Source organism: Candoia aspera, chromosome 3 (genome assembly GCF_035149785.1).
Source record: "Candoia aspera isolate rCanAsp1 chromosome 3, rCanAsp1.hap2, whole genome shotgun sequence".
Taxonomy (NCBI): domain Eukaryota; kingdom Metazoa; phylum Chordata; class Lepidosauria; order Squamata; family Boidae; genus Candoia; species Candoia aspera.
Genome location: NC_086155.1, coordinates 93,880,985 through 94,005,408, shown reverse-complemented (window position 1 = coordinate 94,005,408; position 124,424 = coordinate 93,880,985). Strand labels below are relative to the sequence as shown.

The window sequence follows — 124,424 nt, the reverse complement described above, 5'->3', positions numbered from 1 at the left end:
TTTGCAGCCCAGATCTGGTGGTCCTTAATTAATCTCTTCCTGGATTCCCACTGAAAGTGGCCCATCCCCCTAACTGACTGAAGTATACGTATGAGAACAGAGCTGGTTTATGAAGAAGGAAATTCAATATTGCTTTTATTTCATATTAAGCATTTATTTCATATTTCTATTTATCCTGTAACAGTATTAGTTGCATCATATCTAGTATGAGTCTAATTGGGTTTACCCAATATTTTCCTCAAATGACCCTGTAGATTCCCCTGCTTTGTTTTAAAAATAAAATGAGTGAAAGAAAATGGTGTGCTCCTTCTCTGGGTTCATGACAAAACTTAGAAGTTTAATGGCTCAGTGTGTAATCTGCAGCTCTCAGTCACAAAACATGTGACTCACAGAGCTGCGAGGAGCACTGCCATACATGGGGAAGTCAAAACAGACGAAAAGGCAGCAGTAGCAGTGTGATCAAAGCTCCAGCCCTTTGTATATGCATGCAACCTTGACACATGTACAAAAGGGGTGGGGTTTGAACCCCACCCCTGCAATTGCCTTTTTGACTGTTTTGACCTCCCCATGTATGCCTGCATTTTGACTCTTGCTGCAGATATCACTGCTGGGCAGATTTGTAATGCATGATATTGGCTGGTTCTGAAAGGTGAGTCACCCCCCATTTCCAGCTGCATTGATTGTTACTTGAAACCAGAATAAAACTGACATTTCTCATGATGGTGCAGTTGTGTAGGCAGCTTACAGGCAATTTGTTTTCCCCTTGCTGGAAATTCTGGTTTCACCCAACTTCCTGGTTCCTGGCTCCGGATTTGCCAGATATAAATACCCCGATCAATATAGTTTCCCACAATCTAAATCTAAAAGAGATCCCCAGTTCTCTCTTCCTCTTTCTTTCTCTCTCTCTCTGAATACTTACAGAATGGGTGTACCACTGAACATAGCTACTAGGCTGAAACACTTTTTCTTAATACTTTTCTAAGATTTTTTTTTTTGTTAAAAAATACCCATTCAGAAAAAATAAGATAACTTCATTGTTTTCTAGATATTCACAACTTGTGTGTGTGTGCATGTGGTGACAGTGATTTACTCCTCAAATTTCCCAGAATAGTACTTGGATTCAGGTCATAATGGAGGATGCAAACTGATGGCCAGATCTCCAACACTACTGATTGATGATGACAGTGATGACAATGATGAGCCATCAAGTCAGTGCCAACTCTTAAAGACCACATAGATAGATTTTTTCCATGACAATCTGTCCCCAACCTGGTCTTTTAGATCCTCCAACTTCGCACCTATTGCCACTGTAACTGAGCCCATCCATCTTGCTGCTGATTATCTCTTTCCTTTCCTTCCACCTCTCCCAGCATTATGGACTTTTCAGACAAGCCAGGTCTTTGCATAATGTGTCCATACTCTTTCTATTCTTCATCTTCAAAGTCCACCAGCACTACCGCTGCCACTTAAAATCACACACATGCACAGACCAAAAAAAAACCCCTTAGGAAAAATGCTAAGCTATTGCCATTGCTAAAGGTAAACCTTATTCCCAAGAAATGGTTGGTGCATTTCTCCATCTCTAGGAAAAATGTTTTGAAATGGTACTTCCCCTATTAGTCTGGCCACAAAATTGGAGAAGATTTTGAGAAGCCCTTTGTAAACAAAACAGACCATTTCAGAATTACATAGCTTATGATCTGTTGCTGTTGGTGTAATAAGACTACAGTGCATACCTAGAAAGGTTAGAAAAGAAAAATAATTTCTGCTGATGGAGGATATGAAATAATCCTTCTGCCTGTTTTTTCCCATTGTAACAATGACTGAATCATGGCAGTGTACGGACTCTCTCTCTCTCTCTCTCTCTCACACACACACACACACACACAAACCCACAACTCAGTAGATTTCAAGGGTTACAAGCAATGTATTGAATATACAGCTCTAACAAGAACAATAGCAGAACTACAGCATCAAAGATAACTCTGGCTAAATCCTGTTGGGTATTATGTGGTTTTTCTTGATTGGCCAAAGGCTGTAATAAAATATGTTGCTGCTGCTGCTGCTGTGTGATTGTTTACAGAACAACTTAAGCCAAAAAATGCGGACTGAACGATTACGGCACCTGTTTCTAACTGATTCCTACTGTAGCATGGCGGTAGGATCCAAGAGTGTGGGGCTGGGGATCAGAAGGACATTCAGCAGTATAGCATTTGAAAGAGTGGGTTACAGCAGGATTTGTTTGTGTGTATGGCATTGATTTTTATGCCTCTGAGACAAAGATGACTTGACCTCTATTTATATGCATTTGTTGTATAGATTTTTCCCAAGTATATGTTATATGGGATAGGTGAACTGTTAATTCATATTCAGATATAAAAAGAGCAATTTTCCCCCCATCCCTACTTATACCAAATTAGTACCAGCTGCATTTGTTGCTGGATGAGTTTCCTTGAGCTAGGGTGACCAGATTTCAAAGAGTAAAAACAGCAACACATTAATCTATATAATTTACATTCTTGGTAATGTTAATCCACAACTTGTTTCCAAAGAACCCTGAGTAAAACAAAAATGTAAATCCCTGAATAATAATATTGGAAAAGGCTTCTCTGTAATTAAACAGCTTTCATTCATTCCAACCACTCCCTGTTCCCTATTCCTCTCTTATGTCATGTGCAAAATTATTTCCAGGTCAAACCAAATAAACAAGCAACAGACATTTCTATTTATCAGGGAGGAAATGGAGAATGGAAAATACCTTCTTTTCCATTTCCATCTGGCATTCCCTTAGGAGTTAGCCCCAATCCTGATAAATTAAAGACAACCCAAACACCTTCAAGAAAATGATTACCTGATGCCATTTCTATAAGGATCACTTCCTGCATTGCCATTGGCTGCTCTGCCTCAATTACTTAACTCAGGACTATCATATCAGGCTGCAAAAATCTGAACAGCTATTAGGCAGCATCAAAGAATTAGAATAAGCTTTTCTCTTTGCTGCCACCTAGTGCCTGGGCAAATTTTGCAGCCCACATATGTTAATCCTACTCAAGTTTCCCCAAGAGCAAAGAGTGACACAAGTGGAAGCTGTTTCCCATGTTGTGGTTTGCCCAAGCCTTGTGCTGCTGCTAATCAGTTGTCCTGAAACCCAGGACATTTTCAGGTTTTGTGGGTGGGCCTAGAGCCCTGGACACCCCCCCCCAAACCAGGACCTTCCAGCAAATTCAGGGTGTCTGGTTACCTGTCTTGTGCCAGTTCAAAGTATTGGTTTTTAAACCCTAAAATTGTTATTTGGGTGAATGGAAGGACCATCTACATCCTTCATCCTCTAAAAAAGGGCTATTATGCCTGTAAGTATAATCCACAGCTGCTAAAAAAGAAAGCAATATGAGGATTTGTTGATTTTATTTGGAAGTCAGACTTTGAGGAAGTCAGTGGGGAAGAGATCTGGGCAGGAGCGCAACTAGGGTCTGTGTCACCTGGGGCAAACATGGAATCTGCACCCATTTTGGTCCCCCCCCCACGCTCATTTTGGCACCCCCCCACCGTGGCACCCGGGGCACATGCCCCGCTTGCCCACCCCAGTTGTGGCCCTGTATCTGCGGTGGAGTAGCTTTCTCTCTCTTCTCTAAGGCAAGGTGTCATTTAAATCTGAATCTTCAGGACTCAAGGCTGTACAGAGAACTCCAGATGGAAGATGGAAGACTAAAAAGAAGGCTTTTGATTTATTTAACCTCGGGTAGATGGCCTGCTTCCTGAGCCAGCCATTCCATATGTGTATCCCTTATACACATACAGTACATCTTACATATGTGTGTGTATGTATGTGTGAATGCTTGTATATGATCCCTGTCTCCTCCTTTTTTAAAATGGAGAAATGCAAATCTCTATTCATCAGTGCTTCTTGAATAAAAGGCCCCAAACATTGCCATTTTCCTATATTCTTTCCATTCTTTATCAACTGAGACAACTCTGAGGTGTGATTGATGGATCTGATATAGGCTAGGACTTGTTCTATCAGTTTTCCAAGGATTAACATTCACCTAGGGATGCTTTTTCTCTGCAGGGCAGGAGACATTTTGAAGCATCATTAGCATTGGCAACCCTCCTCCTTAGCAGTCAAAGATAGCAGCCGCTGTGGAGATTAAACCTTTTCTGATAGGGCATGGCAGGTGATAATGGAAGACTCACAAAAGAAAATTGGCTGCTTTCAAAAGCTCCAAAGATTCCCTTTCTATCAAAAAGAAGCTTTGGGCTTATGGCAAAGTAATATCGGATTTTTCAAAATGCCTGAACAATGCTTGAATTCGAAATTTTTGCAAAATTAAACTACTTGATGCTCCTCCATTGCTAATCTTCAAATGGGACATTTTGTTCTTTACTCTTCAGTTTTCATTACATTATTCTTCCCTGTCCTCAGTCTCAGGAACTGATACAGGTAGTTGCAAATCTGCCTTGAAGAATATTTTAGCAGGGAAACTCATTCCTGCTGGAGAATTCACTGGTCTCAATTTACTGCAAAGAAAGCTAACTTGTAAAATCCCAAAGGGTCATCTCTAGGCCCATACAAATTAGTCCTGATTCAATTCTCTTTGAAGATTGGAGACTTGAGGAGGGGTGGTTTGATTCAAATCTCTATATCAAGATTTGAGAGCAAACTGACTTGATTCATATTAAAAAAAAGTCATTCATAAACTATAAAAGACAAACATAACAATCCTGGCAGTACTTCATATTTTGGGCAGAATGAGATGCAAATGGGACATTTATGTTTAGAACATTAACCTTCACAGCAATGTCTCTTAATGTCAGCAATTTTAGGATATGTGGACTTCAACTCCCAGAGTTCCAGACAGCATGCCTACTAGAGAATTCTGGGAGTTGAAGTCCATGTATTTTAAAGTTGCTGAGATTGGGAAACACTGCTTTAGAGGACATTAACACTGTCAGGTTTCAGCCAGATCCCTTCAATAGTTTTGATATATTCCTCCTGGACTTCAGGTAGAGATAGTAAAGATGAGAAAAGGATGGCACAACATCATTTTTTTTTCACAAAAAGCCCAAGTTCTGCTGATTGAACCAATGAAGAATGTGTCCTGCTCCAACTTAAAAATAAAAACTTTCAAAAACTAGAAAAATAAGTTATTGGGATTTTTTTTTGGAGGGGGCAGGAAGCCAGGCTTGGGATAACACTGAAGAACACTACTTGACTTGCCCTTGTGATATACCTTTGCTCAGGGGGAGCTGCAGGCTGTGGTCCAAAAAGTCAAGGAGGCAGCCACAAGGGTGTGATCAAAGTTCTGCATGTGCAACACACATAAAAAACCAAGCAGAGCCTTGATCACACCATCATGGCAACATCCAATTCGGTCTGGCAGGTTGGTATACTGCAGGTCCTATCAGCCAAGGCATGTCAGTTGGCAGGGATTAGAAGGCGTGCCTTCTCTGCCGTAGTGCCTGCCCTCTGTAATATTCTCCCTTCAGAGATCAGGATGTCCCCGACCCTGTTGGCCTTCCGTAAGGCCATGAAGACCTGGTTATGTGCCTGGGCCTGGGGCCCCGAGTGTGTTAAGGGCCCCGTTTCTTGGCTATGTTAACGTGTATGCACTGTTTACTTGGTGACCATATATATTTATTTTGTACTTTTAATTGTTTTTAATTATTTTAACTGTTTTATGGTTTTTATGATTGTAAGCCACTCAGAGTCACTTGTTGAGATGGGCGGCTATAGAAATTAATTAAATAAATAAAATCTTAACTTTTTGGACCATACCCTGCAGACACGTCTGGAGCTTTTGCTGCTTCTGATCACTGGGTATTGTAGGATGCTAGAAGTGATGGCACTGGCGTAGATGGGATGCCAGTTTGGGCCAGACATGTTGGCAAATCTTGGCTACAACTCAGATGCATCAGAGTTGTGGTTTGCTGGAAATCCTCTAAGTGAGTTAGTTAGCAAAGACAACTAAAGAAGGCTCACATTGGGAGATACAAGACATTTGTACCTCAATTCACATTTTGTCTTTCACAATGAATTTCAGCTATGAATTGTCAAAGGTGTGGGTAATTAAATAATGACATTTATATAATGTCCATGGGGGTCTTATATATCGAGTGGGACTCATATATTTCAGGAAGCTAGTGATGCATAAAGGTTGAACTAGAATTTCAGAAGCCTGCAATACAAATGTTGTTTCTACTGAATTCAGATTAATAATTGTGAACCATGCCCCAATGTAATGATACCATCCCACACATATGGTTTGTGAGTCATGAGAGAAAAGTTTCTATTTTAATTCTAAAATTGTATTTTCTAGATTTATGAAATTACAACACAATAAGCTTTGAAACTCTGAAACATATTCCACCCCCATATTTTTTTGCTATTTTTGTCTGATATCCAGTGAAGAAAAGTTCTAAAAAATCTTACTGATTGTCATATCTTTTCTTGTAGGTTGTCACAAATGTATTGTCCTTTGAAACTATTGATTTTTAAAAAATATATTAATATACCAACCTGAGTATAAACATTTTCTAAAAAGCACAATTCATTTTAAAAGTTTATTTCATAGCAGTTTATTTCATAGCAAATTCATGAATTATCCCCCCATGTACATTTCTTTTGCAAGTTTATAAAAGAAATAACTACTAAGAATAGTGCTGATGTGTTATTGTTATTACGTTGCAGTTGAAATCCTGCTATTTTAATAAACACTTGTTTTCTGAAACTCATTCTGGCTTGCACAGTCACTGGCAGTGTGCAAAATTCTAAAGGGAAACAGACTTGATAAAAATGAATTGCAATTGTTTATTGTAAGTCTCAGACAGTAAAGTAAATTAAGGTAGTTCATAGTTTTCCAGAATTATATTTGTTTTGTTCAGATGCTTCTACTCTCCTTTGGATTAGCGTCCCTAATTATGGTATTTGTTCTGAAAAGTGTCCATCCTCCTTTATGAGCACAATGAACTGTGGGTTAGAGAGTTCTTGAGAAAACATGCCCAAGAGGGAAGTAAGGGATTTCACAAGTTGTAGTTTAACTGCACAAGCACACTCTTCCTCTCCATTACAGAAAAAGGGCTTAAGCCTTATTCTGGCCTATGACTATAATACAGATTTGATTTGATTTGATTTGATTGGGCCTAAGCCAGCAACTCACTGTTCACAATGTTGTTTGCTCTGTCTGAAAGATCTTTCAAACTGGCTTCTGAAAATTTCAAAAGAACTGGATAATAAAAATGCAGGGAAAAAAAATCATAAAGATGCTTAACTGTGAATTTATGGTAATAGGATTGCCCTCCAGGCTGGGCCTCTGTGGATCTTTGAGCAAAATGTGTCCTTTTGTGCCACTCTTTCCCACTATATCTGAGCTCTACACTTTTGCCATGCTATTGCTGTGACCTCAGCCTCAAACCTCTCCTGTCATCAGTTAATAGGGCTGCACCTATGATAGGTCAAGGGATTATAATGCACCCGTGCATGCTGCTAATATATTGGTATCTTCTATGAATATCAGAAAATAGCTTTCAATATATTTTGGTATATATTATTGACACATGAAACTAAGTTAAAACAATGGTATGTAAGCATGCTTAGACTATTCTTCTGGCATGTGCTCATCAAGGCAGCTTGCTGCATTTTTTTTTTTTTTTTGGCCACTATTTTAAATGTATTAATTTATTTTAAATAGTTTCTGCTACAATGGGAAATGTATGGCAACACTTGACCAACTTTGTCTGGGCTTGGTGGGTAAGCAGGGTTTGGCTTTGTTAGTTCTTGGGTGGAAGACCGCCAGTGAATTCTAGAACTTCTAGAATTTCTAGAAACGGAGAAATTGAAAACCACCTGCTGAAAAAAGGCAGTTGTAAACCGCATTGATAGTGACCTATTTTGCACTTCATACTAAACTGAAAGCTAACCTTCCGCATTATGGCTTACCTTTATATGTGAACCAGGGCACTAAAACAGTTGCACAGTCTCCCCAGGTATAGGAGAACCATGGAACTGCTATGGCATTTTCCTTATTTCTGAACCAGAAGTTGCTCAACAGCTGTGTTTCTGAAGAATAACCCGATGATCTATTTATTTCTTTATTTGTTAAATTTGTATTGCCACCCAATCCTTCAAGAGTTTGAATTATGAGGAACTAAGAATGGCAGAGGTGGTTTCCCTAACCTCCATCTTTTGGGAAAGGGAATTCAAATGCTATCTCATTATTTTCTATTACTCCACTCTGCCTCTTCTTTATGACAGTGGTGTCAATCGGCACATACTGTAGACTGGCCAGTGAGTTTGAGTTTGGTTTCTCAGTGGTAATATATTAAAAATGAAACAACTAGTATTATTTTCTACCTCAGTATATTTGGTGTGCTGTGGTTTCTCTCACCATCCTTTCAGTGAAATTGATGTCAGGGGGATATCTGCCCAGATATATCTGGTTGAAATTGCTGAATGTTAAACCAACTAAAAACTGGCTATTTCATGTCAGGACGTTGCTATTCCAGAGGTATCTCCCAGCAGATACACAAAACATGTTGCATAATTTTTTGAAATCCATTTAAAGCAGCTTTGGCAAAGATAGAATTGGCTGCCTGTAACAACGACATCCCTAAGGAATTGTTAAAACTTGCATTATTCCAAGTTATACCAAAATCTGATGAATATCTTTGGAGCATATTAGAGCAAGATTAGATTGTAACAAGAACCAGTCTGGTGTAGTGGTTAAGGCATCAGGCTAGAAATCGGGAGATCGTGAGTTCTAGTGCTGCCTTAGGCACAAAGCCAGCCGGGTGACCTTGGGCCAGTTGCTTTCTCTCTGCTCTAGGAAGGAGGCAATGGCAAACCACTTCTGAAAAACCTTGCCAAGAAAATTGCAGGGACTTGTCCAGCAGACTCCGAGAATCGGACACAATTCAACCTATCCTTTAAAAAAAAAGATTGTAAAGATCTTGTACATTGTTTTGCTTTGTTTTTGCTTTGCTTTTTTTTTAACTGAAGAAATAATACATCAAGCCAAAAACTAAAACAAGACAAAAACAAAGAAAAAGAATTAAATATGCAAGTATGGACAGATAGTAAAACACATACATGATTTCAAGGTGAAATGCAAACATTTTAGACAATCTGTTGTGAATTCAACTTGCATTCATAATTGTCCAGACTGTTAGGCCTTTGTGCTAAATATAGGATGCACATTCGCCCATTTCAGACATACTGTAGAAGCTGCTTCTTCACAAGGAAGAAAACTGTGCTCTGAAATCATGTGCAGAGGTAGGTTTTCTCTAACCTTTCCCTCGTGGCTGGAGATAGAAAAAGTTTTGACCCTTTGAGAACAAAGGCAGGTGCTGGGTACTGGGGCTAGGAAATGGAGAGAAATAACATTATTCTGCTGAACCTCTGATTAAAGGTTGGAATCTAGAATCTTGCCCAAGCTCACTAACTGAAACAAATAAGTGCCATCTTGTAGTCTGTCTGGAACGTTGCCTGTTCTTTTGTAATTATCATTTGAAATAGATAAAAGATCCATGCCACTGATACAGTCACTTCTTTTTTAAAATGAAGTTTGCTTTTGATGATTTCTTGTGAGATTGGTCTAACTCACAAAAGGGGCAAGGAAAGTCTGAAATCCCTAACCACACACTTCTATGCTACAAGGCCAGGAGGATGCATTATAAAAAAAGAATTTTAAAAATTGCCAATTGCAATATCAAGCTATAGGAGTTCTCTGAGCTTGGTTTTTCATTTGCATAGATTTCATTATCCAGCTAGATAACATCTTCGGTGCAGGTTGCCCAGGTAAATAATGAAATATCTGCGAATGAAAAACCAAGCTCAAAGAATCCTACAATTCAGTAAAGTCATGTTTTCTCTTGTATCCTTAAATCAGTTGAAATCATACTTTTATTTCCAGCAAGAACTTCAAGTGGGGTGCGGGACAGCCTAATAAAAATGGACTTAGGGTGATGACTTAAAGGAGCACCTCATTCTGAACAAGTGTATCTATGAGTTGTGACCTAGTTTATTCATTTTACTTTATTTATTTTTATTAAATTTATTATGGCCGCCCACTCCAAAAGACTCTGGATAGCTGTAGTTGTGGACCTGTAAGGATGGTCCCTGGTGCAGCAGCCTGAGAAAGGGCCTTCTTGGAAATTTATATACTTATTTATTTAATTAGGTTTAGGTGGTGCCCGACTCTAAACCAACTCTGGATGGCTCGCAATACAGCAAAAATCAAGATAAACACACAGTACAAAATAGATAAACAAGATGGGATCTGGACACTCAATACATAGAAAACATTCACAGAAACACATCCAACAAGGGGCTCCACCCACTCTAACCCAGGGCCTAGGAAAACAGCCAGGTCTTCAAGGTCTTTCAAAACACCTTCAGGATAGGAACCACATGGATCTCAGAAAGGATCTCATTCCAGAGGCCAGTGTCATGTTCCCCGTTGCAAGGCATTTGTGCATCACAACGGGGAACATGCACATTAGGTAAGAGGAAGGGATAAGCGTAATCCCTTAATCACTCACATATCCCTCCAAGCACCCACATCCAGAAGGGAATCACAAACATAATAGAAAAGCCCCTAGACCAGAATTGGCACCCATCAAGAGATAGGGGGAACGCCTTCCCATTTCCCTAGGGGATGCACTCACTTATCCCTCAAGCACCCATATCCATAGAGGAATCTCCAACACAATGGGAGCGCCCTTCGGACCGGACTCAACACCCATCAGAGGATCGGGGGAACGCCATCCCATTTCCCCAGGGCACGCACCTGGTCCGGACAAAGGCAGGGAGACAAAGGAGATCGCCGGAATCACCCATCAGCTGACACATCACAGTCCCAAGCACCCATCCGGTCCTGGCTCGAGGGTGGAGAAGCACAACGTCCACCAACAAAGTATAAACAGGACACCCTGTCAACACATAAGGATTCCCGTCTTTTTCTTTGCATGCACTCCATTCTAATAAAGCCAGAAATCCTTAGACCCTCTAAGTGAGTCTGTGTTTTATTTAGAGCGTGGCTGCCCTGACAGCCAGGTGCTGTGACAGAGAAGGCATACTTCCTATGTCCTGATAGATGGCACTGTTTAACTGAAGACACCTGGACCATACCAACTGTGTTGACTCATACTGGCCAGTCAGAAAGCATGGAACATAGGTGGTCCCTCAAATAACCTGGCGCTATGCTTATGAAATGTTGTAGGTGCCCTGATGATGTCATTTTCAACTTGTAGTTAATGCCAATCCTTGGGAGTTTCCAGCACCAAATTAAGATTCATCTTGCCAGCATTTTGTTACCATGTTACTGTGTTTGTTGCTTTTGTGTATGCTATTGCTGTATATGCTTGGCATTATTTTTTTTATGTATGTATGTATTTATTTATTTATCAAATTTGTCACCGCCCATCTCCTCCCATCAGAGGGACTCTGGGCAGTTTACAACAAAATACTCAGTAAAACAATAAATATATAAAATACATTATAAAATTACATATTATTAGTAATATAAATAAAAATAAAGTCCAGATGTCTGTATCTCATTCAGTCTTCACGTGGAAGGGCACTTCAAGGCACTAGCCAACCCCACTTCAAGGCATAGCCAACTCCTCTCCTTCCCGCTCCAGGCCAGCTGGCAGAGCCAGGTCTTCAAGTTTCTCCGAAAGACCAGGAGCGATGGGGCTAATCTCACCTGTGGGGGTAGGATGTTCCAAAGGGTGGGCACTACTGCAGAGAAGGCCCGCCTCCTGGACCCCACCAGATGGAATTCTCTTACTGATGGGGTCCTCAGCATGCCCTCTCTGCAAGATCAGGTGGGGTGGGTAGATGTAACGGGGAAGAGGTGGTCCCTCAGGCAACCTGGCCCCATGCCATGTAGGGCTTTAAAGGTGATAACCAACACCTTGAAATTGGACCTGGAAGCAAACTGGTACCCAGTGCAGCTCGCGTAGCAAAGGTGTTATATGCTTCCTTCTAGGGGCACCACAAATAGCCCACGCAGCTGCATTTTGGACCAGCTGAAGCTTCCAGATACTCTTCAAGGGCAGCCCCATGTAGAGCGCATTGCAGTAGTCAATATGGGAGATAACAAGGGCATGAGTGACCATTCGAAGGTCTTCCTGGCCATGGAAGCTGCGCAAAGGCCCTCCTGGCCATGGCTGCCACCTGCTCTTCGAGCAGGAGCCATGAGTCCAAGAGGACCCCCAAGTTACGCACTGGGTCTGTCTGGGGCAGTGCAACTCCATCCAGAACCAAAGATGACAAAGTCCCGGATATGGAAGAGCCCTTAACCCACAGCCACTCCATCTTACCAGGGTTCAGCCGAAGCCTGTTGTTTCCCATCCAGGCCCCCACAGCCTCCAGGCATCTGGAGAGGGCAGTTACAGCATCACTTACTTCACCTGGGATGGAGGTATACAGTTGAGTATCATCAGCGTACTGATGATACCTCATCCCATGGTGACGGATGATCTCATCCAGTGGTTTCATGTAGATGTTGAATAGGACAGGAGAGACAACCGAGCCCTGCAGCACCCCACAATGGAGGGGTCGAGGGTTGGATCTCTCCCCTCTATCACCACTGACTGGGAGCAGCCCTGGAGGAAGGAGGTGAACCAGTGCAAAACCACGCTGCCCACCCCCAACTCCCTGAGCCGCCCCAAAAGGATACCATGGTCGATGGTGTCGAAAGCCGCTGAGAGATCAAGAAGAGCAAAGATGGATGCGCTGCCACCATCCCGCTCCTGCCAGAGATCATCCATAAGTGCGACCAATGCCATTTCCATCCTATGTCTGGGCCTGAATCCTGACAGAAAGGGTCTAGATAATCCATTTCATCCAGAACCCTCTGGAACTGTAATGCCACCACTTTCTCAACCACTTTCCCCAAAAAGGGGAAGTGGGAGACTGGACGAAAATTGTCCAATACAGTAGGGTCCATCGATGGTTTCCTGAGGAGGGGCTGTACCAACACCTCCTTAAAGACAGATGGAAACAGCCCCTCCCTTAAGGATGTATTAACCATCTCCTGGACCCATCCACATGTCACCTCCTGAGCAGCTTTCACCATCCAGGAGGGACATGCGTCTAGCTGGCACATGGTAGTGTTTACTGTCCAGAGGATCCTGTCCACTTCCTCGGGTCCAAAAGGATCAAACTGTTCCCAGATAACTAGGTAAGTCCGCTCCCTTGGTATCTCCAAGGACCACGCCTCATGCTTGGAGTCTAGCGTAGAGCAGATCCAAGCGATTTTATCCTGCAGATACTCTGAAAACTCCTCCACACGGCCCTGTAGGTGGGTCACTCAGCCCACCATCCCCAAAAGGGATCGAGTGATTTTAAACAGGGCCATCAGGTGGCATTCTGCGAATGCGATAAAGGTGGAGAAGTATTGATGCTTCGCTGCTCTTATCGCCACCAGGTAGGCCTTAATAGCGGCTCTAACTAGTGTTCCATCAGATTCAGTCTTTGACTTCCTCCAGCAGTGCCCTAGACGTCTCTTAATCCTCTTCAGAACCCTCAGCTGCTCCATAAACCATGGGGAGTTTCGGGTTTGATGGGGTAAGAGAGGTTGCACAGGCATGATCCTGTCCAAGGCCCCAGCCGCCTCTCTATTCCAAGCAGCAGCCAGGGCCTTTGCTGGACTGTGCAGCAGTTCCTCGGGTATAACCCCCAGCTCCCTCTGAAGCCCTACTGGGTCCATCAGTCGCCAGGAGCAGACCAATTGAATGGGTCCAGCCTCCCTGCAGAGGGGGGCAGCATAGGAGAATCTCAGGGCCACCAGGGCATGGTCTGACCATGACAATGGGGACAGCTGTAACTCTCCCCTCAGATCATGTTGCCACTGCTCTGACAAGAAAACCAAGTCCGGGGTGAGACCACTGTCTTGAGTTGGGTCCTGAATAATCTGAGACAGGCTCATGGCTGCCATGGTATCCATGAACTCCTGAGCCGCCTCTGAGGCATTCCCCAGGGATGGTAGATTGAAGTCCCCCAGAACCATAAGCCTGGGGAACTCCACTGCCAACCCCGAGATGGCGTCCAGCAGCTTGGGCAGGGAGTTTGCTATGCAGCAGGGAGGCTGGTACAGTAGCAGCACTCCCAACTGTTCTTGGGAGCCCAACTTGAAGAACAGGGTCTCACAACCAGCCAGTTGTGGAGCAGTACCCCTGAAGGCCACCAGAGACTCTCAGATGACAACTGCCACCCCTCCTCCCCTGCCCTGGGGTCTTAGCTGGTGCCATATAGTAAACCCGGCCGGGCACATTTCCGAAAGGGGCACCCCACCTTCAGGGCCCAGCCAGGTTTCAGTAATACATGCCAGGTCTACCCCCTCCTCAGTGATCAAATCACATATGAGGGGGGCTTTGTTGTTAACAGACCTGGCGTTAAGTAGCAGCAGCCGGAGTCCAGGGCCCCTATTAATCTGCTGACCAGGGCCTGGGTCTGAGCACAGAGGGCTGGAACACGCCACTGGTAACAAACACCGGGGGCGTCTTCCCTGAAGATGGCCCACCCTCCGGCTCCTGCCATAACATCCCCTACCCGTCACCATATTTTGTTTTTCTTATTTTAAATTGTAATTCTGTATTGTTTTTATCTTGTTCTATACCCCCATTCTGGGTTATTGTGGAGTGATGAAAACCTCTGGATTTCTACTAAGCAATCAGTTTTCTGGCTGCTGGTCTCTAGTAACCCCTATAGCTTCATTTCCAGCATTTGAAAGCTACTCACTGGAGGACATTTTCAGAAACCTTGCCTTTAATACAAAACTTGGAAGCATTTGTTCTGACTTTTTTACCCCTGGTGAAATGTTCTGTATTCAGTCCTCAGTGGCAGTTTCACATCAGGGAAGAGACCTCAGCAGAAAGCATATTTGTCTGTTACACTGTCTGTGAATGCACGTTGCTGACGAATGGGGTTACTGCGAGCTGGAACAATGATTTCAAAGTCTCTTGCCTATCTCTCCTGCTTCTGTTTTGAAAACGGCCTTGGGCTAGTCCTGCATAAAATGAGAGAGATGAAATAATAAACACCGTAGCCCACATGTATTGTGGTACAAATAAGATTTCAGTCGCTTTAAAACAAAGCAATAAGAAAAAAAGGCAACAAACAAAAAGAATCCAGACAAACTTTTGGATCTATTGAAATCAGGAGTCAAACATCCATTGATTGCAACAGGAGCAGTATTTCATCCATATGGTGATCTTTGTGAATTGCATGAATGGAGCTAACTGTTCACCTTTTCCCTTTATCTCTCTCCCTCTCTTTTTCATTTGCTCCTCCTGGAATTCTATTTTAAATGCATTTAAAAAATGGATAACAAAACACGCTGTAGCTGGGTACCCTAAAGAGTTAGCATCTAATGAGCATGCCACAGGATATAGTGTGGCTATGCTGAAAAGAAAAAAGGACCGTCTTTGTTATTTATTTGAATTGGTGTATTTGGAAAGCTTCCCCCTGCCCTTTGATTATTCAGAAAATAACTCTAGAAATATTTGTAACAATTCAAATTAGTACAGGTGTACATCATTCCAAGACTGTGAGTTGTGATGCCATTTTAATTGATATTTTATTAATTATACATCTACTTTTTTCAAGGTGCTGGTAGTTACCTTTAAAGCTCTACATGGCTTGGGGCTGGGTTACTTATGAGACCATTTCTTCCTGGTTGTCTCTACCTGTCCTATTCATTCCAGCAGGAGGGGCATGCTGTGGGTACTGTTGGCCAAGAAGTGGCAGCTGGCAGGGCCCCATAGGAGAGGCTTCTCTGCCATGGTGTCAGCCCTCTGGTACATCAATCCCTCCAGAGTTAGGCTGACCCCAACCCTGCTGGCCTTCTGCAGGGCCCTGAAGTCATGGTTCTGTGCTCAGCCTTGGGGCTCCAGGTGTGTGGTAGAATCATTATCAGAAGGTATGCATGTGTGTGTATAGACACATACATGCACACATTTACATACACATGTTTATTTTCCCCTTTCCTCTCATCATTTTTAGAACCATTTGATCTGTGTCTGTTTCATTAATGAATAAAAGAAAAAGAGAAAAGGTCTAATTCTTAATTTTTTTTAATCTGTTCAGTCGTGTCCAGTTCTTGGAGGCTGCCTGGACAAGTCCCTGCAGTTTTCTTGGCAAGGTTTTTCAGAAGTAGTTTGCCATTGCCTCTTTCCTAGGGCTGAGAGAGAGGGACTGGCCCAAGGTCACCCAGCTGGCCTTGGGCCTAAGATGGGACTAGAACTCACGGTCTCCCAGTTTCTAGCCTGATACCTTAACCTCTACACCAAACTATCTCTCAGTGCTACATTATATGGTTGTTATTAGCTTCATGGAATTTGACCTTTCCTTGTATTACTATTAATACTCAATTAGTCGTCATCATCATCATCTATTACTTTCTATCTTGCCCACATAAGTGCCAATGTCCAGTGGCATATTTCTAGCCTGATGCTTTAGCCACTACACCAAACTGGCTCTCAATTCTTAATTTATCGCCATGCAATTGCTTATCTTTTGCCGGAATGAGTTGTTTTCAAACTTGTCTGTGAGAGAAAAATCAACCTTCATATAACCCTACAGACTGTCCTAATAACTGATTCTGCCTTGCCTTATTCTAAAGTAGAGTTATAGAAAAAACAGAAAAGGGGATCATAGGGTTCCATGGTTTGGAATCAGGTATATAAGCAGTTTATTTTTAGAAGAATGGGGAAAAACTTATTATAAGGGGAAAAAATGACTTTATGGTAAATCTTTGTATGAAAGGAAATTTATTCTACTGTGGTTTTCATGAGACAACTCTCAAAAGCTAAGAAAAAAAAAGATATGCATGATTCTTTCATGGCCTATTCTGTATACATTTCCATTGATGTACATCATGGAAATCAATGTTGTATCACATCCCAGCAGACTTGTAGTATACATTTAGACAGTACAAGGAGCACAGGAAGAAGAGGAACATGAACTAATTCTGCCACCACTGGTGCTTTGCACCACAGGATAATATTCTGTTGGTGGTACATCTAGCTATACTATTCCTCAGACCAGGATGGCCTACTTTGCCCAATGGCCTCACTTGCAAGTAATTGTGGGATTTATAGTCCAGTGCTTCAGGAAGTGAACCCTGCCTTGATCTTGGTATAAAATGCATGTTTAGCCTCTTAAGTTCCCTCTTCCTCTTGTTTTATGTGGTCCTTTCTACCTCCCTCCCCTCCCCGCAACTCTCTGAATGATTTCTCAATTACAACAAACTGGACACATTTTTGCCAGAGTATTTGGGGAATATGCTCCAACAACAAATATAATCAGACATCAAATCACAACCTTTTAAGAAGGATAAGCTGCATTTTTCCTCCAGTTGTTTCGTTTCCAAGCTTCTGGTCTGTCTTTCATCTAACATATTTTAAACAGCCATTTACTGTCATGGCTCTCTGCTACTAGCACCTATGTATTAGTAATTATGTGGTTTCTGTAACATGTACTCTGCACATGATCTCAGTTCTAAATCAGAGAAATAGGTTTAATTCATATATGTGTGTATTCAAAGGTTGGCTTGAAATGGCTATAGCAATTTTGAAGCTGTTTCAGTCATGTTGAAATTAATTCTATTGTTTCATTTGGTGCAAATTTAGGAAAGTGCCTTTCAAAATCTAGAGGTACTTTATTTAAAAGCAGACCCAAAGGTTAAAAACATATTCCATGCGGTTGAGATCACGTACGTATTTATTAGTTTGTTAGGGGAGAGACAGCAGAATAACACAGTCATCCTTTGTGTGAGTTCAGAGAGTCACACTCCTAAGTAAACGTAGCAGTAAATGAATCAATTAAATGGAACAATGACTCTAAAGGTTCCCCCCCCCCAAGAAGATCAGGCAAATATTTCTTTTATTTCATTACTCAGAATTATTTCACAAAGTTATTGAATTACCACCTTAGTGTATTCTATATCCATCGTTGCCTTATATACGTGAATGATGCTTGGTGGATTAATTACAGGAACAGAATGTTTATATCCCTTAATGCTGATTGTGTTTTAGGAAATTTCACCCTTACATGTCTCCTATCTCTTTATTACTGTACACATGGGGGATTCTTCACACTGATAGTAGTCATAAAAAAGTGGCTTGTAATTTGAACACTGTTTAGGTTTGAAGTTCTACTTAGGAGCTGTCTAAGGTTTAGCCCTATCAAGAGACCAGACCAGTCAGTTGTTATTTCAGAATTCATTTCATACAAAACTATTTTGATCTCTGTTCGTTTGTTTGTTTCTTTTGGTAGCACTAGTCTGCTTACAGCTTCTTCTCCAACTTCCTTCTAGAAGAGCTTTTAAAAAATGTTGATATTTAACATATTCTTTCTTACTGGGTATCTTAGGTTTATTCAGATCACAACTGCAGCATGCCATACAAACCCAAATGTGTATGTGTGTGTGTGTGTAAATAAAACCATCAGTTTTATATTGCATCACTGTCAGATTGCAAAGTCCTGGTGTTCCTCTTTTTTTGTCCTAACTCAGATGCAAATTTATTTTGCTGCCTTAGTTTCATTTTCTATGAAGTTGCCCAATGTAGGCTAGTGCTCTGTGCTCTGTACCAAAACTTGGTCAAAACTCTTTTCTTTAACTGGACCTACTTGGGTCTCGAACTTGACCCAGAGCAAGGTGAAATTTGGAGAGGCTAAAAACAAGGACAGTGGTGTAAAACTGTAGTAATGAAGCTCTTGGATACATCAGCAGAACTCTTGAGGTTTCAGTGTGATCGATCTAACTATAAATAATATCATGGCCTAATAGCTACTGATACATAAAGATTGATTAGGTAGGTGGCTTGATCCTCAGCATTCTTACGTCCTTAAGAAATTGTCTAAATCCCTACAATGAATATTGCAAAGGGATTGACACTTTTTGGGTAAAAGGATTTGTTGTTGCATCTCTTTATATAGTTCCAGTGTTCTCCTATAGAAATCTATTACTGAGTGGAATTTACTAGGAAATTGGGAGTTATATTGCCTGTAGGGAAGCATCACTAGAAAAATTCTTTGCCAGCTTTGCTGAAGGTAGCAAACTCTCTGACAAACATTGGAAATAAAAGCTAATTCATTACACATGCAAGTGAAATGAAAAACAAATGATATACACTCTGAGCTTCCTGTTCTACTTTGCTCAGAGTGTAATATCTGCAAACAAGATCAACATGCACACTAATTTTGTAACTATTCAGTGCCTCCTTCATCAACAAATTGAAAATCAGCTTCTCCTCCCCAGCATGTGTGATATCTCTCCCCTCTCTCTTCTAGAATACACACATACATACACATATATGTAGTGAGAGAATCAGCTTCAGCAGTTTCAGTTTTAGCTCAGCTATATAGTTTCAGTTCAACTAAGTACTTTAAAAAAAGCCTAATTTCACCTGTTTATGACAGCTTCCTATCATTATTAACCTGCAGGTTACAGTGTATTAAATTCAGATCCACATGACCCACCGAGGCTCTGCACAAAATGGCAAAAGCAAACACTGCAATAAAAAGCAAGATTTGTTTAGCAGGTAAAATTGAAGCTTACATATAAGCTCATTATGTAAGCTTGTTGACTACATAAAATTAAGACTGGGTTTGGTGGGAGAGAAAACAAACACAAAGCCATTGCTGGAACTCCCCTTCTTATTCTTATCCTACATGCCAAAAAAATATCTAGAAAGAAGGGGTCATAAACTGATCTCTCTTCAAAACTATACCTTATTTTTTAACCTCCCTTTGAGACAGTATTGACTCCTGGTGATTGCCTGGACAAGTCCCTGCAGTTTTCTTGGCAAGGATTTTCAGAAGTGGTTTGCCATTACCTTCTTCCCAGAGCTGAGGGGGAGTGACTGGCCCAAGGTCACCCAGCTGGCCTTGGGCCTAAAGTGGGACTAGAACTCAGAGTCTAGCCTGATGCCTTAACCAATACACCAAACTAGCTCTCAATGCTACATTATATGGTTATTAGCTCCATGGAATTTGGCCTTTCCTCGTATTACTATTAATACTCAATTAATCATCACCACCACCATCACCACCTATTACTTTCTATCTTGCCCACATAAGTGCCAATGTCCAGGAGGGAGTGAATGAAGAAAGAGCCACCACTACTACTGCTATACCGCAACTTCTGTACCTCTGCTGCAAAAATCTAAATGACTTCTAGGTGGCAGCAAAGGTAACTGCCATCTAGTGGCCATCTATGTTTTCTCCTACAAAGGACACTTTTCCTTCCTTTCTCCTGCTAGCTCTCAGTTGCCAAAATAGTGGGGCTGAGAAGTTTGCTTTGGGGCATATAAAGCTCCCTTTATGTTTAATTTCCAGTAAAATTTAGTAATAACCTATCCAGTTATATGTCTGGCATATATCCTGGACTTGATTTATTATCTTGACCTTTATCCTAGATATTACTCAAGTTGTCTATCTCAGCGTTCAGTGTATTTTAGAAGTAAAACTGTTTTGAAACTTGATTGCTAAGCAAGCATTTTCCATCCTTTGCATATCTAACTTTTTAATATAGCTTGACAAGTCTACAAGTAGCAGTAGTAGATTATTTCTACACAAAGCAGAGAAACATCTAGCAAGAATCCAAATATTTTGGCTTGTGGCAAAATATTACATGAACTGTGGTAGAAAATGGTATATTGGTGAAATATAGTCAATATCAGATTCTTCATCTCTTTTATAGACAGAGCAAAACTTTGTATACGTAATCTAATATCATTAATTTGTGAATTTAGTCTGATTACTTTATAAAATGGAGTAAATCAGATTTGATGCCTCTGGGTCATGGTAATGTATAGGCAAGTATAAAGATTTGGACTGTAGGTTATCTTCTGATTCCTTTATCTTGGTGTTAGACTTCTTAGGGAGCTTTCTTAATTGTGAAATAAATTGTCATGACTTGATGCAAATGAAACATAGATTTTTTTTTGAGCATTTGGTGCAAGATAAATGTAACAAGATGAATTTAACCCCAAGGTTTATTTATATTCTATTTATATTTTAGGCTTTCTATGTTTATTATATTCCAATGGAAGAGAATATCTGTAGCTCAGGGTTGAACTATGGAGTCCTTGGTGCTCTCTGAGCTTGGTTGTTTGTTTGCAGACGTTTCATTACCCGACTAGGTAACATCATCAGTGTGAGTGAGTGTGGGGTTTGCTCCCTGTTTTTATATAAGCTTACCCTGCCAGTGTTAGTGGGGGTGTGGTTTTCTCCTTGGTAGTTCCTTAATTAGGGTATTGTTTTCTGCTTGATTGTCTGGTGTTAATCTCTGCATATCTGGGTTTTGGCTGCTAAAGAGGATGTGTTCTGGTCTTTCTGTTTCCTTCTTAGCTTTTGTATTGTCTCTTTTGAATGGTACATCAGTGCAGTTTATCTCTATATGTCTACTGATGGCTGATTTGTCTGAATGCCAGCCTTCCAGAGTATTCTAGGGTATTCCACAATATCCTAATCAAGGCACTTCGAAGGAGAAAACCAGACCCCCACCAACACTGGTAGGGCAAGCTACTGTATATAACAGGGAGCAAACCCCACCCTCACTCACACTGATGTTACCTAGTTGGGTAATGAAACATCTGCAAACAAACAACCAAGCTCAGAGAGCACCAAGAATCCACAGTTAATATTATATAATTTAAACAAATGTAGAGTATCAAATACATTTGTTTGTGTAATGGTATGTGGAGATGGGGCGAAGAGTTGCTGCCTAGGGAATGGTCAGTTAAAAGACAGCATAGCCTGCAGCTGGATAGTGGAAGGGGCAAGAGGCTCAGAAGGGACCCTCCCTAGTTTTTTGGGCTGTAAAGGAGATGGTGGGAGAACTGTACTTTCAGACTTGCAAGATTCAGTTAATGTAGCTTTACAATAAAATAGAATTAGCTTATCTGGTTATGTTTCCTGTCTAGTCTACCTGGTAAGGCTGACAGTTTGACAAAGGCATCCTTTAAAACTTGCATTTTCCAAATTACATCTACATGCAGAGAAAGGTACACACTTTCTAGCTTATCACTGGCCATTTATTCTAACTTTGGTCAGTGGTTGAAATAAGGAACTTCAAGATTCAACTTCCCTTTTGTTCATCTCTAAAATTATTATTTAACTCCTTTGAATCCTGGTAAATATTGAGATTGCTATTTGTCTGGATAACAGTTTTAATACCAGCACTTAATGCTGAAAGATCAATATGACAATTAGGTCATGGATATAATCCTGACCTGGTTTTTCATGAGATAATTGCAACATAAAAATAGTAGGTAAATCCATATTTGGGTAAGTTAGGCCCCTCAAAATATTATTACTTTGGAACAACTCAATTCTAAAGAAGCTGCTTTTAACATTTAATTGATTTACACCTGAACACTGTTAGAAGTTTACTCATTTATACATTTAGTATATGGCCTGTTTGACCCAGAAGATGCTATTACTATTTCTAAAGTTCCACTGTTATTAGAGGAATTGGAGAGATTAATTGTGGCTCCTAGGCTAGTAAGAATCAGGATAGACAAAAGGAAATATTTTACACCACACATAATTAAACTTTGGAATTTGCTACCATGAGATGTGGTGAGGGGTACCAGCTTGGCTACCTTCAAACAAGGATTGAACCAAGTCATGGAAGTCATGGGGAACAGTGGCTATTAGCCTTGATGGCAGTGTGACTGCTCTGAAGGCCATCTGCTGGGGCTTCTTTGTGCAGCTGGTTGCTGCTGTGAGAACAGACTGCTGGACTAGATGGGCCAGCAACCTGATCCAGCAGGTCCAGCAGATCCATCCTTATGTTCTTATGTTCTAATGCTTTTTTTGCAGGAAGTTCAAGAAAGTTGATTAAATTAATAATAGTTATTTATGCAGTCTCTGGAATAATGAGCTTCAATGTCCTTTCCTGGTAAACCAATGGAGAATCACTTTAAAAAACAAAACAAACATACAAAAATGTTTTTTAGATATTGAACACCTCAGAAAATGTTTAACAATGCATATCTACTTCCTGTCTATATCCCCAGTATTTGGAATCTATGAAGACAGCAGTAATTGTGGACTTTTCAACTATGGGACAGGCTAATAAATTATCATACATACAATAGTGGAAGGAGAAATCTGTCTGATTAGCAGCAACAAGTTATTGATATGTGCTATTTGCCAACATTGGAATTAGGTTTTTTGTGGTTTTTGACAAAGGAACAAGGAAGAAGACATTCAAGCAGTATAGTCAATTTTTGTGGGAATTATGCTGTTTATATAGTATTTTTCCTTTCCATTCCTCCTTTTTAAATTATTGTGATAAATTACTTTGAGAGTAAATTATCTTGTTAATACTGTATATATCTATCCTTTTCGTTATGTCAAATAATTTAACATAGTAACAAATGCAATCATTAAAATGCATCAAGGGCATCTGTTGGAAATGATTGAATAGATTGTGGACCTAGTGAATTTCTGCTCACATAATTATTATAGGAAGTGTAATTTTAGAGAAGCACAATCTGTTGTACAAATGTATATGGCATGATTTAGTCAGGGGCCACTTTATCAAAGGCATCCTTTTTCAGTATCTACTTGAGCCTACGTTTGACTCAAAAAGCTGTGTGACTTGTTAAACTCAATTATAGCAAGTGCAGCTGAACAAAATCTTCGCAGCTTTTGAGACATTTCCTGATGTTCTGAAGCATGACTGAAATTTGTAGTGTTCCTATGGTCCACAAAAATCAAAGGATTTTAGATAATAAATGTTTATGCTTTTTTTATACAGTGATGAGTTTTAGCAATACAAACATAGGACAAGAAGATTTTTTACAGGTCAAGATAAACTGAGATCTTGTCTTTCCTGGTAGGCTTTTGCCACCTACATGCAAATGGTGCTAACGGGTTTAATTCAGTAAACCAAGACTAAAATTAACTGAACTTAGCTTTTTGTGTAATTGCAGTAATAGAGTCCATGCCCACACATTCACATGTACACTGTCTGCATACACTTCCCAGGATATAATTCCATCTGATGGGGGGATTGATGGAATAAGACTTGTAAGGCAAAGTGAATGCAGATGCTTCAATCTACTAGATCAGCTCTATTTGCTCTCCAGTTCCATAGTACATGCGAGACTTAAACATGCAAAAATGCAATTTAGAAGATGTTAATCACCACCACCACACCACCACCACACTCTGTCTCATGAGAATATTGTGAGAAAAGAAGAGATTGTGGAAACACAATGAACGTTTTGGAGGAAGGGGAAGATATAAATGAAATAAAGTGATAGAAATACAAAGTAAGACATGTACATCTGCATTAAACAAACAAACAACCCCCTCATACAAACGTACACACACTTATGGAAACAGTAAAATACCAAGAAACACACACATAGATGTATACAAATACCGAAACATACATATACACATAGAGACTTACCTAATGTATGTATATATTAGGATTAAAAATCACAGTAACAGAGACACAGATATGCAGATACATCCATTCACACAAACACAAATAATAAATTAATAAATATAGGATAAAACATACAAACACAGAAACATACATTCTATGGCCATCACCAGAGAACACAGTGATGGGAGAAGGTCCTGAGAAGAAAAAAAAGGCTTTGGCAGCAAGAGGGATGATGGAAAATGGAAGGATAGAAAGGGAACCAGAAGTGATACAGAGGGAAAGCCATGGAAAAATGAGATGGGATGGGACATGAAAGAGAAAAATGGGGTGGGAGAATAACAGTGGAGAGCTTGATAAGGAGAGAATGTAGATGTTGGGTTGATGGGTAGGGAAATGGGAAGATGGCAGGACAAGGGGAGACCGTGGTGTGGTGGCACAGATGGGCCAAGATGCAGTGGCAAAAGAAGTTATAGATAGTGGCATAGAAGATGGAAAGGATCTGGGACAATATGAGAAAAATAGGACATACTGACAAAAGTCTAGCATGAAATGCCCTGTTGAACGCCACCTACTTCTTCAAAGTAAATGCTGTCTTGACTACATGTCAGAGTTCCATTTTTCACCCTAGGCAATAGGTAGCCTCTTACACATACTTTGAAGTCATTATCCCAATCACCACAAAAAAGTAAAAAGTGCTGCATGTATGATTTAATGAGATGATCCTTCAATTTTTCTTCCACATTTAAATACGTATTTGTCTATTTCTTTATCAATCAGAATTTACAATCCACTCCAGTCTGTATAGATTCTGGTGGTAAACAATACTTCAGTATACAATTAAATCAAAACAAACAATAATAATAATAATAATAATAATAATAATAATAATAGTAAACTATCTACAATGGTTACTCAAAACCACTAACAGCCAAAAGCTCACAGAAACTGTACTGATTTAATTTGCTTCTAGAAAGCAAAGAGGACCTGGGGCCACCATACTTCCAGGGGAAAGGTGTTCCATAGAATGGGGAACCCAATCAAAAAGGCCTGTCATCTGCTCCTCACCCCCTATACTACAAGATGGGGAGACCCTGAGCAAATCCTCTCTAGTCCATATTTGATGGCAGAATCTTATTGTTTGTTCATTTTGAAGTAGTTATAAACCGGCCCGTTCCAAAGGACCTTGAAGAATGTGCAACTTCAAAGAAAAACTTAATAAACAACTAAGTCTAAATCAATAACTAAAACAAAGCCTAACCACACACATACAGAAAAAGCACAGCACTCAAAGCATACTGAAATAACAAGATGAGGTCTACATGTCCTTCTGGGGCAAAGCATTCCATAAGGGGGCTCTTACAGAGAAGGCCTGCTGCTTCACCCATACCTGTGAACTCACAAGGAGAGGGAACTTTCAACAGGCCCTCTCTTGGTGACCATACCAGATTTTTGGCAAGCTGTTTCCTGATACATCCTGGTGCCACACTGTTTAGGATAACTCTGAACAGAGCCACTGAGTGGGCTCTGGAGATGCAACAAGCACAGAGAAGAATCACCAGTTCACTGCTTCTATCTCCACTGTGTAGTCTCAAACTGTTCTTGTACCACTTCTTGGTTGCACCCCTCTCTGGTTTTCCAGGACCATCACAGTATTTGTTGCCATCAGCATTTTGGTAAACATGGAGATTGTTAACTTAGATTGTTAACTGGGCAGCAGCCTCTCAGAAGTAATCTCACCCAGCACTCTAGCCTTTTCCACATCCCACAGATTAACCAAGCCCGAGACAAAACTGTCCATCAAATTGTAGGAGAATGCCTCAGATACCCTCTGGAAACTTTCAGAATCCATTATCGTATCTGGAGTAAATAATTTTAATAGGCCCTCTGCCCTTGTGTAGGTCCAGGGTTTTCCTGAATCACAGCTTCACAAGGATGTGATTCACAGCAAGTGTGAATGTATCCATATTTGGATTATATCTCATCTGCTCCAAAGTGAAGACCAGATCTCGCATGTACCCACAGTTGCCTGCAACAAGTCCACAGTTGCCACAGTGGCCATAAACTCACAAGCTACATCAGACCCCCACCCCCCCTGGTTATGGAGCTGAAGTTACCCAAACAAGAAGCCTTGGGAACTCCAAACTCCATCACTGAGACCAGATCCAGAAGCTCCTAAAGGGTTGCTGATGGGTGGGTTAGTATGTGAGCAGCAGCCCTAGTTTGTCAAGGCAACCCAACTCCATGCTTTGGCACTCAAAACAAATCACTTTGGAGCAGTGGTCCTTGTTGTTGTAAGAATCTCTTGTATGATCATAACAACTCTTCCTCTCTAAATTTAGTGTCAAGGCTGCCACAGGACCTAAAACCCAATCAGGCAAATTTTCAGCAGGGCTATATCCCTGTCTCTGCCAGCCCACTCTCAGTAATATATGCCATATGTGCGTGCTTATCCGCCGCTATGTCATGAACAGACAAGATTTTATTGTGGAGACCTGACATTTACCTGCAGTAGATGGGGATCAAGACCCCAGACAATTTGGCCACCTGGGCCCAGGCCCGGGGCAACTGGCTAAGTAGAAGGGGCTTGCAATGCTGCCTGGGTTCCTCTTCTCCTATGGCCCTTCCAGTGTCCCTTGCCATCCCTCCTTCTGGCCATCAGAGTTCCAGTTTGCACCTCCACTCTTCTCTCTCCCCAGACACCCCCCAAAACTCACTCCAACTCTTGAACTCATTAACCCTAGCCTATCATCCACCCACTGGTGTTAGCTGTAGTATGCAGCAGGATACTTCTACACTCCTAGTTTGGCGCACACTCCTCAACAGCCACAAATAATGCAGTCACACTTAGCAACAATCAAATACATTTCAGCCACTTCCTACAATAGCTCTCCCCACCTACAGTACATTCTAAAACTTTTCAGTTTCTAGGGATTTACAGCTCTCAGACTTCTAGTTTTGGCTAAGATCAGCCTTGAGTCTTCAATGCAACTTCAGATAGTCAAATCTGATTGCTGCTGTCTAATTCCTCTTTTAAATTCAGTCGCTGACTAGGTCTCGGAATTGATGATTTCTTTTTTTTAAGCTGCTGCCTTTGTCACAAAATCATCCCTGATAGTCACAAAATTTAGGCTTCGTATGAACCAATTTTACAAATATGAACTGCACACTTTTGATTTCATAAGCATTTATAACCAAAGAATTTTCAGAGGCAAAAAAGATGAAGAGTACTTTCGTAAATGCAGAACTATGTGTTTGTGTGTATCCTCCAAATATGTTGGACTAATTCTCTCTATATAGTGTTTATTAATTGTGCAGTTTGGATTCTATATGCTTTTTTTCTCTGTGTTTTGATTTAGATTTCAATCATTTTTATACCGTATGTGCTTTTGGGTAATTTTGGATTATTGAATTAATTTGTTATGTTTAAATAATAATATTTCTATATTGCTGCAATCAGTTCAAATCTCTTTGAATTATTATAGTATGAATATGGTTTTCACTATTAAGTTGTTTTAATATTGTTTATTGTTCGATGTTTGTAATCAGAAAGGTGGCTAAGACTTATGCCCCAGAGCTATCTTCTTAAGGCATACTATATAGCTCCAACCACTTATCATATAACTATCTAAGAAAGGCTACTTTAATTTTTGTTATTATTAAACTCTTGGATGTAATTTTCACTTTTCAGTTTTTATTCCCAAACACTTTCCTAAGAACTCTTTAGCATAAATTTTGGGCTCTGATTTTTAAGAAAATCTTACTATGACCAGATACAGCATTTATTGCTATCCCCCATGCAGTGCAATGTCTAAGCAAATGTGAAGGATTATTTAAACATGCCTTTAACAGATGGTTCAGTTCAAGGGAATAGTGAGATGGTTATAATAAGTGTAACAAACAGCCCTTGCTGCTTACCAGATGGCAGTGATCCTCACCTCTTTGATCACACACTGAAAATAAGTCAACTCACACATATGTACTGTATATGTATGTATGCATGTATACACCCACATACACATACGTGATGAGCAGGATGCATGAAAGAGGAGCAGGAAACTTGTTAAAAGGAATGTTAACATTCTACAAAACCTTCAATCAATTATGAGAGCCAGTATGGTGTAAAATTTAAAGGTTGGACTGGGTCTACAGAAACATCAGGCCAGTCCCAATCTCTCTGAGCTCAGGGTTATTGTTTTTGGGGAAGGACTATGGGATGTGTACCACCTTGGGCTCCTGGAGGAAAACCTGGATATAAATAATACAGTTTAGTTTATTGAGCCTACCCAAAATATAATTAAATCTCAATCCAATCCTACTTTCGGATTTCTTATTAACAATGTCAACTTACTTGAACTTTTTCTCTTCTTTCTGCCTCCCTTCCTTTCTATGTTTATTTTTTTCTCAGTTATGTTCTTGACTATTTCTCTAAGATATCTTTAACCAATGTAAACCCTGATCTCTCCAATCCCCCCAGAAACAAATTTTCTTTGTCTTTTAAAATATCACTCATGATGCCCTTTGTTTTCTTAGCTGAAATCCTGTAAAACTTTGCAGGGGAGGCATTATTAGGGATGTTATATACAAATTTAAATGCATTCTATTGTATAATAGGTTACCTTAGCAACTACTGAGAACAAAATCTGTGAAATTGACAGCAAGGAGTGCATGAACTTGGCATCTTCAGTTTCTTTGCTGTTCCAGACAACCATTTTATTTCTTCAGCTGAATGTATGATTCATATACCCCCCTCTCTCACTCATACACATAATTCATATACTGTATGCAGACTTCTAGACACACACACACACACATAGACATATCTACCTATATCAATATCTTAATTTTCCTCCAAGATGAACTGCAAGGGGTAGTTGAGTGTAGTTGAGTGTACATTCAAGAAATTGAATGTATGTGCAGAAGTGCTATTAGAGAAAGATCTTATGTAGAAAGAAAATGGCACTAATGGTACTCTATATTCTTCTCATCCTTCCTTTACACAATGTCTGATGCACTAGAGGTTGGTTAAAAGGAGAAAAAAAAGAATTTGTGGAAAGTTGCTGAAAAAGAGGTAAAGGGTACCAACAGCCAAGACATGTTCCATATATCTGCTGGTGGATCTCTTGGACCATCTGCCTCCTCTTTATTTCTCCCTGACTTCCCTTCAATATCTTTTTCTATCTTCCTGATAGAGCCAGCTTCACCCAACTCTCACTTTTTCTGGTTGGGAAAGTTATGGATGAGAGTGAGATTACCATGTCAGAGCTACCAACATCTGGATGACTACAAGATGACAGCAAAGAGTTAAAGGTTTCAGTATCTCTTTGTTGCCCACTTTTGATCATCTGGATTTCTACAGCCCACCTTTGATAGACCTAGACAAGTAAAGGCATTGGCAATATTTGTTTCATGAAGTTTCTGACCAAAAGCTTCTTCTGAGAGGAACCCTTTGAGGCATGTACCTTGAAGTGGCAGGTTCTGGAAGATCCATCTTATTTCTCTTTCAGAGAAAGCAGAAAGAACCCATATCTAATTTGACATGTGCTAAATCTCTTAAGATACTATGGCTTGGAAACAAAAGCTCAATGATAAACAAAAAACCACTCCTATCACTGATATCAGATATCAGTTATTAAACACTGTTTGATGGGATTGCCAATGAGCTCCTGTATTCTTTGAAGCTAAACAGCAGACAGTTATGCAGTAGGTCACAAAATTCACAACATGAAGATGGAGACAGGAGAGATCATGTAGTAGCTAAATACTTGGTCTGCCATTTAATTGCGAAAAATACAACAGCTCTCCTTAAATGATCATTTGGCAACAACATACCTGCCTTTGTACTTTCAGAATTCTTTCTACACTTGTTGTGAACCATAAAAGCTGCAGCTGCTACATATCTTGTTTGGTACATTATCCACATATCATAATTTAAAGTAGTATCAACTCTTCTACGATGTGACTAATAGCAGGGATGCTTGCTTTTACTAAAATCAGAACAAGTGACTCCTCCACAGAAATGGAAAGTTTGTTGTCCTGGGAGAGAATCCCTGAAAGCACATTGGTTCCTTCCATAGCATTTGAGCTATGTCATCACACACATTACCATGTTGTCAGGTCATCATTAAGGCAGATTTGAAGTTGTGTATATAGGCTCTTGCAATGGAAGTTAGCATGTCCATACAACATATTATTCACATATAGAGAGTCTTATGCGACATAGCTTTATATCCTCTTGGATATAAATGAGTGTAGCACATGTTGATCAGTCAAAGGAGTCATTGAGAATTTTTCATTGTTCCATATTTCAATATCTTCTCACTGCAACTTTTTTTCATTGTACCAGGAAAAGTTAGCACTTGGCACAATGAAAGTGCACAGTGATACCAGCAATAGATAGGTGGGGACTCAATTTTGTCTCCCAGGAAATCTGATGCCACATCTGATAGCATCAGAAAGATCAGCTGCTCTTCTCTCTCTTTCAGCATGTATGCTGACAATACTCAGGCCATTATGGAAAGAAAAGTTATGCCAACCTTTTCCCAAACCAGCCCTCTTGTCGACTTTGTGAAAATTACTCCAGCTGTAATGTTGAACAAACAGTTCATGGCACAGTTACACAAGAGTTAGTTCTACTGAAGATAATTGAAACTGCTTCTGCATAGAATTACTCACTAAGTAATTGACACGGGAGATAGGATTGGAGAAAAGTCACCTATACCCATTTGTCCTCATAGTGATAAATACTTTACGTTTGTAAATGAATGCATGTAAGGGAAGCAGAGGAAATAGAATAGCTGAGCCTTTTGATGGACCCTCCATGTATTTGTTCTGTACAGATCAGATCAGCCTGCAAAAAGCAATGGCTACATTCCATAGATCCCCTCTAGAAGTTGCTGCTGAACTGTAAAACTGTCAGAAATTAACATTAAATGCATACTAATATAAATATAACTGTATTTGCATTTAAATTTAGTTTTTTTTTCCTAACCTCATTCATTTTTGGAGGGCATCCTCTGGTCTCCTACTCAAAGGCCAAATACGGCCCTCAGTCTGAAAGAACATTGCCTACCTCTAATTCAAATGGGTAATTCTTAAATCAGTAGTTCTCAGCCTCGGGCCTTCTCATGTTGTACTACAAAGCCCATAAGCCCTAGCTAGCATACTTGACCATGAACAAGAGATGCAGTACAGTTACTTCATTTACTTTAGGTTCATGAAAATATCTTTCGGTTTGTCCACATCGGTTTAACCTAGTAAATACTTCAAAGAAGAATTAGATAATGTAGTGTAGCCTTGTTTTTAAACTCGTCACTACATTATATCAGGGAAAAGTTTGCCTTATTCTCTTTTGGAACAGCAGTGTTTTATTTTTACTTTGTCCAAAGACAAGAATGTTTAAAATTATTTCAACATTTTAAAGAGAAACCTCCATTCCACAGAACTCATGGCAATTGCTTTTTAAATAGGATATCAGAACAGCACTGCAATAACTTCAGGAAAAAAAAAAACTTTGTTACTTCCTGGAAACTGAAGAAAGAAGAAAAAATGGTTTTAGAGAAGTGAGTAAAACTGACATCACTTTGCTATAGAGTGTGACTGCGGGTGGTTAAATTTTGCATGACAGAGGAAGCTGCTTCTTGGATTATAAAGACGCATTTCAATGTATGGGTACAGCCTATTCTACATTTGATGGGGACTTTGCATGACTTTCATAGAGAGCAATAACTTTTATTTTACTTTCCAGAGACAGGCATCCACATGCTGTTTTGTAAGGATACATATAATCCCTGGATATAACCATGTTTTTGTGGCTAAAGCTCTTGGTGTTTGGCTTGGCTCTTGTGGACGTAGATGTTTTCATAAACGGTAGGTGTCTTCATTTCTTCTGATACCATAGGTTGTCCTTGTAAATGTAGCCACAGCACTATGTTGTCTTGAATCAGTTTGATCAAATAATTGACTATAAAATTGGAAGTCGGTCTCTCATGCTTCAGTTTTTGGAGAAAGGTTGGGGTTTGCCGTGAATTTAACAAGGCTTGGCCTTGAATTCAAGGGCCTCCATATCCCTCTTTTTGAGTTCCGTGATTCTATGATCAATGAGAACGGCAAACTAAAGAACACTGTTAGGCTGGGTAATATTAGGACCTTCAAGTCCAGCCTGTGAGTTATATACACAGGCAGCATGCTGAAATGAGCTGTAAAAACTCCTGCCACATTCAAGGATGCAGAGAAATCAACATGGAAATACTTCCCTTCTCATACGGACCTTTTTTAGCCCAGATAACTTCATCATTTGGGAACTTAACCATGTGGTTTGGTTATTTTTCTGCACTGAATCTGAGGGTTAAGCTCTTCCTTCATTATGTGTGTGGTCTTTGGGTTGTGCAAACTGTGCAAGTATTCACAGCACAGTGAAGGTAAAGCTACTCTTCCTAGATCTCCTTTGAAACAGATATTGGGGAAAAAAAGGGTTTAAAGTGTTTTCTTTTTCAGTGCAAATGTGCTTGAATTTGGGCTTCTCTGTTAAGAACATTTAAAAGTGCAGTCCTGGTGCTGTTACCCTGTAATAGTATATGTAAGCCAATAGATTCACATTTGAATGTTATGTAAGTACACAGCTTTTTCACAGGTTTAAGAAATAATGTTACAGTGAATTTCCCCTCCTTTAAAATGGACTTCTGCATTACATTCTGAGCCACTCCCTAATCTCAGATCCTGTATTTAGTTCCTCAGATTTCAAGCTCTACTGCATCATATATTTTTTTGTTCTTCTTTAGTTAATGTTATATGATCATGATGCCAATATTTTGTGAAGGTGGTGAAAGGTCCCCTGTGCAAGCACCGAGTCATGTCTGACCCTTTGGGGGGATGCCGCTTTCACAACGTTTTCTTGGCAGCCTATAGCAGGGTGGTTTGCCATTGCCTTCCCCAGTTGTCACCTTCTCCAGCAAGCTGGGTACTCATATATTTTTATTTTACATATGTTACATATAGATATATTTTACATATATATATATTTTATGTATAGATATAGTCTTATACAAGTCTTTATAATTACTGACACATCTATATTTTTCATTTTATGGGGTCATGATTAACCATTTTCTTAAAGATGTTCCAAAGTAGAAATCTCATTTTATATATGTTCTTCCACTGATTGGGTCAGTAACTTATTTGGTTACAACTTAGCATGTACTGTCATTTTATTTCAATTCCACATGGCTCCTTAACCAAGCTTGTAAACCATTTTGAGTGTCTGGAAACCTGAACTTGTACAGTACAACTCTCAGTTACTTGAGAAGATGACCATTTTGGATTCAAGCAAATACATAGTAAGCTAAAAAGTTTACATTTACTGTAAGAAACCTGTTTTACTCGATAAAAGTATCTGTGCATCTGTGATATCTGGCTGGTGAAAAGATGCTCATGGCCTTGGCTTATAGTGGTAAAGTAGTAGTAGTATAACTTTATTGATTAGTCAATTGACCATATCAAAATTATAGTGGTAAAGAGCATGAACAGGGGAAAGGTTGAGCCTTTATCTACATCTTCTTTGAAACTATATTTCTCCATGGTTTTGCAGCCTAGAAATAGCAGCCAGTTTCTAAATCTAGGTTTGCTGCTGAATGTATAGTTTAGTAACAACTTTCAAGAGTCCCCACTCCCATTACTACATTTCAATGATTCCTCCAATGTTTAGAACATTTTGAGGTCCCATAGTTTACACCTTCTGATGGTGGTGGTGACAGTGGTGGTTTTTTGTTTTTTTTGTTTTGCTTTCCTTTCCACTGGTGATGTCTAACCTGATCACAAGCATTCACTACCCATTTAAAAAACAAGGCAAAGGGGGACTTTGAAATTCACACCAGAAAATGTGCAGAGCATTAGCTAGTAACAATCACAGCTTCTCATAAAACATACTGAAGTTTTTTTAAAATCTCAATATTACAACAAAGGAGGGCAGATTTAATTCTGGAATAAATACACTCCTATGGGTTTGCATCTGCATAGAGATGGAAATCTGAGGGTTATAGAAGTTTCACAGTAGGCAAAACACAGGGACCCTGCATGACCCTCTTGCACCACCTGACTTCCACCAACAAAGACTAGCAGTGCATTTCTCACTAATGATTCTTTCCTGCAAGAAACCATTTTCTCCTTGCCAGATCAGTGCTACAAGAAGAATGTTAGATTAGAAACTCCATGTTTCTTTCCTAATGTCTAGTTCTATCCAGCCAGGTGATTCTGTTTTCCTTGTCTACAGCCACTGCTAACCAGATTAATTTAAGCTCATTTTGTGACTTCACAGAATTGCTACAAAAAGCAGTTTTTGCCTGTATACATCTGTATTTTTTGGAAATTTTATTCTTCTGTGACCATTCACTACTCAGTTTAATTCACTTTTTCATCAATGAAAAAATTGTTTGAAATGTTAATATTAAAAATTTAAAATATTAATATGTCAAAATAAAACATAATAATCACTGTGATCCATTAAAATTATCCTCACTTTACTTTTTAAGTATCTAGAGACAATATTCTGAAAATCTATTAGTTTGACACCTATGTTTTTCTCAGTATTTATGCCTGAGTATTATATGAGTATAATGAGTGATTGGGTTCAAGATTTAAGTTTGAAAAAAAAGAAAAGGAAAGAATCTGAAAATCCAACACTGACAAATTTTTCTGAATAAGAGTATCAGTGTTAGATTTTCAGCTTCTTTTTTTAAATTTTAATTTTTTAAATCTTAAAAGTAATTGATCATCTCCTTATAGCCATTTTATAAAGCTTTGCATGCAAATGTATCAATATATTAATGTACATTTCTCCTAATATATGCTTTATGTATGTAATTTTTTGCACTTTAAATTTTTGACAAGAGCTGCATCATAAAATTCAGAAAACAGAGAATTTCAAAGGAATTGTACTTACATATTAACTTGACAATGTAAAATTAGGTAAAATAAAATGCTAATAGAACAATTTTCATCCTGACATTTTTGTCAAAATATTATTCTTATAATAATATTATCCTTATTAAAACAGCTCTAATGAGCACATGGCAGATAAGACTTTTTGTACTCACTTTTTTTTTTTAAATTGGGGAACTGGATTGCTAAATTAAGGAAAGTACAAATTTCAAAGAAGTCTCAGTTTACATGTTGTTTCACAAATATGAAAATAGAAAAATGAGCATTAAAATGTTTTCTGAACACGTTTCTTCCCAATGGCCTTGTTAAACATAATATCCTTATTAAATTGGTCATTAAGGAGACGATATAACTCTTGAATGATTGTGGTATGAAAACAAGTATGTACAATATAGCACAACATTGTCTTTCTTCTCCTTCTCCCTTTTCTTCTCTTGCTTTTCAATAACAGATCTTTTCCACTTCTCTAGTTAATGTGTGCTCCTCCCATTCCAACTAAAAAGGGGACGCAGTGGCGCTGCGGGTTAAACCGCTGAGCTGCCGATCGGAAGGTCGGCGGTTCGAAACCGCGCGGCGGGGTGAGCTCCCGTTGCTCGTCCCAGCTCCTGCACACCAAGCAGTTCGAAAACATGCAAATGTGAGTAGATTAATTGGTACCGCTTCGGCGGGAAGGTAACGGCGTTCCGTGAGTCATGCCGGCCACATGACCACGGACGGGTCCTTAGGGACAACGCCGGCTCCAAGGCTTAGAAACGGAGATGAGCACCGCCCCCTAGAGTCGGACACGACTGGACTTTACGTCAAGGGAAACCTTTACCTTTACCTAGTTAATGTACCCCAGTGTTTATTTCTGCAGCTTCCCTATATAGTGACTTCTTGCAATGTCTGACAGGGCAGGAAGACAGGGGAAGGTGTATAACAATAATTTTCTTCAAAAACTAGATTGTCATCTTCTTTGTCTGCCTGAGATAGATATCCAGGGCATCCTAACAAATTGCTGTTATAGAAATGCTAACTGTTACCAAGAGTTAGGAACTGTTTCAAGATATATTTGTTTCATAACTGTGAAGTAAGCAAGAAAGCCTCTTTTTCCTCCCTCCATTATCATTTTTGAAGCGAAAAGTTGCATGTTGATCTCCTCTTCTGTGATTCTTCGTGTGTGGCATCATCTTTTGCAATGATACTATCTGTACCTTTCAGCCAGACAGGCAGCTTCTTTTTGTGAGAGAGGCAGGTGTGTATTGCTCTATCTCTCGTACATATGAATAAATGGGATATACACTTCTGAAAATAAGGCCCCCAAAGAGCATTTTCAAGTAGTTGATTAATCACGCTGAAATCTTCCCAACAGAATACTGTATGTGCTGTCTTTCACAAGTTCTCATATTCTGACTTGCACCTCTAATCCTGCCACCTAAGTTAGCCTGGGAGATACTTCCTCCTTTGCCTAGCTTGTCATAGGGCAGGACGAGGGAGACGAAACAGAAATTCAATCCTGACAAGTCAGAGGTGCTGTTGGTAAATAAGGAACTGCAGACTGAAGCTCAGTCTACTTTGGATGGGGTTTTATTCTCTCTGAAGGAATAGCTCTGCTCTCTGGGAATGCCTCTTGATCCTCAGCTGTTATTCAGTTTGCAGGTAGCAGCTGTGATGAGCAGTAGCTTTGCATGGTTATACTGTAGCCGGTGCAGTCAGATTTGGCAAGAGTTATTCCCACCTGGATTACATCCTGCCTTGACTACTGCAACATGCTTTCTGTGGGGCTATCCTCAAAAGAGGTATGGAAGCTGCTATTGGCGCAATGTGGTTGGCTGCTATTGGGGATCAGATAATGATTGTGCTAGTTGCCAATTGCTTGCCAGATTTTTGGAACTGACCTTTAAAGGACTAGATGGCTTATAGACTGACTATCTAGGGAGCAGCTCTGCCCTTCCCAAAACTGTCCAGACATTATGATCTGCAGGAAAGGTCTGTTTGAGGAAGACCCTGGGATCAGAGGCTTCTTTTTCTGACACATGGAAGAAGGCTTTCTCCAGTATTACTCCACTAGAAAATGAGTAAAATCCATCTCTTTCCCCAAGCTTTTGTGACATTGTTACTGCCTGTTTAAATGTTAATTTATGGTTTCTACCCATATATTCTATTTTTGTTTTTCTTTAAATTTTGTTAGCCATGTTGAGTATTCACCACAGTAGAAGGGCGGAGAAACCCAATGAATCATTCATAGCTCTCTCTCATCATAAAATTACAGTTGACAGCCTGGCACCTCACAATCCTTCTGAATTACCAGTTTGTCTGCCCTACTACATTCCTTTCAATGTTCTCTCTAATCATTTCTTAGATTTATTCATTTATTAATATTCCACCTTTTCTCCAGTTGCTCCAGGTTATCTTCTTTCTTTAAGAAATGTTTAACCCCCCAACAGGTTTGTGAGGTAGATCAGAGTGAGAAGTGAGACCAGCACATTGATCAGTCTTACTCCAGATACCTGTCTGGATCTGCCAATAAACACAACCTCTTCCTGTGTTCTGAATAACACAGGTAGTTGGGTCTAGTTGTTGTATTAATTTCCTACAATGCCCATGAGGTAGTGGTACACCAAGGTGTTATGAGAGGTTTAATGGTGTTGTTCATAGCACTGTTCAGACCTCTGCTGCCCTCAGATGAACCCAAAGGTTCCTGCCAGCAAGAAAAGGTTTTCCACCAGAGTTTAGCTGGCCAAGGACAGCCTCCAACCTGCAGCTATTTATTTGTTTGTTTGTTTGATTGATTTCTATAGCCGCCCATCTCAGCAAATGAGAATGGTGGAGCTTCACCACAGCTATAGCTAATGACCAGAGAGATTTGGTCATAAAGGAATGAGATGCTAAAATGTAGGAAAAGCCATTCCCAACTGCCTGTCATGTGTGTCACTAAAAAGTGCTTCACACTTTAAGAATAGTAATAATAAAAAAAGAATAATGTATGAAAATGACAATTCACATGTTTATTACAGCCCTAAGACCAGATACAATCAAAATATATAATAGTAACAATCTTATATTTATACACTGTACATCTAAAACAGAAAAATGATTAGTCTGCTACGATCTAAAATTAATTAAGAATAAAGATACTAAAACAAATCAAAATAAAATGCTATGTTAAGAAATTCTAAACCTAAGTGCGGCATATTGTGCAGATGGTAGCACAAAACTGGGCAACCTGGGAGGATATTTTCGGGTCCTTGTCCGAAAGTAGTAGCATTAAATAGAAATCACACTCCCTGCCTGGAAATTTCTTCAATAACGGATAAGGATAAGGATCTGTCTAGAGTCCTTATATGGGGAACAGTATAATAACATATGGCTTAGGGTTTCTATTGAGCCATCACCACATGGACATAATTGATGGTCCATAGGAGTACCCTTAAAACATCCAAAAAAGGACTGCTGAGGTCCAAGCATTCCATCTCTCTGCACGGGCCTCTATTAATTAGAACTCCACAATAAGTATGTTTAGTAAGGTTATATTTCTTTCACATGTGTACCATCAGGAGGAAATAAGTTTCAGAAAGATTGCCATGTATGAAATCCCTCAAGGAGAAAAGGGAGAACCGTCGTCTCTTTTCTAAACTTGCAAAAACCAGTACCTTTAAAAGAAGTGCGAAAGTGTATTAGGCAATTTTCTAAAAGTAAAGCAGGGATATTACAGTCCTGTGAATATTTTCCTCAGTGTTTACAGTGAACAGGTACAGCTCTATTGAAGCAATGCTTTTCCTTTATTGCTCCAACCAAATTGGTCAGAGTTTTAGGGTGCTCCAAATTTCTTTTGGGTGGTGATGGGGACACAAAAGTCTTGCATATGGATTATGCATTTGAGAATTATTGAAGCATTTATAGTAGGGGTAAGAAAGCTGTGATGCTCCAGATGTTACTAAAGTACAACTTCAGCAGCCTCAGCTAGAGTGGCCTGTCATGAGGGATGCTGGGGGCTTACAATTTAGCAACAGCTGAAAGGCTACAGCATCTCCTTCCCAGAGCACTCAATACCCAGATCCTCTGAAATGGGGGGTGTCTCCCTGCTAGGTTGGTCAGTCAGAGCTGAGATATCTCTGTGAAGCCATTTATTTCAGGCTTTTGCTGGAGAAAATGATTGATGCTGAAGGTGATACTCAAGTAGTACCACTTGATTAGGGATCCACAAATACTATCACCAATGGAACCAATAGGGTAATTTTGGCTTATATTTAGATTGAACCTCAAGAATGGTATGTTTTAAGCAGAAGTCAAATCTGGGAAGAAGGGTTCTTTTTCAAAATAAGACCAGGCTGGGTGGTCTTATGAGGTCAGGAGCTAAAGGGGAATGATAGCTACAAACAAATACACACATCCTATGAACCACTCTTCCTTCTCAGTAACATCTGGCTGCTTCAGTGAGGAAGAAGCAGGCCCCAATGATACCTCCATCCTCTACACCCAGCTGGGTTAACATGTACAAGTAGAAGCTTCTGCTGCTAGACTGAAAATTTGCTTGGATTGAAGACCCTTTTTCTGGAAATAGCACTTAAAAGAAGCCTTTCCTCTTATTGTATGGAGATTTTTCAAATAACAGAGTGGTAATAGTGCTGATTGTAACTTTGAGTTTTGAACAAACTGAGCCCCACCTAACTCCAGCTATCATTTTTTAAATGTTAGTAACCATTACAAAAATTGTATTAAAATGAACCAGTATTTTCTATTCCTACATCAGAGTCCATGGCATTTTTTTATTCATGTAATGTATTTTTATAAAGCACATTTCAACCAAAACATAAAAAGGAAACAAAGCTCTCAATCTAAGTCTTGATGCAGAGCCCCCCCAAAAAATAAGGATGAAAAGAGTTAAAAAAAAAAAGCTTGGTGAAAGATAGAAGGTCCCTTGAGTTGAGCTGAACTCTTGGTGACTTCATGGACAAATCCATATAATTTTCTTGACAATAGTATGGAAGTAGATTGCCATTGCCTTCTTACAGGATTTTTTTTTTTTACTTCCTAGTCTAGCTTAGCCTGGTGGTCTCCAGTCCATGCGCTAACAAGGTCCAACCAAGCTATTAACTTTTTGAGACCAATGAAAATGCTGCCATCAAGCTTGAATTAGCTTACAGCCTTGGTATTTCTAGTGGATTCCACCCAAGATTTAACCAGGTCCGAGTTTGGGGGAATCAGCTTTATTTTTTTTTCAATTAAAATTAAACACACAGGTGGATGTTATGTGAGGGCTTTATTGAAACAAACAACTCTGCTTTAAAGCCAGTTCCTTAGCTAAAATTTAAGCCTCTGCTTTGCCATATTTTGGCTCAATGTTCTTTAAAAAAACCCAAAATGTTATATAATAGCTGCAGATCTTCCTTACATTTTCAGTAGTTACTTTTCTGATTGCAAGGAATGATTCCAAGAATTAATATTTATTTCCATTATTGTGATGTTTCATAACCATCTTGAAGGTTGGTTGGCTTTCTGCAAGGATTTATTTTGAGGATTTTTTTTAAAGTGTGTACTTTTTCTTATAGATGATTTTCCTTGTACATTTTGGATATGTAATTTCCACATTAGGTTAAAAGGCTTTGACGTATTCTTTATTTTACTTGTAATTCTTTAAATTTGTTAGGTCTATGGTTGTACTATTATTTTGATTCATTACTTACTGCATTTGTTTGTATCATGCAGGCAGATGTTAACTTTTTAAAAAATATTTATTTTAAATCAAAGTGAAAAATCATAATCTTTCTGTCTGTCTGTCTGTCTGTCTGTCTGTCGTAGCAAAAATCTTACCTAACTCTATGCTACAATGGTGAACCTTCTAAAAATGCCTTGACATAATTATGACTGCTGCATTATTTATTATTTATATATTATTTGTTATTTCAATTTATATGGCCACCAATCTCAGATTCATGACTCTAGGCAGCTAACAATATTTTAAAAAACAGCATTAAAAATAATGATTTTTTAAAAAACAGGCAATGACAACTTCTATATAAACAGCAGCCAGGGCACAAAACAAACTTATCAATAACAAACCAGCATAACCAATGTATGGGCTCAACTCCTCCTCCTGACCCCCAGGCCCAGTGAAATAATTTGGGATAACAATGGGAAAAAGAGGCAATTCAAAGATATGCCCTGTGTCCTTTGTATATTTCCATAACTTTCTTTTTTATTAAAAAAATCATTTTGTTTATTAACTTTAAAGGGTTTTTAGAATTGGGAAGAAAAAGGCTGTGATAAGAGTGAAATGGGAAAACACAGCTGGAGAATGAATTTCTAGCAGGAGATGCATCTGCTGGGTTTCAGCTGCATATATCAATAAAATAGGACCCTTGCAAGCAGGTCACACTTGCTGGCCTTTTAAGAACTACTAAGCCATTTATCTATTTTCAGGCATTTTCTCCACTCTTTGAAATGAAAACGAAATCCTTCTGTGGCTGTGGTTATCTAGATGTTTAAAAACTAGCTGTGACTCTTTCAGCACACTCCACAAATGTACATAATGTTAAAAAGAAAAGCGGGCTATTTTTGAGCCTTTTTTTTTTATATTTCCCCTTTCACTCTTCTAGGGTAGCCATTATTCCTTCTGTGTCAACATGTCCTTAGTTGATATGCTTGCCTGGGTCTTTTTTTGCCAGTTCAAAGAGTTTGCATCCTTTTACTCCTAATTCATAATCTTGTAACAGAATAAAGTTATTAGGGTCAACTATATCTTGAATTATACATTTTGAGCTGGAATGTTTGTCTGTTTAACAAAAAGTAGATTCTGTGGAGCAATTTTTAAAATTACCTTTGAACTATTTTTTTATTTAAAAAATGTGAAAATAACCCTACTAACTGGTAGATGAGTGGAAAATGGAGACAGATGAAAGCTGCCCTTGCTAAGAGATCTGCTACTGCAAAGATAGCAATAGTAAACAGGGTTCATGAAATGCACTAAATGCATTGCAAAGCCAATGTTGTTAGGAAGATTTCTTTGCTCATCCACAAAGGGTATGAGAATGTAAGCCCTTGCAAACTATGTCAGATTACATTTATGAATGAAAAATAGACAAACATCACTTATGAAATAAGTATCAATTAATTTATGGGAAGGTAACTTAATAACTAGAGTTATTTAAGCACAGAAGTATATATGATTCTATGCAGAATTCCTCTACATATACTTTTATGCAAGAAGGAAAAAATACAAACAAAAACCAATAATTCTCCACCACAATTAGACCACAAACTTGAATTGTTACACATTAAGATAATGGAACATAGGTGCCCTTCTTGAAAGGGAAATTTCAGAACTGTAGACCTTGAGATCAGTCATTGCAATACACACACACCCCTCCTCACCAGATACCAGAAAAGCAAATTGGAAAGAAATGCACTTTCCTGCTATTTTATTGTCCACATCTCACAGGAGAAAATAGCCTCCTAATATATGTAGATCTTCAGTATTTACATCACTATAATCAATGTTTGAAAGTGGATTCCTCTATCAGGCATATATACACAGTTTCAAAATTCTGGGATTGGGAAGATGATTGCGGCTTCTTTTTCCCACTCTAAGTGAACCAGAAAATGGAGATTTATCCGAAACCAAATGGGGGTGTGGGGGGGGGTGAGCTTTAGCTTCTCAGATATTAGATCTACCTTCTCATTCTTTAATGTAACCTCACATACCAATGGGAATTAGGAACTAAATAAATTTGCCACATTCCTTTTCTCAGTTACATTGAAGCATCAATAGATGCTTCGAGATCATCAGTTCCTAGTGTAATTAACAAAACAAAAAGCATTGTGTGCCACTATTCTGTGATTTTCCTTGCCTTTTTTTTAATAATTGAAAGAACAAAAGTTGGAAGAAACAGAAGACACAGGAAAATTATAAATGGAAGATGATACAGTCTCAATACCCCCCCTTCTCCAGCTCCATAAAATTCGACAAATAAGGGAAGATGATTGGACAATAAAAAATCTCATCTGAAAAATCCTACTCTGATGAATAAAGTTTCCTGTAGCTCAAATAATAAAGGTTTTTATAGACATACAATTTAAGATGGGGAGAAGGGACCATAGAGCTGGTCAGTCTTATTATAGGTGGATGTGTGAATATGTCTTTATTTTAACAATTTGCTTTGGAAGGTGCTATTATTCTCCTCTCTTTTTCTCCAGAAAAGTATGCTTAAAATGTGAGGGTCATCTTCAGGAACTGTCTGTTATTTCTCTACTTGAAAGATGTGTTCTCCTCCCCCAGGAGAAGGCAGCCTGACCTGCCGTTTCCTTCAGGCCCTATCCTGTGTTGCAATTAGGCTAAAAAAACCCAGCCTCCTGATTTCTCAAACAGGAAGTCTTTTTTCAAACCTGATTCTGTGTGTGGGTGAGGAAAGTGAAAGTTTGTGGGTGGATTTGTGCTTCCAGATTATCCCACCATGAGCATTCACCATTTTTGGAGAACAGGAATGTGTGATGTCATCCTCAACCCACCCCCGGCCAGCAGCTAACACAACTTTCAGCAGTGTTTCCTGGTATGACGTCAAAAGGAGTGTTCTCCATCTTGCTCTGTCTCAAGCCCTGCTGTCCAGTGTGCATGCTGAGTTTCAATTCCTTGTAAGCAAACTCCTCCACGTCATTTGGTTCCTTTGGCCTGTGGTGCAAAAGCATTCCAGTCACAAGTTTCTGCACTCTGCTACCATTTTTGGAGGGGGTTGGTTGGTTAGGGGGGAGAGTGGTGAAAAGCAGATTTTTTCTCCTAAAAAAAGGTAACACTGATGGAACAGTGAAATGTTGGCTCTTTCGTTTTGTTTTTTCATGTTCGCTGACGGAGCAGTGCCACTGAAATAGATGGGGTTTGCTTCTGAGTAGATGCGTATGAACAGCAAGTCATTTTAAGCTACACATTTTAAAGTAGGTAGGCCATAACAGAGTTGTCTGATTCACATTCTCTGCACAGACCATCCCTTAAAAACCACCTTGCTTCACAAAAGTGTTGTTGTCCTAGACGGCCACATTAAAGGCTACTGGTCTATGTTCAGCATGGGTCAAAAACCAAGCAGACTTCTAGTACCGTTACATCCACTCCATAAGCTGCATCATTCTTGCTTCTGACAGAAGGTCAAACTGAATGGACATCTTAGGGCTCAAAATTGTTTCCACAATTTTTTATTTCTATACTCTCCTTGGAATTATCCAGAATGGAATCTGAAGGCTTTACTTAAGGTTTTTCACAACAAGCATTTTGAATCGCAGAAATAGCTTTTAATTTTGTTCACTGCCTAGAGTTGCTTGTTGAGATGGGCGGCTATACAAATGGAATGAATAAATAATAAATGAATAATAATAAATTATTATAGGACTAAAGGTCCAGGAGGAGGGGGGAAATGGCAGGAAGAGAAAGCAGAGTTATACTTGGCCATTTTGAGTGCAGTATTCAAATGCAGAGGTCATATCTTCAGTAAGATCTGCAGGAATGATTTCTCTTTCAGCAGCACTAATAATGGAAGGGTTTCTGCCTGGAATTGATGAGATGGCCTTATCTGCAGCCAGATCCAGAGTGTGGCATTCTCTGAATTGAGAAGTTCTTCGGCCCTCTTTATTCGTTACGGTTTTTTTGAAGTAAATTTTGTCTTGACAGATTTTTAGTGCTGATTGGTGTCTCTAGTTTTGTACACATGCTATACTAAATGACAGAAATCCTAACCAAAATTAGTTTAGCATGTTGTGTGAATGCAAGCATTAGGTGTGTATTTGACAAGGTTAGGTAAACATAGCTAATTAAAGCATTGCCCCTTTTGTTTAATATAATATAAATGTTCAGTAGCATATAATGTGATGTGAGCTTCTTCTAGCACATCAGGAGTTTCCCTTCCTCTCTTGCCCCACTCCACAATTATGCTCTGAATGTCCTTCAACCTTTTAGCTGTAATTCTAATATCAAAGCTCACCTTGTGTACTGTACTGTGGTAGCAGTTGAAGGATAGGATTAAATTGGTCAAAATGAAAGAACAAATTAAATCATGGTCAATGAACTTAAGCACATTTAATTCTTTATTGATTTATGACCAGCATGTTAGAATTAAGATTGTTCTTCCTCATCATTAAACTCTATTCAAATAGAAAGTCTAAATAAATAAAAAAACCCATCAGTTTTCATAATATAGTGGTTAAATAAAATGTCAGCAATCAGGTATGATTGCTTTGTTAAAAAGTAAAATAGCTTATAGATAGAATGACCTGTGTAAGGTATACACATAACATATGATAAAGACCCTTTGAATTGATCAGATGTCTTCACCATGACCTCTTATGGCCTCTGAGAAGGAAGCAGAGTGGGTCAGGTGGAAGCACAAATATTATGGCTGTTGTTAAGGAACACATGACATTCTGATAAAAGAAAATTCAGAAAGGCTTGTGGTACTGCAGACACTCACGCCTTAGGACGTTCAGCCACCCAGTCTAACGAAGACTGGTTTGAGCTTCATGAATTTTCATGAAGTGAGTACATCGTATGGTTTTTAAGGTAGAAAAGAAGGCAGTTTTATTATTGAGTAATGAAAAATTGCTCAGATAGCCATTTTGAATGCAACACAGGAGATATCAAATCCACTGGACCTCCATATTACAATTCAGGAAATTCATTTACATGTATCTGGCCAGTGCTATAAAAGCCAGGAGATTTTCATTCTTCAACAAGAAAAAAAAAGAATTGTAAATGCTGAAACTTCATTTGTTTTTTTCCATGATTAATGGTTGATTTCAAGATGTTTCAGTAGTGATTCAGTATCCAACCCCTTATGTTGGTACAATATACAATTACATGGCTATATGGCTTTGTTATCCACCTCCCTATAGATCTAATCAATGCAGATATATTGATGGTATATGCTTCACTGTCAGCAGATATTAAGCACTCCAGCAAATAAAATTGGATTAAAGACAATCTCAGGGCCTGTTTAGCCTAACAAGAAGACTTTAAGAGATTCTTTCTGAGCAGTATAGGTGTTATTTGGAAGCAAGCTGTGTGAACCAGAATTCTGTAGGTGCATTCCTACTAAAATGTCAGTGCATAGGAATTTTGTCTCTTACAAAATTAAAGATACCATGTGAGCTTTCTTTGTCTTCCCTATATAGTAACTACCAGCCATAATTTACCAACTCTTCGGTTAGAACTACCCTAAGCATGGGAATCTCTTGAAAGCCATATATTGGGATAGGCAAGTGCCAGTTTTGCTTTCATTCAGTTTCCACCCCGCCCCCCCCCAAAGCTTGCTTCAGTCAGTTTGGTCTAGGGTTAAGGTGACAGTCTAGAAACCAGGAGACTGAGAGTTCTAGTCCCTCCTTAGGTATGAAAGCCAGCTGGGTGACCTTGGGCCAGTCCCTCTCTCTCAGCCCAACTCACCTCACAGGGTTGTCGTTGTTGTGAGGAAAATAGGAGGAGGAAGGAGTATTAGGTATGTTCCCTACCTTGAGTCATTTATAAAAATAATAAGGGCAGGATAAAAAAATCTGAAAAAACCAGTCAGTTTCCATCTGAGTTTATACAGAAATATCCACAGAAAAATTGATAGGCATTCTGATATGTTAATATATAAACATACTTGTGTGTGTAGTTTTCCTAGTGGACATACTTTTCATAAGCATTTTTTCATAACATATAAGATATAATAAATTTTATAATAACATGTCAATGTAATAACTTTGCTCTACATCTTTAGATATTTCTGCATTATTATGCACATTTTGGGGGATAATTGTTTAGTTATACTGTAAACTGTGTCAGTTTTGATAAGTGCTAATTTGGGGGGGCATACATTTCATCTTAACATTTAGAAGATGTAAATGAGGTATATCAGCATAAATATTTGAATAGACTTAATTTTTCATTCCTTCCTATTTTGGACCCGGATTTCTACTGAAAATCCTTCTAGCATTGTAAGATTTAAGAGGAGAGAGGATAACTTATCAATACAGAGCAAGCTTTCTAGAGGTAAGGTTCCAGGTTTAATCTCCAGTTAAGGAAAATCAGAAGTACAGATACTTGGAAATATCTCTGTCTGTGGCCCTGAAGAATCACTACCAATCCCCAGATTAAGATAGAAGGATAGTGATCTGATTCAGTACAACACAGCTTTGTATCTATGAGTGGACACAATCGTGGAGCAAAATCCAAACTGCTGATCAGCTTTTATTATTCATCATCTATAACAGCTCTAAGAGACAGCATCAACATTTATCGGATAATCCTATCTCATTTTTTCCCGTATAGCACTTCCCACAGCGTTTGATAACTCAGAAGCAAAACGATAAAGCTGTTATTAAAAAAGAAAAGAAAAGCAAAACTATTCAATGAGTTGAATTCAGATTTAATCGTGTTTACCCTAAGTACACTGAACTTACTGAGACTCAAGTTCTCCATTAGAAAGGTCCTTTCAATATTAATGTACAATATTGCACTAAATATGATGAAATCTGTATCCAACCCTTTGTCTTGAACATAATGCTCATTCAATTGTAATTTGATCTGCATCACAAATCCCTCTCCCATTTTCTATCCCTTGGTTTACCTGACCTTTACTAACTCAGTCCCGCTAGGCAGCTTAAGAGAGTCCCTCTCTTTGACTTTTGCTTTTTCTAAATGTGAGCTTGTTTTGCTTTTGCTTTTTATTGTATGGAAGGGACATTCAGTCTTCCAAGTCCCACTCTGCACCCATTAAAATGTGGTACAGCTCCCAAAGGGAGCTCATCTGTCTGTGGAATCTTTTTTTTTAATCTGCTCAGTTGTGTCCAATTCTCAGAGACTGCCTATACAAGTCCCTGTAGTTTTCTTGACAGGTTTTTCAGAAGAGGTTTGCCATAGCCTTCTTCCTAGGGCTGAGAGAGAGTGACTGGCCCAAGGTCACCCAGCTGGCTTTGCTTTATCTAAATATGAGTTTCTTTTGCTTTTGCTTTTATTGTATGGAAGGAACATTCAGTCTTCTGAGTCCCAATGTACAGTAAAATGTGGTACAGCTCCCAAAGGGAGCTCATCTGTCTGTGGAATCTAGTTGATACTAAATTTCCTATTTCTGTTGTTCCAATAGAAACATGGGTGAAAATGGGAAGGCTGTGTGTTGGCCCTGAGCCGCCATAACCATAATACACTTGTCTCTGCAAAATCCTACATTTTAGTTTGCTGAGAGTCACTCATGGATGGTTACAATAACCTAGTCTTGTGGTTGGACTGGGAAGATTAAGTCCTCGCTCAGCTATCACATTCAGTAGGTGAGTTTGGGCTATTTCTCAGCCCACCCGACCCCACAGGGCTCTTGAGAGGATCAAAATGAGGGGGGATCCACATGTGCCACATCGATCTAGAGGAAAAGTACATAGCTATAATAAAGAAGAGCTGCATTGTTGTGACATTTATACGGCATCCTTATTAGAACAGTGTGGCTGATACGAATTCCCTGTCATAGGAAGGCCCATATTTTAAGAAGCTAAAATGTAAAAACACAAAACTCTTTCCTACTTATTCTTGGCTGATGGCGTTATTTCAGTTTTTTGAAGGAAATTAGAACTAGGTCAGAGATTATGAAAGCGTGTGGCCGCTCCCATCTATACCATATGTGGCTAAGCTAATTTCCTCTCTCTTTTTGTTAGGCAGACCCTTTGCATTAAAATGTTCCCCAATGTCAAAGAAATGGCAGTTTCTGCAAACCCCGCATCTTGCTCCTTTTTAAAAAAAATTGAAATAAACAAGCCTTATAAAAATTGCACTTATTTTATCATTCCTTCTACCAATCCTCCCCTCTACTTTATGTGAACTCTTCATCTGTCTATGCTGATCAAACTGACTTCCACTCTTATACCAAGGATTCAGACACATCCTTGTCTCAGATCTTGTTTGCCTCAGATCCTGGTCCATGATCTTCCCCTAGAGCATCTTTCTCAAGGCCAGATTAAGGGCAACCAATGCCCTAAATAAGCCCACCACCGATGCTCCTTGACAGAAGCAAAATTCTGATGCCATGAGCTGGAAACAAAAGTGGTATCTGATGATCCCTTCAAACCAAACTTTTAAACTTTAGTCACTCACCATGGCAAAGATTTTTTTTTTTAACAATGCAGATTAAAGTTGAACATGGCAGATAAGGACAGTTACAAAAAACTCAACTGAAGTCAAATGTGGCAGTGAAAGAGATAAGGGCAAGATAGCTAAGGGAAAAGCTGAATCTAACAAAAATGAAAGAAAAGTAAGGAATGAGAAAAAGTTTTCAGCATTTGACTCTGGGGTAGTAGTAGCAACATGTGGTAGTAAAGTCAGAAGATACAGTAAAACAAGACCAAGCATCAAGCAACTGTGCTTTACGGGCATGTATTTCTGTTGAATGGATGTAGTGAGAAGAAAATTGAATGGATAAGTATAGTTAGTTATCAGGCCTTTGAGATGGACACATTGGCACATGACTCAGCAATAGCATGCTCCCTTTTAAATATGAAATGGCAACATGCTGTAGATTACTTGATCAGATATGCAGGGTTCAACCTGGAAATATCTTTAAACACAGAGACTTGAAACTAACCTACATCGATTACATGAACTCAGTCAGACGCTTGTGAGAGATTCTCATATTGATTCTGCAGAGCAAAGAAGCAAGCAAAACTCAGATCCTCACATGCGAGGGAAAAGGCTTGGCTACAAATCTTGACTCTGTGCTCGCTGTCTGGGGAACAATCCACGCTGGCTCTACCATTAGGCGCAATGAAGTGGTCACTTTGGGCAGCAGACGGTGAGGGGTGGAAAATTGCTGCTAAGCCCCCACGCACATATTTCTGACCCTGCAATCCTGAAAGGCTATACTGGGTTATTATATGACAAATGTAGCTTAAAGGATAAATCTCCTTCAGAACAATAAAGTTGCTGTGTTTGTCTCCTTCAGCCTGGACTCACTGAGCATTGAGCTGCATGGTTTGGGGATCCATGATCTGCCTCTGAGTGCATATGTGCATATGTGTGCATGTATCTTTTTCTCTAGTATTTTGCTGACCTGCTATTTGAGTCTAAAAACACTCTAGGATGGTGTTTTTCAACCTTGGCAACTTTAAGATGTGTGGACTTCAACTCCCAGAATTCCCTAGCCAGCATGCTGGCTGGGGAATTCTGGGAGTTGAAGTCCACACATCTTAAAGCTGCCAAGATTGAGAACACTGCTCTAGGATGTTAGCAATCTCATGGAGATACTTTCCCAAGTCTTCAGGTCAGACAACACCTGATATATTACACCATCTGAATGACTTTGTTTAGGTCTTCCTATACAAGTGTAATACATATATTATATAGAAAACAATTTAATATAATGTGTCACTTAACCCTGAGGGTGGATTCAGGCAGGCATCTACCATGATAGTTCCAAAGGTTTTGCTAGGAATGTCTCCCCCATACAGTTCCAGTGTAAGAAGGTAATTTCCAGGAACATGAACAGCAATGCCTATTGCAATTCTAAGTTTTGTTTTTACTTGCTGCTTTTCCTCATTCGTGTACCACGCTACTTGTTACTGAAAACAACTCTCTCCACACAATGTTTCTATATGATTTCAGGGGCTCTCATACATATACTTCCCACAGACATTTTGCATCTCATTCCTAGTAGGATTATTATGTATTTAAAATGTCTACAATACGTATAAAACCCAAAGAACTGCAGACTCTGAAATCTGTATTTCGGAATTGTCTTGTGCCGATAATTGCAGGCCTCCCTACATTTATATCTAATTTTCCTTCCCCCAAACTCTCAGCTTATTTAATCAGCTCAACATGCCTATTTTTATCTTATGTCTTGAAAGGTAAAGTTATATCTGATTAATTACTTGCAGATCAGAAATTTTATTTTGGGGTTTGTTTTTTTAAAAATTTGAATGGTTAGGAGGGTTTTATTTCTTGGCTGGACATTTGAAGGATGTGGAGACAGCATCAGACAAACAGACCTTTTTTGTTTCAAGAAAATGCAGGGAGAACATTCCAATATTTCTTACAGTTATACAGAAAGGCTGTTGGTGTACCTGGAAGCATTCTGAAATCCAAGTGGGAGGAACTGTTTTATGTTTACAGTATAAAGATCAGCACAGAGTAAAATGTAATTCTAGCTTAAATGAATACTCAGATTAAAAACAAAACAAAACAAAACAAAACCAGAGTCCTTTTAATACAGCAGATGGTTGGAAGTTTCAGTGTCTGACCAGTGGCAGCAACACATATTTTGGTGCAAAAGAGATTTTAAGGAATAATGCCTTATCCACTCTAGAGAGAAGAATTAATTTTAAGTGAAAAGCAAATAATCAAGTTAATTTGGAAGAAAGCAAGATGATTCAGGACAAAGTTGTGTTCAGTGCTGTGACCTTAGAAACTTGACATAACTGCCAATATAACTGTCTGCCAAGTATACTAGGCTTCGTTTTGTAGGATTTCCAGCCTGTCTGGGGAAGATTGCCATAAGCCAGCCTTTCCAAGTCACTGCCACATGGAAGTGTTATGATGCAACTCCAGCAAATAAAGGGCACTAGACTGGAAAAATATTGGAAAGAATCACAAGAAAGAGCCAACAAGGATCCAACGTTGTGTCAACAACACAATGGGTTTAGTTCTCACAAACTGCTGATGGGACAATGGTAAAAGAAGTTGATTCCATTATTGTATGTCATGTTCAAAGACTTCACACACAGTTATCTTATTGCAATTCCTTAAAGTGGGTCAAAATCATTATCTACTTTCCCCATGAGCTTCTGCAACATCGCTTTTGCTCATTGGTGCTCATTCACTTGTTCATTTACAAGAATCTGATCTTGGAAATTAGAAGGGTGCTTCTGAAGGCGTAAGAGCTGAAACACAGGTGCTAGCTTCATTGCAAAGTGGAGAGCCTCTGTATGCTGAAGATAAAATTAACATAGCCACATCCGGCACCAGTCGGTTGTTCAACACATCAAGCCTGTGCCAGGAAATAAACTAATGAAATGCAAAAAGCTGTACATATGCACTGCGACTAGGGCGGCCAAATGTACAGAAAGATTCATTTCTTCAGTGTTGTATACGAAGAGGGAAATTATTCTTCCCATTGTGTTTCACACTGTACTTGACTAGAACATCTTCTCTCATATTTCCAGCAAACTATTTCTGGAGAAGGCTGAACAAACTGTGTGAACTGCCTTCTGCTGAAATAATTACCGAGCCCTTCTACACTTTTTTCTCATAAAGGAAATATATTTTCCCCTTATTCTGTTTCTTTCTCCCCTTATTTATATAGACAGGGGAACAGGACTTCCTTTACAAGACTTGGCGTGGGCACATCTGCAAATACTGTTGTGACCAAAGAGCGTGTGAGTCAATATCTAGAGAAGTCTTTGGAGGGCTTAGAAATCATACCCAAGTATTGATCCTTATGAAAAGCAAGACTGGAGCTTGTCAGAGCCAACAATTCGAGGTCCAAAGTTTCTTTCTGCCCATGGAGAATATGAGCAATGATTGCTTATCTTTTCTGGTAAGCTTGTCCATTAAAAGGTGATCTGTGGTCAACTGAACACCTTGGGAGTACTTTCTGTTCTCTTGCCGGGGAAGGAAGGAAGGAAGGAAGGAAGGAAGGAAGGAAGGAAGGAAGGAAGGAAGGAAGGAAGGAAGGACACAGTAAAGCATGAATTTTACAGGCCTCCATTTGGCTAACTTAAAATACAATGGACAACATTTTAGAATCAAATCGAATAGAGTTTTGTTCTGTTCTGTTCTAACAAGCAAGAAAGCAAAACTTGCTTAACTCTCCTGTCAAAAGGAATGGGATTGAAAATGAAACAGGATTACACCCTATGCCATTAATCCTTTTACTCAGAAAGAGGAAATGAATACCATGCAGAAAATACTCTCTCCAGCTGCTTCTTAAGATGGAGTACTCCACAAATTCATATGGAAATTAAATTGTTAATTTGATTAAAAGTGTTTAAAGGGCAACCTTAAATATATCAGGCTGATTAGATTTAAGGTTTGCTGCCTTTTATTGACTTATCATAGTTTTCCCAGTGAGGTGCGGTTCAGAGCTCTCTAAGTTTCCTCTTGGTTTTTCAGTATGTTTGTCTGCACTGCTTTCAGTGGGATGCAGGTTGTGATGATTACTCCTGGCCTACTTTGCAGTATATGTTTTGTCTGTGGCAAATCCATTCCACTAATTCAGTTACGTCACCATCCCAATTCTGCCTACAGCTTTTTCCTCTTGAAGTTTGCATATGTGCTCCCAAACCCCAAAACAAGGCCTTCAGCCCCAGTTTTTTTACATCCCTGCCCAACAGGAAAAGCAAGAGACTAATCATTTCTGGAGTTAGCCATTGTGTACTGTGGATTGCCATGTCAGCACAGGCCTGACTTTAGCTACAAGGAACTTAACTTCGTCATTGGATGTCCCTATGCAGTTCAGCGTTAAATTCTTATAGGAATTTAAACAAGGAAGATGTACTGTACCGCCAAGACTCCACTACAAAAAAATGAAGAACTGCTTTGCAAGCCAATGAATTAATTTAGAAAATGGGCTGGCACCCTTAAAAAACCTTGTGGGAGGTCAGGCAGACAAGTACTACTGTACAGTCCTGTAGTTAAAATCTGTACAGAAGGGCCTCTCGTGTTTACAGCAGTGTGTTTGGAAGTTGTATTTTTGGACAGCCTGCTGGTGATATTACACACAAATCTATTGCCAAACAGTGATCTTTGTGGATGTACACAAAGCTTTGTTTTGTTGATAAAACTAATAACACTGATGTCCTTTCCTCGTGATAGTTTGCTCTCTCTCACTTTCTCTGTGTGTCTCACTGGTAATAACTGAAATGCCACCTTAGAAATACCTTGTTGTCAAGCACAGGAAAGATGTTTACAGGTCTGCTGAATTCCCTGGTTCATGTTTCTCAGAGAATGGAAGTAGAATTGGAAAGTAACTGGAGCATGTAATCACATGTTCTCTCAGCAATTGCCGGAAGGCTTTATCCGAGACCTGAAGCAGTCTTTTAAAAGTCCGTGGCAGACTTTCAAAGCTTCAGCTTCTCTCAGGATTTTGCACCTCAACGTATAAAAATAAAACCACACACTAACTCTTTCATTTTCCCTTGCCTGCCACCATTTTTTCAGTACAGTAAAAATTAAGTGTGTGGTATAAAAATGAATAAAGTAACTATTTAGGGGAAAGGGATAACAAGCTCAAGGTTTTTCTTCTTATTAACTGTTTTAGCAGCATTTTATAAAAAGGTACAATGGCATATGTATCTACAACACATTAAAAAAGATATTATATTTATATTATAAACATTGCATTTAGGAGACAAATTAATTCCGTTAAATTGTTTTAATTTGAGTGAGAAAGTTATCGCCAGGCTTATAGCTCTCAGTGGAATCAGAAATGCTTTTGTTTTGTTGGATCGTGCCCAGTTTTGTAAAAGTAAGACTCAAATCCTATATATATACTCACCCAGAACAGATTTCAGTGCCGTTTATCTCTGAGTCAGCCTGTTTAGGTTGAGCTGTAAGACCTTAATGATTATTAGAATGATAATATAGCTTTGATCATGATGATTGTAAGCATAACTCTAACATTTAAAAAATGCAAAATGCAAAGATTTACATTAATTTTTAAGTTTATAAAAAGGTGAGTCTAAAATATAAAAGAAGGATGGAGGAAGCAGAAGTTAAATGTAGCCACTTTTGACAAAATTTATGATGCCTCAAGCTGTACTGGCTAGGAATTTTGGGAGGTGGGGTATTTCTTTACAATATTTGTCGGTGGCACTCAGTCATAAGACTGGCCAGTGTACAATAAGGTAAACAGATAAAACAATAAAAATCAATATGCAAACAGGAATACAAAAACAAACAAACGAACAAACCAAACACACCCACACACCCACACAAAATACAAACAAGAAGGAAAACCCAACTCAATCTGTTCCATCAGGGCCAAATGCACAGTGGAGCAAAAACGTCACTGCCTTGCAAAAAGCAAGGAGGGCGGATGCTACATGTACCTTGGGCAGAAGTATATTCTATATTTTGGGGACTGCTACAGAGAAGGCCTGTGCTTCCATGTATTTCCAGAGAGCTTCGGCTGGCCCTCTTGAGATTTTCAAACAAGATGGGCAGACTCGAGCTCGACAAGGCAATAGCTGATGGAGGGTTAAAGTTAGACAGATACAGAAGTTGTCATATCAGGAAGAATGATCTACACAGGCAAAATCAATTCTCAGTACTCATGGCACTGACTCAATTCTCCATCACATCCAGTGTACAGAACCCCATAAAAACATTAAGTTAGGGAGTGTGTTCTTTTGCCATTGCTTGTGGCCTTGCACACATTAACACAGAAATCTTCACTAAAGAAATCAAGCAACACTGGTTGCTCCATAAGGACAATCAAGACCCTTTGTGTGGGATTCCCTTAAAGCTTAATGGTTGCAGTGAAGTAGAGTTAGGTAAGGGGTCAGCAGTGCAGTACCCATGGTTGCTAGAGTACCATAGGACACGCTCATTGGTGAGACAACTCATCAATATTTTCACCTGTTATTTGTCTTACATGACATTTTAAAAGCTGCTGAAAACCTGGTTGTCCCAGATTATTCTGGAGAACATTTGGGATTGTAAAGTAGAGCAGTCAGACCACTGATGATTGATGGCACCATTATTTTAAATATGGAATGTGATGATGGATTGGTTATACAACTGTTACTGTGATATTGTTTTACTGATATTGTTTGTGAAGATGTGGTTTTATTGATTTGGTTTTAGTGAAATTGTTTCAAAGACGTTGTTGTATGCCACTTGGATAGGTATAACTGAAGGAACTCAATAAAATCAATAAACTCTCATGATCTTGCCAAAATTTCATGATAATTTTTTTTTTTAAAAAGTCTTAAGTTTCTTCTCCTAAAGGAGGACCCAAGATGGAGCTATGAGAGTAGCTGGCTCAGTTCTCATGGGCATATGTTGTAAAACAGGATGCAACTGGTGTTCAAGGCAGTTGATAACATCCCCAAACATCTACATTCATTGGAATGGGATTTTTGAATGCCTGCATTGCCAGAAGAATGGTGACAGAGAAGATTCATGTAAAATGTCTGCTGATCCTTGCAATTATTACAATACTAACTATAGTTTAGATGCTTCACAGTTAAAATGTATAAAAAGTCTATAAGGAGATTAGTGTTAGTAAGACTGTGTTCATGTGCCACTATTTTTTGGTGCCATGCAAATATCGAAAATGTCTGGAAAAAAGTTCATAATGCACTTCTAAGTATACTTAGGTGGCCATGGCAATGACTTGAAAATGGGTACATGTTTATTAATATTGGCTAGAATCTGTCTTGCAGAAAAGAAAACATCTCCTGGATCCCTTTGAACTAACTTATTAACATTTGTTTAATTTCTCTAACTTATTAACATTTGTGTAATTTCTCTTAAGGCTATAATTACCTGTAACACAAATCTGAAAGAAGGATCAATTTCAGACAGATGTAATGGATATTAAATACTGAAAAAATTTAGTGTCATGAAAAAGTGTATGCATACTTGTTATATTTGCTCCTGTAAATATTGTCTTTGTTTACATTTACATTTGGAGTCACTTAAGTTTGTGCTTATTAATACATTTCTTATACAGACTTTCCCTTACATTTTTTTTGCTCTAGAAAATGATTTCAGCTGAAAAAGGAAAAAAAATACAAGGGTCCAATGTGGGTCCTGTTCAGTTTGGTATATGCTGCTCACATAGGACGAATATCTATATGTGTATATTTCCATATATCTTTTTCTCCATGTCAGTGAATAAATTCATTCTTATGGAGAACAGATGTTCCTGATTAGCATCCCTCTCTATTGGGCATGCTGTCTAGAATTGCGGAGGTGAGTGTGTAACCAAGCAACATCTGGAGAGTCATGAGGTCTCATTCATGTGCTACATTTGGGCCAAATATTGAGGGTATGTAGTGAGTGCGCTCACAAATAGATGGCATAGAAAACTTACCTATTCCCAAAATGCTTGCCATGGCGTGCACGCCAGCCAAGAAATACTGCTTATTAGAGGTTGAACTAATGCTCCAGAATGCTATTATTGCAGTAGGATATTTGTGAAGCCCAAAGGCATTGGAGGGAGATAAACATGATTTCAGATACTTTGCTATGTAGTGTTCAGCCTCCTATATTAAATTAATATAATTAAAAGAATCTTAAGAACCTGGTCAGTATCAAGGGAAGTTGCCTACCACTGTACTAATAACAGTTGTGTGAAAAATTTGCCTATGATCTTTAACACTGTTGAAACCCAATGTATGTGTCTATGTGTGTATCAGAGATAAAATCATTTCAAATAATTGTTACTTCAGTGACGGTGTTCCTTCTGTCCTTCAGCTCCTGGGTACATCTCTGTAAACCAGGAAAAGACAAATATTTGAGTACTAATCAAAAGAAAATTCTGTTTTTGGATTTATCCCATTTTATCAGGCAAACACTTGAAGCCCAATATGCAGTATTTGTCTGGAGGTGTGTCTGTGGGGGTGTACACATACTCAAAATAATTGATTTCAAGGGCCAGTAGTCTACTGCTTTGAGCTAACTCTGGGCTATATACAGAAATGATCACTCCATTTCTGTGACTGTGTGTGTGTGTGTAATTGAAGGAGCAGGTGCTAGATTTATATCAGGCAGTAGGATATATTACAATCTAACTATTGTAAGAAATCTGGGTCATGGCAGGTGAAAAGCATGAGACACTTGGTGAGGGACCACCAGTTCTGGAAGCCATGATAGTTGGAACTGAGATACAGAGGCAGCAAGAATGACTGAAGATTCCATTGAAGCACAAGAGATAAGGAGCAGAATCCTGAGGGACAATTTGTTGGGAAACAGAGTTCTTGTACAAGACTTACTGTAATGTAATACTTATTGTGATTTGGATAACTTCACGGTTGCTATGGTTAGTCCAGATCATTCCCAGCATTATAATAGGCAGAGGAGTGATGCTGTAAAGTACAGTGTTGTGCATTGCTGCCAGAAAACAGTAATGTTCTGAATTTTTTCACCCAGAATGAAGACCACCATATTTCTGTTATCTCCATTTACAAAGAAAAAAGGAAAGGAAAGGAAAGGAAAGGAAAACACCTATCACAATGCAAAATTAGGGATCCAAACTGTCTTTGAAATCAAGGGCTTAAATGATAGACTATGATCAATGTCTACTTCAAAAGAAAATAGTTTTTAAAAATGATTTTTAAAATGTACAGTATAAAATGCAATTTTACTTTCCAACTGAAATTAGGGTAGAACCTTGTAATTTCTGTTCTGACTTCACCAGGTTCTCTGGAGTAGAGGAAGGGAATGCTTAGATCTTCCTCTGTTATGTCTGATGGTGTCAGAGGATACAGCTTCAGATTATTTGTTACCTGAGCTTGAGAAATGCCTTGCTATGCAGAGAGAGAGTTGGAGCAGTGCCAAGTGGAGAAGGCCCTATGAAAACCCACCCTTGGAAGTTCTGCTCTCCTACGAACTGAAAAAAAGACCAGTCTAGTTGCCCAAGATGCCTAACAATATTTGCCCATTCTCTGGCCCAGAGGGAAATTTTATTTATTTATTTATTTATTTATCAGATTTTACCACCGCCCATCTCCCCACCAAAAGGAAGGACTCTGGGCAGCACAGGCCCTAACACCTTTCTGCAAAAATTCTGGGCTACTATATAGCATTATATTCCTAGAAAGATGCTATCTGTGGCAGTGCCCAGAGGTATTGAGGGAAATGAATGTGGTAACCACTGCAGCTACTTAATCAATGGTCAAAGCCAGGACCTAATTTTTAAAGAATAACTGGAAGAGATTGTCATCCATTATTGACTATATTAGATATCCATTTGAGGCCTCCATAATAATTCTAGAGAATACAGGAAATCATTACTGCCATGGCCAGAGTATGCAGATATTCAAAAGCACAAGCTACATCCTTTAATCTTAATTCTCCTCCCGCCTCTGGTCCCCTCCCTGAGAAGGAGACATATTATATCAGCATGAGGAGTCCCTGGCCAATTAACACTGTTCCCCAGTTGATCATTTTTGTTCTCTTAACAGCTCATTCCACAGCTTTGCCGTAGATTTAATTGACAGACTGGCACAATCTGGGTGACTTCTCATTCCTTTAATAATTCCTTTTCTTCCCTTCTGGGATAGGAAGTGGCATGAACAGTGCTCATGAGAAGCAGTGGTGAAATCTAGGCAGAGATATATGGGAGTCTAATTCTCAAAGTTTGGGGTACAAAGATTTTCTACACAAGAAACCCTCCACACCCATCCCAAAATGGCAGGGGTTTTACTGACTCATAATGAGAAGAATGTCCACAGATAAATGTAATTACTGAAATTATGTTAAGACTCATTTGGATACTTACTAGATTTCCACTTTAATTTTTTTTCAATGGTCCCTATCCTACATTTTAACTCCCAGCCAGTGAAGGGAATCTATCCTGAAGCAATGAATCAGAATTCTTTAAAATGGCTTCAGATGCCTTTGGTTAAAGTCTTAAAGTGCATGGAGAAATTTTATTTTTCATTAAGACTTATTTATGATTCAGCACAGTACTTTGCTTGAAAAAGTCCATTCAATTTCAAGATAAACTACAACAAACATGTAATTCATAATTGAAGTTTTAGCATACCAAATAACAAAAAGATTCCATTACTGCTCTATGCTTGCCTCCAACTGGAACTAATTCATGCTTTTGGTCTTCAATCAAATATACATCCACAAGTTGTGGCTGTAGCTCTGGGTTGGACATGCACTAAGTCAGGAACTAGTAAACTTTCTTGGCTTCAGGGACAATCATGGAATTTTGTGTGTCCCAGGTAACCCTCAAATAATTTATTTTTAATGGCAGAAATCCTCCAAGGTCACATACTCGTGTGCAATTTGTGATCTAACATGATAACTTGTGTAGGATTGTCTAGATCCTATGAGATCCTGTGACTGAATTTTGAAAGGTCACACCAGAATACTGAACTTCTATGGAATTTTGCTATTTTGTACACGGTCTTATTAAATCTTGGGAAACATAATTTTATTGTATTTGTTTTGGGTGACCTGTGTACTGCTTGAGGACACTGGCATTCACAACCAGACTCTAAATGCTGGGCATATACTCTGGGACATACACGCAGTTTGTTTCTGGAAAGTTTCCAAAGTGGTCATGAATATTTAAGGGTTTCATCTTTGTTACATTATTTCTGGAACAGCCCAAAGACAGCAAAAGGAGAGAAAAGTTTCCTTGTTTTCTTATGAAATGGATTGGCCATTTTGTGTGTTAGGGCATTGATAACATTTGAAAGTGGAATAGAATGAAAGTTTACTAATTATTGATTAATGTATTTGTATTTGTCTGCTGAGAAGACTCTAACAAAAAGGTTATGGTGAACCCAGACTATTTTTCTCTTCCAGCACCATGATAATACTTTAATCAGTGCATATTGGGTCAAATAAATTGTAGCTGAGAATCCTATGACCTTTCTTTCTCATAGGGAAGGACTTCTTCAATTGCATTTTCTTTCAGCTTCTCAATTTCCCATTTTTTATTTGACTTACTGTTTTACATGGGTAAGATTTTTTTTTTAAAGCAAGCAAAAATTCATATTTTTTCCATGTGCATTTCTCCCTTATACCCATTTTGTACAACATTTCGCTTAAGACACTGCCTGCTCGTGCAGTGCTTTCAATTATACTTCTTTCTGTGTACATTTCCCTCTTTAACACACATAATTTTGTTTCAGTGTCCTGATTGGTGAACTTCACAATAGTCAGGGAAGAAACACTTCTAAGGAATTGTGCCTGTGCTTGCATACTTAGGGAGTCCACAGTATGTAAGTTCTCATGAAATATGAATTAAATTTAATATGATTAAATATGATTCATTAATATGTGAATCAAATAATCTACCTCCCCTCACTTTCTATTTTCTCCATTCTCCCTCTGTCTGTCTCCCTCTATTCTTCCTTCTATTCTTTACTTTCCAAACTAGGTAGCGAGGTTAGCTTCAGGCCTTAACCAAGTAATTTGGTACCTGTGTATTCAGACACATGCTGAGAAAATACTGCTGATACGCCATATATTTCAGCCGTGAAGATATCTCTAAGCTTAAAATATGTAATTTACGGAGGAGCCTTCCTTTTGTGCCTCTGTGTGATTTACTGCTCTGAATTTCCTTCATCTTCTCTTCTTTTGCTTCAGCTTCTCTTGCAGCAGGTCATCCCACACTCTTTCTCCATGAGATATATAGAAAATTGAATTGTGCAACTGCCAATAAGATAATGAAGATACACAGCAGAATATCTAACCTGAGCAGATGCTGTTTATTAGCTCTCTTTATGAGCTGTTCCTCTGCAAAGGACCTCTTTGAATCAGGGAACATACCATGATGAAAGCACAGGAACAGTAGATGCAGCTCCTCTGGAGTCAGTTATGCTTATACTTGCACATGAGGTACACTAGAGGCAGGACTGCTCCCCCTTACCACTAGGCCTTAAGCCTTCCATGAACAGTCACTTCCTTCTATCTTGAACTTCAGATGTCAGTAGACTTTCTCATGAACAAGTTTGGGCTGGTGCAAAATGTATAGGTTGACTCTTATTTTCTGGGATCAACCTGCAGGGTCTTTAGTACAATTTGTAGCAAAGAAGAGAATCAGGAAACTTCACAATTGCACTGGAGAAGTTGTGGTTTAGCACTCAGAGTGCGTTGAGACTCTGAGCCTGTTGCTGCTATGGAAACTGTTTTGCCACTTTGACGAGCTTATGTTCTAAAACCACAACGTGCTGCACATCCTCTTCCTTTTCATACAGGCTTCTGAAAAACAGAAATGCGCATAGTGAAACCACACATGTGTAACTATGGACTCATTTACGGCAGCTACACTGTTTGCTGTACTTGTTCTAAATTAGTCTTCTCAAGATAATGGGGAAATTGCTGCACACAGTGAATTGCAACTAAGGATTAGAAATGAACTGTATTCCCACTGCAGTGCAAATTGGCCTCCTTTGTACTTTCTAAATGCACCTCTGACCTGGAGCAGAGTGATATGCTCAAATCTGCGTTTTCCTGGATTTTGTGATGTAGTTCTTAAGCTACAATAATGCATCTAAAAATGCCTGCTTTACAGAAAAATGTCTACAAAATGCTTATCTTACAGGAAAGGTTTAATTACAGTTTAATTCATGGCTTAGAAAGTATGTACATTGGTAAAAGTGCATCAGAAGCATACAAAATCACGTCTGCATTGTATGATGGAAGAAAGAAAAGCAGCTTGAAAATAAGCTGAACCAAACTTGAAAAAATCAGACTTAGTGAAACTGAAAAGGACTGGGTTGTCCATCCCTAGTCGCAAGTGACTTCAATTTTCAATTCTGTAGGTAAGAATTATTTTTACCTTGGCACATAACCACAGGTTGGGCCAGAACTACGATACTCCTCCTAGGTAATTGAAGAAGGCTGACTTCTATCCACCGATGCCTTCTTTATTATGTCTAATGAGTTTCATTACTGACATGTAAACTTTGAAGAAATATCTAAGCTGATTTTTAAAAGCCCATCAAATATGTACTAATATTCTAGGGAAGACTTTGCTACATGTATTTATGTTTAGGGTTATTCTGTTAATAACTTTAAATGCTTTTATTTATCTTAATTAAAATCCAAGCTTATCCATACAACTGTATACAGTAAGTTGAAGGGTGATGCTGGTTAGGCATGTTGGTCCAAGCCAGATATCCTAGCAACTATAGCACTGCTAAGATATTCTTTTCCATGTCCAGAGTTTCTGCAGGGTATGGTCAAAAAAGGCAAGATGGAGCCTGGGATGGTACAACCCATTGCTGCTGTGATGGAGTGTCACACATAAAAAACAGGTGGAGCTTCGATCATGCTATCATGGCCACCCTTTTGACCATACCCTGCAGACACCCTGGTCCATGTTAAAATAATCCAAGCAAGGAGGAGGAAAGTTGGATTGTTTTGCAGATGGAGAAAGTGTAAAAAGAGGTTTTGCTCCTTAGTTGAATATGCTTGAACTAGATGTCACTTAATTCACAATAGATGGAGCAAGGTCTGATTGTTTGTTTGAGTTAGCATTTAGATTGTATCTGGCTTTGGCTCAGCAGAACTTGATCTCACACCCAGTATTTAGCAAAGCTGTTGCTGTTTTCAATATATCCCAAACATTACAGTTGTGCGTGGCCCTTCTTTTACAGCTTCTGCTGATGGTGGATGCTCGTCTGAAGAGGCTTCAAGAATACTCAGGCCCTTTCTAAATGTCAGCTGCACTTAGGAGGTTAACTGGGGAATTGTGCAGGTTGAACGAGCTTGCTAGCAATGTATGCCATAAGCCAATATTTGCAAAGCAGTTGCAATACTCATAGATTCTCCTCACTGAGGCAAACATATCCTTGTCTCCTTGTGATATAAGAACATGGCTTGAGTTGCCTGGACCATTCCGGGACATGTCAGCCAATGTTTTCTCTCCATGTGCTACATCCATTTAATTGGCAACAGCTTGTGCAATACTAGCCTTTGAATCTAGCAGATTGATCACAGTCTTCTTTTAAAGCAAAATGTAACAACAAAATAGTTAACGTTTTGCTGAGTTCTTTATACCATCTCTCTCTGGCTCCCATCCATTGACCTTCAGATATGTATGACTTCAGTTTGAACATCTATGGCATCTGGCTGGGAATAGCTGTTGTACTGTACAGACCTCATTTGGATGTAATCAGAGAGGGATTTGCTTCTCAGTAAGCTTGTACAAGATGCTTGTTTTGCAATAGGTTTGATTGTTGGCAACTCAATTCAATCATTCTCCATGATGTTGGGCTGCCTGGATAGGCTATTATCAGTGTGTTGGCATTCTGCATGCATGCTTGCACTCAAACACACATTCAGCCTGGGATGCATCAGTAACCAAACCTCCCCCCCACCCCCACCCCCACATTGAAATTTATCTTATATACATTTCAAAAGTTTGAAACTCCTTCCAGATTCAGAGGAACTGCTTCTTTGAGCTGCAGAAAGGTCACTTCCTGGCCTCCAGGGTTTATATCCAATAGATTACCCTGTGTGAAAGATGTTTCATTTCAAGACATGTCAGTGGCAGCCATCTTTTATTTAAGAAAGGCTTAGTACTCTGCAGAAGGCAGACCACACGTGGGCTGGAAAAATTAGAGAGCAGCAACGTAAACGTTTTGCTGTTGGTCACCTGGATTTTTGCAGCCCAAATCTGTTGTGTCTGCCTGTAGGGGCAAATTCAAGTTCTACGCTGATGACTTTAAAAACCCAAATGGGCCAACAACTGTAAAGCCCTAAGATGATCTAATATCAGTAAAACAGGATGACAAAGTTAGCAATGTTTTCCCACCAATCGCACGTTCATGTTGAAGTTCTAATCATACAAGCTTCCCTGAGCTCCTGTGGACTATGTGAAATATAAATAAATAGCTAGATGTGATCATGGCCATAGGATTTTTACATGCCTGCTTTATAGAAGGCATTTTTAAAAATGCCTGCTTTACAGAACAAATGTCTACAAAATGCTTATCTTACAGGAATGAGTTTAATTACATGGCTTTTAAAGAGCAGCTCTCCTTATCCGTTGACCAGGTGGCTCATTGTTACCTTGTTATAGTGAAACTAATTTCTACCGCATAGAGTTTGTGCAGTTTGTTATGTTATGGTGCCATCTACTGATTTCTTGTTAAATGTCTTTTAAAAACTTCAAGGATGAGCAAAGGCAGCAAAAAGAATAACCCGGTAACTGTCCTCTAGTTACTGCTTAGTTTTCATGGCTGCAAACTTCAAAATAGTTTATAGCAGTGTTTCTCAACCTCAGCAACTTTAAGATGTGTGGACCTCAACTCCCAGAATTCCCCAGCCAGGCGTGCTGTTTTAGGCAGAGTACTGATTTTATTTAAAGCTGTCCTTACGAGATGTGGCTGTCATCTCATTCCATTCAAGCAATATAAAAATGTCAAAACAAAACAAAACTGCGGAGACCAGTCCCAGGATTGACAGTGATCTTCCTAAACTTGAGATAAGAAGTCTTAAGTACGGGACTTATTTTTCTCAGTAACCCACAAGTGAATCCAGTTCTGAACAGTCTCATAGCCTTGAACCTGAATCAGCATGGAGTCTCTTTTGCTAGGCTGTTTGTTAATTCTAGCATCCAATTTAACTCACGTTTTAAATTTTTATTGTGTACTTTAACTTTTATTAGCCTCCATGCATAAAAAACCAGATATAAATCAAATATACCATTAAATAAGACGTGGGGAGGGAACTGTCAATCCATTCACATAATAGTAAGATACAAACTGCCATCGGAAAGTAGTAAAGCTTTCAAAATGTTTCTCTTGGGTAAGGGGGGGGACCCTACATTTCATATGGTTAAACCTATGTTAATATTTTTAAAATATATAGACAGTGCTGGACCTGGTTCCCAGCAGCACCACAAAGATATTATGCTGGACTGAGGTCTGCTTATGTTACAGTTAACTCACTGAGTCATGAGGTCTGTAGTCTCAGGACATGACATATTAACAACTACAGTATGTCTCTCTCCAAGAGCTTAGAATAAGGTATGCACCCATTGTATAAAAGCTACAATGTCATCATGCATGTCATGTTATCATCACATAAAAATGTGAATTATGCAGATTACATTGTTTGAATTATATTTGATAAAGTAAGGTTGACCAGTATTGAGTACTGGAAAACACTACCCTTCAGTTACATGTAGCCATGTGGCAGAGTATACATTTCAAATAAAAAATAAAGACATTTTGGTCTTGTGAAGTATTTTTCTGTCGTTCTAAAAAATGTCTTTCAATTCTCTGCTAGTAAAACAGCTGGACCCTTTTTCTCATACTACAATGTTTTCATGTCTCCTTTTTCCTCCTTTTTAGGCCAAGCAACAACAACATCTTTTATGAAGACAACAGATGGTAAGCAATACTTGTATCTAATTTGTATTTGTGAAACCTTTGCAATACATGGGATATTATGTGCCATAATAGCACTCACCAGCAACATTCACATGAGCAGAACTCCGTTCAGAAATGCGGGGAATGGAGGTGGTGATGAATTAGTGCAGCTTTGGAATTGGAATCAAGTTGCTATGAAGTGACCAAAAGCAGATCTGGGTTTGCAGTCTATCCATATATAATTAATTTCATTACACTATTCAATGGTACTAACCTTTAATGATTCATTATACCCATCTCTCTACATTTTTCGGAAGTATTGTTTACTTTGGTTTCTTCGTTTTCTCTGATGTTGTTAGTTTAATTCTGTTTTAGTGCCTATGTGCTTATCTGAACTGCCCAGTTGTCCCGTTACCAAAATAGGAAGGCAACTCTTTTTGGAGGGCAAAAATGGACAATGCCACCCTCTGTGAATCCCTAACTCATCATAAAAGCAACTTCAAGAGATTTTATGCTCTATCTCTGAAATACACTTTTCCACCTTATGTCACCTTAAGTGTTCCTATCCATTTAGCATACTTTAGTTTGTTGCAAATGCCATGGTTTGTGTGTACACAAATATACACTCACATACTGTACACTTATACACAAGAGTGTCAATATGTGCATGTGTGTGCACGCGCACCCAAGAAGACTCATCCACAGGAGGGAAAGCAATTCACAATTACTTTTCTGGGAAAGAATAATGGTAGGACGCAGCAGAGAGATTGTCCAGTGGAAGGATGCAGTAGCCTATAGTTTGGAATGAATACCTTGCAAGCTGTTTTAAGGGTGTCTCCGTCTGGCAGGATTTTCTTAAGATGGTTTACAGTAAAGCTAGCATGAGCACAGGATAGGAGCAACTTAAATGGTTAGTGCGGATATGACCTATGTTTGTATCTTATACTTTTTAGAGGTTTAATGTAAACTGCACTCAGAAATGTGGTTGCTGGATGATATGCTAATAGTATAAATGAACACTGTCCTTTCTCATTTATGTTTAACCAGCTTCCTTCCCTGGAGCAAATACTGAACATTTTACTTGGGTTAATTATGTTCTAGTTGCTTTACTACCTTTTGGGGTGATTTCCCTGATATTCTGATCAGCAAAGCTAGTCTTATTTTATTTAAAAGTATAGTGAAACTTTCAGGAAGTTTTGCAAAAATAATAATATTATTGAAGAATTAGAATGTTTAAAAGTGCTAAAAAAGCACATTGCAGATACAATAAACTTAATAGGAAGGACAGTGTTGTATTCTTCTCAAGTGTAATTATGTTTAAATCTTAAACTGCATTTAATATAGGCAGGATTGTTAAATTTAAGAATGGAAATATTAGAGTAACAAATGAGCGTGTGAGTGGAGCTGTATTTTGCAATGTTTAGCCCCTGAGAAGTAGTCTCGGGTCACTACTATGTTCCATAAATTTTGGGGTGAACCAGATCAGTCATAGAGAAATGTTTTGCCTGTGTACAATAAAGCTGATTTGTTGTCTTCCATTCCTTATCTGCCCGCCATAGGAAAACCAACTCCTGACCTTTCACTGATACCTTCACGCACCACTCCATTCTCACCTGCAAGCACCTTTGAAGCAGAGCCTGGTTCTACAACCAAGGAAACAGTGCCTCCTCCTGCTTCTCGGGCCGTTAATTCTACTGAACCCTCTCCTAGTGAAGAGAGTGTTGCTTTTACTGCTACTTCTGCTTCCCTCACTATCTCAGGTTTGCTTTAGAGATTCAGGCATAAGACGCTAAGCTAAACTTAGAGATTTAGGTCATAATGCCTTGGAAACATTGTGTATTTACATGGGAAAGCTCTACGTCTATGTTGCAAAGTTGAATTCCACGGGGCTGGAAACATTTTGCTGGGACTCTTAATTATGTGAAGTTGCAACGCAGGAAAGCAGGTAATGATGGTGACAACTCTGCTGTCTACCTGGAGTGACCAGTCCCTACGTCACCGTCCCCCAACTTGGCACCTTTCAGATGTGTTAGACCCATGACTTTCCAAACTCCTACAGACTGTGGCTGGTACAATCCCAATTGAGAGTTCTGGGAACTACTATCCCAACCCATCTGGATGGTATCAGGCTGGCAAAGGTTGTTTATGTATTAACTGTATAATGAAGCAGGAAATGAGGCAGCAGTTCTTTCTGTAGTGCCTGAGAGGTAAATGCATGGAAAAATGCTGAAGATGATATATCTCGTTATGTCAGTAAGGCAGAAGCTGGCCCTTAAGAAGTCTACTTTGTTTTTTCTTGTTGTATTATGCACCAGGACAGCCTGAAGCCCTAGGGATCCTTCTCTCTTTAGCTAGCTCTGTCTGTCAAGTGATATTCAGAACCAGGCCTCTTCCTCCTCCTCCTCCTCCTCCTCCTCCTCTGAATTTTGAGATTCAGGAAAGTTAGCACAATTTGCATAGTGGGGGTGTAAGTGAAACACTTGGTGGGATACCTGTTTCTTTGCTCTGCTGTGGCTATGCTCACAGATAACCATGGCTGGATACTCAGATGCCTACTTCTATGAGTAGTCCATAAAATTAACATTTCCAGACCTTACATATAGCACATGAATTGGTCCATAATGTATTTGAGATGTTTCTGATCATTGAACTGCTTAAGTATCCATTATTTAGCAGGGATAATGCCTGGCTCTATGTGTGAAAAATGGCTTAATGGAAGCCACAGTCAAGTCTGGATGGTTTTTCCCACTGGTGGAAAATCCTAGATGCTGTGGTAGTTGTGTTGTAGCAGTTGTGAGCCCCCCACCCCCAAATTTGAACTGGCTGTTATACACATGCTCCTTTCATGTTATGGTTCCAGTTCAAAACTCCAACTATAATTAAACCAGATTATTAAAGAAGGTTAGTCAGCCCTATCATTCTTCCGAAGCTTTCTTCAGGTTTGTATAAAATATAAGTTACTTCACCAGATATATAGGGATAAGAACTTCCAGAATTTTGGAAGCTGTCACCTGGGCAAGTTTAGAAGGCATCAGGACTGGAGAAGACTGGTTATAAACTCTAAATACCCTCTCTTCCCTGTATCTGTGGAGGCCCTCAGATGATTTAAAGCTCTAGGAAATTATACTTACCCTCTATGTGTGGAGAATGGCATGGAAGGGGAATAGAGTTAAAGAATGAGTTCTTGCTGAAAAAGACGTGTGTGTGTGTAATCTGAAAAGCAAAGCTGTGTGAATGCAGTCACGACATTCATTTGCCATATATTTGGCTCTTAGTTTTTCTGCAGGGATCACCAAGAATGCTGTTCTTTCTTTCTTCTTCTTACCATTATTCTTTTGAACTTTAACGTTTGGCTTTCTGTCAATCGTAATCATAAATTTAACAATAATAGTTGCAACACACTGATTGTAACTTTTTTTACTACAGCAACAGATCTCCCCAACAACTCATTTCTCACCACTCAGACAGACTCAAGAGCTTCCAACATTTCCACAAACAGCAGCGCGGCTGCCATTCCTTCACCGTTTCCCTTTGCCCGCACACATGCACCAACAGGTTTGCTGACTTCTTTTCAGTGCCCAGATCATCAACAGAGTGTAACTGTTTGACATACTATTTATGTTTTACAAGGGTAGAATATTATGAGAATGCAAATGTGCACATTGTAATTGTGGTCTATTAATGACTGCTAGTCATTGAAAGATGTATGTCTGCCCTTGGTTTCAACGTATCAGATCAATGGCCAACTCGTTTTTTTCCAAACCTCGGCCTTTGTTGATAGAGAGATAGATTTGATGATTTCTTTTTCCAGACTCAGGGAATCTTCATCAGGCCCTTTTTAGGAAGTGGGGGCATTGGGGATAATTGTCCTGGACTCTCCCATGAAGGTGGTTCCATGCATAGTATGATTCAGGTTTTTAAGTAACCAGATAGATTTATACTTTTTGTTAAAGGCAATACACCTGATTACTTAAAATATAGTCCCAAGAGTTATTTTAGTATTTTATCCTCTCCCTACACTCCTGTTTGTAGAGCCATTGACTTCAGTGGGAAAACATTTGCACTGGCACAGTTTGCAACAAGAAGAAAGCAAGGGGAGGGGCATTTCAGAATCTTAACAAGATTCAGACTCTTGATTCGTATTGTTTTGCCTGTTCCATGATGCCTTTATGAACAGGCTTTACAGATCAGTTGCTTTCCATACCAAGCCTTTTGCTGAAAATTGGAACCCAGAGTGCAGAAAAGCATGTGGATTAGCAGTTTTTTTCATTGACCCTGTGACTTTTATGTAATTCTATTCCAAGCTGTATGCAACCCAGCTCAAAACACGGAGAAGCCTACATATATGCCTTTGTGTGACGTGCAAAAGTTGTTCTGTGTCTAAGCAGTGCATTTTAAATGAAAACGTTTTGAAAATGTCAACCTCTGTTTATTTATTTTTTAATAAGCTAGGGCATAAGTCACAGGAGATTTCACTTCTGAAAAATGCTTTGCAGCATCTTTCAATATTTCAACCAATTGTATACATGCCAATTCTTGGCAAGTCCCTTTGACTTTGGTGAGACCTACTCTCAGAGAAGTACACATAGCAACCTTCCCCAACCTGAGCATTCTTCTGATGTGCTGGACTTCAACTCCCATGATGCCTAGTTATTTTATCCTTTAACAATGCTGGCTGGGGGAATTATGGGAGGTGGTCCAGCATATCTGGAGAACATCACATTGGGAAAGGATGATGTATAAGATTGCTGTCCCATTAAATGGAAATATCCTGACAGACAAATTATTTTTGTGCTGTGGCCATGGAAAGGAAGAGTTCTCAAATTATGGATTAGGATCCCCCAGCGGTTTCAAGCAACTTGTTTGTGTGTGTGTTAAAAATTACTTGATTGGGCTGATGCAGGAAAGGTAAAAGTGCTGTGAAACATGCTCTGGGCTTTGTTCTTCCTTTTTGTACGCAAAGCCGAGTGAGCAGTTATAGTATCACGAAGTTTGTCAACTCTTGTGATATATAGATTAGTAGTAGTAGTATATTATGGTCACTGACCAGCATTTTATAATTTTTTTGAAAAACAATGTTACAAGATTCAAATTCATAGACAATTTCTAGACGTTTTATAGAAATAAATAAAAAACATACTAAAATAAATACTAAAAGTATACTAAAAAAATCTAAACCTTTCAGACTAGGTAAAAGAGAGAAAGAGATTAACATTTGATTTTTAAAAATAAATGGCATGTTGTTTCTTATCCAACCCTCACACCAATGTGACCTTTAATTTTATTCAAGGGAAGTCTTAGAAATTAGTTTAGGATTTTGCAGTACCATGAAATTAGAAAACCACTGATTTTGTAGCAATGAAATCAATATATTATTAAATTCCAGGGATGCTGAATTCAACGATTAAAATTCTGTGATGGGCTAATAAATATTTGCTGCATTGGAGCCAAATAATATTTTATACAAATACCTTTGTATGAAACAGAGGCAATATTTCTTTGGCTTTAGATGCTTTACAATCATTTAGCACACAGGTAATTTGACAGCATTTTATTTTCAAACGTAAGTTAACTTTAACTTCCCAATAGTTTTTCTGTAAATAATAATGGAAGTTATCTTAAGCAAATAATATTTACAGATACTACAGTTTATACCTTCAGAACTCACAATTTTGGGGGGGAAAAAGGAAGAAATTGTTTTCTTTTGATCCGTACTTGAGATGCTACATTTGTTCCACCACTTCTAATTAGCAGTCTCTACAATATTCCTATGCAGACTTCCTCAGGAGTAAGATCCAATGGCTAAAAACAAATAACAAGATGAATATGGTTTATCATGGTGGAAATTAGCCTACCTTCCCTGGGATGGGGTTTGCATCCCAGCTACCCTTCCTCTCTCTCTTTCTTTGGCATGGCCATGCATCTTTGCTTCTGTTTTTAATTAATCATGTTTTCTGAACCCTGAACTGTGCATCACTTTATATTTACTTTCTCACAGCATGACTTTATTCAACTGAGTCACTGGTTGATTGATTTTATTCTATTTGTATCCTGGCAAATCAATAAGGTTCCGCCTACTTTTTCCCCAAATGTTCTCCCCTTTTGTCATGAGTAAGGATGGCGAGCAGGAAGGGGCTCCCATCCAGGGTGGAAAACGCATGCGTAGTACTGAGGAATTAAGCAGCCATTCAAAGAGACACAGATCAGGCCCGCCTTAGCCTTTGAGGTCTAAAACCCTATGTCTGGGTTTTTCCCATGCTTATTCAGTTTGTTAGGATTCTGTTTATGTAGCAGTAATAAACACTAGAGAACTACTCCTTGTCGGAGGTGTGTGTCTCACTGTTAGGACACCTTTACTCATAAGGAAGGTATTCAAGGCCCTTTGATAATTTGCCCTTTTCTTATTTTTTCCCCCAAGCTCTATTATATCCTTTTTCAAATGTGATACCAAAACTCTATATGTTATTCCAGATATACCATACTATGGACCTATCATAGATTTGTATAGGGGTATTGTAATGTTGGCAGTTTCATTTTAAATTTTGTTCCTAATGATCCATAGCATGGATTTGCAATTTTCACAGCAGAGCTGACATCTTCATTGAACTATCCATTATAACACCAAGATATTTTTCTTGGTTGATTACAGATAGCTTAGACTTTAACAGTATATATGTAAAGTTAAGGTGTTTCTGCCTCAATGTTAATCACTGTATACTTGCTAAAATGAACTACATTTGCTACCTGGTTGATTATTAATCTTATCTAAAGAGATCCTTTGGCAGTTCTTCACAGTCACTTTTGGTCTTCACTGTCCTGAAAAATATGGGGTCATCCACAAACTTGCCAACAAACCTCTAAGTCAAGATCACTTATGAACAAATTTAAAAGCACCAGCCCTACTTCAAATTCTTGAAGGATTCCACTTCTTTACCTCCTTCCATTGGAAAAATTGCCTATTCATTCATACTCTTCACTTTTTGGTGTTAGCAATACATAAAAGGACAGATCATGTTTTCTCAAGCCCCTTAAATTTACTCAAGTGCCTTTGAAGAAGAACTTGCCATTTTAGCAGAGTTATCCCCATCCAGATGCCTACTGACACTCTCAAACAACTCTAGAAGGCTGGTGAAGTATGATTTATCTTTGCAAATTCTATGCATAGCTTCCAGCTGTGGTAAACTAAAACAGAAGTTTCTGAATGCTTCTTTATAATTATACCAAGACATTTGATTGATTATGTGCCATCAAGTCATTTTCAACTTTTAGTGACCACATAGATAGATTTTGTACATGACGATCTAACCTGGTCTTTCAGGTTTTCCAATGGTGCACCCATCACCATTCTTAACTGACTCTATCCCCCCTGCTGCTGGTTGTCCTCTTCTTCTCTTTCCTTCCACCTTTCCCAGCATTAGAGCATTTTCCAGAGAGCTGGATTTCATGTAATTTGTCCGAAGTAGGATAATTTGAGACTGGTCATTTGTGCCTCGAGTGAGAACTCTGGGTTGATTTGCTCAATGATCCATTGGTTTGTTTTCTTGGCTGTCTGCGGTATTCTCAGGAGTCTTCTCCAACACCAAAGTTCAAAAATGTCAATACTCTTTCTATTCTACTTCTTCAAAGTCCAACTTTTGTTTCCATAGAATGTCACAGGGAATAACATGGCTTGCACAGTTCTGATCTTTATAGGTATAGAGACATCACAGCATCTAAATATCTTTTCCAAGGCCTTCATGGCTGCTGTACCAAGTTTGAGTCTGTGGCATATTTCTTGACTGCTTGTTCCTTTACTGCAAGACATGGGGGTGATAAAAAAGCCCGGTTTGGGACTAGGCTGATTACCATCATGACAAACCATTGCTTATCATGACCTCTGATGCAACCATTGTGAGATGCGGTTATCTCCAATTAAGTAGGTGAAGGATTGCCCTTTAAATTAACATTGGCTGTACACATGTTTATTCAGAAGTAAGCTCTGTTGAGTTTAATAGCTATTATTATCAAATAAGTGTGTAAAAAAAAGATTGCAACTTAAGTTTTCTACTTTTGATTTGAAAAAGCAACATGGCACATTTTCTTTCCTTTCGGTTTTGTTTTAAAATTGTTTCTCTAGATGGGAAATATAAGTCAGTCATGGATGTGATCCTAACTTTCTGTTTATTTCTTGGCAGATGATGGGAATACTTTCTTTCTTCCAACCACTGGCATTGCAACAAGCATCTCTTCAGCTCCCCCAAACACCACCTCAATAGGTGACAAACCTGCATTCATTTACAAGCCACTGTAACACTGTCTGCATGCATAGCTTTGAATGCAATTGAAATTTGTTTGAATGAGAACATTTTCGTGGGCAAGTCAATTGAATTGAATGTGAATCATGTAGAAGTTGTTTCTGAATTCTGCATTCAGCCCTATAATCTGATTGAAGAGCTAAGACTCATATAAAATACTTGATTTAGATTTTGGGGGGTGGGGTGGCTTCAAGTCAGTGTTGACTCCTAGTGACTGCCTGGACATGTTCCTGCAGTTTTCTTGGCAAGTTTTTCAGAAGTGGTTTGCCATTGTCTCCTTCCTAGGGTGGAGATAGAACGACTGGTCCAAGGTCACCCAGCTGGCTTCATGCCTAAGGCAGGACTAGAACTCATGGACTCCTGGTTTCTAGTCTGATGCCTTAACCATTACACCAAACTGGGTCTCTAATGATTTAGATGTATCCAATTAGTATTTCATTTTAAAGAATTATAATTATCCCATTGCACTATTCTAATTTTATAAGAAGGGATAGGTGTTAAAACATGCTTACCTTAAAACAACTTCGGGCTTTTTTCTCTTATAGTGGCACCTGGTCCTTTATTTATTTATTAAATTAATTTATATGGCTGCCTATCTCACAGATGCAACTCTGGGCAGCTAACAGCACATGAAAAACAATACAGAAAACAGTATCAACCAAGCATAAAAACGCTATGATGGTTGCTGAGAACAAACCCAATAAACACAGAACAATATCAATATCATTTCATGGGCTATCTAACCTCCTGACCACCATGCCCTGGAAGACATCCAGACCTTTAATGATTTGCAAAAGGCCAGTGGGGTCAGGGCCAATCTAATCTCAGGGGATATGGTGTTCCAGAGGGCAGGCTCTGTGACAGAAGAGGCCTGCTTCCTAGGTCCCATTAGATGGCATTCTTTAATTGCAGGGACCTGGAGTGTGACCTTCTATCAGACTTGGTGAGACTGGTGGTCTCGCAAATAACCCAGCCTCATGCCATGAAGGACTGGGTGACAACCAGCACCTTGAATTCCACCCAGAAGCCAGTGCAGTCACAGAGCAGAGGATTAACATTGGCATACTGAGGTGCCCCATAACTGCCCACATTGCTGCATTCTAGACCAGTTGCAACTTCCAGAAGGTCTTCAAGGGCAGCCCCATGTAAATGCATTGTAGTAATCCTAAAGTGTGATTTAATCCTATGCATATATGTATTGGTCATAGAATTTCGTCAGAAGGATAAATCTTGATCACTATTTTTATCCACATGCATTGTGACAGTCATTTGCAGTAGAATCAATCTCCCAAAGCAAGACTTTTGTTCAGGAAAATTCAGACAATTATGAAACTGTATATTGCATAGCATTCAGACAATGGCTGAAAAAAATCCGAAGGATTGATATTATGGTCCAAATGGGAAGTGTATAAATTGAAAACTGCTCAGAAAACAAGTGGGAGGTTGAGTGGCAAGAAGGGCCTGTGGCCAGCTTCTGCTGATGCACCAGCTGCAACTCTACTTGGACCAAGATAGCTTAGTTGTAGTGGTCCATATCCTAGGAGCCTCCCAAGTGACTTACCAAAAGGCATTCTGCTTTCTGAAGATGGGAGCGACTTTTGAAGATGGTCTAGAAGCTGCAGTGGCCAAAGAAAAATGAATGGATTATTCTTTGGCAGTTCCCATTGTGGAAACATCCTCTCCATCCTCCACACAGAGATCCAAAATGAGAGAAAGAACAAAAGATTAAAGCTCTTCTCCCCTTTTAAAGTTCCCATCCTTCTTGCCCCCCCACATGCTTGCTTTTGAATAAAAAGAAGAATTAGCTGTTAGCTATGTTCCTACAAATCAAACAGGTCAAATCCGTTCACTGTCTTGCAGTTTGCTTTATTGTACTGGATGAAGACATGCCCATTTAGAGTATGTATCTCAAAAAAAACATGAAGGAGCATTGTGGCAATCCAAACCTATTATTACTCTAACAGTGGCAAAGAATTTCTGCACAATTGCTATATGGGTCTCAGCGGAGTACATATACAAATATAACAGAAGTGATCAATTAAAAACTGTGGGGATGAGCTTTACAAGTGTCCAGATGTGTTTCTAATTCAGTCTTAAGACTGGAGGTTGGAGTAAAGACTTGCTTATGCTTCTCAATCTTCAATTAGCTTGAGCAATTTTTTCATAGGGTGATCTAATCTCACTGCTGCTGTTAGATAATCAGCAGATGCAGCGGAAGAGGGTTATTAAGTATAAAGTACTTCACTTTGGTCTATCCTGCAAATTGCTGTTGTCTGTAGATTATAATTCTGCTAAAAGTATTCTCAAGGAGCACACTGTATATGTGATGTGGAATGACAGCTGGAGATGAATAGGACTTTTCATTATACTAGAATCTGCTGGTATACACTTTCCACCAAAACAGCAGATTACTCCCTATCAATAACTAAAGATCACAGAGCATTCACACTGTGGTGTTGTGAAGTCTGCCTTAGAAGGAGGCTATATGAATGTAGGGTATGTGGAATGTTATTGCCTCATAGAACAACACTTATGTCCTATTGGGCCACAACCTTAACAAAGTTTTCAGAGCAGATTTAATTTCTTCCATGTGGGATAACTTCCTGAAAAAAGAGGGTGGAGGGCATATTATTTATTATCTGACTCCCATTCAATGTTGCATGCAAGGTAACTAAATTCTGACCAACTGTGATGCATGTTTGGCAAAAGATTTCCTGAAGTTTGCATAAGGCGAGGCTACAATATGGTAACTCTTTATGTGCTTCTCTGAATAATGTACTGGCCACTTACTACTACTACTATTAATGTTTTACAAGCAACGTGTAATTTGCCCCCTCACCCATCTAGTTTAACAGCTGTGCAGCTGTTACAAACTCCGCAACTGACTGGAGCAGGTCCAACTGACCTTGTCCATTGTCAGGGGCCAAGGTGACTGATCTGGCCAAGAGTTATTGAGCTATCTACTAAAACCATAGAGATTGAATTAATTAATGGACTATATTCTGGAATGAAGCTATGCTTGGTGTTTGCTGAGGTCTGATGTCATTCATGTGGCAGATCATTTCAGCACAGCGAGGTTTATGAACCACATCCTAAATACAGTGTGATGATGAATACCCAATTATTGTTTTCATAGAATTATAAAACAATCCTATTAATCAATGCAATGTATAATTTAATCTTCCTCCTCTCAACAAGAACAGAGTGCAACATATATATGAATGCATACATCCAAAAAATATTAATATTAAAACCATTTGACTTCCTCTTATTTTTGTTTCTTTCTTTGCAGAAGATCGTAGTAAGAGCTGCGGTAAGCTTTTAATTTTTTTTCCCTGGAAGATGGAATATAACCATATGAATAAGAAAGAATATCTATCAGTTTGAAAGGCTGTCTCCATAGTTATTCTTTTGCAGACTCTTGTATCATCAAAATATACACGCACATACGTCATATGAATTAGTCATATCTCCCGCCCAGAGTCCCTCTTTTGGGGGAGATGGGTGGTAACAAAATTTGAATAAATAAATAAAATAAATAAATAAGGGATTTTGTTGGAGTCTTTAGCAGAGAATCAGAGCATCTGCTGAAGTCAAGGATATGTTGTATGGTCTCAGAAATAGCTTTCTCCAGACCCATCATTGTTAGTGCTTGAATTGAGAGGCTGCAGGGGGAAAAATAATTGGCTATGCTTTTTCCCATAAAGAGTTAAATTTATCTGTAACAATAAGTTGGGCCAAATGACCATAATTTACTTTCAACCACGATCTTAAGCAGAATAGGAAAGCCTAATCCAGATCCAGTAAAACAGTGGGAATACATCAAGGGCTATGAAGAATGATTTGGGGTGGCTTTATAAATCTAATCCAGGGTTTCTCAACCTTGGCAACTTTAAGATGTGTGGAGAATTCTGGGAGTTGAAGTCCACACATCTTAAAGTTGCCAAGGTCGAGAAACACTGATCTAATCAGTAATATTTGGACTGCAGTAATTCTAAAAGCTTTGTGTTTTTATAAGAGCAGTCACTGCCATAGAGAGAAGTGAAATCATTTTGGCTCTGAGTAGTTTAATTGCCACAGGAATAAAATTGTTACCTTATGACTTATATATTTAATTATCTCACTTGTGGCCTTCTGTGCATATAATTCTTTCTTTTTTTTAAGTTTTTAAAATTTTAGAATGATTGCATCCAATTTTTATTTGTTTGTTTGTTTTTGTCTTGTAGTTAATATTCAGGAACATTTGAAGTTTGCAGAGAATGGTCGTACCTTACACCTTACATTTAACGAAACACTAGTTTCGTTATATCCTACTTGCACTGCTTGTGTTTGGGACAAAAACAGCAGTACCATATCTGGTCTGACAGAATGTGAAAACTTTCAAGTAAAAGCACAGTTTACACACTGCAGTAAAGTTGTTCCCCATCGTGCGCCTGTTCCTGGTAATTATAATTCATTACAATAAAATCTGCATTATTGTTCTTAAGTGCCATTGTTTTCTGAACTCTTTTAAATCCTGCACTGAACTATTAGAAAAACATCATGGTTGGGTGAGGGGTGGGGAAGTCCTGATAAATGCTTCTTAGCAATATGTAGTCCAAATTGCTCAATACGCAGTCAAATTTAACTAAATGAGATGGACTGAATAGACATGCCTTAATGCTGGGGTACCCAATGTGGATCTGGGGAATTCCCTTAGTGCCTCCCTGGTTCTCTGTCCCTCTAGAACAGTGTTTCTCAACTTCGGCAACTTTCAGATGTGTGGAGTTCAACTCCCAGAATTCCCCAGGCAGCCATGAATTTTAACCTGTAATTGTGAAAGACTGTGAGAACCAGGCAGAGGAGTGAGACTTCAGTAGGTGTGAGAAGCAGCAGCACAGGCCAAGGGTGGCAGACTGTGGGAAGGAAACCTTTCAAAAAGACTCCACCTTAATTGGCTTGCTATAAGTATGCCTGGGAACTTGCTTTTACAGGTAGTCCTTGCTTAACAACCACTCGTTCAGCTATTGTTTGAAGTTAATGGCGGTGCTGAATGAGTAAGACTTATGACCGGTCCTCGAAGTTGCAGCTGTCGCAGCGTCCCCATAGTCACATGATCACAATTTGGGTGCTTGGTGACTGGCCCACATTTATAACTGTCGCCGTGTCCTGCGGTCACATGATTGCCATTTGCAACCTTCACTGCCAGCTTCCCACAAGCAAAGTTAATGGGGAAGCCGGCAGGAGGTTGTAAATGGTGACCATGTGACATTTCACTTAATGACCATGTGGGATTCACTTAACAATGGCAACCAGAAGTGCTGGAACTGCTGTTGTAAGTCAGTGTGGTCACGTTGATGAGGCAGTAAGCAGAAAAGAAAAGAAAAGAAAAGAAAAAGAGCTTCTGGCAGCTGCGCCATAGAAACAGTTTCTGGCAGCTGCGCCGCAGAGTAGATACACCTTTGTAAGAGTTCACTAAAGTTCAAGAGTTTGCAATACCCCTGGGTGGAGACTCAACATTGTAATTAGTTTTACTAAAGAGTGCATAGTAGGGACATGTGCAAAAAGTTAACAACACGCATGAGCAAGAGTAGGGACATGTAACACACGTGAGCAAGAATCAGGAGTTAGATGACACAAATTAATAGCTAGGTAACTGATAAGGGTGGTATGCATAGGTATTTGCACAACACGTAAACTTGCTAAGATCGTAAAGGAAGGCTGGCATATTTTAGACTGAGAATTCCACAGTTCGCATAGTTTATCGCTTCAAGGCTAAAAAGCTGCTTTTCACTTCATATTTTGTTGCAAGAATTTTACTTTGTATCTCTTTGCAGAAATGTATAAAGAGCTTGTTAATCTGAGAGCCTTTGTGTTTGGCTTTGGAAAATTATTTCTCTTGCACTTTCTGCACAGAATAAATATTTTACTATCTCCACCCTTGGTGTGTATTATTGGTCAAAATTGCATGCCAGGCTACGAATCCAGAGTTTTTGGGACAACAACGTGATGTCACACTTTACATCACTTAGCGATGGAGTTGCTGGTCCCAATTACCATCTTAAGCGAGGACTACCTGTACTTTGATTATTAGATTATTATGTTTTTACCCTTACTAGCCCTAAAGGTGTCTTCCTGAAATCCTAGGGGTTCTTGCTTCTTGAGTGTGCCAGCTATGTGGGGCTTGATAGTGACCCATCAGGAAACTATTTTCTGAATGGGAAACACTCCATCCTTGGCCACCATTTGGCAAGATCTCAACATCCCATGCGTTACCAAGTGTCACTCCTGCCTTAAAGAATATTTGTACAATAAACTTAAATAGGAATGGCTGAGCCATTTTGCCTTTCAAATGTAAAGCTGAAGATTTAGCAACCTTCAGGGAATTCATCCAGGTATTCCCATTTAACAGTTGAAAGCCACAGACCTGTTTCACTTGCTACATCTGCTCCCCCCACCCCACCACCGTGTGTCCCAGCCTCCTGCTCTTGCCAGCTAGAAGGTGCGGTTGGTAGGCAGACCAGGATTTCATCAACAGAGGGAGAAGCTTGAACAACCTACCCTCTGGCTGGAAATGGTGTTTTATACATGCTTTAGTACCATTGGGAAAGCAATGATCTGGTAGACCACCCTGTCAGCCTTTGGAAGAAAGTGTTGTTTCCTATCTGAGTAAAGGCCGAGATGTGAGAACAGATCCTTTTTTTTTCCTCCTTGAAAGGTTAATAAACAGCATCTCATCATAGGAGTTTCACTTCTAGCTTTCTTTCTCCTCTCTTGCTTGTTGAAAACTTTGCTAATTATTCATCCAATGTACAATTTTGTAATCCATGCCTGACAAGGTAAATAAGGAGATAATTTTCCAGCATTCTTTAAAATATGAAAAATAATGAAATGAATTCTTTTCTCTCTCTCTCTCCCTCTCTTTCAGCTTATAAGAAGCTGAACGAAGAGCACACTAATGCCACAGTGACTTTAACCTGGAACATTGATGCTCGGTGTAATTTGAATTATTCATATTGCTGTTCCTACAATGGTAGGATTTTTTAAAAAGAATCAGTACTGTATTTGATCTAAATTTGATGGAGAGTTAAAAAGCACTTATATAAGAGCTTCACCCTATAAAAGAAAAAGGAAATAATATAAAAGTTTTTAAAGGATTTGAGTTTTTGTGTATGTACATATAGGTAGTCCTCATTTAGCAACTGACTTGTACAGCAATTGTTTGCAGTGATGGCAATGATAAAAAAATAACTTTCCAACCAGTCCTTGCATTTACCTTTACAAGTCTGTAAAGGAAATGAAAGCTGAAGTAAGATCATAAGCACAGTCGCAGTTTCACTGAGCAACCACTACACTTAACAACCACGTTGCCGGTCCCGATTGTGGTCACTAAACAAAGACTACCTGTAGTACTACTATTTATTAAGAGAAATACAACCTTATGGTGGGTTGTTGTCTTTAGAAATATTTCTGTGCCACTGTTGATCTAATTTTCTTTTCTTTTTTTCATCCCCTTTTTTTTTTAAAAAAAAATCTCAGCATGCAAATCAAAATTCCCAACCCTGGATGTTTTTGAGATGCATGCATTTAAATTTGCAGACTTCTCAGTAATATATATCCTGGCTTGGAAATTCTAGGAGATGAAGTTTATAATTGTCCCCCCATCTGGAGGACAATTATATCCAGGCTTGGCAAGGCTGTTGAACATGTAGAAATTCCTAGATGCCCAGATTTCAGGGTAATAATTTCTTTTAATTCCTTACAGGTAATGAGTATATCTCCGATTGTAACGATTTTCGGAATAACAAAAGCAAGATACTTAAAGTGTTACCCAATACAAAATATCAGTGTGTTTCATATATTCATAATCAAACAATAAATGATACAGTTAACCTAACAACAGACTACGGAAGTGAGTATCACACCATGATTTCCTTATGCTTTGTTATTTACTGAATTTGCCCCAAATGTAACATTTCTACAGAGAAAGTGTATGTGTCCAAGCAGGAAGGAAGACGTATTGAGATCCTAATAACTGACAATTGCTAAGATCTATCATATTATAATGCTAAACAGACAAAGTTCACTATAAGCAGCCATCTTATCCTGAACCTAAGGAATAAGTATCATCTCTGGAGACCAGGGCAAGTAGAAGTACAAGCAGAACTGGAGCTGAAATGGTTGGTCTATGTGGGACTTGCTAGTCTTGTATTCTGACTTTGCTTGGAGTGGATAACCTTTTCTAAGACCTGAAATTCCTGACATTTTCTGGAAATATTCAGTGTTGTTTGTGGAGCTATCTACTACTGGACAGTGGTTGTATTTTCCTTCTGTAAAACATAGTCATGGTTTATATTGCTCATAATTTACTTATTGTTGACATGTCCCAGAGATCATTACTTTATCATTACTTGATAAACATGGTTTTCTGTTAATTTTTGTATCAGCACCAGACCCACCTGAAATGTGTGTATTGATCCCAGCTGCAAAAAATATAACAGTTACTTGGAAAGAACCAAAAAATCAAGCACCTGGCCCTATTGATGGTTATATAGTCAGCATACCTGATAAGAATACTGCTGGTATGTATATGTATTACTACTGGTATGTCCTACTGGTATGTATTTATAATTGTTTGAAAGCACCTACTCATGCATTTTCAGGATTTTTAAAAATTATTTCCAAAATTTTCTGGATGGATCATTTTAATAACCTTGGCAAGTAGCTGCTCTCATTTGCAAGTTTGCTCTGCTGAAGGTGAGCAACACAGTTAATTTCAAAGATATTTTCAGGCTGGTTTTCTAATCTCTACCACTAACACTGAAAATAGCTTGATTCTGTATTGACTTCTCCATATTGAATGAGTTCTCCTTTCCATATGATCCCGATGCGCTGTATTTGAGAGTATCATACCTCTTTCATTCAGCAGACAGAGGTGGCAGATATTGGTGAGGGGCAGTGGTTACTCCTCAGCCATTCCTTCTGGACCTCAAATGATTCCCTTTCTCTTGGAGGACAGGGCAATGGATGCCACACAGCCAGGACTACATCTCAAGTATCTTGGCAGCCTGTGCACAGCTTGTGCTTGTGTCAGTGCCAATATAAAAGACAGCTGCCACTCCAGTTCATACTGATATATTGAACAGATGGGGATGTTAACATGCCTTTTACTGCAAAATGTATTGGAATTGGAATCTCTTTTTTCCAAATTCCAGCACTAATTCCAATAATAATTGCCCTAATGTTTATACATTTTAAGTGAATAATTTAAATAAATAATTTATTGTTACTTGAAAGGGAAAAAAACTTGTTAAATAAAATAAATAAATATTCTGAGATAAAAATCAACTGAGGATAAATTAACTGAAGAGAAATATGATGGGGGAAGTCAAGAAATTTGTTTAGTTTGCATTTGAAAGTGTATTTAGATCTAAACTTAACTCTAACGAATGTAGAACTTGAAGTTAGTTTTTTATTCAAAATGCACACTTTCACAGATTTCTCATTTTGAAAAGTATATTAGAGAAAACTATTTACAAAAATGCATGTATTTGTGAAACTAATGTACTGTACATAAAGGCATCATGTTAAAGAAAATTGCCAAAACTATGTTATGCAAAACTGCAAATGAAATCAATATGTTTGGGAAAAAAATAGAAATGCATACAAATCTTAGTGCAAACTTTTTTTTTTTTTTAAAAAGTAGATCTCAGTTTGACAAATGAATCTTGCCAGATTCAGAAAAAACAAGAAACCAAATTTTATATGTTCATCCATCTTAATTCTGGTGATATTAATGGGAGATTGGCGACCTTCTGTGAAAATGAAACACCAGTAATTACTTCTGAATTTGTGTCTCTGCATCAACATTATTTATATTTGGATATATTTATGTTTTTAACATTTCTTTCTATTCTAGGTCCTGATGAAGAAAAGGTTCCTAATGGGACGACCTGTACAAAGACCGGTTTAAAACCATACACAAATTATTCAGTGAGTGTACAGGCATATACAGAGACAAAAAATCACTTACAACTTAGGGGGAAAGCCTGTACCAAAGTTGTTATGACTCTAGCAGCAGGTAAGTTGTGAATATTTAATAGAAGGGAAGGTTATAACCTGTAAGTTTCAAATAATAATAATAATAATAATATAATTTTCCCTATCTGTTAACGAAGAACTAGTTGGGAAAATCAAGGATCAAATGAAAGAAGCCTAAAGAATACATTTGCCAAAACTGAATCAAATTAACAAGAAGACTTTGGCTAAAACAGTGAAGAATATTAACAAAGCTGTTAAAATTATTTCAAGTGAAACATTGACCCAAACAAACCAGATGATGTATCCCACAACCAGTTTAATCACTGATGAATTGGGGCTTAACATATGAAAGAATGGAATCATTAAAAAAGGAAAACCTAAATGGAAAATGCAGTTGGAACTGAAGATAAAGAAAATTTGCATAGATTTGAGCAATTTGAAGAATTTCGGGCAAGGAAACTTGAAGAATAAGAAAATCAAAACTAGTCTGTGTGTAAAGGACAACCTGGAGAGTAAAGGAATTACAGAGGCTTTAGAACAATTGAAAGAAAGAGTCATGGCTATTGCAGAGAAGGTCAAGTGATATGACAATTGAATAATTCAGTTCCAGCAGAATTCACAGTTTAGAGCAAATCAGTATCGATTTTACAAAACCCTTGAAAATTAGAAAGGATCAAGCACAAATAATGAAAAGCCTGAGAAAGAAGAGACCCTAAAATTTTGGACAAGTTTGTGGGAAAATCACAGGAGTCACAATAGGAATGCAACATGGATCAAGCAAGTTGAAAATGCAGTGAAAGTATTCAGTATGGAAGACATTAGGATAACTGAGGAAATAATACAAAAGCAATCAGAGAAGGTCAAAAACTGTAGTGCTCCTGGACCAGATGAGCTCCATGGATTTTGGCTAAAATCACTGACAAATCTACACCTGAGGCTGGCAGACCGGATGAATAGGGTTTTGGAAGCACCAGAAAGCGAAGAATGGCTAACAACTAGAAGGACATTCCTAATTCAGAAGGACAAGGAGAAGGTCAGTGAGCCTGGAAGCTACAGACCCATAGCCTGTTTGCCAACCACATACAAGCTACTTATGGGCATGATTACAAATCAAATCTACAGCTATTTGAAAAGAAATTATTTAACTTCCTGTAGAAGAAAAAGGGTGCTGCAAACATTCAAGAGGAGCAAAGGACCAGTTATTGACTTGACAAGTTAGTTTTGAAGAATTCAAAAAAAGATGAACAAATTTGTTTATGGTTTGGATAGATTATAATAAGGCATTTAATTCTGTTTCACATAGCTGGATTGAGAAATGTCTCAAATTTTTGGAATCAGCAGAAACATTTGGCAGTTTATGAATACTTATTGTATTTATTTATTTAATTTCTTTAATTTTTACCCCACCTTTATTATTTTTATAAATAACTCAAGATGGCAAAATACTTAATACTCCTTCCTCCTCCTATTTTCCCCACAACAACCACCCTGTGAGGTGAGTTGGGCTGAGTGAGAGTGACTGGCCCAAGGTCACCCAGCCGGCTTTCATGCCTAAGGCGGGACTAGAACTCTCAGTCTCCTGGTTTCTAGCCTGTTGCCTTAACCACTGGACCAAACTGGCTCTCAAACTGGCTCTACTTCAATGGACTTTTGGCGAACGAAGCTGATGGCTAATGGGGAAGAGTTAGGAGAAGTTGAAATCAAACGTGGAATTTTCCAAGGTGACTCATTATCACCTTTTTATACTATCAATGGCCCCACTGACAACAATTTTGAACAAGACAAACTGTGGATATGAACTGGCCAAAAAAGGAGTCAAAATTTTGCATTTACTCTATATGGATGATTTAAAACTATTTGGAAAAATGAAGGCTGAACTAGATTCCTTATTAAAAAGAACAAAAGAATTCAGTAAAGATATTGGAATGCAATCTGGCATCAACAAGTGTGCAACCACAGCCGTAGAGGCAGGCAAAATTATTGAAGATGATGGAATACAGCTTAACAATGAAGATTTGATAAAGGCAGTAGCACCAGAAGAAGGTTACACATATTTGGGAGTTTGGGAAGATTCCAATTTATTACAGAATCAAGTCAAAGAAAATACTTCTACCAAATATATCAAACAAATTTGGAAAATTTTGAAATCAAAGCTAAATGGTGGAAACATAATTAAAGATGTTAAAACCTGGACAGTTGCTATAATTCGATACACAGCAGGGATAGTTGACTGGACCCAGATGGAACTTGATAATTTGGATCGGACTGATCTGCTGCATTTGCCAAGACATGAAGGGGGCAGAGGATTCCTACAGGTGAAACAAACTGTGGTGGAAGAAAAGCATGGCCTGAATGATCACATTAAGAAAAGCCAAGAACCCTTATTGAAGGAAGTCAATCAAAGAACGCTCTTGAAAACAACAAATTTGAAGGCTGAGTATAGAAAAGAAACAATCGAAAACTGATTTGTTAATTGGAAGAACAAGCCAATGCATGGTCAGTACTTGAAGGATACAGAAGGAAAAACTGATAAAAACCCCACAGGGAGTTGGTTAAGATCAGGAGTGTTAAGGAAAGAAACTGAAGGCTTTATTTTAGTGGCTCAACACCAAGCTTTGCTAACTAATTGCATGAAGGCAAAAATTCAACATGTAACAAACCACAGCAAATGTCACCTTTGTAATGAAAAGTATGAAACAGTTGACCATTTGATCAGTGGCTGCAGCAAAATTTCACAAACTGACTACAAGCAACGTCATGGCTGAGTTGCCAAATTGATTCATTGAAATCTTTGCCAGAGGTTTGGATTCGGATGTATTAGAACCTACTGGGACCATCCAGTTGAGAAGGTTTTAGAAAATGAGCATGTTAAGATCTTATAGGACTTTAAGATCCAAACAGACAGGCATCTTGTACATAATGTGCCTGATAACAGTTATTGAAAAGAAGAAAGTCTGGTTCATTGATGTTGTTATATTGGGTGATGCTAGGATTGAGGAAAAACAATTGGAAAAAAATGATGAAATATTGGGACTTGCAGATTGAAATTGAACACCTATGGAAAAAAATCCGTTTTTATACCAATTGCTACTGGTGCTCTTGGAGCAATACCTAAAGGATTCCCTTGATATCTGGAAATAATGAATTTATTGGACCCGAACACCCTAATTTTACAAAAATCCACCCTGTTTGGAACTGCCTATATTCTTAGGCACTACCTTAATAATTCTTAGGTCCTTGGTTAGGACTTGAATTATTATGTTTCCACCAGTCTTACACTGTGAATCTAACTGTAGATTACCCACACATCATATGATTTCAGCTTTATTGCTAATCACAGTGTAGAAATGCAATTTCAAAATATATTAGCTACATTTTATAATTTGATTATAACCATCTAGACACTTAAAGATTTCCTGATCGCCTTTCTACCAAAGCATACTGTTGCCTCCAAATGTTACCTAAAATGAAATTCTGAGGTGAATTTCTCATTACTTCTCAGACAAAACTCCAAATGTTTCAGGGCAACAGAAACACGATGAAGACCATTTCCCCCAAGTTAGTATTGTTACTATTAAATATCTGCCACAGTTTTGCTGAAATTTGCAAAAAGTCCTCATGTTTGGGATGATCCCCCTTTTCTAAGGTGAGACAGGCAGTATTGCAAGCAGGGCCAAAGAACTGGCCAGGCCTTTTTTCACACTTTAAATTTATAGGAAATTTGTAGAGAAGTTAAATGGTAGAGAAGTTAAAAAGACGGCTAGCTTTGGTTCTCTGCTACTCATAGTTTTGACCAGGAATATTTTGGTTTTTTACCATATCTTTGGTATCTTTAGGATATGGTTAAAAAAAAAGTCAAGATGGTGCCTGTAATGCTGCAATCAAAGCTCTACCTGGTGGTTATGTATGTTGAATTTGACCGAACACAGGTAAAAGCCGCCATTAAGGCCTACCTTGTGGCGATAAAAGCGGCAAGACATCAATATTTCTCTGCAGAATGCCGTCCGACGGCCCTGTTTAAGATCACTCGATCCCTTTTGGGGAAAGTGAGTTCAGTGACCCACCTACAGGGCCATGCAGAGGAATTTGCTGAGCATCTGCAGGACAAAATCACTCGGATCTGCTCCAAGTTGGACTCCAGGCGTGGTCTGGAGAGATACCAGGGGAACAGGCTTACCCAGTTATCTGGGAGCAGTTTGATCCTGTTGGACCTGAGGAAGTGGACAGGATCCTACGGACAGTAAATGCCACCACATGCCATCTAGACCCGTGCCCCTCCTGGCTAGTAAAAGCAGGCTGGGAGGTGACATGTGGTTGGGTCCATGCAATGGTTAAGACATCCTTGGGAGAGGGGGTGTTCCCGGCGACCTTTAAAGAGGCGTTGTTACACCCCCTCCTCAAGAAGCCATCGCTGGACTCTACTGTTCTGGACAATTTTCATCCAGTCTCCCACCTCCCCTTTTTGGGGAAGGTGGTTGAGAAAGTGGTGGCTTTGCAGCTCTAGAGGGTCCTGGAGGAAATGGATTATCTAGAGCCCTTTCAGTCAGGTGTCAGGCCCGGTTATGGGACGGAAACGGCATTGGTCGCACTTATGGATGATCTCTGGCAGGAGCGGGATGGAGGCAGTGCATCCATCCTCGCTCTCCTTGATCTCTCAGCAGCCTTCGATACCATCGACCATGGTATCCTCTTGGGACAGCTCAGGGAGTTGGGGGTGGGTGGCATAGTCTTATGCTGGTTCATCTCCTTCCTCCAGGGCCAATCCCAGTCAGTGTTGATAGGGGAGGAGAGATCAGCCCCACGGCCCCTTCTTTGTGGGGTGCCACAGGGATCAGTACTCTCCCCTCTCTTTTTTAACATCTACATGAAACCGCTGGGTGAGATCATCCGTCACCATGGGATGAGGTATATCTCCAGTTGTATATCTCCATCCTGGGTGAAGTAAGTGATGCCATGACTACCCTCTCCGAGTGTCTGGGGGCTGTGGGGGCCTGGATGGGGAACAACAGGCTTCAACTGAACCCTGGTAAGACCGAGTGGCTGTGAGTTAATGGTTCTTCTGTATCCGGGACATTAACATCTCTGGTTCTGGATGGGGTTGCACTGCCCCAGACAGACCTGGTGCATAACTTGGGGGTCCTCCTGGACTCACGGCTCCTGCTCGAAGAGCAGGTGGCAGCCGTGGCCAGAAGAGCCTTTGCGCAGCTATGTGCTGTGCACCAGTTACACCCCTTCCTGGACTGAGAGGCCCTTCGAACAGTCACTCATACCCTTGTTATCTCTCATATAGATTATTGCAATGAGGTCTACATGGGGCTACCCTTGAAGAGTATCCGGAAGCTCCAGCTGATCCAGAATGCAGCTGCGCGAGCTGTTTTTGGTGCCCCCAAAAGGGCACATGTAACACCAGTGCTGCGCGAGCTGCATTGGGTACCAGTTTGCTTCCGGGTCCAATTTCAAGGTGTTGGTTATTACCTTTAAAGCCCTACATGGCATGGGGCCAGGTTACCTGAGGGACCTCCTCTTCCCCATTACATCAACCTGTCCCACCCGATCGTGCAGAGAGGGCATGCTGCGGACCCCGTCTGTAAGAGAATTTCATTTGGCAGGGTCCAGGAAGCGGGCCTTCTCCACAGTAGCTCCCGCCCTGTGGAACATGCTGCCCCCGGAGGTGAGATTGGCCCCATCGCTCCTGGCCTTTCGGCGGAGTCTGAAGACCTGGTTCTGCCGCCTTGCTTGGGGTGGAGAGGGGGATAGATCTACATGGGGATGGTTGCTATAGACCACTCCTCCCACACTTGGACTGTTTTAGATTCTTCACCACTTGGATTCTTTATTTCTACCTCTATTTATATTATTTATTACTGTATTTTACTCTCTGTATTTATGGTTATGATTTTAATTGATTGTTGTAAACCTCCCAGAGTCCCCCAACCGGAGGAGATGGGCAGGGATAAATTAGACAAACAAACAAACAAACAAACAAATAAATGTTGCACACATGGCACACATAAAAAAACAGGTGGAACTTCAGTACACCATTCTAGCTGCCATCTTGACTTTTTCAACCAACTCCCATGGGCACCCCTGGTGTTAACCCAGAAAAGCAAAACGAGGAGAAATTTGACAATCAGCCCAAACCAGGATTTTATTTTGAAAAATTGTTTTGGTTATTTCCCAATTTCTTAAAAAATGTTCCATCTAAAGGGTCAACCAGCTGAGCATTGCTGCCACAGATGGCAAAATATGCCAATTTACTTCGATCCTGCCAAGACAGTCTAGAAAGGTTACAATCAATATGCAGTTTTGGTGGATTGTAATACCTTTTATGGATTATCTTCATGATCATGTCCTCATAGCTTGTGCAAACAAATTTTAAAAGGAAGGAAGGAATTCTGTGCCACAAAGAGTTCCAATATCTGAGCATATAAATCTCATGGCTAGCAATAAAGAACTATGCATTTTTATGGGAGAGAAGAGGAGGAGAAATTACTGAGAGCAGTGGTCCCATTTTCTTGAAGTTGAATCCTAGTGAAAATAATCTAGCATCCATAATTCATACAGGTAATACCAGGACAGTATATTTTATATAAAGGTAGTCCTTGTTTAGCAACTGCCTCAATAGTGTCCATTTGCAAATATGACAGTAATAAATGGTAAGAAAAAATTCATTTCCTGACCAATGCATATTTAAGACAACAAAAGCCTTCAGTGTGAAACTGATTAAGGTCTGGTCAGTTTCACACAGCAGCTGCCAGCTGGCCCAAGGTTCTAATCAGCTAATTAAGGTCACAGAGCTCAGTTTGTTAATTGTGGTTAGCACTTTTTAGGGTTATGCTGCACTGCAGAGAAAAGCAGCTCAGGAAGAGATAGCTTTTTAAAGCAATCTTTCTGCCCTGCAAGGGGCAAAAAAAGGGGAACAAAAGGGTCAGGGACAGGACACTGTATAAGAGAACTTTATCTGAATGAGATGGCAACACCCAGGGATCTTGGTAGCATCTCTCTCAGTCACGTGTTCACTTAGCAATCATTTCGCTTAACAACCAAGTTGCTGGAACCAATTGCAGTCACTTAATGAGGACTACCTGGAACTGATGAAGCATTTTGATTCATATACCCTTAACACTGCTTCTTTTCTTTTGATGGTAACCATTTAAATTTTCAACAGAACCAGAACCTGTGACAAAGCTTGAGGTAGACTTATCCAGTGAAGCAAACAATGCTGTAAAAGTTACTTGCACAGGACCAAAAGAATTAAATGGGCCTTTCGAAATCTATATGTTGAAGTGGAATGGTCATGGAATGAATGAAAGCAGCTGTGAATTCAATGTGAAAGATCTTTATTTTTTGAAAACATACAATTTTACAGTAAGTTGCATTGTTCTAATCTTGAGACTGAGATACTTCATTTTTTTCCTGAAATATATCTACCTACTTATTCATCAAGATTTTGAGAAAATAATGAATTAAATTAAGCTGATGTTCTGAATCAGTCCTTCAGCAGGCTAATGGATTGGAGGAGGGCTGGCATGCAGATAAGATGAAAATACTGTTTGTGCTTGGTTAATCTGATGATTAAATTCAGGATGCCCTGTTCTGGAGTAGGTTGCCCTCACTCTAAAGGATTAGGGTTATACTTAGTGGTACTCAGATCTATCATTGTTATTAGAAGCTCAAGTGGTTTCAGGGACTGGGTGTATCTTTTCTCTTTGGTTAGATGTATCACTGTAACTACATCCTTATCTGGTCAGGGGCACCCTGCAACAGTTTTAAATAGAACTAAATAGAGTGCAGTCCAATTGCTAATTGAATAAATGAGTAACTTAACAGCCAAGCATCCTCAGCCATTTCCTCAAAATTAAGTCAACAATTTCCATCATCCCTGCCACTGAACGCTTTGGCAGCTTCTCTGTTCCAAATATTTTATAGTTTCAAAGTTTTCATCCCCTTCCTCATAAGTGAGGGCTGGGTGAAATATTTATTTTTTTATTTCTATTTTCTATTCTTGGGCTGTTCCTTATAGCATCCCTTAAGACATTTATGTTCCTTAATGAAGGTCTCATAAGGTAGGGCTTTCATAAAAGAGTTTGGAAGATTTATGTAATAGTTCATCTTTAGTGCATTTCAAATCTCTACATTTGTTATTCCTTCTACTTATCAGGTTATTGTTTTCAATGGAAATTATTCTTCAGAGCCAAGATGGAGCGAAATAACCACCAAATGTATGTTAAAGTTTAACAAATTCCTTTTAATTTGCTGAGTAGTTTAATTTGCATACTTAAAACACAAGTTGATAAAAGATTTTTTACATTTCCTAAAACCTTTGTTTCATCATTTCATTTCATTTCATTTCATTTCATTCTACAGATAATTCTAAAGCTGTGATTGGATTCTTGGCATTCTTGATTATTGTAACATTTTTGGCTTTACTTCTTGTTCTGTATAAAATATACATCCTTAACAGAAAAAACTCAAGGTAAATTTGTAAAATGCTTTCTTTTCCTCTCCTAAGTGCATATGACAAAGATGGGAAGACTGCACCCTTGTCACTCCCTCTGCCCCATTACTATTATTCTAATTGCATTGCAGAAAATCACAGCAAATTTTGCACAAAATCATAGAAAGAATTTTTCATTATTATCACAATTACTGATAGTTGCATTCAAGGTAAAGACCAATTTCTTCCAAATTTTAACTAGTTACACTTAAATCCCTCCCCTGCAATTGATTGATTTCTTTTGATTTACTGGAACCTCACTGTCATTCTGATTTTCTGGGGGGCTTATGGTTTATAAAGGTTTATTTTTAACATACCAATATTTTGGTGTTCTTAATTTAGCTCTTAATACCCAAGTAATCATATTTTACGTAACAATTTATTTCACTTTAATATTATTTTATTCTCTTTTTAGTATATTAAGTATCATTTATGGACTTCATTTATTTATTTATCTTTTCTTTTGGTTCTTACTTTCCTTGGTATTTGATAATTTTAGATTTGTAAAAAAAGACATTGGTTGGTGACCATAATGAACCTGTACTTAGATTGAACATTTAGAAAGCTGCTGATTGAATGGCTCAATTCCAGCCAGCAAGTCTTCTTTCAGGACATGACCTTCCATTTTCCTGTCCTTTCCTCTGTTTCGTTTTTTCATCAGCTATAAGGTTTAACATTTGAAATTACTGCAAATTACTATAGATTTCAGCCTCAATTACCAATTCAATTTTCCTAAATTAAGGGACAGGGAGAAAAGGAGAAAGGATGAGGGGAAAGAGAATAGAAGATTGAGAGGAGGATAAACCCTCTGGAAGTTTCCCTGATGAACTCCATCTGTAACTTTTCTTACCATCTATTGTCAAATCATTCAAAGTTTCATAAATTGCTCAAAATCTGGGTGGGGTGGAGAAGGGAGGTTGCAGAGAAAGTTCAGAACACAGTCCTCAATCTAGGGCAAAAGGATCTTCTTCCTCATGGTGCAATATCTCTCCTTTAAAAAAAAGTGGGGGGAACATCTCACTCCTTATCTCTCATCTGGCTTTTCTTCTTGGTCCTTTTACTCCATTTCTTCCATAAATGGCATGAACTTCAAGCCTCTTTCTTTTTTCTTTCTCCCCTGAACAGTCCCCCCATTCTGACCTTTTTTCACTTGGTCTTGTCAGCATTTTGGCTTCTATTCCATTTTGTGGGTAGACTCTGTTTCCTGTGTTGATGTTTCTGTGAAATCAGCATGGGGAAGGCAGAGTGGTGGGAAAATTGGGTTGATGGGAATGGTTGGGGGATCTGCTCTTTTTCAAAGTGGAGTGGAAGAACTAGAAATGATGCTTAGTGTGGCTACACTCTGACCAAAGCCAATATATTTGTCAACTTCCACTGAAAAGAGCTTGAAAAATAATAATATTTTGTTCTTAGCATTCAGTCATCTCTCTTGATGTTTTTTGCAGAGATGAAGAAGAAGGACTAAGGCTTGTTCCCAGAGGTAAATATTTAATTCTAACAAGTACGGGCATCCTTGAAATGGTACTTTGAAAGTTTTCTCCAGGGGTTCATTAAGCCCATTGCCACATGGAATTCTCTAGCCTGATGAGTTTTCCTGGCCTACTTCTGAACTAACAACTTTAGTGGACTTCAGCTCCCAGAATTCCCCAGGCAGCATGAACTAAGGTGTAGTAAAGAGAACCTCTAAGCCCACTGTTGTCATCTTTCTCTTTTTACATTAGTGGAAACATGACCCATATCAGTGGAATTAACACACACCCATTATTGTTGTGAAAATAACTGTGTCAAGAGGCAGCCACTGCAGAATATGGGGAGGAGTTCAACCCTTTCTCCTTTGCTATGGTCCCAGTGGTCCCACTCTGACTTTTTTTCTTTTTATTAGAAAACCATGTTCAGCAATCTGCATTTCTGCATAGGAATCTAGGATGCATTCTCATCCCAAGACAAATCAATGTGCCTTCTAGTGCTACACTAACTGCTATTCTTTCCTCAGGTTTCCAGGCAGGAGTTGTTCCCAGTCCCACCTGGAGATAGATAGATAGATAGATAGATAGATAGATAGATAGATAGATAGATAGATAGATAGATAGATGATAGAGATAGAGTGATGATGAGTTCATGACAAGAGAAAGGCAAATATATACACACAGTCCACATGTTTATATACAAAAGTTCTGAAGGGATACAGTAGTAGCCTCATAAGTGGATGTCCAATTCAGCTATCCAGGCAATTGCTTCTGGTGTTGCTTTGTGCAGATCTTCTAAGTATTCAGGGGACGCATGTCATGGGCAGTCTTGTACAATATGTTTAATAGTTCGCATATCGGCACCACAGTTACAACAAGGAGGATCTTTCCAACCCCATTGATACAGAGCAGAGGCACTCCTTCCAGTATCACATCTGATTCTATTCAATTTCGTCCAGACAGAGCGAGGCAGGTTAAAGCCAGGAGATTTGGAAGAGGGATCACTAATGACCAAGCTGCGATGTGACAGCTTGGACCATTCCTCTCTCCAGGCATTCTTAGGATTGAACTGGATAGATGTTAGATGTATGGCTGTTTTCCGAGCTGGCCTACGAGATTTCAATCTTTTGGTGGTCTGTGCAATATCCTGATGAATAGGAAAGGCCTTGTTATTCAACATCCTTGACCATAACCAGATGAAGGCTTGTTATCTTCTGATGTGAGGTGGTATAATATTGCTGAGTACTGGTAACCAGTACCCAGGGGGAGAATGCAGTGTGCACAGAGAAATGCCAAATTTGGCATAACGTTCGCAGTGAACTTTAACATTTAGGGCCTATGTTTTGCCATTGTAGATTTAATTTGGAAGCCCTGTGCATGTTTAAATTCCTCATAGGGTAAATTTAACAAATATCCTAACCAGTGATAATCTCTATTATTTAACAGTTTATTCTCCATCTCCCTCTCCCTCTCAGAAACGAAGTTTTAGCTTTATTCTGATGTCATTTTAAACAATGGCTTTGAACTTTATTCAGCGTAATTTTATATTTCTTTAGGGTCTTTTCAAGAGTTTCTTAATATGAAGATCACATGGGGTAAACTAGCTTCTCTAAAGGACACATTATTCTTTGTAAATTAGGGCCAACCTCAATAACACATAAAAGTAGTCTCACCCTAATTGTAAATGGTTTGATTGTAAATGGAATGTGGTCTGATTAGGATCAAAAGCACCGTGCAAAGTGTGGAAAAAGACTAATTCTTTCCTGATCCTTGATCAAAACAAATTACAAATCCATTGTGCCTATATAGGGATTTTCTTAAAAAAATAAATGCAATTAACACCATTGAAGAGTGTTAAAAACAGGATCTACAAGTAATATCCATGTATACTTTTTTCCTGACAAAAGGAATAATAAAGGAAAAATGTATGCTTCCTTTAACTCATAGATGATGGCACTAATTTGGATTTGCCTACCATATGTAAGAAACATTCAGCTGGAAGTAGGGTAGGCACTATAAATTTTATGAATCATTATCATTTCGCTTTGATATATTCTTGCAGTGTGAACCTGCTGGAACTTGTTGGATTCCTCCAGTTGGTGTTCTTATTTGTTGCAGAGCAATGATGGCACCTGATAAATGCAGACAGTGACGAGGTGCCCTTAATTTGCATAAGATTTGTATGGCAGCTACAACAGTCCCTCCACTGCTGAGTTTGTGTTGAAAGAAGGGAAGATGGGAAAACTGTTGTTATGAATTGCAATTGCACGATGATATTAATTTTAGGGGTTGTTTTATTCACTTGCTCTACTGTCACCATGAAGGGTTAAATGCACGTCATGCGGGAATTAAATGTCCTTGAATTATTCATTCAAATGAATAATCTGGTGTAGGTTTTAAAGCTTAGCTCATTGTATTCAGGCAGCAAACCCATTTAATAATTGTGAGACATGTGCTCAAGCATGTATTGAATTATTTTTTCATTATGCATATCAGAAGAAATGCATATATGTATATATGGAAGTATTTCTATCTCTTTTAAAGATGATGAAAGGCAGATGAAGAACATAGACCCAATTCCTGCGGAATTATTGTGGGAAGCATATAAGAGAAAAATAGCAGATGAAGGAAGGCTTTTTCTGGATGAATTCCAGGTTAGTGTCCCACTGGAAAACCCAAGGAGGATCTATGTGTGTTGGTGGCTGGCTTTCTGTAGTAGGTAGTTCCCACCCTAAGGGTTTCAGAACTCATTTCTTTGAAATAATGAAATAATGAGGGAGAGGAATCAAGATTGAATGCAGGGAAATTTTATGATGCACACTTATAAAGCTTTGCAATCTTTTGGATCATTAGATAGCATCATATATTTTAGCTCATTTACTCCCATTCAGTGTGGGGGAGATTTGGTATGTCTGAATAGGGCTATAGAAGTCTCTTCATAATAACCTGAGGTATGTATATGAAAACTGAAGACAAGTGTCTTTCTGTCTCCATTCAGATTACATTTATTTAATAGGGTCTGGGCCTCGGTTCTTGTTATTACTATATATGTATATTAGAAATACGTGCTACTGAATACTTTGGGTCTTACTCCTAAACAAATGGAAATAGAAAACTGGATTCAGAATAGCAACTAAAAACAAACAAACAAACAAACAAGAGTTCAGTAGCTCATAAGTGCTATCTGTATTTATAATGATTTATACCTAAAGGTTTTTGCTCAGATGGATGTTGTCTTTTGCAGAGCATTCCCAGAGTCTTCAGTAAATACTCTATAAAAGAAGCACGCAAGCCTTATAACCAGAACAAAAACCGCTACATTGATATCCTCCCCTGTAAGTACCCTCCCCCTGCCCACTTGCAAAAATTATACCAAACCAACAGTATTGATTAACTCTCTTTGTCTTGAATTTTGTTTCCATATGAAAAGATGATTATAATCGTGTGGAGCTTTCCTCAAGCCCTGAGGAGCCAGGATATGACTACATAAATGCAAGCCATATAGATGTGAGTGACTTTCATTTACAACATGCAAACTCATAATCAAACATTGTTTATAATCTTCTGACTCTTAGACTGTAGAAATATTAATTTTTCTGAGCCTTTATTGCAGGATAATAATGTATGACTTTCTATCATAGGGTTTCAAAGAAATGAGAAAATACATTGCTGCACAAGGTTTGTATTATCTTTCTGACTTTGACTTGCAGATAGAAATACAGTCATAGCTACTTCTATTTTCTCTGATGAGCCCTCCCAGCAGTATTGGTGGCACTGTTCCACACCACCAAACAATTTGGTGTGTACAAGTAGCTGAGGAAGTCTCCTTCCCATTCCACATTACTCCTTGGCCATCCATGACTCTTTCTGTCCTAGAGAGCAATGCATTCCTTATGTGCATAAGAACATGCAATGATATCCTCTTTGCTTTGTTCCTTTTCTGTTCTTTGCAATTGCAACTTATAAAATGAAAATTGCTCCCAGGCAAAATGATAAACTTTTAAGTTCCATAGATTTACCTTTAGCTGGCTCATGATAACCATCACTAAGGATTAATTTATTTATTTAAGTTTCACAGACACTGCAAAAATGGTCAAATAGGTACCTAACTAGTTTCCATACTGAAAAAAATGTCAGGTATTTACTTTTAGTTGGTTCTTGTTTACTGTCGCTAAGGGCTGATTTATTTATTTATTTAAATTTGTTATGGCTGCCCACTCCAACCGACTCTTGGCAGCTTACAAAATCCAAAAAACAATAAAAAGAGGTTAAAAGATAAAAAACAAGAAAGAAAGCTGAAATTCACTTTCTGTTTAATTGTTTTTTTAATTCTTAAAAAACAATTTAATAGCAATTAATAACAAATATTTAATTTTAATTTAATTTAATTTATTCAATTTAGGCACTACCTTGCTCCAAATGACTCTCCAAGTATGTAGAGTATGTAACAATAATCCAGTAAACTATATGTTTAAAAAGAGAAAGCCTAAACAGATTAAAAAAAACAGATTTTTTAAAATTAAAACAAATTCTTTTGTTACATATAATGTTACAAAGTTTTATACAGAAGCAGTCAATATTTTAACAAATTTATCTTGGGATTTATTGAGATATAGGACTCTAGGTAATTATTGATGATAAATGTCATTTTATTTTTTTTATTTCTGATCTTTAATCAAAATAAATAAATTTGATGAAAATAAATGGAATTGATTGAAAACAATATAAAACTAATAGAAAAGAATAACAAATAACAAATAAAGCAAAACAGAAAGGAAAACATAATGAAAATACCAAACCTTTTGAATTTCAAAATTATAGTACAATTTAAAGCTCTTAATTTGATATTATATGCTGGTTAATGACAGCAATTTCATTTCAATTTTACATTAATTCAAAGGTTGTCGTGCTATTTCTAAACAGTGAACTGAAATTAGACCATATGAAATTGTATTCTCCAATCTTGCCTCTCAATTGATACAAAATCAGTTCAAAGGCTGAGAGTCAACAAACTTTATTAAGCAAACTTCCAGAGTCTAGTACACAAATATCCTTCAGGGAATGCTTGATCACCTTGTTTGCAGCAGTCCACCCAGAGTATTTCACCATGATCAGACCTACAAAGAAATTTAGTAACAGGATCAGGAGATTTGGAGGAACTGTATCTAGAAGGCACATGAACATTTGTCTCAATCATTTCAGCACGATCTATTAAAAACTGGTGCTGAAAGAATTTTGCTGCACAGTCTGCCAAATATTATTTCTGTGTCAGATAAAAAGTAAGCAGCTGATTTTTTTCTCCTATTTGCTTCATCTTGGGTCTGATCCAGAGCTTCATGGCAGGCCAACAACCGAAGCTTGCAATCAGTTCTCATGTGCTTCATTCTTAGCTCATTGTTCTTTTAATTTTTCTTAAAGTCATTATTGATTTTCTCCATTTGATCAGCTTCAGCAGCATATTCTGAAAGGTGGCAGTTTATTGCATGTAATATCATGAGAATCTCATAATTACTGAAATCCTAATCTATAATGTCAGAGAGAATTTTAGGACTTAATATAGCTCTTTGGATGTTCTCCCATTTGAACAAGAGTTTCAGCCAGAATCTCCACCTGATGAGAGGTGGTGGGCAAGTTCTTACATGAAGCCCTTCTCCCAATTCTATATTCTCCAGAAGCTGGAATTGGGGTGGGGGCTGTCCAAGAGAATTCTGTGCCATGGGAGAAGAATGGGCTGAGTTGCCAGATCTATATGTGAAACAGAACACAACTGTGGGCTGATTATCTGCACTTTTCTGGATTTTATTTTATAACAAGAGCAACAGAATATAGCATATGTTGTTTATTTATTTTTAATGATCATCCATTTTCCAATCTCCTAGTGCTAATGCACTACACACATATTACAAATAGCAACTGATAGAGTGGCCTATGAGTCCTGTAAATAAAATTAAATAAATGTGCATTTAAGGAAAATCCCTTCCAAAACAAGTATATATTAGGAAAAAAATGTAATTGAGAGTTGGGCGGCATACAAGTGTAATGAATGATTATTATTAAAAAGTACAAAAATGCATGAATTAGGAACTCTTTGCTGAAAATGCATACAATATGGGAAAATATGAATATATGTGCAGGCGTTCATACTGTACATACATACATATGTATGTATCCACCTTGCTAGTTCCCTTTGGGAAAGGTAATATTCTCCTAAGCACAGAAAAAGACTCTTGTTTTGGCAAATGTTCATGCTGAGGTAAAAACAATTACAAACCAGTGAAGCAATGAGATACAATCAGTTTAGGGCTGGAAAAAGGAAAACTCAGTGACATTACAACCAACAAATTAGCCCATCCCTAACCATCAACTCGAAGTATTTCAAGTGATCAGACTAATATTTTTGCCAGGTCCCAAGGAGGAGACAACAGATGATTTCTGGAGAATGATCTGGGAACAAAAGGCAACCATTGTTGTCATGGTGACTCGCTGTGAGGAAGGCAACAAGGTGAGAGGAACATATCCATCGTGTTATTTATTAGTTTCCTTACTTGGAGAAAGTCACTTTTAAGCCATCCATTATCCTGGTGTGCCACTATATTGCTATGGCTACTTGAAAGTGAAAGCTGATATAATTTGCTTAGCTGATTAATTTTGTCATTCTTCTACAGGAAACTTCTATAAGCTACCTGAAATAATACACAAAGGCCTCTGAGGCCTTGAGGTTTTGCAGTCTGCCTTTTGTTTTATTAATTTTATTTTAAAAGTTTTAATCTGTTTCAGTGAAATGTTTGTTACAAAACTTTTGTACAACTGGAGTGGGAGAAACAAGGGTAGGAACTAGTTTTTACCTATACTAATGTTAAATTAGTTTTGAACTGCTGCCATTTTTTTTTTCCTGGAGAGACCTGCATTTTTATTCATGCTACCTGCAAGGAATGAAAGCCTACAGCTACTTAGTGTCTTCACCTGGCTTTGATCAGGCTTGACATGTAGCATGCACCCATCAAAACGTATTTTGCCCTAGCTCATAGTTTAACAACCTGTCTTGAGGGTGATATACCCGATAACAAAGACAGTTCTGTCCTATGCTTTGAATAAACTGAAAATCTACCCAATCAATTAGCTTAATGAGCAGCAATAGGGCAGAAAATATCTGTTCCATCCTGCTAAAAAGGTTGAGCATCTTTGTATTTCTGTAGATCAAATGTGCCAAATACTGGCCATCAATGGAGGAGGAGATTGCATCTTATGGGGACATTATAGTAAAGATAAATGAATGCAAAGTGTGTCCAGACTACATAATTCAGAAGCTGCATATCAACCATGTAAGTAAGAATACCAAGACTTGTAACAGTTTGTTCAATAGTTGTAGAAAGTAAGGGAGATAACATTGACAGAAATATGCAAGAACCATTACCTAGGCAAAGAGGGCTGAAACATTCTTTAAGTACTGAGAAACAAGATAATATTTGGAAGCAACTCAGGCAAATGCCTTCCTGGAGTATAAGAAGGGGATTTGCAAGATTCTGCTATTATAGCCTACAGTATGTCAATAAAGTATACTTTTAGTCTTCCTGTGGAGTTGATTTTCTCATCTGGTCTACCTGGTGGGGCTGACAGTAGTAGATAATTATCTGTGAGACATTTCATGTAATATCCAGATGATAGTTATAATATCCAAATGCCTAGAATCATTTAGGGGATTCATAATTAAAATGAGATGTGAACCAGTGGTTTCTTGATTTGTATCTCATTTTCTTTGCCATTACCCCATACTTATTCCTCTACTAAGTAGATTTTGCTTGAGTGAGTAACACTGGATTATCCTGAAGGAGTCTTAACATACATTGTTAGGATGAACAAGTGTTGATGGTTGATGGCATTCCGTAATCTTGTTCCCCTCTGGCCAATGACAGACTAATTAATGGTTGCTACATGGACTTTTTAATGTTTATCTGACATTAGAATGGCAGCAATACATGTTGATACATTCCTCTTTTTTCCCCCAGAGAAGAGACAAGGCAGCAGGAAGAGATGTGACCCACATTCAATTTACAAGCTGGCCAGATCATGGAGTACCTGATGATCCTCATCTCCTGCTCAAGCTGCGCCGCCGAGTCAATACTTTAAGCAATTTCTTTAGTGGCCCAATAGTAGTCCATTGCAGGTAAAATAAGGTCTGCTTACAATCTGTACTTAATTGATCTTTCTCTACTCTTGCAGTTGGATGATATTGATAGAACTCTGTCACCTGGTGATCACATAACCTTTACTAATCAATAAAAGAAATATTATAGAATGTGTAACTAGAGGAATATCTTTATCAAACATCCAACTCTCTGTGAGTTGAGTTGAATAGATTTAAAAGTAAACATCGTCATGTTTCCCATAATCTGCCAATCTTAACAGCAGCACCTTGAATGATGTTTGTTGCATTTTCTTCTTTTTCTTTTTCCATTTATGACAGTGCTGGTGTAGGACGCACTGGAACCTATATTGGGATTGATGCAATGCTGGAGGGATTAGAAGCTGAAGGACGAGTTGATGTATATGGCTATGTTGCAAAACTACGACGTCAGCGATGCCTTATGGTTCAAGTGGAGGTATCTTTTCAGAGCTTGATTAATTAGCATTGCCTCTCTGTAACATATGGAGTAATCCTCACTTTTGTTATATTGTGATATTTTATTCAACACTCCCAGAACTCTGTATAGTTCTGCAATAACAACCACAGAAGTCAAAGGGACTTGTCCTCAATGAACTCTTTAAAAAGAGAGTTCCTATAAGCTCCGCTTAACATATATCCCAGGGGGCTTTTAAAGAATTTTATTTCAAATAGAATGTTTTACTTTATGTAACATTGGATTTATTCAATTATCAGTTCCTTTTTTACTGCAACTTTCCATTTCTACCATCTACAAAATCTGCAATCCTTGGAACTATTAGGCACAGTACATCTTGATCCACCACGCTTTGGTTGAATACGTCCAGTTTGGCGAAACAGAGGTCTCTGTTTCAGAACTGCACAACCATCTCAATCAGTTAAAGAAGAGAGATCCTCCCAGTGATCCATCTCTGCTGGAAGCTGAATTCCAGGTAAATAGCATTTCTCTCTCTGGCGATACAGCAAATGACTGCTAAGCTACATGATTTAATTTTAAACGGGTGGGAATGTTAATACTCTGCATGTTTCCAGGTGCTTTTCTCTCACTGTTAAATTCTTCTACAGAGTAAAATTAGCAAGACAGGAAGTTGATTGCCATTTAAAATTATGTACACATAGCATAATGGTGAGATACAGCTTAGCATTTTTGTTTAAGTATAACTTTTATTTGGTACATCTTTTTTTTAGCGGCTGCCTTTATACAAGAACTGGCAGAATCAGAAAGCTGGCAGGAGAGAGGAAAACAAAAGGAAAAACCGGAGTTCCTCAGTAATTCCATGTGAGTATTGGAGGGGGGAAAATGCAAACAGTATATTCTGCATTTCGTGTTTTAAATGATTCATAGAACATTTTTGAAAAAAATATATTATTCAAACAACTCACTTTGATCTTGTATACCAAATTGTATCAGAAACATTCTTTCTACATCTTCTGCTCCTGTATTGAAGCCATACATTTGTCCAAGTAATTTCCAAAAATATTAGTTTTTGCTTCACTCACCTAAGCAATACAATTAATTTTCTTGCGGCTAAGAAATATATGATGAATGAATTCATTTCTAGTTGCTTTGCAATTTTACAAATCCATGTTTTCACAACCACCCTTACTTACTTATTAATTTTATATCCCACCTTTCATACAGGACTTGAAGTGTTGTACACAGCATTTCCTCCTCCTATTTTTCCCTACTGTTACAACCCTGTGAGGTGGGTTGGGTTGAGAGAGACTGACTGGCCCCAAGTTACTCAGTGAGTTTCAATGGCTAAGGAGGGACTAGAACCTGGGACTCCCTGGGGCTAGTCCAACACCTTAACCATTATGACACTCTGGCAATTAGAACTGTGTCACAACAAGGAGGAATAACCCAGGCCGCATTTCTAGTAAAAATGGCTTCTTCAACTGCTATTTGTCTTTGTAGGAAAAATATATATTCACATGGATGGGGGTGGGGTTGAGGCAGGGGAATCAGGATAAATTGTGGGTTTGGAACTGATCTTCATTGGTGCCAAAGTATTTTAGAAACAATTAAATTTCCTTCCCACGTGTTGCAGTCCCTTATCTAGATTAGGCAAGGAAAGATCTGTGAGTGTTACAGACACATATTCACACGTCTCTGATATTATATCTAGTTTGGCAAGCTTAAAAGGAAAGAGTAACTTGGCTGAGCTTTATTTCTGTACCCTTGTTTTATGTGTGTGTGCGTGTGTACACATACCTATGTAGTATGTATGCATATAGTATCATCGGCCATATAGCTAGCATTTTACAAGATAGGGAAAAAATTAAAAGGTGTCAATTACAAAAAGTTTGGCCATAAATTGAAAATGAGGGGTGATGTGATTAATTTGTTACTCCTTGTCAGCAATGGAGCAACAACTAAAAACATAGAAGAGACGCAAATGGATGAGGGAAAAAGGGGAAGAGAACGACAAATTCAGAGTAGGCAACAATCTACACATATCCACATTACAGCTCCTGTATTACTTGACCAATGCCCAGGATAGCTCAGAGTTATGGTAGTTGTAATCACAAATATTAGTTTTGCCAACCCCTGGTGTAGATATTGTTGGTGTAGATATTGTGGAATGAGACCCAGGCAAAGGAAGCATCTTGTCTAAGGAGGAATGGCATTGTAGGAGGGAAGATTAAAGTAGCAGAAAGTTAAGTGGAACGAATTAACCCATGTCATTAAATCAGCCCCTGTATTTCCAATATTCAGTCCAGTAAATGAATGCTGCTATTTATATAACTTAAAAGTTGCTACTCCCTGAAAAAACAGAGAGATCAACATGTTAGAAAAACTCAAAAGTTTGGAGGAGAAGAAAAGAGGAGGAGGGAATCCTATATGTGTGTGTATATATACAGGTGCATATGTCATTTATATCCCACCATAGACTGCAAGGACTAAAACAATATTAAAACTAGTACAACAATACAATACTGTAATAATAGATGATAATACTAGAGATGACATGCACCTATCATGCCCTCAAAGCTGTTCTATCACACAGGGGCTGCAACAACAACAACAAAAAAGCAACACTGTTAATCTCCTGGTAACAAGGCACTGTAATCAGATTTTGTTGATGGGCACACAATGGACAAAGCAGTCCTAAAGGTCCCTTGGAGCAAAGCCATTTAGCATTTTACAAGTTAACACTTGCACTCTAAACTTCACTTGGAAACCCAGGGGGAACCAACTCAGAGCTCACAGCACATACTAAATAGCTATGGTGACCCCTCGTTTGCCAGCAAGTGGGCTGCTCATTTTGCACCCAAAGAAGGTGTGAATTCTCCAAAATAGCCCAATAAGACTGAGCCACTTTAATGGTCAAGGAATGCTGATTGACTGTTGTAGAAGGCAAAAGAGAGAGAGAGAGAGAGAACGAGAACCAGAAGAGTGGAGGAATGGAATGGAATGAAATATCATTGGCTCAAGCAGGCATGGCTGACCAACTGGAACACCAATGCAGATCCTCCTTGTATGATTATAATAATTCTTTGTGTAGTATCCTCAGGACTACCAGGCCTGATAAACTGCCATAGCTTTTGCACTGTTGTAATGAGTAACTGTGCTGTTAACTTCTATGAAGCTATTTGACCTATGTGTTCTGACTCTTCTTGCTGTGCAGATGATTACAACAGAGTGTTATTCAAACGTGAAGAAGAAGGGAGCAGAGAGAGTGAACAAGATGCCAATGAGTCTTCAGATGAGGATAGTGATTGTGAGGAGGAACCCAATAAATATATCAATGCTTCCTTTATACCTGTATGTGCACTTGGATCATTTTTCTCCCTGCCATAGGTCTTTGAAGTCACAGTTATTTGCCTATTTAAAAAAATCATTTAGTGAAAAGGCAGTTTATATGACATAGAAACCTAAAATGTCCCTATCAGGTTTCCTAGCATGGAGGTAAAAAGTCTGATTTCTTCCCCTCGTACCTACAATGGATACTTATAGATATATAAAAACATGGATCAGAGTGAAATGTATATTTTGCTGTTGTGGATTTTGTATTAGGAATTACCTAAAGCGACAGATTTGCCTTTTTGTTTGACTTCTCCCAATTGCACGGATGGATGCTTAAACCACAAGTTACAGTCTTTTAAGGGATTTCAGACAGTGATTTATCTTCCCTCCAATTTACCATGTATTTAATGTATGTGTATGGTATGTTTCCCCCTGCATATTTTCATACTATTGCTTTTGATTTTTTTAAATTTTTTTTAACAGAGTTACTGGCATCAAAATGGAATTATAGCAACACAAGGGCCACTTCCGGAAACAATAGGTGACTTCTGGAACATGGTCTATCAAAGGAAAGTCAGAGTTATTGTTATGCTGACGGACACTCAGGTGAATGAGTTTGTCATATAGTTATACTGTGACATTTCTGTTATACAAAAATGCCGAAGCTTAAATTCTCTAAATCAAACACTGTAGAAATACCCTATTGGATAATGGATTAATGGATTAATGGATAAAGGCATAATTGTTAGGAAACCAAAGATACAGCTTGAATCTAGGCTCCATGGGACCGGCTCCTAGGTTGAAAAGCATAGGATTATAGCCTTTAAGTGATTTATCAAAGGTTATATCATTAGAAAACATATGAAAGCATATGTTATTTTTTTCAGATGATATACATTACATTACATATGTAATGAAACTGACATTTGTCATAAATGCTATAAATGGCTGGTCTTTTGCTTTGCTTTGCTTTGACTTTCTAGCAGATATCATCTCTAAATCTGCTATACCTGAGGATTAAATCTGTTTTGCATCTCAATAGAACAGCAATATGACTGAATGAATTTAACTATTGTAGTTTCCCTTCCATTTTTCACATTTTGAATCTGTCAGTTTTGATTTCTCTTAATTTCTCGTTTCTCCTTTCCATTTTTCTGCTTGTGACATTCCTATAGAAGCTTAATGATGTGCACTGTATCTGTGCACATTTCTCCAAGCATATACATTTATATTTGCAATTTTGTTTAATTTACAAATATATTCTTTTCAATTACTTTCATGAGGATATGCATTTCTGTTTACAGATTTTTTTCTGGGTATACATTTTTTTGTTTGAAGTTGCAAACTGCTTCGCAAAATTTGTAAAGCCCTATCTGTTCTTGGAGCTCACACAGATTTTGGGCTAGTCACTCAACCCAATCTGCCTTACAAAACTGTAAGCTTTAGTGGTGGGAAACCTTCAACTGTTAGATGAAAGCATGGAAATGTAACATAAATATGTTAACATTTTAAAATCTTATGTATATTAGTTTGAAAATGCAATTTTAGGTTAATTTAGTTTACTAAATGAATTTCTCCCTAAATATCATCCACAATTAGGCAAGGAATATCCTAGAGCTCTCTGGCCTTTCATATTTACATTTGCATTTCCAAGAATTTGTGGCACAAGCATTCATCCATTACATCCATGCAATTCATTTCTAGTCATCCTTACGCTGTTCTCCTATTGTTCACCATACTACAAGTTTTGCATATCTAGACAATAGCTCTATGCACACACCTGACTGCTCATAAGAGTAGTAAAATATGGGTGCATGACTAAGCTATGCATCTTCATCTATCTGAAAAGATCTTTAGATGTTTACATCCTATGATCCACTGTGGCCTTATTCATGAGAAAGTGAATGGCTGTTTTTTCTCAATGGAGCCCCAAGTAAACACACTTGTATAATTTGGTTCAAGGCAACTCATTTTTTCTTTGTCCATGCTTCCATGTCTGCTTCTTCTAGATAGGAAACACTGATCTGGTCTTTCTTCAATTCTAGGAACTCTGTGCACAGTATTGGAAAGAAGAAAAAATGGCATATGATAATATCACAGTTGAACTAAAAGATAGCAACTTTAGTCCCAGTTATACCATTCGTGCCTTTGTCTTAACTCATATAAAGGTAAAAGGACTAATTATTCATCCTCATCTGCTTCATCTCTGGCTTTTGGTTGCAATTCCAAAGATTTATATTCCACTTCCTTTGATGCCAATGTTTGCTGCTGTATGTTATTAATATCATTAAGCAATCCTGGGTTTACTTTAAATTGGTAAATGAGCAAGTCAAACTTTGGCAGAATTGTATTATTAGGACTAGATGCTAGATGCTACAATACTGTAGACCTTTCCATAACCCATTGGCGTACATAAAGAATATATTTTATTCCTTTTATCCCACGTGGCCTGGAGACAAACTATAGCTGTTTAGATGTTTTAAAGTACCATGTATGAGGAAGGCATATTTACTGTACTGTAAATAGAATTCAACATTCATAGCAACCTTCCTCAACCTGGTGTCATCCAATTGTGTTGGACTTCAACTATCATAATTCCAGCCAGCATGACAAACATTGGCCATATTTTCTGGGGATTCTGGAGATGTCCAACTCACTAGGAAAGTATATTGAAGTTAAACCAGGATGTAGGCTGACTTCCCTTCCCTTCCCTTCCCTTCCCCTATCTTCTTTAAAAAATACAAGATAATGGAAGTGTCATGAGTAAGGATGGCGAGCAGGGGGCTCCCATCCAGACTGTCAAGCGCATGCGTAGCACTGAGGAATTGGTCAGCCATTCAAAGAGACACAGATCGGGACCGCCTTAACCTTTGGGGTTTATGTGTCTGGGTTTTTCCCACGCTTCTTCAGTTTGTTGGGATTCCTGTTATGTACTAGCAATAAACATTAGAGACCAGTTCCTTGTCTCAGCGTGTTTCCTGGCAGTTAGGACAGGAAGTTAAACTAGGATGTAGGCTGACTTCCCTTCCCTTCCCTTCCCTTCCCCTATCTTCTTTAAAAAATACAAGATAATGGAAGTTAAACCAGGATGTAGGCTGACTTCCCTTCCCTTCCCTTCCCTAGCCTTCCTGTCATGAGTAAGGATGGCGAGCAGGGGGTTCCCATCCAGACTGTTAAGCACATGCGTAGCACTGAGGAATTGGTCAGCCATTCAAAGAGACACAGATCGGGACCGCCTTAACCTTTGGGGTTTATATGTCTGGGTTTTTCCCATGCTTCTTCAGTTTGTTAGGATTCCTGTTATGTACTAGCAATAAACATTAGAGACCAGTTCCTTGTCTCAGCATGTATCCTGGCTGTTAGGACACTTCCCCTATCTTCTTTAAAAAATACAAGATAATGGAAGAAATGGGATGTCCATATTTTGAGCAGTCATACTACCTGTCTCTAGCAAAGACTGCTGGATATATACAGCTTTCTCTGATTTGTAGCCAATCTCTGGAATACTCTCCCCACAGTATTTGAGAAGCATCTACTGTTATGTCTTCAGGGCATCTGTTTAAGACTCGTCTCTTTATCCAGATACCCCTTGCTAGAATGTCTATGAATGACTGTTTTTACAGTAATTTTATTTTTCTATTTAAATGTTTTTCTTTTATTCTAATTCTTTCAAGTATATCTTTTCAATATGTTTTAACACAAGAATATGGTAGAGAAATAGAAACAACAGCAATAAAGCTGTGAGGCTTTACCTGTTATTAGAGAGAAGGAAACTGCCACCTCAAACAGCAAATATTGTGGAGAGAGCTTAGACGGTGAGATGTTGAAGATCAGATCTGTGAGAGTCACATATGTGGGTGCTACATTCCTCTTAAAAGTCTGTCATTCACATCTAGTTGCAGGTTGATGTTTTTCTCTACATGGATACATTGGGTAGAGGAGAATTTTGTCTCTACACACAGCAGCAGATACCCCAGAAAGCTACAGAAATGTCAACTCATGTTTTTATTTGGCAAATCTGAGCATGGTGTTAAGCAATTAAACACTTTTATAATCTCTATAAAGAAGTTGATAGCTCCTAAGATTTTAGATAATCTTTTGATGAAGCATTGGCAAGGTCCTTTGCTTTTGGCAGCAAAGTCACTGGGTTAGCACTATCTCAGACTTTCCAGGCAAGTATTTTGTTCTTTGTGCATGTACACTTATGGATCCTCTGCTGTACAACTTGCATGGATTATTTTGTTCTATCTGCATTTGTTTTAGAGGAAAGACAGCAGAAAAGTGTTTCAGTATCAGTACCATAAATGGGAAAGCTCTGCTCTCCCAGAAATCCCTCAAGACTTAACTGCCATGATCCAGAATCTCAAACAGAAATTTTCAGCCCAAGATGCAGCTGAAGCAAATGAGCCCAGCAAGAATGTTCCAGTCATTGTTCACTGTGGGTAGGTACCACTTTTAGAGGCATTTTGACATTCTTTGAGGTCTGATGTGGTCTAATTTGCCTGTTGCACATACAATACTTGTATCTGTATATTGGAATGTTATGTTCTATAGTTCCTTATCCTGAGGCAGAGCTACAAATTTATAGCATCAGTACCACAAATGGGAAAGCTCTGCCCTCACTGAAAAATGTGTGATGGGAATTATCATGAATCTTTCATGCTATTATATAAATTATCTGTTCAAACAAGCAACATTATCTATTTTATAATCTTGTCTGGATCCCACCCAAAGGAAGATTTCTATATTGCTTTATCCTAGAGTCTCTTTCCCCTGTGGCAGCCTTGTTCATGGTGGCTACATGTTAGTCAAGAACCAAACTTTGGAATAAGTATTCATTCTCTTTGAATTCAAATTTTTTTTCATCTGAATCTATGAAACATTTGTAATCCCGTGCAGTGTAGGCTCTTATGGAATGCTTACAGCCCTTCCTTCCTGACTCATAGAGACAACACAGCAACAGGTTGGTGCTGCTACAAAGAAAAGTGAAGCTCTGAGAGCATGACTGTTAAATCATAGTTTATTTTCTCACTTGTCTTTACACAACCATGAATAATTAGAAATTTGGACAGGGCTCAGAAAACTGAAATGAATCAGGAAAGCAAAAACCCACCACACATGCTGAACTGCACTTTTTGTTAAGTCACAGATACAACCAGTAAGCCAACAAACAATCTATATTTTGCACAGAGGCCTAAATCAAAAGTAGGGCTTCCACAACTATTCAAGGGATCAATACTGAGTCTTGCAGCTACTTCCAAGACTTGGCCAATAGAACCAGATTTAAGAACCATGGATAATTGTACTTAATTCCCCCCTTCCTTTGTTATTCTTTGAACTGTTAATTCATTTGAATGGGTTTCTTTGTTTCTTCACTTATCTTAAAGGAGTAATAACACTTTTTTTAATATCAAAGTATGTTGTTCATTAGTTTTTTCACCCACATTTTAAGACCTTCTAGTGAGTCCTGTTAATTTAGGATCTAGCAATTCTTTCTCATCCCTCCTACACCAGTTGTATATATATATTGTACCATATATCAGGGCTTTGCTGCTCTTTCCATTTTACTACTGCCATAAACTAATATTTTCAATTTCATGTAATATATTTTTATAGTGATGGTTCCAAACAAACCGGAGTATTTTGTGCTTTGCTGAACCTCTTGGAATGTGCTGAGACTGAAGGTGTAATAGATGTTTTCCAAGTTGTGAAATCTCTTCGTAGAGCCAGGCCAGGAATGGTTTCCTCCTTTGTAAGTAAATTATATTAGTAGGGGTTTTTTTTAGTTTCCTCTTTTAACATCTATCTGTTCTGTAGAAATACTTCCATTATCACTATAGTTCAATAAGTAGATGTTTAGAGTCCAAAAAACTATTGCTTTGCTGGTGTTTTATTTGACATTTGATTTAATTTGGAGAGTCATTTAATTCTTGAATATTGATCATATTTGCCAGTAGTAAAGTAGGAAACACATACTTTGTTGAACCAAAAAAGTAATTGCTGCATAAATTTTGTTTCTATTCTGTGTATATTTAAGAGAGGGGACACTTTCTTGTCCTGTTGTGGGACCCTCTGCTATATCTCTGTGCTACAGCAGGGGAGGATAGTAAGTGATGGGCAAGCTATAGTTCAGAAACCTTACCCACAGTTACTCAGATGTTCTATTTAAGGACCCTTCATAAAGACTTCCTGTATCCATGAAAACCAAGTGTGAATCTAGCAGAATTTTATGAACACTGAAATGTGTTAACTAGGCATCACATCATTACTTTCTCCCATTCTTTGGTGCATTATCATATCCCTAAGTTACTAGGGGAAAGAAAAGAACACACAGTGGGTTTGCATGTATGCTAACTCTCTCTCTTTAAATGCCATTTAGGAAGAATATCAGTTTCTATATGATACTATTGCAAGCCTGTATCCTACCCAGAATGGACAGCTACAAAAAGCCCAATGTCATGAACACATCAGTAATGTCCAGAATGAAGTCAAGAAAGAAGAAGGGGGTAACCCTTTGGAATCTGATTCCCAAGTTATGCATCAGGAAAATGGAAATGATGCTGAAATGTGTAACGATTCCAAAGCAAAGGATGCATCTAGGGAAGTAGAGAGTTCTTTCAATGGACCTACAAATCCAGTTTTAAGTGACATAGCCTAGAATTCTAATCCAAGTTTCTGTACATGCCACACAGAATCTTCCTGCAGAAGAAAATTGGAACCAAAATATTAGAAATGGGCATTCCTTTACAGAAGACATCTTGTAAAACTCAAAGGATTGTTTTCCTCAAAGGAACAGTATGGAAGAATGTGGAACTTTTGGATAGATATAGCATACTGTGAATTTTGTATGTGTGTTTGTGTGTAGATTCTCCATTTTTAATCACTGGGTATAATTTGTACTGTTTAATATTTTTGGAAGGACAGCATTCTTTTTTATAAAGGGCTTTTATATAGCTCCAAAATAAGAAACCTGCTCTACTGTTCCCTGTTGTTTTTTTAAGGAGGAAAGAAAGCAGCTCATACACAGCTTAAATATATGTTTGCCTGTAAAAATATTCAGGTTGGTATCCAAAAAGAAACTGCAAGTGATTCTGAATGCACAGAGCATGTAAAAAAGGGGCCAGGCTTCAAGTATAAGCTTGTAGTCACCATCTTTACTTTTATGACCTTCCCTGCAGATGCCCCAGTATATTTTTCAGATGAGATCTACTTTATCCTACTTCTAAATTGATTTGAATTTTAAAATAAATTTCTGATATTGCATGAGAGTTACTGATAAACTTTTTGGAGTGGGGACAAAAATTCTTCATCTTTGGTTGAAATCCATAGATATTACATGCTAATTTTATATGTCTAATTAGTCTGGGCCCATTGGCTCTAATGATCAGAAAGTAACTCCAGTGTAAATATGGAGAACACAAAGTATAATGTTCACTGCAGTTGTGGGATACTAAAATGAAATGAACAGCTTGCAGGCCTGCTGGTCAACATAGTAATAACGAACAGTGACAACTTGGGCCAACGTTAACTAAGCAAAGAGAAATTCAGAAGGTCTATTAAATGGATGAACTGGGTTCGTATAAACTGGGTCACTGAAACTGAGCAAAGAGTCTTAAAAAGTTTAAATTCCTTTGAGTCAAGCTCAGCTGGTGAAGGCATGGGCAATTCCATATCCTTTTCTCAATAGCAATTTGGAGGTGTTTTGCCAAAGCATAACTTGCTGGTAAAAATTTATGGGCTGCATATCTAAACTTGGCCTCAGGGTGTCACTGCATGTACAGAAATTTGTCTCAATCCCCAATGAATCTGATAAATTACAAATGCCGAATGTTTCACCAAATGCTGAATAAACTTTATTCAGCTAACCTTTTGATGATACATGTTAATACAGCTGTTCTGTTTTGCACTCTCTTTCTCTGGCTTGAATAGAATTTTTATTTACATGATTCTCCTTTCTTTTTATTCTTTATAGTTTACGCCTTTGGAAAGGTTGCACTTTTCATAAATTTTGTATGAAAAACAGTTTTGGATGTTATATTTTTGGACCATTCCTATTTTAAAATAAAAATAATGTATTCAATTTTTTTTCGTAAAAAATAAGTAAAATCATGATTCAGACTTCAGTCAATGAGGAAGGCTGAACATGCATGTTTATGTTCTTAAATGATTATAAATTGAGGAAACTTCTAAATCAGCATTTCTCAACCTTGGCAACTTTAAGATGTGTGGACTTCAACACTTAGAATTCCCCAGCCAGCCATGCTTGCTGGGGAATTCTGGGAGTTGAGGTCCACACTTGAAAGTTGCCAGGGTTGAGAAACACTGTTCTAAATGATGATTTCAGAGCCAGGTGGCATCTCACAGGAATAGACAGCAAGAGACATGCAATTTGCAGTGGGCAATGGCAAGGGGGAGGGCCAGCAGGGTCATGGGGCAACAGTGCTCCACAATTGGAGGGGAAACCTTGCTCCCCAGTGCAGGGGGGCTGTTACAGCACCTGCTGGCAACTCCTTAAATAAATGCAACTTTTCTCTGAGTCACAATGCAGCTGTGGGGGACAGCTGCATGACCCCAGGAAAAAAAATGAAGCTGCTTTAAGGAGTGGCAGACAGGTGTACATGACCACCTCCATGGGCTGTGAAAAGGTGACTTGTGAGTGGATGTGGGTCACAGTGATAAGAACGAAAAAAACAGCTGAAAACATGCATTGTGTAGATCTGTGTTCTTCCACCTTGGCAACTTTAAGATGTGTGGGCTTCAGCTCCTAGAATTCCCCAGCCAACATGTTGAAGTCCACACGTCTTAAAAGTTGCCAAGGTGGAAAAACCCTGGTGTAGATGCAAATGGCTGTGGTCCTGAGAATATCTTTAAAATTAGCTGGAAGATTAGATCGCTGGCTATTGCTTGGAAGAAGTGCCTGCCAGGTGACTGTATCTTTTTGCATAGCCTAACCAGGAATAGTCTCTCTGTCTTAACACTTTTGCTGTCCAGTTACCTCCTCACCCCCGTTTTGTTCTCCTTCTTTGTCTTTCCCATCTCAGTGCAGTTCCTTTTACTATTATTTTGTTGTGGTTTTTGGAGGTGTGTGTGAGCATGGTATCTTCAATGTAGAGTCATCTTTCTGGGTAAACTGTGTACACCAAGTGGGCTTCAAACAATCCTTTATTAAGTTGAAAAAAGGAAGTGGGTACAGCCCAGCTTCTCTGTCTAATACTGGTAAATTTCAAGCGCATGAAGAGAAATATAGGTTTCTGTTGCACTTCATTAATTGCCCACCAGGTTATGCTAAAACTTTTCCAATGTACATCTTTCAGCATTCACTGAAGCAGATACAGCAGCAGGATGAAAAGGCTATAACCCAATTACTGATGAAATTGATCATGTGATTGCAAGAGATATTCTATTATGATCCTAAACATATACAAGATCATGGCTAACCAACTCTTTGGACTGGTTTCTAGTTCAGGTGTTTTTGGTAATAGTCTGTCACAGAAATTCAGCCTGGCTTTACCTGCTGAAATGAGTCACGTGTGCAAACAGACCTCCTCCTCCTCTAATTTTTATTAAGAATTTTAATTACAATAGTAAAAACTAATACAAACTAAACTTAGAGAAAGAGAATGAAAAAAAAGAGAATTAAAAAGTGCAGCAAAAAAGGAAAAGAAGAAAAATAAATATAACAAAGAAAAAGAAAAAGAAAAGAAATATATAAAGAAGTGACTTCTAACCTTCATCACAAGAAGCATAAAAAAATTTAGTAACTCTTCACCCCCTATAAGGTTAAACAGATATATCTTCATTCCATATTCCATCCCTTATCTATAAGCAAATCCATAAAACATCAACTTTTTGATCCTGGTATCAGCAAAAAGTCCATAAAGGGTTGCCAAAACTTTTTTTTTAAAATGTCTTATTTTAACCTTGATTAAATAAACTGAATTTATATGCCTTCCTTTTACTTCTAACAGACTTAAGCTTTAATTCAGTCAAATATTGTCATAGGATTTGATTTCTCTTCAATTCTTCTTTATACCACAGATAAAGATCTCTTCCCTGGGAGATCATAATTTATTTTAAAAAATCGTTTCAAATTCGGGCAACTTCACATTAAAGAAGTAAATTTCATTCTTTATTTTTAGTTTAAGAACACTGTCAATGCATATATAGAGGCCTACCCATGAAACAAATATAATCAGTTTTTAACTTCTGGCCTCTATTTGAGCCTGAATCTGCAAGGGTTCCCTGAGGCCTGAAAAATTTTCCAGGGTCAAAAGGTTGAGAAAGGCTGTTGTAGTTACTAATTTCTGGCTCTGTTCTTCAAAAATCTCCTTTAATATTTCTGATATTATAATGTTTTGTGTCGATATAAAGGAGTCTATATATATATATATATCCATCCATCCATCCATCCATCCATCCATCCATCCATCCATCCATCCCTGATCTTGATTAATTAACCCTGTCAGTTAATATTGGAACTTACAAAATAACTGACATCAAGATCAGGCTTGTATTCTTTTTAGAATCTTTAGCCCCTCTAGTGTCCAATTTCTAAAATATCACTTATCTTGTTTTGTTTTGACTTATAATAGCCAGGATAATCAAAATAAGTCTGTTTCCAATGAGAAGCTGTTTATTTTTTTATAGTTAATTCCAAAAACTTATAGCAAAAGTCAATGTTCCAAATTTATCTGGACCCTTAATCCATTTATAACTTTAGATCAAAATCTTATTTAGTATTTTGCTGTTTATTTCAAATTCTTTAAGTTCTTAAGTTTATAATTAATTTTTCTTTTGTTCAGAGTTGAAGATAAACTCACCGGATGACTTTTCAAACTTGTCATTCTGAAATGTCTCTAATAGCTTTAAGATGGTTAATAGCCAATTTCTGAAAGTGATTAGAAAGTGAGGTTTGTGAACTTAATGTCCTTTAAAAAGCTCTGCTGCAGTTGCAAGCAAGATGGCTGATCCCGTCATCTCCTGATGCTCCAATCCACGGAAAACTGCTGTCCTGTGTCTCCTCATGAGGAGCAGCTGTCTAGAGCACATGTGGGTGATCTCCCATCGTCTCCTTATCCCGAGAGGTTCCAAGGGACCGGTCTACTTCCTTGGTCTTTGCTGCAGTCATTGGCTCTGCTTTCACAGGGCTGTCTTCAGTTTACCATACCTCCCCTGGAAGTCCTCTGAAAACTGACTTGCTTCTGTAATGTCTGAAGTTGTCCTACTGGAACTCTATTAGATATGAAAACGGAAGGTAGATACATGGTGGAATGTTGGCCACATCTCCGGTCCTGCCAGAGTGAGGGTCAAAAAACTGTTTCTTTGACTACAAAGGGAGGGAAATAACTTGCCAATCCCAAAGCTGGCATAATGTTGGGCACTTCAGAGACAGGTTATTTTAATATAACATCTGATCGAACTCGCTTCCATTTTGAAGAAATCCAGAAACCCATGTCAGCAGACTGTGAGTTGTCAGCAGAGAGGGGGAATGAGATTGGAGTTACAATATCATTCTACCCATATTGTTCCCTTCAATGTCCACTCTCTCTACTTGTAGAGTTATTGATCTTTTGCTTCCAAAAACTCTTCTGCTGCTCTCCTAGGCTGCTTATGAGTGCTGTACAGGTCATGGAAAAGGAATTCTACCATTGAAAATATTTATACTTGTTAACAATGCTATGCAGGAACATAATCCTTCATTTTTTTCCCCTACAAATTTGATTCAATATGATGAAAAGCATTTGCTTCTGAATTTTTTCTGGGAGCAGGAGATCATGTCAGCAAAGTTCTCATAGCTGGAGTATGATAGTCATGCCTTAGTTAGCTACAAGGTGGCCAAGTATATATATATATATGAATGTCCTGTCTTTTTCTGTCCAGGGGCCTGGAGCCACCTACTTCCCCCATTTCAAATAAACCCCAAGAGAACATATTCTGCCACTGGATTTTTCTAGGTGGGATAAGTCAAGAAGGCTTCAGAAGGGATCAGACGGTGGTAAAATCTACCCACTGCCACATCCAACAATACAGTGTGCTCAAAAGCACCATCAAGAAAACTTCAAAATATTCAACCCTCTGGAGTACAGGGTCAAAAAACAGAAATCTGTTTCCAAGGGAAGGGAAAAAAAGAAGAAGAAGAAATTGCAAGGCTTATTTCATCAGAACATTAATGTTGAAATAAATATTCAGTGCAAAGGGGCAAGTGAATATATTTTGCAAAAGGGAAAATAATAGCAACATTCTGGACTTCTTAAAGCAAAATGCACAAAACCAGCCAACTTTATTGGGAATTTTTTTGAAACTGAGCACATTGCACGATGAGGCTCCTTCATTTGGAGACTTGTTACAAAGAGATATTAATGGTTTCAGGCATTTGAAAAGAGCAGCTGAGGGTAAGACCACACAAGAGAACAGAGTTTAATGAAATATAAGCAGAAGTACAGGATATAGATTGAGCTTGGCCAAAAAAGAAACCAAAAAGAATTTCTCTATGCAGGTGTGCAGCTGTTGACCCACTGGACATCTATGGAGGAAGTGGGCATGCCAAGTTAAACAGTGTATGTTGTTGCCAGCTGTATGTTTGGGAAACTTCTTTCAGCAGAAGCTTATATGAGGCAAGGATTCATTCGTCATCGCAGCTGAAATGTTGGTAGTTATGGTAATGAACTTACAACTTTTTGTGCCAGTTCACATGGTAAATTTTTTCACCCATCAGATGGTCAGGTGTGAATTGTAGCTTGCACACATACTGTATATGCTTTCATGACTTAGTGATTTTGGCATCTGCTCATTACTTTTATATGTCTATGGACCTGTCATTTCAAATGCAATACTTTTCATCCTGAGGTGATAGTGGTGGGGCTATCTAGTCTGCTGCTGCTAGTCCTCTTCCTCTTCTTCCCATTTACTCCAGCAGGATTAGCCTCATTGTCACTGATTTCAATGTCCCAATGGATGGCCTAGCAATTAATTTACATTATTGTTCTTTAATTCCTTGACCCTTCCTCTGTTCAATCATCTAATCTCAGCATTAGCCCACTACCATCTCTTGGTGCTCATCCAACACTTAATCAAGATGCTACTTCATCTCTTGGCACCAATCTAATACCAACATTCTGTGGACACTACTTATTGTTTTCATAGCACAACACTGAGGAACAGCAGGTGGGAAATACCAGTGAAGTAGTCATATATACAGTGTGTGTATATATTTATATTTATATACACACATACATATACAATTTATTTTCTATCCAACCTTTATTATTTTTATAAATAATTCAAGGCGGGGAACATACCTAATACTCCTTCCTCCTCCTATTTTCCCCACAACAACAACCCTGAGAGGTGAGTTGGGCTGAGAGGGAGGGACTAGCCCAAGGTCACCCAGCCGGCTTCCATGCCTAAGGTGGGACCAGACTCACAATCTCCTGGTTTCTAGCCTGTTGCCTTAACCACTAGACCAACCTGGCTCTCTATATTTAACCTCATCTTCCAGAGTCAGCTGTACCACATTTAGGAAAGGGCGTCATGGTTCTTTGTAATCACTCCTTTCATTTGCAAAAAACAAACCAACAGTTTGATTTCCCATGAAGGAACTACAATGTACATTTCATTTAATCTACCCCAAAGACCCTAGTTACAAATTATGTGTAGCTTTATTCGCCTGCACAATTTTGTTGAATTCTGGAAGGCTTCAGTCTGTTATAAAGTGTATTAAAAAGTGTGACTCTGGAAGATGAGATTAAATATAAGGGACTACTTCACTGGTATTTCCCACCTGTTCTTCCTCAGTGTTGTGCTATGAAAACAGTAAGTAGTGTCCACAGAATTTTGGCTGCTTACCAATTAGATTGTATACATGTGTGTTTCTTCAATACTGGGTGATTTTCTGAATTTCTCCAGATCCAGGCACTAGATCAGACTGTGTCCAAATTGATTAATCAGTATACATGGATAGTATTTGGCTGGATGCATACAACCAACTCTCAGAATGGTTTCTATTCTGGTGAAGCTTATGATCTAAACAAATTGCATGTAACTCTGTTATTATAGGCAAATTGTTCCCTGATTAGCTTTAGATTGTCTGCTAGTTTAAACTTCTGCAGAGATGGTGGACCAGAAAAGGTTAATTATCACCCAGGGTCCTGGTCACTTTGGAATCTAAGAATTCTGTAGAAGGATAAACTTTTGTAGACTAAAGTCCATTTTTTAAACCCTTTGATTATTTAAAATGGAAATAGGCCTTTATCAAAAGAACTCAGTGAAACAGTGAAATCACCCATTTTATCCTCTCAATGGTATGATATAGTAAGGCTACTCTGGAACAAGTGCCACACATATGAGGGTACAGCATACCCCTGAGTCCAACATCATGCCCCTGTTGGCCAATGAACCCAGTAGCCACACATTGGGGTAAAGTGTTTGTGGAAGGATGTTTCCTCTACACATGCGGACTATGCCTGCTCGCTTTATCATGATTTAAAACTAGGTGTTCAAATAATATTGTAAATGTATACATCAGGCCTACTTAATCCTCTGTCATACTTAATTATTAATCATGTAAAAGCAACCCCCAAATAAATCTACAGTGATCATGCCTTATTTTGTGGTTTGGCATCTATTTTTTTAAAAACTATGAACAGTAGCCACAGATTGATCATCAGAAGATTACTTCATGCCAGAGGTGGGGTTGATTTACCTTGTCTGTACCACAGTCCCAAGAAAAGTCTTTTTCCTTCTCATTTAATGACCAACTCCCACCCATTCCCAATCAATAAACAGAAGAACATTTGGATAGAGCCCAGATTTAGGATTTAATAAAGAGAACACAGCTAAAGGTAAAATGCAAAATGGTGCAGGTAGACAATTTTGTAGAAAGTACTCTACAAAAGTAGAGTAAAAGTACAAAAAAGTACAAAAGTACCCTGTACTCCCAGAAAACTTTTGCCAAAGAATCCAATTTTCCCAACATGGTGCTCTTGAGATATGGCAGGACTATAAATCCTAGTACTCCCAGTCAGTATGGGAGCTGGCTGGTTTGGAGGTTGCAGACCATGGTCAAATAAACATTTTGGCCTGGCATAACTTGTTTCATGTGAGCAGACAGAGAGAATTTCTACCACATCACTAATGATATCATAATCCCAGATACCAAACTATTAACTGACTGTCTTGCTTGCTTATTTATCTATTTATTTTAGCAGACATTGTGTTATTCCTCACATTTGGGTTTGGTGAAGAGGGTGGACCTTATCCCCTGAGTGTTGTTTGATATTCTCTATCTGCTAAACTGAAATACAGCTACCATTAGTTACACCAAAGCTTTTAGCAGTAGCTTGGTAGCTAACACGATTAACTAGGCTTATTTCAGGTTTATGCTAAGATGGGAGTCTGTGTACAAAGAGTAACTTCACTCAGCAAAACAGTGCAGGCTTACCACCCCCCCCAGGCAAATATTGTGGGGGGAATAGGAAGACAATTATGGTTGAGCAGCATTTGTCCTTGGCTTTGATAAAAAGTGTTCACTTCTGTTCCCTCTTGCAAATTCCCTTGCGTGAAGCCTTACTGTGGTGATGCTTACCAAGAATCTTTGATACTCATGAGTGAATGCATCCCTAGCAGACACTCTCTGCTCTTCATACACACCATTCTCTCTCCCCCTTCCCCATACTGGAAAACTGATGTTCCAAGGAGTCAGTGCCTCTCATTATGAGCTTATCTGGGATGAGTGAAGGCAGCTGCTGAGTTTCAGCAGCTAACCTCATTAGGAGTGTGAGAGCTTGTCTGCAGGAGGGAAATATGGGGGGAGACCTGAGGGAAAAAGCTTTGCATAATTTCACGGCGCCTTTAAGGAAGGATAGACTCTGAGAGACAGAAGGTGTGAACAAAGGTACAGATAGACAAAGTATGGAATTAAACACAGGTGGCTGCAAGGAATTCAGATAAAGGAGAAAAATGAACAAAGACAAGGAAAAACTTAGCTGGAGTAACAAGAGGACCACTAATGATGGGGTGAAAGGATTCCTTTGGTATTCGAAGTCTACCTACAATCCTGTCAAACCACCTGGGAAAGGATACCTTGATAGGAATGTTGGTTACAGCTAATACATTGTTTATTCTGCCTAGAAAAGGATACTGATAATTTGTAATGGGGTTGATACCTAGGCATACGATGCCTGGGAAGATGCTGCCTATAGGTTTTCAGAGTTCCAAAAAGATGGGTAAAACGAACATGAGGGAAATGCTAACATCATCTTTAACCAACTTTGTATGCACTGTTTGTTGAATCTTATTGTATGACTAGAAGAACACCAGACGTTCAGCTTTTTTTTGCTCCATCACCCCATCTAGTTTGCTGAAATCGGTATAATTTCTGAAGGTATTGTTAAAGTGGCCAAGAGTGGTTCCCTCCACTCCCTATGTGCTTCTGTTCAGGAATTGGTTTTGCTGGGATTAATAATGCCCAAACCATTTGAACACAATCAACTGAAAATTGAAGTAAGTTTCGAAAGAAGGACTCTCCAGTCATCTCAGAAGCTATGATCACAAGCACAAGAATAGGCTTGTTAAGTCTCTGGATTGTTAAGGCAGCAAATGCATTTCCATAAAGCCTTTGGTTTAATCTCCAGGCCCCAAATAATTTGAATTCATTCTTATGTAGTTTATGCTTGCTCTTCCTCTACCTTAAAATTTCCCCCTTTTTTCATTCTTTAACATGCTTTAAACTAAGAAAGCTACAGCAAACACATGCACTGTGTGTGCATTGTTACTTCAGGTTGCCTTAATGCAGTGTTTCTCAACCTTGGCAACTTTAAGATATGTGGACTTCAACTCCCCGAATGCCCCCTTAGTAGATCACCCTGTCATGGAAGTCATATATGAGGTGGAGTCTAGCTGTTCACCAACAGATAATAAGCTATTTTCTGCTCACCCCACCTTATCTGCAACTGAAAGAAAGCCAAATATGAATAACTACTTTCTCATCTCATGCTATACATTCAACAAGAAATACTGGCTCAAGTTTATCATAACACTGCACACACAGCATTTTAAAAAATCATCCTTCTACATCAATGCAAGTTTTCGGATTCATGATGTTCCCTAACTTTTCCAACCTATGTGTTCTTTTCTGAAATATATGTATAAGTACTCTCAGTCTTTGCCATTCTCCTAGGTGTTTTGCTCCATTCTATTTTTTCCAATCTTCTTCAAGATAGATTTAAACAATATTATCAAGGCAGCTGGCATGTGGCATCACAAAGCATCAGCTTGGAGATTCATTTGCAGGATCATGTAAGAAAATATAAATGGCTGCAGTTCAGTTCTTTGCTTATAGAATTGCCCTCTTATTTAGAATATATTTACATGAATGAGTTGATAGAGAGTTTACTGAGGGCTAGAGAGAGTGGCAGGGAGCAAAATGTTAATCATACATATTGGCTCCAAAAGACTGGGAATGTCTGCTTTGGATTTGAACTCCCTGTTTAAAAATTCCTGCTTGATGTATAAATAACCAGGCTCAAATTATCATAGTATGGACACATTATGTGAAGACCTGGCTCCCAAGTCCATAAAGCTGGGAAAGGTGGAAAGAAAGAGAAGAAAATGATGAGAAGTGCAAGGTGGATAGATTCAGTTAGAGCAGCAATGGATGCACTGTTGGAAGACTTGGCCAGGTTGGGGACAGATCAATTTGGAGAAGGTCTGTCTATGTGGTCACTAAGAGTTAACACTAATTTGACAGCACATGATCAATCAATGGGCATATGTGTATGTCTTCAGGCTTTGCATGGTAAAAATGATCATCTGCTTACTATAGCTATGCAATATATGTGGAAAGTGTAACCTTGAATGCTGATATCTTATTCTTTTCTGGTATAAAGTCAGTGTTTACTGATAAT

General features: G+C 38.6%; 2 protein-coding genes across 3 annotated transcripts; both read left to right on the top strand.

The window, feature by feature from the left end:
• Window positions 1-32,023: 32,023 nt before the first annotated feature.
• LOC134494904 (receptor-type tyrosine-protein phosphatase C-like) lies at window positions 32,024-75,132 on the top strand. 2 transcript variants are annotated; one of them, XM_063300157.1, is made up of 6 exons: window positions 32,024-32,075; window positions 32,158-32,279; window positions 66,315-66,353; window positions 67,892-68,092; window positions 69,759-69,887; window positions 74,507-75,115. In XM_063300157.1, exons 2-6 carry the CDS (start codon window positions 32,213-32,215, stop codon window positions 74,620-74,622), a joined length of 552 nt encoding a protein of 183 aa, XP_063156227.1. In that variant the 5' UTR covers window positions 32,024-32,075; window positions 32,158-32,212; the 3' UTR covers window positions 74,623-75,115. The 2 variants fall into 2 exon arrangements, with proteins under 2 accessions (XP_063156227.1, XP_063156228.1); XM_063300158.1 differs by lacking the exons at window positions 32,024-32,075; window positions 69,759-69,887 and having other exon boundaries at window positions 32,104-32,279; window positions 74,507-75,132.
• A 2,154-nt stretch (window positions 75,133-77,286) lies between these two features.
• Window positions 77,287-114,598, top strand: PTPRC (protein tyrosine phosphatase receptor type C). Its single transcript, XM_063299877.1, has 27 exons — window positions 77,287-77,293; window positions 77,919-77,939; window positions 78,853-79,068; window positions 81,534-81,638; window positions 82,371-82,517; window positions 83,053-83,187; window positions 84,312-84,686; window positions 91,815-92,014; window positions 92,808-92,868; window positions 93,014-93,122; window positions 94,589-94,623; window positions 97,154-97,263; window positions 97,854-97,944; window positions 98,040-98,116; window positions 98,251-98,287; window positions 101,014-101,111; window positions 101,806-101,931; window positions 102,616-102,773; window positions 103,074-103,209; window positions 103,553-103,702; window positions 103,959-104,049; window positions 106,403-106,539; window positions 107,005-107,127; window positions 108,567-108,689; window positions 110,785-110,963; window positions 112,138-112,273; window positions 112,901-114,598. Exons 1-27 carry the CDS (start codon window positions 77,287-77,289, stop codon window positions 113,177-113,179), a joined length of 3,462 nt encoding a protein of 1,153 aa, XP_063155947.1. The 3' UTR covers window positions 113,180-114,598.
• The last annotated feature ends 9,826 nt before the right edge of the window (window positions 114,599-124,424 follow it).

Excerpts from the sequence above, each read along its gene's own strand:
- LOC134494904 (XM_063300157.1), top strand. The coding sequence starts at position 32,213 with ATGTTTTTGTGGCTAAAGCTCTTGGTGTTTGGCTTGGCTCTTGTGGAC. Across the intron at positions 32,280-66,314 it reads CGTAGATGTTTTCATAAACG|GCCAAGCAACAACAACATCT; the intron begins GTAGGTGTCTTC and ends CCTCCTTTTTAG. Across the intron at positions 68,093-69,758 it reads TGCTTCCCTCACTATCTCAG|CAACAGATCTCCCCAACAAC; the intron begins GTTTGCTTTAGA and ends TTTTTACTACAG.
- PTPRC (XM_063299877.1), top strand. Across the intron at positions 97,264-97,853 it reads TTTTTCTGGATGAATTCCAG|AGCATTCCCAGAGTCTTCAG; the intron begins GTTAGTGTCCCA and ends TGTCTTTTGCAG. Across the intron at positions 108,690-110,784 it reads TTGTCTTAACTCATATAAAG|AGGAAAGACAGCAGAAAAGT; the intron begins GTAAAAGGACTA and ends CATTTGTTTTAG.